The sequence below is a fragment of the Brienomyrus brachyistius genome, chromosome 25, assembly GCF_023856365.1.
Source record: "Brienomyrus brachyistius isolate T26 chromosome 25, BBRACH_0.4, whole genome shotgun sequence".
Taxonomy (NCBI): Eukaryota; Metazoa; Chordata; class Actinopteri; order Osteoglossiformes; family Mormyridae; genus Brienomyrus; species Brienomyrus brachyistius.
The window spans coordinates 5,412,307-5,535,728 of NC_064557.1; the positions used below are offsets into that span (position 1 = coordinate 5,412,307).

The window sequence follows — 123,422 nt, forward strand, 5'->3', positions numbered from 1 at the left end:
CCCATGAAATTCATGCAGGACAGTGTCCCTTCCCATGATCTTCATGCAGGACAGTGTCCCTTCCCATGAAATTCATGCAGGACAGTGTCCCTTCCCATGATCTTCATGCAGGACAGTGTCCCTTCCCATGAAATTCATGCAGGACAGTGTCCCTTCCCATGAAATTCATGCAGGACAGTGTCCCTTCCCATGATCTTCATGCAGGACAGTGTCCCTTCCCATGAAATTCATGCAGGACAGTGTCCCTTCCCATGATCTTCATGCAGGACAGTGTCCCTTCCCATGATCTTCATGCAGGACAGTGTCCCTTCCCATGATCTTCATGCAGGACAGTGTCCCTTCCCATGAAATTCATGCAGGACAGTGTCCCTTCCCATGAAATTCATGCAGGACAGTGTCCCTTCCCATGAAATTCATGCAGGACAGTGTCCCTTCCCATGAAATTCATGCAGGACAGTGTCCCTTCCCATGATCTTCATGCAGGACAGTGTCCCTTCCCATGATCTTCATGCAGGACAGTGTACCTTCCCATGATCTTCATGCAGGACAGTGTCCCTTCCCATGATCTTCATGCAGGACAGTGTCCCTTCCCATGACCTTCATGCAGGACAGTGTCCCTTCCCATGACCTTCATGCAGGACAGTGTCCCTTCCCATGATCTTCATGCAGGACAGTGTCCCTTCCCATGATCTTCATGCAGGACAGTGTCCCTTCCCATGATCTTCATGCAGGACAGTGTCCCTTCCCATGATCTTCATGCAGGACAGTGTACCTTCCCATGATCTTCATGCAGGACAGTGTCCCTTCCCATGATCTTCATGCAGGACAGTGTCCCTTCCCATGACCTTCATGCAGGACAGTGTCCCTTCCCATGATCTTCATGCAGGACAGTGTCCCTTCCCATGATCTTCATGCAGGACAGTGTCCCTTCCCATGAAATTCATGCAGGACAGTGTACCTTCCCATGATCTTCATGCAGGACAGTGTCCCTTCCCATGATCTTCATGCAGGACAGTGTCCCTTCCCATGATCTTCATGCAGGACAGTGTCCCTTCCCATGATCTTCATGCAGGACAGTGTCCCTTCCCATGAAATTCATGCAGGACAGTGTCCCTTCCCATGATCTTCATGCAGAACAGTGTACCTTCCCATGATCTTCATGCAGGACAGTGTCCCTTCCCATGATCTTCATGCAGGACAGTGTCCCTTCCCATGATCTTCATGCAGGACAGTGTACCTTCCCATGATCTTCATGCAGGACAGTGTACCTTCCCATGATCTTCATGCAGGACAGTGTCCCTTCCCATGAAATTCATGCAGGACAGTGTCCCTTCCCATGATCTTCATGCAGAACAGTGTATCTTCCCATGATCTTCATGCAGGACAGTGTCCCTTCCCATGATCTTCATGCAGGACAGTGTCCCTTCCCATGATCTTCATGCAGGACAGTGTCCCTTCCCATGATCTTCATGCAGGACAGTGTCCCTTCCCATGATCTTCATGCAGGACAGTGTACCGAAGTACCAAGCAGTGCCCTTCTCAGAGCAGCGTCCGGGAGCCGGTCCTAGCTGGTGCTTCTAATATAAGACATAATCAAAAAAAAAAAAAAACTGGCCTGATTCAATGGACGACAAGATCATGACAGTCATTGATAGAACAGACTGTATAGGCCGCCTGATAGTTTGTATTCCTCATATAGACTGAATGGATAAAACTGTTTTCATTATTTCAGTGGTGCCCGTGGTTCACAAACCCAATCCGTTCCAGGAAAGTGGTCACAAACCAATTTGTACACGAACCAAGGTAATTTTCCCCATAAGAAAGCATTGGAATTCGATAAATTTGTTCACAAGCCTACCAACAGAAGTTAAAATGTATGGTGATTTCTTGTCATATCGGCACAAATGCACATAAAATGCATACATACATATTTGCGCTGTTACATTAATCGACTGCTGCAAATATTGCTTTTGAAGGTGATTGCGTGCCACTTATGTCAACCCTAATGCACGGGGCACATGTTATAACATGTTATAATACATATATACAGATTATAACTTACTGAGATGCAGACCGTTACGGTGCCCCTCCCTGAATCTCTGATCCTAACACGCCGAAACCGGGCACCTTACCTTACTATTAAATCAGGTGAGAGAGAGATGGAATACCGCTTTTGTCAAATTGACAGGTCGGGTCAAAGGTCACGTTCAAAAGTTCAGTGGGCGGAGCTTATGTTGTAGTGGGTTGAGCTTGGTTGTGTAACTGACGCAATAGCATATGGATTTAATTATTTATTTAAATATTTTTTTTTGTCTTCTTCCCCGGGGGGTTGGTTGTGTAACTGCTGCAATGGTATTTGTATTTAATTATTTATTTATTATTTTAAATGATTGTGGCTTAGGGGGCATGGGTTGGTTGTGTTAGTGCTGCAATGGTATTTGGATTTAATTATTTATTATTTTAAATGCTTATTTTAAATGTTTATTATTTTAAAATGATATTGAGGAGAGTGCTTATGAGTGTGTATTATTTTAAAAATGATATTGATGAGAGTGCTTATGAGCGTGTGTTATTTGAATAAGTTATTATTATTATTATTTTGTGGTGCGCGGGGGGGGAGTGAGCGTGGCTGGGTTACCTGATGGAGCGCGAGCGTACGGTGTGCGGTAGCGTGGTAAGGTCCCCGGGCTTCGGAGAATCAGCAAAGGACTTATTCACATACTGGTGCGGTAGCGCGGAAAGGTCCGCACGGCTTTGGATAATCCTCGGAGAGAGCGATGCGGGAGAGCTGAGAGGCGTGCTGCTGCGCGAGTCTGAGAGAAACTGTGAGAGACTGTGGGATAAAATGGTAAAGTTGGAGCAAAGAATGAGAGGAGGAGGTGCAGGGTCTATCGTCCAATAAAAACGCTCGGCGCTAGTTTTGACCGTGTGTTTTTTCCTCACGCGAGCGTTTGTATCACATCGGCGTATGGCGCCAATTTGTAAAGGTCATAAGTCGAGACATACATCGAGTCTGTCAATTTGTCCGCCAGTAAATTCTGCAGGGCCGTGCCACCTGGCCATCGAGGCGCCCCCCTACCCGGCCACGCGGGCCATACATCGAGTCTGACACTTTTGCCCTCCAGTAAATTCTGTTTAAAGTTTTGTTTTCACATACGTCCCAAATTACAGATAATTTTCTTACACAGGCACGAGTAGCATCATCAAGGCCGTACCACCTGGTCATACATCAAGTCTGACAATTTCCCCGCCAGTAAATTCTGTTTATAGTTTTGTTTGTCATACATGACCGTGCAGATATGGGGTGACAGAGACAATTAAATTGTATTGCGGCGAGCGGGGTGGGGGGGGGGGGGGGGGGGGGGGGCCTATTCCTCCTAGGGCAGAGGCACAAGTATCTTCGAGGTCTTACCCTTCCTGCCAGCCAATGAGGTTCATCCAGGCCTTACCCGGTGAGTATATTATTTCTTTTATTCGCGTGATAAAAATGCTAATTAATTAAATTAAATTAAATTAAATTAAAAATAACATTCTAATAATAGGTATTCTCTGTTTTTTCTATGTACAAGAGAGAGAGACTGCGCTGACCGGTCAAGAGAAAATCTACAAGAGACCTGAATCAGCAGTGTTATAAAGCACATAGCCAACGCTAATTAATAAAGAATTTAAGCATAATAGCCCAGACGTACCATGGCCTATAGCTGGTAGAAACGGAGCTATCCTACGGCCTACAAGATAAAAGCATATGGCACCAAATTGGAATCAGTAGTCTTTAAAAGAATAAATGGACTAGCAACTGTCTCTGGGGGAGCAGCCCCGGTTAGGTACTATTAAGCAGCATAGCAACTGTCTCTGGGGGAGCAGCCCCGGTTAGGTACTATTAAGCAGCATTTAGTGACATGCATCAAAACACATTTTTTAAAACTTTGACAGAATAAAGTCTTAGTTATTTTAATAAATATGTTTTTCAGTAAATGTTTATTCACGCGCATGCGGACAAACACACACCCCGGAGGTCAAACTAAAAAAAAGTTGATACAAACTACAGTTGTATCGGACACGCACACAAAAACACGAGAGTTTGCTCAATCAAAAAACACCAAACATATATAGTTCACGTTTTTTATTAAAATGTATAAGGATTGTTTTCTTATAGCGAAATTTTAAATTAATATGAGTGGGATATAAGTCATTTAGGCAACAGGATTTGAGGAAGAACCTAAATAGCAGCTAGAAATGACCGACCAGGCAGGCAGAAGTCTGCTTTTCTTATCTCACAAGTCATGGAAGGGTGGGAGGGGGGCCACATAAGTGTGGGGTAGGAACTGTGGAATCAGGCAGGGGTGCAAGAATTTAGGATATAGTCTTGTTATTTTAAAGAAGGTGTACATGATTATTTAATTACATTTAATAGGAACCAGTAAGCTGCATTTAGCACCATGCTGCAAATACACATAAAAAAAAACTTTAAAGAATAAGGTCTTAGTTATTTTAATAAAGACATCCTACAAGGTACCCACGGCCCCAGCTTATATAATCTACAAGCTTGATCTGAGATGCTTGCTGGAGTACAATGCTAAGTTGACAACGGTAACGGAGCTGCATATTGTTTGATAGTTATGAAACATAGTTCAAATTCAACAGTGTCAGCAGTCATCCACTATGCAGGGAGACTACAGATTGACTATAACGACCCCATTTATCTGCTGGAATTATTTAAAAAAAAAAATTGACATAATAAAGCCTTAGTTATTTTAATAAATATGTTTTTTCAGTAAATGTATATTCATGCTCATGTGCACAAACACACACACACACACACACACACACACACACTGGTGGTCAGGGGCTTTAGAGTTTAACTTTAGGTCTGTGAAAGTATAGGACCGCTAACTTAGTCGTTCATGAGTCTTATTGTGAAAAACCACACAAAATAGACTTGTAAATTTTAAAGAAAAGACATTAACAGCTTTTGTTAATGTTTACATGTATAAAAACTTTAGATGTGTTTGTTAAACAGTCAAACAAAAATGTGTTATTTTAAAGTAGTATAAAATATAACCTTAACTTTGGACGCAAGATGAACAACCTACACACACACATAGACACACACACACACACACACACACACACACACACACACACACACACACACACACACACACACACACACACACACACAGCAAAACCCCAAGCATGCGCACAAGCGCACAACCAAAGGTTGGGAAGTGTTCTTTCCTTATCTCACAAGTCATTAACAGCTTTTGTTAATGTTTAAATGTATAAACACTTTAGATGTGTTTGTTAAACAGTCAAACAAAAATGTGTTATTTTAAAGTAGTATAAAATATAACCTTAACTTTGGACGCAAGATGAACAACCTACACACACACATAGACACACACACACACACACACACACACACACACACAGCAAAACCCCAAGCATGCGCACAAGCGTACAACCAAAGGTTGGGAAGTGTTCTTTCCTGATCTCACAAGTCATTAACAGCTTTTGTTAATGTTTAAATGTATAAACACTTTAGATGTGTTTGTTAAACAGTCAAACAAAAATGTGTTATTTTAAAGTAGTATAAAATATAACCTTAACTTTGGACGCAAGATGAACAACCTACACACACACACATAGACACATAGACACACACACACACACACACACACACACACACACACACACACACACACACACACACACACACAGCAAAACCCCAAGCATGCGCACAAGCGCACAACCAAAGGTTGGGAAATGTGCTTTTCCTTTATCTCACAAGTCATGGAAGGGGGGGATGGGGGACACATAAGTGGGGGGTAGGAACTGTGGAATCAGGCAGGGGTGTAAGAATTTAGGATATAGTCTTGTTATTTTAAAGAAGGTGTACATGATTATTTAATTATATTTAATAGCAACTAGTAAGCTGCATTTACACATTAAATGCAAAAACACTTAAAAACTTTAAAGAATGGTAATATAACTTGACCATAGTTTTTAGTTACACAAATGTTTTAAAATGTAACATGAAAGTTTTTCAAAGTAAGATGTACAAATGTTTTAAAATGTGACATGAAAGTTTTTCAAAGTAAGATGTACAAGTATTTTAAAATGTAACATGAAAGTTTTTCAAAGTAAGATGTAGAAATGTTTTAAAATGTAACATTAAAGTTTTTCAAAGTAAGATGTACAACTGTTTTAAGACATTACATAAAAGTTTTTCAAAGTAAGATGTACAGATGTTTTAAGATGTAAGATGTTTGGGTGTTTTACAAAAACATTTTGTTATGTGTTTGCAGCCCAAACGTATTTTTAAAATGTACAAAGTTTTATGCATTCATTTTGTGAATTAGTTTTGAAATCTAATATGAACATGGCTTTTATTTTACAAAAGCAAAGTTGTAAAAATTTTGTAGGGTTTTTATCAAAGGAGATTTTGTTAATGTAACATAAAGTTTTTTTATTTTCAAAGTTGCACAAGTGTTTCAAAATGTATCATGTATACGTGTGTTGTATTTTTCAAGCTTGTACAAAAATGTTTATGCACATTTATCAAATGAGTTTTTAAAATGTACCATGACCGGGTGTTTTATTATTCAAAATAAAAGTTGTACATATGTTTTGTTATATGTATGCACCACGGTTGTGTTTTTAAAATGTACTAATTTTGTGAGGTGGTGGGAATAAAGCATATTTAAAGGGGTACCTCTCATGGAATCTACCAATCTTTACCAGCTGATGAACCCTGAGCCACACGGGGACTGGGGGTTTTAACCGTGAGACTCGACACCTAGGCATTAGATCCTTATGTCAACAATGGTCCCCATGCATGTACCCAGTGTAGGGTCAGGTCCAGAGAAAGCTGTAACTACGAGTGCACCTGGTTAACAGCATTTAATTTATAACAGTACGAGCTAGAAAAATGCATTTAGCAGTCGCATTAAAACACGTTAAAGACTTTAAAGAATAAAGCCTTAGTTATTTTTAATAAAGATGGCTTTTCAGTAAATGTTGACTTTCCTACAAGGTGACCCCCGAGGCCTATGCTTATAGCATCCGGGTGCCTGATTTGAGATGCTTACTGAGGATGCCATGTTAACACCGGTAACTGAGCTGCACCATGTGTCACACTTAATGAAACTTAGTCCTAATTCAACAGAACCAGTCGTCATCCACTTTGCAGTGAGATTTCTGAGCGAAAAGTGAGCAAAGTTTCATTTTCTTACTTTACCACCTATCGGTTAGTAAGGGAAATGGAGACGGTAATATGTCGGACACGTCAATGGCACTGAGCACGAGGGAGTGTGCGGTGTGGCGCGAGCTGCTAGCTGATGTAACGCTGCGAACAGTGGGGCTCTTACGTTTTTAAGATGCGGCTAACTATCCCCGAGACACTTTAGCCAGGTTCGTGTATATTTGCTCTTAATGCTGCTGTCAATGCCAGGAGGGAGCTGGCTAGCAATAACATCTTTAGCTGGTCTTAAAGCTTGCTGTATTTTTCATTCAGTACATACACGGTTTAGAAGAAAACCTAATCGACATTTAAATAAATAAAAAATAAACGTACAAAACTATTGAAATCCACCAGAAGCATGTGCATATTTTTCTGGTTTGCATGTTATGTGTGGTTGTCTAAGCACCGTCGGGCCTAGTGTTTGATAGGTGATGGAGAAGCATACGGTCGTAAACTGCATGCGCTTATGCCAACAGGTGTTTAACATACAAACATAGACGCTTTCTTTAACGTGAAACATTTAAAGGCTCATTCTGTTTTGTCGACATTCTTAATTTTATTCAAGTAGCCTCTAATCACCTTACACTTGTTCTATTTTACTGTAGAGTATTTTAAAACAATGTCACTGTAATGTCACCACATGTCAAAGCTAACAAGGTAACATGATTGTATCAGCGGAACAAAAAGCCGTCGCCTGGATATGTATAGACAGATCATATATTGCTCAGCAAATCGACCGCATTATGAAATCTATTTGTATTTAGACAAATATATTGGGAATGAAGTGTCGCGTTTTAAGAGGCAGACATTGAGGCCGAATTTAAGTTGGTCACAAATGTATTTTTCTTCTGCAGCTAGAAGCGTCGTCTGAGCCTGATTTTAACTGGCATGTCGGTGTGGGATTCTTATAGTAGAAGTTATGTGAATTGCGGTACTCTGAAATTAAGTGATATGTGTATTAGAATCGTGAAGTGTCATCTTCCTTTTGTTTTAGCTTCCCCCTAGGCATTTTTATGAACTGTATTGCAATATCAGACAGTGTGTCATGAATTTCTGAAGGCATGTTATATATGACCGTTCCTTGGATACGTCTCTTGTACAGTAGTTACAGTTTGTCAGGACAAGACTGTTTGCCTAATGTGACATGGTGAACAAGTCCTGTGATTAAAGCATGTCTGCTGCTTAAAACATTGTGTTGTATGATGAAGGTTTCTTGCCGGTACATGTTGAATTACATTAGAATATTCAAGTATTATTTTTTAAATCATTTAATGAAATAGGTATTTATCTCATTATTGATGATGCCTGTGGTCCACCTGTATGACAAGTAACCTGTCCCGGACAGAGGTTTCTTCAAGGCCTGTTGTAGGAACCCCATGGTGTAGCATTATGAGAAAGTATACAGGGAGTAGTACAAATGAGCAGTCGCCCTGCCCCTCTTTTACTCATTTTGGATGCTTAAATTACTAAATTGTGTCTTTAATGCTATTCTGTATGATTCTATGGTCTGAGTGAGTCTCCAGTACTACATGAATGGTAAACTTAAAAACTCTACTTCTCTTAGCTTAATAATATTTTCTTTCTTGAGTTGAATTAGTTTGTGTCTAATTTTCATTTTATTGATTTTCTGCACACTTGGATTATTTATTTGCCCCCCTTGTCTTAAAGGCTAGAGGGGGTCTGTGCTTGTGACCTGGCAATTATTTTCGGTGTTTGTCACTAAACTTGCAATATAAAATTTGAAGACAGGTCTGTGACCTGTGCTTGCAACAAAAAACGTCTAAGTGGTAGTAGGCAAAGCACAGCACTGCCTATACTTTCTGAAAAGGCTAATCTTTTATGGCACAGACAGGAAAAGGTGATGATCCACTAGCAGCTCCAAGACGAAAATGGGGTTTATTAAAGAAAAACAGAGCACCCTGGGGTAAAATACTAAACAAAAAGGCCGTGAGGGGTCCGAAACTAGCTGGGAGAAATAAGATTGAACTAAAGAAATCATTAAGTAACACAACTAAGGAACTAGGCTAAACAGAGAGCAGGACTAAAAAACCAAGAAAAGGTGATGATCCACTAGCAGCTCCAAGACGAAAATGGGGTTTATTAAAGAAAAACAGAGCACCCTGGGGTAAAATACTAAACAAAAAGGCCGTGAGGGGTCCGAAACTAGCTGGGAGAAATAAGATTGAACTAAAGAAATCATTAAGTAACACAACTAAGGAACTAGGCTAAACAGAGAGCAGGACTAAAAAACCAAGCACACAGTTCACAACTAACACTGACCACAGACAGACGGACGGACAAACGAATGCATGTGCCACACACACACACACACACACACACACACACACACACACACACACACACACACACACTGTGAAATGACTGGTTGGTTTTTTAGTCCTGCTCTCTGTTTAGCCTAGTTCCTTAGTTGTGTTACTTAATGATTTCTTTAGTTCAATCTTATTTCTCCCAGCTAGTTTCGGACCCCTCACGGCCTTTTTGTTTAGTATTTTACCCCAGGGTGCTCTGTTTTTCTTTAATAAACCCCATTTTCGTCTTGGAGCTGCTAGTGGATCATCACCTTTTCCTGTCTGTGCCATAAAAGATTAGCCTTTTCAGAAAGTATAGGCAGTGCTGTGCTTTGCCTACTACCACTTAGACGTTTTTTGTTGCAAGCACAGGTCACAGACCTGTCTTCAAATTTTATATTGCAAGTTTAGTGACAAACACCGAAAATAATTGCCAGGTCACAAGCACAGACCCCCTCTAGCCTTTAAGACAAGGGGGGCAAATAAATAATCCAAGTGTGCAGAAAATCAATAAAATGAAAATTAGACACAAACTAATTCAACTCAAGAAAGAAAATATTATTAAGCTAAGAGAAGTAGAGTTTTTAAGTTTACCATTCATGTAGTACTGGAGACTCACTCAGACCATAGAATCATACAGAATAGCATTAAAGACACAATTTAGTAATTTAAGCATCCAAAATGAGTAAAAGAGGGGCAGGGCGACTGCTCATTTGTACTACTCCCTGTATACTTTCTCATAATGCTACACCATGGGGTTCCTACAACAGGCCTTGAAGAAACCTCTGTCCGGGACAGGTTACTTGTCATACAGGTGGACCACAGGCATCATCAATAATGAGATAAATACCTATTTCATTAAATGATTTAAAAAATAATACTTGAATATTCTAATGTAATTCAACATGTACCGGCAAGAAACCTTCATCATACAACACAATGTTTTAAGCAGCAGACATGCTTTAATCACAGGACTTGTTCACCATGTCACATTAGGCAAACAGTCTTGTCCTGACAAACTGTAACTACTGTACAAGAGACGTATCCAAGGAACGGTCATATATAACATGCCTTCAGAAATTCATGACACACTGTCTGATATTGCAATACAGTTCATAAAAATGCCTAGGGGGAAGCTAAAACAAAAGGAAGATGACACTTCACGATTCTAATACACATATCACTTAATTTCAGAGTACCGCAATTCACATAACTTCTACTATAAGAATCCCACACCGACATGCCAGTTAAAATCAGGCTCAGACGACGCTTCTAGCTGCAGAAGAAAAATACATTTGTGACCAACTTAAATTCGGCCTCAATGTCTGCCTCTTAAAACGCGACACTTCATTCCCAATATATTTGTCTAAATACAAATAGATTTCATAATGCGGTCGATTTGCTGAGCAATATATGATCTGTCTATACATATCCAGGCGACGGCTTTTTGTTCCGCTGATACAATCATGTTACCTTGTTAGCTTTGACATGTGGTGACATTACAGTGACATTGTTTTAAAATACTCTACAGTAAAATAGAACAAGTGTAAGGTGATTAGAGGCTACTTGAATAAAATTAAGAATGTCGACAAAACAGAATGAGCCTTTAAATGTTTCACGTTAAAGAAAGCGTCTATGTTTGTATGTTAAACACCTGTTGGCATAAGCGCATGCAGTTTACGACCGTATGCTTCTCCATCACCTATCAAACACTAGGCCCGACGGTGCTTAGACAACCACACATAACATGCAAACCAGAAAAATATGCACATGCTTCTGGTGGATTTCAATAGTTTTGTACGTTTATTTTTTATTTATTTAAATGTCGATTAGGTTTTCTTCTAAACCGTGTATGTACTGAATGAAAAATACAGCAAGCTTTAAGACCAGCTAAAGATGTTATTGCTAGCCAGCTCCCTCCTGGCATTGACAGCAGCATTAAGAGCAAATATACACGAACCTGGCTAAAGTGTCTCGGGGATAGTTAGCCGCATCTTAAAAACGTAAGAGCCCCACTGTTCGCAGCGTTACATCAGCTAGCAGCTCGCGCCACACCGCACACTCCCTCGTGCTCAGTGCCATTGACGTGTCCGACATATTACCGTCTCCATTTCCCTTACTAACCGATAGGTGGTAAAGTAAGAAAATGAAACTTTGCTCACTTTTCGCTCAGAAATCTCACTGCAAAGTGGATGACGACTGGTTCTGTTGAATTAGGACTAAGTTTCATTAAGTGTGACACATGGTGCAGCTCAGTTACCGGTGTTAACATGGCATCCTCAGTAAGCATCTCAAATCAGGCACCCGGATGCTATAAGCATAGGCCTCGGGGGTCACCTTGTAGGAAAGTCAACATTTACTGAAAAGCCATCTTTATTAAAAATAACTAAGGCTTTATTCTTTAAAGTCTTTAACGTGTTTTAATGCGACTGCTAAATGCATTTTTCTAGCTCGTACTGTTATAAATTAAATGCTGTTAACCAGGTGCACTCGTAGTTACAGCTTTCTCTGGACCTGACCCTACACTGGGTACATGCATGGGGACCATTGTTGACATAAGGATCTAATGCCTAGGTGTCGAGTCTCACGGTTAAAACCCCCAGTCCCCGTGTGGCTCAGGGTTCATCAGCTGGTAAAGATTGGTAGATTCCATGAGAGGTACCCCTTTAAATATGCTTTATTCCCACCACCTCACAAAATTAGTACATTTTAAAAACACAACCGTGGTGCATACATATAACAAAACATATGTACAACTTTTATTTTGAATAATAAAACACCCGGTCATGGTACATTTTAAAAACTCATTTGATAAATGTGCATAAACATTTTTGTACAAGCTTGAAAAATACAACACACGTATACATGATACATTTTGAAACACTTGTGCAACTTTGAAAATAAAAAAACTTTATGTTACATTAACAAAATCTCCTTTGATAAAAACCCTACAAAATTTTTACAACTTTGCTTTTGTAAAATAAAAGCCATGTTCATATTAGATTTCAAAACTAATTCACAAAATGAATGCATAAAACTTTGTACATTTTAAAAATACGTTTGGGCTGCAAACACATAACAAAATGTTTTTGTAAAACACCCAAACATCTTACATCTTAAAACATCTGTACATCTTACTTTGAAAAACTTTTATGTAATGTCTTAAAACAGTTGTACATCTTACTTTGAAAAACTTTAATGTTACATTTTAAAACATTTCTACATCTTACTTTGAAAAACTTTCATGTTACATTTTAAAATACTTGTACATCTTACTTTGAAAAACTTTCATGTCACATTTTAAAACATTTGTACATCTTACTTTGAAAAACTTTCATGTTACATTTTAAAACATTTGTGTAACTAAAAACTATGGTCAAGTTATATTACCATTCTTTAAAGTTTTTAAGTGTTTTTGCATTTAATGTGTAAATGCAGCTTACTAGTTGCTATTAAATATAATTAAATAATCATGTACACCTTCTTTAAAATAACAAGACTATATCCTAAATTCTTACACCCCTGCCTGATTCCACAGTTCCTACCCCCCACTTATGTGGCCCCCCTCCCACCCTTCCATGACTTGTGAGATAAGGAAAAGCACATTTCCCAACCTTTGGTTGTGCGCTTGTGCGCATGCTTGGGGTTTTGCTGTGTGTGTGTGTGTGTGTGTGTGTGTGTGTGTGTGTGTGTGTGTGTGTGTGTGTGTGTGTGTGTGTGTGTGTGTGTCTATGTGTGTCTATGTGTGTGTGTGTAGGATGTTCATCTTGCGTCCAAAGTTAAGGTTATATTTTATACTACTTTAAAATAACACATTTTTGTTTGACTGTTTTACAAACACATCTAAAGTTTTTATACATGTAAACATTAACAAAAGCTGTTAATGTCTTTTCTTTAAAATTTACAAGTCTATTTTGTGTGGTTTTTCACAATAAGACTCATGAACGACTAAGTTAGCGGTCCTATACTTTCACAGACCTAAAGTTAAACTCTAAAGCCCCTGACCACCAGTGTGTGTGTGTGTGTGTGTGTGTGTGTGTGTGTGTGTGTGTTTGTGCACATGAGCATGAATATACATTTACTGAAAAAACATATTTATTAAAATAACTAAGGCTTTATTATGTCAATTTTTTTTTAAAAATAATTCCAGCAGATAAATGGGGTCGTTATAGTCAATCTGTAGTCTCCCTGCATAGTGGATGACTGCTGACACTGTTGAATTTGAACTATGTTTCATAACTATCAAAAAATATGCAGCTCCGTTACCGTTGTCAACTTAGCATTGTACTCCAGCAAGCATCTCAGATCAAGCTTGTAGATTATATAAGCTGGGGCCGTGGGTACCTTGTAGGATGTCTTTATTAAAATAACTAAGACCTTATTCTTTAAAGTTTTTTTTTATGTGTATTTGCAGCATGGTGCTAAATGCAGCTTACTGGTTCCTATTAAATGTAATTAAATAATCATGTACACCTTCTTTAAAATAACAAGACTATATCCTAAATTCTTGCACCCCTGCCTGATTCCACAGTTCCTACCCCACACTTATGTGGCCCCCCTCCCACCCTTCCATGACTTGTGAGATAAGAAAAGCAGACTTCTGCCTGCCTGGTCGGTCATTTCTAGCTGCTATTTAGGTTCTTCCTCAAATCCTGTTGCCTAAATGACTTATATCCCACTCATATTAATTTAAAATTTCGCTATAAGAAAACAATCCTTATACATTTTAATAAAAAACGTGAACTATATATGTTTGGTGTTTTTTGATTGAGCAAACTCTCGTGTTTTTGTGTGCGTGTCCGATACAACTGTAGTTTGTATCAACTTTTTTTTAGTTTGACCTCCGGGGTGTGTGTTTGTCCGCATGCGCGTGAATAAACATTTACTGAAAAACATATTTATTAAAATAACTAAGACTTTATTCTGTCAAAGTTTTAAAAAATGTGTTTTGATGCATGTCACTAAATGCTGCTTAATAGTACCTAACCGGGGCTGCTCCCCCAGAGACAGTTGCTATGCTGCTTAATAGTACCTAACCGGGGCTGCTCCCCCAGAGACAGTTGCTAGTCCATTTATTCTTTTAAAGACTACTGATTCCAATTTGGTGCCATATGCTTTTATCTTGTAGGCCGTAGGATAGCTCCGTTTCTACCAGCTATAGGCCATGGGCGTCTGGGCTATTATGCTTAAATTCTTTATTAATTAGCGTTGGCTATGTGCTTTATAACACTGCTGATTCAGGTCTCTTGTAGATTTTCTCTTGACCGGTCAGCGCAGTCTCTCTCTCTTGTACATAGAAAAAACAGAGAATACCTATTATTAGAATGTTATTTTTAATTGAATAGCATTTTTATAACAGGAATAAAAGAAATAATATACTTACCGGGTAAGGTCTCGATGAAACTTGTGGTTCTTTGGCTGGTACAAACTTTGGTAAGGCGTTGTGCCTCTAGGAGGAGGAAAAGGCCCCCCGCTCGACGTAATACAATTTAATTGTCTCTGTCACCCCATATCTGCACGGTCATGTATGACAAACAAAACTATAAACAGAATTTACTGGCGGGGAAATTGTCAGACTTGATGTATGACCAGGTGGTACGGCCTTGATGATGCTACTCGTGCCTGTGTAAGAAAATTATCTGTAATTTGGGACGTATGTGAAAACAAAACTTTAAACAGAATTTACTGGAGGGCAAAAGTGTCAGACTCGATGTATGGCCCGCGTGGCCGGGTAGGGGGGCGCCTCGATGGCCAGGTGGCACGGCCCTGCAGAATTTACTGGCGGACAAATTGACAGACTCGATGTATGTCTCGACTTATGACCTTTACAAATTGGCGCCATACGCCGATGTGATACAAACGCTTGCGTGAGGAAAAAACACACGGTCAAAACTAGCGCCGAGCGTTTTTATTGGACGATAGACCCTGCACCTCCTCCTCTCATTCTTTGCTCCAACTTTACCATTTTATCCCACAGTCTCTCACAGTTTCTCTCAGACTCGCGCAGCAGCACGCCTCTCAGCTCTCCCGCATCGCTCTCTCCGAGGATTATCCAAAGCCGTGCGGACCTTTCCGCGCTACCGCACCAGTATGTGAATAAGTCCTTTGCTGATTCTCCGAAGCCCGGGGACCTTACCACGCTACCGCACACCGTACGCTCGCGCTCCATCAGGTAACCCAGCCACGCTCACTCCCCCCCCGCGCACCACAAAATAATAATAATAATAACTTATTCAAATAACACACGCTCATAAGCACTCTCATCAATATCATTTTTAAAATAATACACACTCATAAGCACTCTCCTCAATATCATTTTAAAATAATAAACATTTAAAATAAGCATTTAAAATAATAAATAATTAAATCCAAATACCATTGCAGCACTAACACAACCAACCCATGCCCCCTAAGCCACAATCATTTAAAATAATAAATAAATAATTAAATACAAATACCATTGCAGCAGTTACACAACCAACCCCCCGGGGAAGAAGACAAAAAAAAATATTTAAATAAATAATTAAATCCATATGCTATTGCGTCAGTTACACAACCAAGCTCAACCCACTACAACATAAGCTCCGCCCACTGAACTTTTGAACGTGACCTTTGACCCGACCTGTCAATTTGACAAAAGCGGTATTCCATCTCTCTCTCAGGTGATTATCGAGACCAATCTTCCATGGAACTGGCCTGAGTCCATCGTCATGGATGCCAGCAAGCCAGTTCATGCCCCCTTCGCCCTGCCGGTAAGCACCATCGGTGCATCACCGCCTGCATCATTGATTTCAGAGACAGCTTAATTCCACAAGCCATCAGGTCACTAAGCAATCGGTGACTGGTACCTGTCCACCCCACGACAGGTATTGCATTTCGCAGTTCTATTCTGTCATTGTACGTCCTGCACTTCCCTGTACTTTATACTATATTACTCTCAGTTTGCACAGTCTGTCTCATCCTCATGTTACACTATCTATGTATTGTCATGCCTCATTTTTATCTTGTACGGTCTTGTCTTGCCCTGTTTTGCCTTCTATTACACGCTTGTTTGTTGCATTGCTTACCATGTGACTCCCCAAATAGGGGCGAGTTTATGAGTTCCGGAGCCCCATTAAAAATCCCCCCCCCCCCCCCGAACATACACATACACACCCAAAATAGTGTAGCGCCTGTTTGTGACCAAACAGGGATAACACTATATTCTCTGAAAAACGCATGACAATAAAACTTGATATTTGGGTGTGAAAATTTGGTTTCTGTTGTGAAACAACAGTATCTAAAATCTTGCTACTTAATTGTACTGAACCAATCATTTCTAAGAATAAACTTCTAATTTAATAGTGTATGTAGAAATTGACGGGGTTGCATACAAAATATTGTGTTTTTTTTTTTCTTTTTGCAGACTAGGAATAACGGAGCCTTCGAGTGTTGTGGTTTCAGTATGTAAATGTTTTCCCCCCAGTTATCGCTGAAGAAAAACACAGCAGCTGATATCTGACAGAGAAATGTGAAGCCAAGTATGATAAGAGCCGACGTCTCCGTGAAGATTCGCTCCAGCTACAGGCTCAGTTAGGATGCGACTGTTTCCACCAGCAGACCGAGGTAAGACAAAAAAAATGTGTCTGTTATTGCTTACCAGTTCATTTCCTCTGCTGCCTCCTGGACATGCACACCCTGTGTAAACCTGTGCACAGGAGCGTGGGTGAACGAGCCTTGATCTGCTCATTTGGTTACTCGAGGACCTGCTTAGCCGTCAGGATACTATGCATTAGCCTATGAAAAGACTGGCCGACGTTTATAAGGCCGATGGGCATCCGAAGGGATTCAAAGAGCCCAAACCAGGGTAACCAGGGTAACCACCGTTCCAGCTGTTACCCTCAGGAAGGCGGTACTGGTGAATAAAAGCAAAAAGAAACGGACTGAAAAACAGCCCATATCCTAGGGCTCTGAATACTGGAAGGGCATGCTCTCTTTAACCTGGGCAATACCTTAGCAAGCTAAATCTCTGCAATATTTCTACCTGATTCCACACTAAAAATGAGCGCAGCACAGGGGAGTGAACCGTTAATGCGCCACAAAACGCCACTGGAACTCCATCTACACGATGAAGGGAGGGTTAGGGTGCAGACAGCAGCATCTGAGCCCTGCAGGGCCTCCTTGGTGCACTGCTCTCTTCTTCATGATGTTCCACGTTGCTGTTTCGATATATGGTGAGGTTGATATAAGGATTTAAATGGAACATTTTTGGGAGTTTTGTGAAAGCCGCAGGTGGCACTCAAAGGCTATCAGATGACACAAAAAGTTAAATTACTCATAAATGCATAAGCATATGTGCAGTGCTGGTCTGAAAGGCCACCAAGCGTGTGTATGGCTGCCTCTCATCTGATAAGCAGATCATGCAGTGATCTCACAGCAGCACGTCTGCAGAAAAGTAACCTAATCGCCAAAATGTACTCATCCATCAAATCACTCATCCAGCACATCCAACTTCGGGGGGGGGGGGGGTTGGAACCTATCCCAGGTATGTTACAGGACAAGCTTTAACAAGCAGCCTAGTGACTTGCCTTAGGTCTCCCAGAAATGAAACAAATAGTAAAATTATAATAAGGGACAAGAAATAACTTTTATCCCTTGATTTAGTTTGATGTGTGTCTGTGAATTTTGGGCAGTTTTTGCCTTTGCTGGACGTCTCAGTATTTTATATTCTCTAGTGCTTCATCTCCTTCACTAAAGTGTCTCTGCAACATAGCTCTGCTTTGGTCCTCAGTCAGTCAGGAATTTGTGTTTAAAAGCAACAAAAGAGACGTCACCCTGACAAGGGAATCCGATTAGGGTTAGGGTTAAGGTTAGGGTTAGGGTTAGGGTTAGGGTTAGGGTTAAGGTTAGGGTTAGGGTTAGGGTTAGGGTCAGTGTTATCTATAAAGCAATATCACCCCTCAGCTCAAATCAGTCTGTATGCGGGAATAAAACAAGACACAGAAGTCAGTTAATTTGATTTTATTTTATATTCAACAGGCTTTATATAAGTCAAATTTCATGGAAGAACAGAAATTGAACCATTCCCTACAGTTCCAGTCCAGAGAAATAAAACTTATCAAAAGCAAAACCTTTCAACGAAAAGCAACACTACTAGGATTATTCGTGTATCTTCCAAATGTTTATCGAGAACCTGGTTATAGAGAGTAATAGTACTATAATCGTTATTTTTATATTTATTGCTACTGTCATGCATAAGTTAAAGGTAAAAAAAGACGAAGATACTGAAAATAAAACATGGAATACTGACAGTTATTTAGTTAGCAGATGCCCTTTTAGTAAATATATAAACAAAGAAAAGAAAGCTGGTAACTAGACAGCTGCTTGTTCAACAAATGACAGGTAGATACATAGAAAACTATTACCTACGAATTATTCAAAATGTTTACAAAACATTTAAGTTGAATAGCAGTTTTCAAATTCAAATAAATTTAGGAGTATGTTCTTTATAAAATCAGAAAAATATTAATTAGGAATATTGATCGGGATTCTGTGCTTTCGATGATGTCAGTGTGGGGACAAGCACATCCTGCAATAATATATGTTGTGATTTTCTTGTTTAGAGTATTAGGAGAACATGATAATTGTCTTGTTTACTATTCCCGTTATATGAATACACATATATGCTAAATATGTATTAAATATGACCGTTACTGATCTTATGCTGGGCTGCTAATGATTTTTTTCTTTTTTTCATCCAGGTCTGCCAAAATTTTATCCAGAGTTTTTTGCTTTTCTTTCTTCACCTCCTCTTTGTCTTGCAGAACCTCATTGTTCTTCTTCTTGCTGCCCTTCTTGGCCTTCATGAACATCTCGTTGGTGTAATGGCCTCCTCCATTCTTTTCGATCATCTCCTCTATCTTGTCCAGTAGATCTGTGACCTGTGACGCATTCCATACATCTTTATTGTTGAAGACATGATATCCACCCTGGCATTTCTCAATGAATTCATTTATCTTTTTATCACCACTAAGAAATCGTTCGGCAGCTTCTCCCAGGACGTCTCCATGTGTGAACAGCACCATGGTGTATCGAGCTGATTCAGGGCCAAAAACCTCCTGGATGATGTTCAGCGCTTCCTGCTCTTCTTGTGTGAATCTGCCCACCTGCAGCAGCACCAGGAATGCATGGGGCCCAGGAGCACAGAGGGAAACGCACTCTGTGATCTTCTTTATGAGATCTTCCTTGCTCAGCTTTGTGTTAAACAGGCCTGGAGTGTCCACCACTGACATCTTTCTTCCACAGGCTTTGCCTCTGCCTTTAGAGCAGCTCATTGTTACAGAGTAGTTGCTGACTTCTGACTTAAACTCTTTCCTGCCCAGGATGGTGTTCCCAGTCGCACTCTTCCCCACTCCAGTTCTTCCTAACAGCACAATTCTCAGCTCATGCCCTGTGGGATAACAACCTTCATTACCTCCATTGTAATTCAAACTCCAGAAGATATTTAAGAGTATTACTTGTGACATCCTACAGCAGTTATCAATTATCTAAGAGTTTATGATTTTAGGATAACTCAACTCAAGGAAAGACTTCCAGACATACAGGTGTGGTCTTACTTGTACAGGTTTTGATGGTGACAGGTTCACTCTTGAGATTGGTGTCTTTCAGCATGGTGCACACAGAGAGGCTGTACTCCGTTCCTGGTCTCAGGCTGGACAGGACAACTTCATTCTCATCTGTGATGATCGAATGGCTCTGGCTCGAGCTGCTGTCCGTCCACGTCACACTGTAACTGTGTGAAATGTCCTCCATCCCCTTCGGCTTGTCCCAGGTGAGGGTGACAGACGTTGTACCCAGAGAGCTGATGCTAAGACTATTGGGTGGAGAGCGTGCTTTGGGGAAAAAATAAAATATGTCCGTATTCATAGTACTATTATAAATAAAACAAATATCTAATATCTATTAGGTTTCCTTAAAATGATTCCTACAAAATGTCATTTATTATGTCTGTCAAATTGTATGCTAAATGATAATTACTACATGCCATGTGATTATTCTCCCAATGACCTCCTGCTAATAATTAGCTTTAGAAATAAATAACTAGAAATGGCACAATATAATTTTTCCTGGTATTTTTTGAGTTTTGAATATTCTGATTATCAGCCGATTCTGATACCAGTCTGATATCTTCCCCCTTATCAAATACCAAGCAGTAAATGAGATATTTGTATCTATGCATTTCAATTAACATGGAAGACCAACGTAATATCTACGTTTTGTGTTGTAATTGCATGGTTTGAGTTTGCTAGCATTAGGAAAATATAACGGTCATGTTGCTCAAACAAATGCTGTGTCACTACGTTTCAGGGAGAAATCCTCGGCCAACATGATTTACACACATCTGCCTCTTTGTTTCATTCAGCAATAACTTTCCCAAAAATAAACAGAAATATTTCTGCAAATTGTACAATCTGTTGCCAAATTAAATATAATAAAGAAATCAGTCATGAAGATGCCACAGCATTCAGTGCATAAAGTCCACATAGGTGCCCAGTACAAAATATACCATGGAGCACAAATACAACTTTTACGTGGTAATTAACCAAACTTTAGAGAAAAAGTCTGGAGACCTGTAGTTTGTATAAATGTTACTAAGTGTTCAGACTTTTACTGTGTTCAGCTCTGTCCTTACATACACTCACTATGCAGTTTTGCTTATTTCCTTCAGCCTGAAGTACGTTAAGCCCTTCATGTTCACGAGGGTTGTGGACAGAAGGCCACTGCAAATATGAAAATCTGCGAACAACAGGCACCCTGAACCTCAACCCATAACAGGCTGCTAGTCTGACCGATAACATAAAGTCTGTTTTTAACCAACTTCTGAACACACAGTCGTGGGCATGGGAGAGGGACAGCTGACACATGAGTAAGGCTGACTGGCCGCCGAGACAAAGATATGTGGCGAATCCAAGCCAAGACTTTTAATATAATAGATAGTATGCACTTACACAACAAATATAATGCATTACTTATATTTATATATATAATATATAATTTAATGTGATCCAGATCATTTCCAGTATTGTTTCCTTTGCCCAGCTCCAAAAATATACTAGTTTCATTTTGCAAGGGCAACTTGAGGTAAAACTAATTAAACTGATTAAACTAAGTTTTAGAGAGGATCATAAATTTTCAGATAATCAGGTTTTTGATTACAATTCTCATTGTGAAATGCACAGACCGTGCTAGGAATCTTACCCATATTCATTATACTCTGTAGTTTTTTAGCCAGATCATTCATCTCCATCTTTTTCAAAATGGCGTGAGTGATCTGAAGGGCACCCTCGGTACTGTAATGGTTTTTCATTTTCTTAACCGTGTCTATCCGGTCGGCACGTTCCAGCTGACTGACCGGAATGGGTTCAAATCTGTCCAGTACTTGTGTGTTCAGGTGGAACTTGAATCGCTTCAGCTCATCATCCACCAAATCGTCCATGATTTGCAGGAGAAAAGGGCAAACATGCTTCTGTGAAGCCTGAAAATGCAAGAGAGCTTAACAGGGTTAATGGGTCAGAACAGAAGGAATCGGCGATTACAGTACTATAGAGGCAGCACTCACCTTAAAGCCTGCTCCCTTCGTATAGGTCGGGAAGCAGCCCACGCAGGATTTTTGTGGCATGATGCTGTGAGCTCAGTGCAGATCCTGCTTGGTCAAACACAAAGCGCGATACTTCACAGCTAGAGCAAGCAAGAATGGCAAGACTGCACCTGCCAGTCATTCTGTACATTAAGCACAGAATCCACAAACACCTGCTATGACATCATACCTCAGACCATGTTTGCCTCCCTTTCATTATAATATAATATAAATGATTTTGTGTATGTGTGCATAATAGCACATGATTGAAAGTTAAAAAGTGGTGAATGTTACTATATTGTTTCAGACTGGGTTTAATATCAGCAACTGGTTATGAATGCGATGCTTTTTACATTAACGTTTAAATGCTAGCATGTTGTAGCATTGAAACTGCACTAACAGGGGCATGAAAGATACATTAATCTTTGGAAATTAGATGCTGCAGATGGCTTTTTCTAGTAATACCCGTTCACCTCGGCTCTAAACCAATTCGAAAACAACGGAAACATGTTAAATACTGCACAAATACACAGGATACACTCAAATTCGAGCAGCATTATCGATAGTACAACAAAGAAAACACAATATGTGCAGTGTTTTTCATTCTAAACTGTAGCTCTGGTAACTTAATCCTACCGTTTGTTGGACTTTATGATATTAATAACAAAAGTTTATCAGCTAAGTTGGAGCATGTTGTGTGTTTCCAGAGAAATGTTACTGTCGACTATGCATTTGACTGGAGCTGTCATACAAATTAAGGTATCATTGGATTTTGACTTACCTTGATGCAGACCTCTGTGGGGCCCCTGCCAGAAGCTCTGAGTTACTCTGCGCTCTTCTTGATGCCTCTGATCCTCACACGCCAAAACCTGCACCGTACCTTACTAATAAACCAGGTGATTATCGAGACCAATCTTCCAAGGAACTGGCTTGAGTCCATCGTCATGGATGCCAGCCAGCCAGTTCATGCCCTCGTCGCCCTCCTGGGAAGCGCTATCAGTGCATCAGCACCCGTATCACCAGAAACATCTTAATTCCAGAAGCCGTCAGGTCAATAAACAATTAGTGACTGGTACCTGCCCACCCCGCAGTGAACACTGCATGGTACCCTGCTGTTTTGTCATGGTTCCTGCCTCACTTATATATAACTTACAAGTTACATTCACTCCGTAGCATGATAGCTCAGGACCTTTACTAAAATGTTTAAGTTTGCATCTCTGTAAAGGTTATTTTGGTCTTTAGAAAGTTGTTCTTCAGCCTTTTAGTGCTGGCGAACGTCTTATTTATGCTCAGTGTTAAATATGTATATGGATACAATCTTATGGCTGTACTATGCATTCATTTTGCCCATATTTTCACAAATTTTCTGAGAGCTTACAGATATGGACGAAATGGGGCAATTCCCCTGGAAACTGTGGGAGGGGGGGCAGTATAGGCAACAGTTCTAGCACAACACTAGGCGAAACACAACAAAAAAAAATGGATCTTTTGATCTTTTTGAGGACCAACTGTGCAATTCGGTGTGAAATCTTAAACAGCTATATGATCACCATCAGGGTCACATGACCATAGTGGCATCGGGGAAACACCCCACATGGCCGGATCACCATCAGGGTCACATGACCATAGTGCCATCGGGGAAACACCCCTCGTGGCTGTAGTGCTGTAACTGACGCTCCCTCACAATGCAGGTAATATGTCTCATTTGAGACTTCCTGAGCGGCCACTCATTCTACATAAAGTCAAACCAGTGGTTCTCAAGGATTCTCTAAAGAGAGACAGAACCGACAGAGTCCAGTCTTTGTCCCAAGTCACTGGATACCGTCCATGTTTCACAGCCAAACAGAGAGCACTAGGACTTTAAGGACTTTGACCTTAGCTCTCTTACAAAGATATTGGGATCGCCAAACACCCCTTTTCAGTGACCTTATGACTTACTGTAATAGGAAGAGTTACCTGAGACATGAATGTCACTGTTGAGGTAAGTGAAGCTCTTAACAAGCTCGACACTCTCTCCTTAGACAGACACACTGTTAATGCCCATGAGGTCATTAAAGGCCTGGATCTTGTTTTTTATCCAGGACACTCACAAACCTAGACACTCAGACTCCTCGGTCAGTCTCTTGAGATACCCAATCATAGGCTTCATTGACTACAGCATCATTGTCAACGTCAAGATCAGCTGCTCGACCCCACAGCCCTGCCCAACATCCAGTCTGTGCAAGCATTGAACAGAGTAGGAGCAAGAACACACCCCTGGAAAACCCCAGAATGAACTGGGAAGAATGCAGAGTTCTGCCCCATGACATCCAGCAACTTTGGGGGGATCCCGCTAAATCTCAGGACGTTCGACAGGGCAGCTCAATCAACTGAGTGGAATACTTTACAAAAATCGACAAAGGCTGCAAAGAAACTCTACCAATATTTGCATTAGTGCTCGATGAGACCCCTCACTGCCAGGATGCGATCAATGGCAGTGTCTGGACCGCTGAAGCACATGAAGGGAAGCAAGTATACAGGGTAAACTCGGGGTTTATTAGAGGGGGAACACAATCAGGGGCACGGACGAATGTCAGTGACTACAGGACTTTAATGATAAGACTGGGGAATGACTAACTGGGAAGCACTTAAATACACAGACTCGATTGGACAAGACTAGGAACAGTTGGTAATGAAGAGGATTCCACACGAAGTTAACAAGGGGGCGTGGCACACAGGAGGAGCTGCACGAACGGGACACGGCAGGTAGACTTCTTAGGCATAAAACCAGACTGCTCCAGTCACTGGTAGGCGAGCAAGTGATCATGGATCTGTTGAGGATGACCCTAGCATCTCTGTGAAGGTATCTCTTTTGCTTTTATATATACTCGTATGCAAACATAAATTGGCAACTGTCTTAACTCCATTGGTGCAGCCCTTGTTAATTTATGCAACTTGGTACTGGAATTACATGGAACACTTACTATCCTTCAGCCATTAAAAATCAGATATTGATATTAATAGCAAACAGACCCTAGTTTTAACCACAGACACCGTCCCAGTAAAGTTTTACTCAATAGGCGATCACCCTTATTTATTTGTGTTACATAATGGTGACATCACAAAATGTCCCTGCAGTCCTCCTGAAGACTCCAGTGCTCCATTGGCTTCACCTGTGACTTCTTATGATCCCTATTTAAGTTCCACCTGTTTCTCATTCTGTGCTCAATCTTGATCTACAGTATCTTTGCTTGATGCAAGTAGTTCTTGAGGGTTGTGCAGCCCGGTGGATTTTGATTGGTTTTTGCCCTTGTTTTACATCTCAGCGTTTTATATTCTCTAGTGCTTCATCTCCTTCACTTAAGTGTCTCTGCAACGAAGCTCTGCTTCAATCCTCAGTCAGTCTGGAATATGTGTTTTGTTTGCACACATTAAAAAAAAAAGAATGAAATAGACGTCACCCTGACAAGGGAATCCGATTAGGGTTAGGGTTAGGGTTAGGGTTAGGGTTAGGGTTAGGGTTAAGGTTAGGGTTAAGGTTAGGGTTAGGGTTATCTACAAAGCAATATCACCCCTCAGCTCAAATCAATCTGTATGCGGGAATAAAACAAGACACAGAAGTCAGTTAATTTGGTTTTATTTTATATTCAAAAGGATTTATATAAGTAGGATTTAATGAAACAAAGGAAACTGAAGGATTCCCTGCAGTTCCAGTCCACAGAAATAAAACTTATCTAAAACAAAATCTGTCACTAAAAGGCTACATTACTAGGACTATTCCAAAGGCTTATTATTATAATTATGTTTATTATAATCATACACTAGCTAAAGGTAAAAATAATGACAAATACATGAAAAGATCAAATCATTACATTTATTTACTGCGATGTGTTGGCCCCCCATCCTGGGTTGTTCCCTGCCTCGTGCCCATTGCTTCCGGAATAGACTCCGGACCCCCCGCGACCCAGTATGATAAGTGGTTTGGAAAATGGATGGATGGATGGATGGATGGGATGGATTCAATTTATTTATTTAACAGATTATTTTGTCTAGAGCAATTTTTAAGTGAAGAAATCTTGGGGTCATACAACAGGGTCATGCAGCAACATTGTACAGCCGGGTCATACAGCAAGGTCAGCCAGCGGGGTCATACAGTGGGATTAACCAGCGGGGTCATACATCGGGATCAGCCAGTGGGGTCATACAGTGGGATCAGCCAGCAGGGTCATACAGTGGGATCAGCCAGCGGGGTCGTACAGTGGGATCAGCCAGCGGGGTCATACAGTGGGATCAGCCAGCGGGGTCATACATCGGGATCATCCAGTGGGGTCATACAGCGGGATCAGCCAGCGGAGTCATACAGTGGGATCAGCCAGCAGGGACGTACAGTAGTATCAGCCAGCGGAGTCATACAGTGGGATCAGCCAGCAGGGACGTACAGTAGTATCAGCCAGCGGGGTCATACAGTGGGATCAGCCAGCAGGGACGTACAGTAGTATCAGCCAGCGGGGTCATACAGTGGGATCAGCCAGCAGGGACGTACAGTAGTATCAGCCAGTGGGGTGATACAGTGGGATCAGCCAGCAGGGTCGTACAGTGGGATCAGCCAGCGGGGTCAGACAGTGTCCCTGGAATGAATGGGGTTAAAGGTCTTCTTTAAGGACCCAACTGTGGGGACAGCTAGGACAGAAATCCCACCACCCCTAAAGACTCGTACATAAAAAACTGTATCAATCTGTTCACAGACAGTTCCTGTTATAAAAACTAGCAGTATGTCAAGCCAGATCCAGAACTACTAAAAAAATGAGACGATATTCTCACCGGTTCCCGTCTCGGTGCTCGGTCACTATTTCGTGCTGCTTTTCTTATTTTTTTCATCCAGGTCTGTTGAAGTTTTTTCCAGAGTTTTTTGCTTCCCTTTCTTTCCCTCCCCTTTGTCTCCCAGAACTTTGTCTCCCTTGTTCTTCTTCTTGCTGCCCCTCTTGGCCTTCATGAACATCTCACTGGTGTAATGGCCTCCGCCATTATTCTCAATCATCTCCTCTATCTTGTCCAGCAGATTGACGACCTGATTGGCATTCCATACATCTTTATTGTTGAAGACATGATGTCCACCCTGGCATTTCTCAATGAATTCCTTAAGCTTCGTATCACCACTAAGAAATCGTTCGGCAGCGTCACCCAGGACGTCTCCGTGTGTGAACAGCACCATGGTGTATTGAGCTGATTCAGGACCAAAAACCTCCTGGATGATGTTCAGTGTTTCCTGCTCTTCTTGTGTGAATCTGCCCACCTGCAGCAGCACCAGGAATGCATGGGGCCCAGGAGCACAGAGGGAAACGCACTCTGTGATCTTCTTTATGAGATCTTCCTTGCTCAGCTTTGTGTTAAACAGGCCTGGAGTGTCCACCACTGACATCTTTCTTCCACAGGCTTTGCCTCTGGCTTTAGCGCAGCTCATTGTTACGGAGTAGTTGCTGACTTCTGACTTAAACTCTTTCCTGCCCAGGATGGTGTTCCCAGTCGCACTCTTCCCCACTCCAGTTCTTCCCAACAGCACAATTCTCAGCTCATGCTCTGTGGGATAACAATCGTTATTGTAATAAAACTCAAAATGACATATAGACATATTACTTTTTTAGTTTCTGCTTACATATGAATACATTCTCTAGCAGTTATCAATCATCAGTTTATGATGTTTAGGGTAGCTTAGCTTCTACCTCAAAGCCATCAGTCATCATAAGAAAGTAAAGAACACGAAAGTACAGAGCTCGAGACTTACTTTTCCAGTGGTAACATTTATGCTACGAGCTTTCCCTGATGGTCACACCAGCACATGACTTGGTCGCGTCCCTTTTTTTAGTGCAGCATAGTATAACTCAGTGACTTTGCATGCTGATGAATATCTGTCCTAATTGATATGACCTAGTTCTTTGCATTGATGAAAGACTAACAGTGACTCAGGATGTGATTTTTGAAAAATATAAATAACTTCTCATTCAGCCCCTGCAGTTGAACTCAAAGGGGCAGTGAACCATTGTGGTTGAAAGTCACACTTTGTGTTGTATGTCACTGGCTCAGTTGTTTCTCTTCATTGCTCTTGTCTGTCTCAGGACCTATTTTTGGCTCTTCCACTCCAGCAGGCTCCACCTCCTTCTTCTGACTTTGTTTTTTTGTTTTTTTTTTAAATACTCAGCTATAAACTACTTCATTTTTGGAACATATTAGCACCACAGCTAAAGGCAGTGTTTGGTGCGTTTTGTCATCAGTGTGTGTATATGTACATACTCCTGCATGCAGGCAGGGAGAGACAAACTCAGCAAAGAGAAACAGAAACTGGAAAATGTCACACTGAGCCACTGTATAACAAAACAAAATCCCTTTCAATCACAATTCATCACCCATGACAGAGCAATTATCATATGCAATCATACAACGATTATCATATGATAACTCGGTGACTCTCCATAAATCATCGCATGTCTGAGCTACTATGTATTTCATTTTTGTAATTGTATTTATTTTATTTATCTTTTATGACCAATAATATTAGTGGAAAGATGTACAATGACAATAAAGGCACACAGGTGTGGTCTTACTTGTACAGGTTTTGATGGTGACAGGTTCACTCTTGAGATCGGTGTCTTTCAGCATGGTGCACACAGAGAGGCTGTACTCCGTTCCTGGTCTCAGGCTGGACAGGACAACTTCATTCTCATCTGTGATGATCGAATGGCTCTGGCTCGAGCTGCTGTCCGTCCACGTCACACTGTAACTGTGTGAAATGTCCTCCATCCCCTTCGGCTTGTCCCAGGTGAGGGTGACAGACGTTGTACCCAGAGAGCTGATGCTGAGACTATTGGGAGGAGAGTGTCCTTTGGGAAAGAAATAGAATATGTTGATATTTATTGTACTTTTAGCATCGTATAAATTATGGCCTGAAATAAATGTAGCCTTTCCTTGAAAGATGCCTGCAGACTGCCAGCTGTTATGCTTCTCAATGTGCGATAAATGATAACTATTTATCTATTTAGACAATTATCCTCTTAGTTAACTGCTGTCAATGAGTAATTTTAGAAATGCAAATAACACTTCACTTTAAGCCAACATAACAGCTGACTATATTTCTGCAAAATATATAGGTATTTGATCACAAATTCATTGGAGATGATATAGAATATATGCACTGATATAATTGTTGAGGGTGTATTGCATATACACACTATACTGCCAGAAGTATAGGGACTCCCCTCCAAATCATTGAATTCAGTTCCAATCACTTCCATAGCCACAGCTGTATAGAATCAAGCACCTAGGCATGCAGACTGCTTCTACAAACATTTGTAAAAGAATGGGTCGCTCTCAGGAGCGCAGTGCATTCAAGCGTGGTACCGTTATATGTATAGAGAACTTCATGGAATGGGTTTGCATGGCCGAGCAGCTGCATCCAAGCCTTACATCACCAAGTGCAATGCAAAGTCTCAGATGCAGTGGTGTAAAGCACACTGCCACTGGACTCCAGAGCAGCAGAGACCTTTTCTCTGGAGTCTGGAATCATGCTTCTATGTCTGGCATTCCGATGGGGGGGGTCTGGGTTTGGCGGTTGCCAGGAGAACAGTACTTGCCTGACTGCATTGGCTTGGCCCCTTAGTTCCAGTGACAGGAACTCTTAATGCTGCAGCATTGAAGCCATTTTGGACAATTTCATGCTCCCAACTTTGTGGGAACAGTTTGGGGGAACAGCCCCTTCCTGTTCCAATGTGACTGCAGATCAGTGCATAAAGCAAGGTCCACAAGGATATGAATGAGTGCGTCTGGTGTGGGGGAACTTGACTGGCCTGCACAGTGCCCTGACCTCAACCCGATAGAACACCTTTGGGATGAATGGAGTGGAGACTATGGGCCAGGCCTTCTCGTCCAACATCAGTGCCTGACCTCACAAATGCTCTCCTAAAAGAATGGTCAAAAATTCCCATAAACACACTCCTACACCTTGTGGGTAACCTTCTCAGAAGAGCTGAAGCTGTTATAGCTGCAAAGTGTCAGCCAACTATTAAAGCCTATGTATTAAGAATGGGATTAAAGAATGTGATTAAAGTTCATGCACGTGTAAAGGCAGGTGTCCCAGTACCTTTGACAATATAGTGTATATTAGAATACGTCTGATAATTATACTGATTAAAACATTTTTCAGAGAGTAATGTCAGCATTCAAGCAGTCTGGTTTTTGAGTACAATTATCAATGTGAACTGTAGAGAAAGAAATCTTACCCATATTCATTACATTCCGTACTTTTTTAGCCAGATCATTCATTTCCATTTTCTTCAATACAGCATAAGTTACCCGAAGTGCTCCTTCAGTATTATAATAGTCTTTCATTTTTTTAACTGTATCCATCCGGTCTGCACGTTCTAACTGACTGACTGGAATGGGCTCGAATTCCTGCAGTACTTGTGTGTTCAGATGGAACTTGAATCGCTTCAGCTCATCATCCACTAAATCGTCCATGATTTGCAGGAGAAAAGGGCGGACGTGCTTCCGTGAAGCCCGGAACTGCAGGACAACTTAAAGAGGTTAACAAGCCAGAACAGAAGGTAGCAGGAATCACAGCACTGTGGAAGTACCACTCACCTTAAACGTCCGTGTCCTTACTTTGGTAGGGATGCAACAGAAACCGCTCATTTTGAGATGGTGAGGCCACTGCAGATTCTCTGTGGTCAAATACAAAGTTACAGTATGTCAAGCCTAGGACTGGGCAATATGAGCGATATATCAACATATGGTAAGAAAATGAGAAACGTGCCACATGCTGTTGTTTTGGTAATACACGTGAGTCGAAATGCTTTTGCAATATCATGGAAGTGATAAGCACTCCATGAGAAGAAACTTCAGATGTTGGTAAAGAAAGCAACAGGAGATATTGTGGATAAGCGAGGCAAAAAGACGTTGGTGGTGTGGTGGGACTCAGGTCTGGTGTTGTGTACAGTACACAGCGTGAAAAGTGGTGTATCCTGGATAATCTGGACACAGTAAAACACCCAGAAAACCTGTTTTTTGTTGAAGGGGACACGATACCAGCAGAATTTTGCTATCTGGACCTGAAACACCCGCAATTATCTGAATACGGCTGTTAAACTGAGATTTTTCGGAATCACCATGGCAATTAAAAGCTCTGAGCTGGCAGCTTATCACTGGAGTATCAGGGAGCATACAGAGGAATTCCAATCCATACACACCTCTTTTCACACAGTGGTAAACACTCCCAGAAATTAGCGCCAATTAAAACTGGAAATACTGCAAGCTTATTTCATCACTTGAAGCATTGCCTGGAAGGAGCAGTGAGCATCCAGAGAGAAAGATGCAGTAATAAACAGCACTGTCTGCATTTTCAAGTCTTACTCCATACATTAAGAAAGCTTATTTTTGCATGGTTTTATTATTGAAATTAGACTTTCAAGTCCATTCAGTTTGTCACCTGTCATGGCAGCTGGGCATGGTGCAGGCATAAAGTAGGCAACCATCCACTTTGCAGCTCCAAGACTGCGAAGGAGTTTATTAGAGAAACTGAGCAAAACCAGGAGGGCACAAGAAATGGGACGATGAGGAGTCAAAAAAGCAAAACAAATAACTACCGGAAACAAAGGGATAACACAAATGGAGATAGCACACATGAGGATTACACAAATGAGGATAACACAAATGGGGGTAACACAAATGGAGGTAACATAAATGGAGATAACAGAACAGCATGACAACACACATTCCGCCCCAAAGACCTACTGAAGAAGGTAATACACGTAGGAACTTAAGTACACAGACTAAACCAGGTAACGAAGATGCAGGAACGAAACAATTGACCAATCGGAGAGGGCACAGGATAACGAACAATCAGGTCGAATAATCAAAAATCATGAGGCAGAGGGAAACTAAGTTGCACCAGAGAGTTTCATGTGTTAGTGAAAAATCAGGATGATTTCTAGCCTCATGACAAAAAAGTAAGAATATTCTTTTATATTGCGTACTTGTGCTGGTCCCCATAAGGTCAAGAATGGGAATTCATTACATTGTAAGGACAATTGTTCCCCACATGGTAAGGTACACCTGGATCTCTCTCTCTCTCTCTCTCTCTCTGTGATTTGAGACTGAACACAACGAACTGATATATCTGTCTAATACTGGACAAATAAACAGATTATATTCAGATTCCAGCAGGAAAATATCATATAATAGCATATAAAAGATGAAACAGAAAGAAATACGATGTGTGAAAGTATGTTTAACATTTTACAGATTTTGTAAGATAATATTAATCATTGAATTTGACCACCCAACACTGAGGATGTTTCCCATGCACTTGCACAGATATGCTAGTATCTGCTATGCATTTCAGTGAAACTGTTATACTCTTTTCGGTATCATTGAATTAAAACCTACCTTTATGCAGACCTATGCAGCGCCCCAGCCTGAATCACTCTCTTAGCACTCCTGTTCTTGTTGCCTCTTGAACCAGACACGCCAAAAACTGTCACCTTCACTCACTATTAAACCATTTCATTATCAAGGAAGATCAGCTCTTCCGTGGAACTGGGCTGGGTCTGTGGTCACGGATGCTTGGCAGCTAGATCACACCCGTCTCACGCCCCACCCTCTAGCACGTTGTGTTACTATAGTTTTGTTTTTCTAAAATATAGTTATTATTGTTGTATTATTTTCAATTATTATTTTTTATTTGGTTTTATTATTATTATTTATGAAATTATTTTTATCAGGAAAAGCATTATATGTGTCTACGAATTATTGCTTCACATACATTGTATTCTTTTTTTTCAATGAGGATAGCATAGCAAAAAGGAAAACTACCTAAGGGAATATGAATTTTTTATTTTTTTTTTAGTTTCTGGTGCTCACCTGAGAGTATCTCTCACTCTCCTGAAAGTATCTGGTGCTCACCTGAGAGTATCTGGTGCTCACCTGAGAGTATCTGACACTCATGTGAAAGTATCTGGTACTCACCTGAAAGTATCTGGTACTCACCTGAAAGTATCTGGGACTCACCTGAAAGTATCTGGTACTCACCTGAAAGTATCTGGTGTGCATCTGAAAGTATCTGACACTCATGTGAAAGTATCTGGTACTCACCTGAAAGTATCTGGGACTCACCTGAAAGTATCTGGGACTCACCTGAAAGTATTTGGTACTCACCTGAGAGTATCTCTCACTCTCCTGAAAGTATCTGGTGCTCACCTGAAAGTATCTGGTGCTCACCTGAAAGTATCTGGTGCTCACCTGAAAGAATCTCTCACTCTCCTGAAAGTATCTGGTGTGCATCTGAAAGTATCTGACACTCATGTGAAAGTATCTAGTACTCACCTGAAAGTATCTGGGACTCACCTGAAAGTATTTGGGACTCACCTGAAAGTATCTGGTACTCACCTAAAAGTATCTGGTACTCACATGAGAGTATCTCTCACTCTCCTGGAAGTATCTGGTGCACACCTGAAAATATCTGGTGCTCACCTGAAAGTATCTGGTGCTCACCTGAAAGAATCTCTCACTCTCCTGAAAGTATCTGGTGTGCATCTGAAAGTATCTGACACTCATGTGAAAGTATCTGGTACTCACCTGAAAGTATCTGGGACTCACCTGAAAGTATCTGGCACTCACCTGAAAGTATCTGGTACTCACCTAAAAGTATCTGGTACTCACCTGAAAGTATCTGACACTCACCTGAAAGTATCTGGGACTCACCTGAAAGTATCTGGGACTCACCTGAAAGTATCTGGTACTCACATAAAAGTATCTGGTACTCACCTGAAAGTATCTGGCACTCACCTGAAAATATCTGGGACTCACCTGAAAGTATCTGGTACTCACCTAAAAGTATCTGGTACTCACCTGAAAGTATCTGGGACTCACCTGAAAGTATCTGGTACTCACCTAAAAGTATCTGGTACTCACCTGAAAGTATCTAGGACTCACCTGAAAGTATTGGGTGCTCACCTGAAATGAACCGGTGCTCACCTGAAATTACAGGGAATTCTTTCTGGTGTACACGCTTGCATTGACAGAGTAATAACTTTCATAGAAGAAAATTTACGAACCACATGGTTCCAGGTAAGCCAGGAAATGGCCGTGCACATGCCTACAATTCATACCATCAATCTCTGCCTTCATGTGAAAAACAGTCGATTGAAAAATGTGTATTGGGACATATTTTAATTGTTATGAATATTTTATGAATTCCATTAATTTTATTCAAACATTATACTGTATGGCACAGGACCATATACTGCAGAACCAAATACCTTATAGCATGTGGAATGCGGTATTTTCAAAAGCAATATTAATCTGGTATTTTGTCATAAATGTTTCAGAAACATTTTACATGAGGGGTCACAAACATAATAGCAATACATTTACTTAATGTATTAATTAATTCATTATTAATTCATTGTTAGTTAAAAATTGATCCCATGGTCATTCATCATTAATCATGATGGTTCATGTATCTCAGGCAGGTTCAGGATTTGTTTCTGCACTTGGATCACGTCTCCTTTTAACTTGTAGAAGAGTAATATCTAAACCATAGTTATGTACACTTTGCCGTTCTGAAATTCTGGATATTTGTTTAAGACATAAATTTATTACAACAACAACAAAAAACATACATTTTCCCTAGAATAAAATCTCTGCAGAGTGCTGTTAAATTTGACCTTTAAAAGGGTACGGCCGGCTACTTCTCCAATCTTTTACTAATAGTCACCAGTTTGTATATATATCAGATATGCACGGGTGATTGATTAAAGCAAAACAATGTATTATATAAACTATAACAAATTAAAATCAAATTAAGCTTTTGCTGGAAAATCTTTATTTGCATGCAACAAGTTTAAATATCCATCAAACAAGTAAACTGACAAAATTATGTCTATTACTGTTTACAAATTATTTTAGACACAGGTTGTAACACATGAGGCAATGCCTTACTGCAAAGCCTTTCTCCCCCCAGGGCTGTTACTGTGTAACAGTGTAACCATTTACACCCCCGTTTCATCACATAACAAAGACAATGTAATTATATTTTATTATAGTCTACTATTCTGGTTCAGGCATTAGTAGGTGAACTACTTGAAACTTGAATAGCTTTTGGTAAGGGTGTGGTTGTGGATTTTCCTTATTGTCTTTCAAGAAACTGGTGCATTAAATAAGCCACTGACACTACGCAAAGAACCCATTTGATTTAACTAGAAAGTACTAAATATGGGCGGAGTAGTGGCTCTGACGCTAGGGATCTGTGTCAGTAACTGGAAGGTTGGAAGCTGGTTCGAAACCCATAAATACCTGGAATAATGCTGGGGTACCTCCTGCCAGAGGGGTGGGATGCTGGCCTTCTTTGGGGAGGGTGGGGGGGCGGGATGCTGGCTTTCTTTGGAAAGGATGGGGGGGCGGGAGGCTGACCTTCTTTGGGGAGGGTGGGGGGGCGGGAGGCTGGCCTTCTTTGGGAAGGATGGGGGGGCGGGAGGCTGACCTTCTTTGGGGAGGGTGGGGGGGCGGGAGGCTGGCCTTCTTTGGGAAGGATGGGGGGGTGGGAGGCTGGCCTTCTTCGGGGAGGATGGGGGGGCGGGAGGCTGGCCTTCTTTGGGGAGGGTGGGGGGGCGGGAGGCTGGCCTTCTTTGGGAAGGATGGGGGGGTGGGAGGCTGGCCTTCTTCGGGGAGGATGGGGGGGCGGGAGGCTGGCCTTCTTCGGGGAGGGTGGGGGGGCGGGAGGCTGGCCTTCTTTGGGAAGGATGGGGGGGCGGGAGGCTGGCCTTCTTTGGGAAGGATGGGGGGGCGGGAGGCTGGCCTTCTTTGGGGAGGGTGGGGGGGGCGGGAGGCTGGCCTTCTTTGGGAAGGATGGGGGGGCGGGAGGCTGGCCTTCTTCGGGGAGGATGGGGGGGCGGGAGGCTGGCCTTCTTTGGGGAGGGTGGGGGGGCGGGAGGCTGGCCTTCTTTGGGAAGGATGGGGGGGCGGGAGGCTGGCCTTCTTTGGGGAGGGTGGGGGGGCGGGAGGCTGACCTTCTTCGGGAAGGATGGGGGGGCGGGAGGCTGGCCTTCTTCGGGGAGGGTGGGGGGGCGGGAGGCTGGCCTTCTTTGGGAAGGATGGGGGGGCGGGAGGCTGACCTTCTTTGGGGAGGGTGGGGGGGCGGGAGGCTGACCTTCTTTGGGGAGGGTGGGGGGGCGGGAGGCTGGCCTTCTTTGGGAAGGATGGGGGGGCGGGAGGCTGACCTTCTTTGGGGAGGGTGGGGGGGCGGGAGGCTGGCCTTCTTTGGGAAGGATGGGGGGGGCGGGAGGCTGACCTTCTTTGGGAAGGATGGGGGGGGCGGGAGGCTGGCCTTCTCCTTTCCTCCTTTCAATTACAAATTCGTAAGTAACTGGTTACAACAGCACTTTACCGATTAATTGTAGTATCACATCTAAATTAGAAAGAAATGCTTTACTTTTGGACTGACAGATAAATTCAAACTGGCCCAGCTAAAATCAACTAATGCAGACAACAGTTTATGGATGTAATATAAATTACACAGTTATATCAACACCATGTGTAATTGTCATACATAATTATATTGGACAGACAACTTAAGTGAGCAAATGATAAACTTCTTATTCAGCCAGTTAGGTTTATTTTGGATAAACTCAAGCTACCATATTGTATATGGTTAGAGGAAAAACAAAAGTGCTATATAAAATACAGGCTCCCTTTGTACAACTCATAACAGTTTAGATAATAACATACAACTGTGAAACTCATTATAAGTAATACTTTTGGGCTGCATCAATTAGCTAACAGATTTGTAAGAGGTTAGTTCTCACTTTATGCTCTTACTGCAAAAATGTAAATTTCTCTCTTTGAATGAACTCAGCTGAATTATGGACACACAACTTGAATGGCTATTCTGAAAATGAAACATTTTTGAGTTGATGCCTTCACATTGTATTCTGAAAATATAACAAAGCTGAGTTAATCTCACAAAATTTTTCAATGTGTAATTCAAAGTGAATCACTTCCATGCAACACGAATTAAGCATGTATTCTGACAGCAACTCCAGTGTGAAATTAACACTGCATGGTGTTTATATTGGTCCACACCTATCAGACTTAAATTTACTGTATATAGTGCAGAGAGTGTTCTTTTTTACAGTGTCAAACTTTATTGACTCTTATAGTGTTGAATTGACACCACAGAGTGTTAAGTCATGGTCATTCCACTCATCTGCAGACTGCAAACTCTTATGGATGGCCGGTGTTGGGGAAGTTACTCACAAAACAACCCATTACAAACGGAGGTGGAAAGTTCAGGTCCAGAAAGTACAAATCCGGGCTTTGGCTCCCCCTAGGGGTATCCTGTGTGGCGCTGCCTGGCGCTCCTCTGGCAGGCTACTAAGTTTCACCCTGGGGGAGCTTCCATGTTATAGAGAAACAGGGTTCATTAACCTTCCCTAATAAGACATATTTTGCTTCATCTCCAAGCTAAACCCTGCCACAAAAAAATGCAGCAAGACCTGCTCATCCAACCGTGATGGAGCAAACCCACTGAGGAGAGTTCTTCAGAATTCCTATTGGGTTGCACACCTATAAGTACCACTGTAGTACAAATGGCAAGGAGCCAATTGGCACAAACCAATCAACTCAGACAACCTGAAGACTTTTAAGACTCTTATAAGACTTCTGAGGACCTGAGCGGCTGGACCAGGCCAGGGGGACGCCCACGTAACACCTGGCTGTGGCAGTTGGATGGCCATGTCTGGAGGGTGGGACTGGGCTGTGTATCTACCTGGGGGGTCGCTGGCTGCGATCCAGAGCAGTTTCGCCGGGTGGTGGGTGTGGCAACACGCTGTATCAGCGCATGCTCCCCAACCTGACCTGACCTGATGTGTTGGGGAAATGACAAACGTCCTTATGTTCACTGACTTACTCACCTTATAGTGTTTGCTACAGAGGACACTCACTGTGGGAAACGGCAAACAGCCCTATTTGGACATGGATGTCACCATTGGCATTTTTGAATACTTACATACGTCTATGTACATTTGTCTTCACAACATCGTTCACCTGCAACTTTATTTACAACATACTTGACTGTACTGTGCCCACCTACACAAGCATGATGGGGACTGCAGCTGTGTAAATACAGAACCCTGATGTGCTATTGTAACACATGAGAAGGTAGGTAACATCTAGTAGCCTAGACCTTAAGACACTTGGCTGTGAACCAGAAGGGTCCACGTCTGAATCCCAGTGCTGCTACCACTGTAGCTGAGCGAAGCATTTATGCAACCTAAGGTTTCCAAGGGCACTGTAGCTGTTAGTAATACTGTACATAAATTAAGGTAAATGAAGAAACAGTCAACAGTACAGCAGTGATATGCTAGACCAGCGTTTCTCAAACTTATTTGTCCTGGGGAGCAGTCATGTCAGGCTTTGGGGCTGCAGCACCCTGCATAAACGACATATTGGAATATTCCTTAACTCTGGTTGAATTTCTCCCAAAAGGCACGTGGTACAGCTGCTTGAAAGAAGTGGCCGCCTACCTCCAGCAAATGGCTTTCTCTCAGTTCTGAAAATTCAACTTGGCAAATGCTTATCAATAGTCATCCATTACTGTGATAAAATTACACTGAAAACAAGGTGGAAATTCAGTCTATATAAACTACAACATTTCAAGCACATTACCTGTTTTCCCTTCCGAAAATACAGACAATAGATGCAACTGCATAACGACTTGTGTTTGGATGCATCACTTGCCCAGCTTGTCTCATAGTCCTCATGCACCAGCACATGCAGAACTAGGGTGGCATGCTTTTCTTCTGAGGCCTTTTGTCTTCCTCTTCCTCTCTATTGTTTTCCAACTTGTGCCGTGTTAGGATCCATTGTTCCAAAGAAAATAACACACGCCTCCAGGCCCTGATTGGTGTGTTAATAATAATAACTTTGATCTTTATTGTTTTCACCTGAAGAATGGTGTGGTCTTGAGGTCAGGTTTTGATGACTGGAATTCAATACAGGGAGCGTGTGCTTTCTGAATGAATTTGCAGTGCAATAAATGATTTATTGAGCCATTTTTTTTCAATACGGAAAGTTTTGCATATTGAAAGGTGTGGAAAGAGGTGAGCTGTGCTTATGACTCGCGGAAATGTGTGTTTTTGAGAACAAGTGTTTTGGTTTTCTGCTACATTAACTAATTTTTGTGTTTCAGCAATTGAGAAAAACTGCAATAGGAAAAAGTGAAAACTGTCACATTGATCATCGGCAATATGGATGACCAGAGGCCTTCACTCCCCACTCTTCCATGATGGAAGCCCCCTCGAGGCAGTCAGCAACTTCAGATGCCTGGGCATCCAGACCACCGACTCCCTCTCATGGTCACTAAATACCAGTTGCATCTTCAAGAAGCTTCAGCAGAGGCCGTTCTTCCTGGGGAGTCTGAAATGCGAAAAACTATGAATAACATGTGGTCCCCCATAACCTTAACCCATAACAGTTTGCTAGCCTGAACGATAACATAAAAAGGGTACTTATTATCAATTTCTATCGTGGTATTGTAATGCATACTTCGAATGTCAAATTACATTTGTAATTTCCTATGAAGACCTTTTTGTATAATATACACACCATCTAAATGTACAAAGTTACTGCTGTACACAGTGGGAGCATTTTGGACAAATTGTTAAAAATGCAAATCTTATTCTTATGGTTACTGTATTTCCACGCAGCCTGCACGACAGCTCAGACGCACATGCCTTGCTGAGCAGCTAGCCCTCCTGTGATCCTCACTTTGCTGAGCAGCTAGCCCTCCTGTGATCCTCACTTTGCTCAGCAGCTAGCCCCCCTGTGATCCTCACTTTGCTGAGCAGCTAGCCCTCCTGTGATCTTCACTTTGCCATACGATTTGTCACACCAAGGCTACAATCATTGTCATGATTTTTCAGGCTGGATCTGCCTTTGATGGGTAATTAGATCGGATTCTTTCCCCACCCACCGTATCCGATGGGTCTAATCTCCACCTAATTGTTTACGCATTCTCATATTTCATTGTTGTCTCATTACCGTCTTGTTCTGTGCTGCAATACTGTATTTCACACACAGCCTCGTCTTGGATTGCATTGTTTGTCCTACCCATGATGCCCTACCCTGTAGCATGTGAATTTCCATGGCAGATATTTGACAATAAACCTTAAAACTTGAAAAACTTGAATTAGTTAAACAGGACTAGTCTGGGTTTTGGGTTTTAAGCTTCGAGTCATGAGTATATCAGCATTAAATACCTGGTAAATAAACACTACCTGTTTAACCTGATCACACTTTAGCAGGAAATACACCTATGTGCGAATCCATTCTTCCTACGAAAGACGGTGACTGTGTTCCGAATCTCCACCACTTCACTGACTCACTCACTCTATAGCGTTCGCTACAGAGAACATTTACTACACTCACTCAACACTCAATACAACAGCAGCTGATATATTTTGGATGCTATGTTGATGTTATGTTGCTACATAATTATGCGCCGGATATATGTAATTGTTGTTCCCTGCCTCGTGCCCATTGCTTCCAGGATAGGCTCCGGACCCCCCGCGACCCAGTAGGATAAGCAGTTTAGAAAATGGATGGATGGATATATGTAATTGTTAACATGCTGTTTTTGGATAAAGACATGTTGTAATTGACATATGTCTTCACAACATTGAAATAAAAATAAAACTTTACGACATGAATCTGTGCACATGTAACATTACTTACAACATACATGACTGTATTGTGTCCATCTACACAAGCATGATGGGGAATGCAGCTGTGACTATGGAATTATATACTAATCTTCAATATTCTGTATTAAGAGTGTTGGGGAAGTTACTCACAAAGTATTCCATTGCAGACAGAGGTGGAAAGTTCAGGCCCAGGATGTACAAATCGAGACCAAGGTTCTGTTTCAACCATCCAGTTATATAAGTCACAGAGTACTCAACTGGTTGTTGGTTGCAACAAAACCTTCCCCAACACTGTGTAGTAATTGTGAATTTACGTTACCCATACAAAGCAGTCAAATACATTAAAATAACCTTTTTAATTCAACAAAAAAGGCAGCAATAGCCTTACCACTCTTATTATAACTTGTGTGCAAGTATTTCATACACAAGCTACTTTAATTAATGAAAAAAAAAATAAAAGCAAATAATTACATTAGCTAGCAAGTAACATCTGCATGTTTGCCACTTTCTGTGTCAGGAAGATACAGTAACGTCATTCAGTAGCTGTAGTGAGACACCCACATCAAATGCAATCATATGGAAAACAAATTAAATCCTCTTTCAGGTCTATGGTTATACGTACTGTAACATAAAAAAATCACCTGGTCCTTATCAGCTTCTAAAATGATTTAAATCTAGCTTCAGATGTTAAAATAATACACAACAAATTCCACCAAGTCATTATTTAACAAAAATAAAGCCAAAACGGAGAAGCCATGTGTTCGTTCATGCACTGCACTCTTACTGCACTGCACTCTTACTGCACTGCACTCATGTAATTTCAATCAGGTTGAGGCCTGGACTTTGACTGGGTCAATGCAGCATCTTGTGACTAAGGGATTTGAACTGGCAACCTTCTGAGTCCCAACCAACAGAGCTGACCCCCCCACCCAACAAATTATTATATTTTTTTTAGTACGTAGGGGTGGCATGGTGGTGCAGTGTTTAGCACTGTGCCTCACACACAAAAAGTGGCAATATTTCTGTCCTACCAGCTCAGTAGTCTTCTTATTGCCAGGATGTCCTGACCTGGGGGGGGACGTGTGTCTATTGTATCAGATGAGGACAAACTGAGGGGGGGCACATGCGCTTTTTCTGGGGGAGTGGAAGCGGAAGCAGGAGCTGTCAGGAGCACCTGGTTCATGTCTTTGGACAATTCCCATCATACAGGGGCCACCAAGCAAGGCTGGGGCAGAATGTGTCTGAAGATGGACCAGTGTAGTTGCAGGGAAATCTCTGGGAAAGGGCGTTAGCCATGGAATTCTCTGGCTTCGTTATGATGGCCCCTGCATCGGGGGGATTAAAACATCCATGATCAGAGGGCTCATTCCAGATCACATAATCCTGGGTATGTTTATCCAATTCTTTCAGTTCTTCAAAGCCATGGGGGAATTGGAATAGCCAGGATGGATTAAATCATCTGAGATATATAGCTATGTAGACCAAGATAAAAAATGGCTTAATGCTTAACTAAGACAACCCAGCCAGCTACCGTTGGTACTAAGCCTTTGGCATTTAGCTACCATGACAGTGATGCAACTATTAGTGAGACTATCTTCAGTATTTCTTTCCCTGAGCCAGCGGTTAGCTCACTGTTCACCGTAGTCACTTTTCCACTAGTTGCTGATGATCTCTGCACAGAGAAATCACACCAAAATGGTGCATATGCATAGAGGATGCTTTTTTGTCGATTTTCCCCCCGGGGGGGCATCGAAGTGCACCATTACAACTCAAGCCTTGTCTGTACATGATTCTGGTATGAAGAAACTGTGCTTTATATCTGCAATGTGATTCTTCAGCAGTTAAGAGGAATTCAGTAAATCTGTCATAAGCTTCTGCCAAACAAGACTAACTCATTGCTTTTTCCAACGACCTTGTCTAGCCTGAATTTCTGTTGTATTCAACCCATGGTGTTGTGACATGACATAGTATGATTGTGTGTTGGCTCATTATTTCTTACATATCCTTTAATAAATACATAGTATGTTTAACATTATTGCATGATTCAGCTTTCATGAGAACATATTTCCAATTTTGTATCTCAAAGTCTCAAAGGTTGTGCGACCATCCAAACGCTTGAGCAGAAAGTAAGAAAGTGAGAAAGCAAGAAAACTATCAAAAATTCGTATTTAATAATTTGAAGATTAAATTATTACTTGTGTATAATTCAGTATTTGAAACCTTTACACTCGTAAAAATAAGCAAAATGCTGTGGTTTTAGAACCAGTAAGATAACTTAAAAACACTTGTCATGTAAATTTCCAACTTCAAACTTCAAATGTCAGCCAGCACAAAAGCGGAAGAGGAGATTTTTAATTTCAATGTAATTTTAGAAAATAGTTGAGGTGTTTCAGAATGAAGATGAGGTGTAATGAGGAACATGAGTTTAAATGACATTACTGATATAATGTACTGATATACAGGTTAAAAACTCAACTGCCCTAGTCTGATGCATCTGGCTGTTGAGCAGGCTGTACAGGGAACCCGGACACATGCGGAAGGAGAACATCAATGCTGTAATACCATACTTGCAGTCCAGCGTACAAATCCCGCTGAAATCTGATTGCTGGTTTGGGCTCAAGGTGGACAACAGAATCTCTATTTACACTTCAGATGAACTAAAGCCTCCTGATCTGTAACTGGCGGTTTGCCGTCATTCCCTAAGAAGTCACGCGACTCGTCCTGCCAAAGAAGTTAGTCCTGATTTACTTTTGCAAAACACCAAAGCTTTAGCATGACATTCTTATTGCATAATCAGCAAACACGACTCCATGCCGCTTTTGATATATAATTAGTCCGACTACAATGTGTTCTAATGTGATTAGAATGTGATTAGATTAATGTATTAGTGCGCCAGTCCAATACAACGTTGAATTTGAAAATCAAACTACGACATGTTGTCGTCTTAGCCAGAAACAATAGCTGCACGCAGAAGCAGCTGTCTGAGTGAATGATGATGAGTCCATGTCCAACTCATGACTGAATCGTTCTTTTGAACCAATTCTTTTCACCGAATACGTCAAGAAGGTTTTCACATCAAAAAGAATCAAATTTTTGTATCCAGACATTGTAGGTTTAGGAAAAGTTAAGTTCAAATGATTTTTGAGCCACACACCACCCCAAACCTGTTTTTTTGTTTTATTTATCCTTTATTTAAACAGCCTCCCTTCATCCAGGGAGTCCTGGTCAACATGGGCAGCAAAATAAGATAGAAGTGTACAAAGAGAAACACAACAGCCATGAATTTATCAGTGCGCTCACAGGCAATCCCTGTTAAAAGAATACAAATTTATCCAGCGAAATGCAAGGTTTTGCTGAAAAGATTATCCTTACTGAGAAACCCCAAAATCTGGCAAAGCCGGAGACAGTGATGTAGTGCGTGATGAATGTTATATAAACAAAGAGGCTTATATAGGTAAGTAGCTAATTCTATACAAAACAAACCATAGCTAAAAAATAAAAACTATACAAAAAGCTACTGTCACGCTCGATCGCGGGCAGAACGGCGATCGTGCGGGCGAGCAGGCAGAAACGGGCAAACAAGCCGTAATCAGGGCAAACAAGGGGTTTATTACGAATGGCGGGGCAGGGAACAGAAGACGCCAACTAACATCAATGACAGACACGGGTTAGTACAAATCAGGAACTTAAATATATGAAACAAGGCAGCAGGAAACAAGACACGACTGGGCACGATCAGGAAATCACACCTGGGTAATTAGGGGGCGTGGCACACACGAGGAGCGGACGGAGCGGGCGTCACAGCTACAATCTACAAAATATTTAATGCATTTGGAAAATATTTAAGTTGTAGACTATTTTAAGGTCTTTATACAACCAGACTGTTACTAATTTGACTATTCATCTGGATTCTGCATAATCAGTATACATTGAATGAAGACCAATACATTCAGCACTAATATATGCTGTGGAAAAAATTAGGAGACCACTTTAAACTTGTAAGCATATCTGCATTTTTAAATCCTGATTTAATCGTGGTTCTGCTGGCAGAAGCTACACTGAACAGCAGGCTGCTTCCAGGCTCAAAGTCTCTCAGACAACAGTAGGAATAAGGTGAAGCAGGAGACACTGGGAACGACCAGAAACCAGCCTGGTAAAAGGCGGAAGCGACATTCTAACGCCAGAGATGAGAGTTAACTTATCCGACAGTTTCTCATGAATCGAAGGACGACATCAAGTGACCTTCCAGAGGAATGGGAAACAAACTGCAGGTGTGAGGTGCACTGCTAGGAGAGTTTGTATCAGGCTCCTAGAAGCAGGACTGAGGTTCCATAGAGCAAGGAAGACGCCCTTCATTGATGAGGAACAGGGAAGAATCAGGCTGGGGTTTACAGAATATATTTATATATATAATTCAGAGACACACATCCATAAGTAGAGAAATAAGTGAAACAAAAAATCGTGCTGTTGTCCCTTCATTTTTTCCATGCATATGGTGCAATCATCTTGCTAAGATTATATTGTAAAAGTAATATGATCATTTACTAATTTACTACTACAGTCATATAAAGACACACTCAAGAGTATATTATCCAGACAGAGGAAACATTTAATTCTCACTGAAAATCGGAGGCTCTTCCCGCTGATTGTTGCTCTGGTATGATGGGTAACTCTTCCCTTTTCCTTTTTTTAATCCAGGCCTGTTGATTCTTTTTCCAAAGTTTTTTGATTTTCTTTCTTTCTCTCCTTTTTATCTCCCAGAACCCCCTTGTTCTTCTCCCCACTGCCCTTCTTGGCCTTCATGAACATCTCGTTGGGGTAATGGCCTCCTCCATTCTTCCGTACCATCTCCTCGATCTTGTTCAGCAGATCTGTGACCTGAGTGCGGTTCGATACATCGTTATTGTTGAAGACATGATGTCCACCCTGACATTTCTTAACAAATTCACTGAGGTTTTTATTGCCACTAAGATACTGATCAACAGATTTTTCTAGAACGTCTCCGTGTGTGAACAGCACCATGGTGTATTGAGCTGATTCAGGACCAAAAACCTCCTGGATGATGTTCAGTGTTTCCTGCTCTTCTTGTGTGAATCTTCCCACCTGCAGCAGCACCAGGAATGCATGGGGCCCAGGAGCACAGAGGGAAACACACTCTGTGATCTTCTTCATGAGATCTTCCTTGCTCAGCTTTGTGTTAAACAGGCCTGGTGTGTCCACCACTGACATCTTTCTTCCTGCAACTTCCTCTTTAGCTTTAGCGCAGCTCATTGTTACAGAGTTTTTGCTGGTTTTTGATGTAAATTTTTTCTTCCCCAGGATGGTGTTCCCAGTCGCACTCTTCCCCACTCCTGTCCTTCCTAACAGCAGCACTGTCATATTGTGACCTGACAAAGAAGGTTTTTAAAATATGAATAGAAAAAGCAGATCAATTTGAATGAGGACTTTTAGAATCACAGCTCAAAATAACACGACAAACGCAGACTAATTACAGTAAGAAATATGTTCATCTAATTAATGCATTATTTCAATTTAAGACATTGAATTCAATTGCAATTTTGCCTTCATTTATAGAATGGCAAACAAAATGACTGGGATGCAAAGGAATGGAAGTTATATAGCAAATGAAAGGAAACGGTATGTGGCGTCAGAGCAGAAATGTGTCAAAGATAAATTATATGGAGTAAAATGGCAACGAGGCTGAAATCAAGGTCTTGGTACATATATTTTTTAGAGAATAAACAAAACTCAGCTGTTATAGCTTATATGGCCATATAACTCAAATGGGTGTGGTCCTTGTCACCTGACTAACCCAGTTGGATTTTAATATATATAGTATTGCCTTGGAATTGACATTGACATAGACAGGTATGGTCTTACTTGTGCAAATGTTGATACTGACAGGTTGACTCGTGAAATCGGTGCCCTTCAGCGTAGTCCTCACAGAGAAGACGTACTCCGTTCCTGCTCTCAGATGGTGTACAGACACCTGGTTCTCATCTGAGGTGATGGACCGGCTGGTGCCGCTGTCCTTCCAGGTCACACTGTAACTGTGTGGGATGCTCCTCAGGTCTTTGTGTGTTTCCCAAGTTAAGGAAACGAAAGTCGCTCCCACAGAGATAATGCAGATCTTCCCTGGAGGGGACCTACCTGGAGGACACCACCACTCTCATACATAATCATACTTTTTGCTATAAAGGAGCCAGATATCCAAAAATACTTTCAGGTTTTAGACGGTTGGAATGATGAATAAACTAATTATCTGGAAGCAGTGTCATCCTTCACAGAAACCAATATTACTGGACAAACCGAAGCATTGTGTTTCTTACCGATGTTCATCACGTTCTTCAGTTTGTTTGACAGGTCTTTCATGTTCATCTTCTTCAGTATTGCGTAAGTTATCTTAAAAGAACCCTCGGTGTCATAGCTATCTTTCATTTTTTGAACTATACATGTTCGGTCTGCTTCTTCTAACTGACTGATTGGAATTGGTTCAAATCCCTCCGGTACTTGTGTGTTCAGGTGCAACTTGAATTGCTTCAACTGTTCATCCAATAATTCATTTATAATTTCAATAAGAAAAGGGTGGACATTGATCTTGGGAGCCTGAAACATGCAAAGAGACCAGGACTGAGCAACACACAAACAATGAAAAACAGAGGACCAGTGATCTTGCTGGGCTGAGACACAACTTTGATACCAAACACCGCAGGTTTGTCGGTGTCACTCACCCCAAGTCTTCTTCTGTTCCACCAGGTAGGGCGGTACCATGAAGAGCTCGTCCCTGACATGGTTAAATAATGTCTCTTTAATAAGCTAGGCTGTATGCAGGATTGTTTTAAGGGGAAAAAAACAGAAAGTTTAGTTTGGCAGAATGTTGAGACTGCAGGTATGGCTCTTGTAGGATCACACACACACATACGCCAGGGCTGAGACTGCAGGTATGGTTCTTGTAGGATCACACACACAGATAACAAGGGAGACCAGCATTCCAACTTTTATGGCCCACTGACTAGATGGCCAGTCATTTGTTAAGATGTCAGGTTCCTGGTCATCCATCCCCATGAACTTTAGACCATAAAACCTGACACCTCAGACTCAGACATGAGAAGTCCTCCAGAGAACCATCAAGAAATCACTAGACCTCCGCGAGGCCCAGTAAGGAAACCCTCCTGAGGCCTGCTGGTGAAGACCTGCTACCCAACAGAGAACTGCAACCAAGACAAAACCATTCACCTTAAAGCTTCACAAGGAGAGAGAATCCAAGGAGCTCCATGCCAACAACTACTCCAAATGTCCGCCTTCCTGAGTGCCATCATCCCATCAGCTCATCAGCCTCTGCAACCAACTGCCAAGAGCCCCCCCCCCCCCCCCCCACTCTGCAACCAAGTAAACCAACTTCCATTCTTTTTAAAAACCTGACCTGTTCTCTTCAATCCGCTTTATAACTTTAAGGTCGTGTTTCCACAAACTGTGCTTGCTCTGTAGAACAGTATTTCCCTTTTAAAGTTACTCATTCAGATCTGGTTACTGCATTTTCATGTCCTATTCTGTTATTTTGTGTTTGTTGTTTATGTTAGGTGTAATGTCTGTCTTATGTTAGTATGGTGTTAGTTACGAATAAATGCATGTCTTTTACACAACTTCTGCCTCTGTTTATAGAGTACTTACAATAGTCACTGCCTCTGTGCAAACTGGCTCCTAAACTCAGAAACCTCAAGCTGGTCTGAAATATCAGGAGACTCTCATCGGCCGTGAGGGTTAGGGTTAGGGCTTCGCTACCGATCGTTTACATAACCTGGTGATGCAGCTCACTGGATGACCATTCTAACCCAGGTTACTAAGTGATACTGGTAATTAGTGAATCCCATTTAAGTCTCAAATTAATGGACTCACAGGTTTGGAGGAACCAACCATTAGGCATATTAATTAGTTAATAATCATCATTGAATAATAAATAATTAAAATATAATTAATTTCTCTACACATAGGTGGAGACATTAAAATTACTTGAGCTAATTTTTCCTACACTCTCCAATCCTAATAATGCAAAATCAATACACTGTATAATACAGATATCTTCCTGACTATGTGGACCACAGCCTGGTTTGGCAGGTGCTCTGCCTTGGACGGCAAAACTCTGAAAGATGGCTGTTCTGCTCCCCCTACAGGACATTTATTTCAGATGGTCAGGAATAGGGCTGCAAAATTGGCAGGGACCCATGCGAAGAGCTACCTTTTCAGCAGCTGAGTTCTGGAAAGCGTTTCTGCTGTCTCTCAATGAACACTGGGAGAATTAAAAGGAGTTTCTATCATTAAACTTTACCGATTACGACTAACTAGCCGCAATAACGAAGTACCTCTGTGCTGATTTCCTTTGCCCTCTTCTTTCGCCGTTTTAATCTTCCCTACGCCCCAGATCCGTCTGGAAAGTCATTTTTCTCCGCAATCTTGCCAGTTCAGCTCCTGAATACTGACGCGCTATAGACGGTTTCTGGTTTACTTACATTATGCTGCTGCTCACGCCTCCAGGGGGCAAAACCGCTTCTTTAGGCTGCCGAGAAATTACCAGATATCACTTTGCTTTTCCTGACCGCGAATGGATTTCAGACCAGGAGTTCGTCCAAGTGGCCAGCGATCATATGCCCTGATATATGCAACTATGTTATAGGGAAGCTCTCAAAACATAAATCATTGGCTGATCGCAATCTAATCATTGCACATATTTCTTTCTAATCAAATGATGAAAACTCAATTTGTATTTATTGTGTTATTTGAAAAACTCATATACTGTTGATTAAACGTAATATATTTATTTAGATAAAACTAATTTGGTTATTATAGACTTAAATCGATTTCTTTTAGGTTATCTAATTAATTTCATTTATATTTAGTCAACATCAATGTAACAATTTAGTACAAATAAATTTAAGCCTACTGTATAAACTAATATAGCCTACTATATAAAATAATATGTACTGTATAAAGTAATATACTGTATAAATAAATACAGATTCAGTTTGTTGTACTAATGTCAGTTTTTGCTGGATCAATTTATTTGATTTAGTTTGTTCAACCCAAACCAAGTTAGTTCATCTAATGTTAATTTTACCACACAAAAAATACGTTACTTCCAATAAAGTCAGTTGAATTACGGGCAGTGGTTACACTGCATTGGAATGAGTATTCTGAAAATGAAACACTCCTTTTAAATCGATACATTCACTTTGTGTTCTAAAAATAGAACATAATTAAGTTAATCTCACTAAATTCTCTCACGCCTACAAAGCCAAAATTGTAATTTAATACTCTCTTCTTGCACATTTTCGCTGCTCAGTGAATCACATGTATCTCCAAAGAGTCCATTATGTCATAAATATGAAAAAAAACATGTTTTCTCAGAAACTACTTCATAAAATAAACTTAAAACAATGTGATGACAGATCTTATGTCGGCCTACTAGGATCTGGATAAGCATTTTATCAGGATGGATGAGTGGAACCCAATTTAAGACTAAACAAGGTTTTCGAAAGCAAAATAGAAAGGAACCATAGCCAAATTGTTTACAAAGATTGCAAACTCTATCAAGCTCCTGGAACTTTCAGGACATATCAGATTGTGGAGCACATACCTGACGGTCAAGGCATCTCAGACCTTGGATTCAAGCAGCTGCAGTTGCCAGTAATCATCCTCACCCAAATACGAAATGTACCATTTGGGGTCCTGATTGTGTGCACCTGTATATTCATTTGCCAGTTCATACTTAAAGACTTGGGACCCCCAGCTTATCGTCCCCTTTCTGTCTTTGCCTTTTGAGTTATAGTCTAAGGGTTTGTTTAGATTTTGGTTTCTGTAATGTTTGATCCTTAGAGATTTATTACTCCTGTTACGATGCTGCTGGATTTTCCATAACATTCTGCACCTGATTCACATTTGCATGTCTATAAACCACCTGTAGTAATGCCCAGAGGGCAGGGGGGGGTGAGCAGGGGCTGGTGTTTATGATGATGGACTCAAACTTCTGGCAGCAGATGAGGTAGATTGATTGCCGTTATGGATGGTCTGTGCCAATGGTCTTTGATGCTGCCTGGACTGTTCCTTGCAGGAGTTTGAGATCCTGGGCAGGTATGTTACCTAACCACACCATGGCATCCAGTCGGGATGCTTCAGTAGTGCAGCAGTGTCTTGGCAGGAGTTCCATGTCTGAATAGCTGGGAATGAAAACCTCTGACCTGTCTGAAGGAGATGATCTCCGTATTCTCATCTACATTCAGTGAGACGTTGTTTTGGGGCACCACACATTCAGGTCTTTTAACTTCCTCCTGTAGGCAACCTGGTACAGATGAACATGATAAAAGACGGAGAATCCAAGTTGTGGCTCACAAAGATGGTAGAAACTCAACAAAAAAAACACAAGAAACAAACGGACTAAGAGTCACAAGGAGTCAAAAACAGTTCTACGTCTTACCTTCTTTAAGACAAGGAGCAACGCAGGAAGAAGCATATAGTAGAACAGCAGCAAAGACAGGGGCAACAACAGCTACAAGCACACAGTGACAAACTGGAGGGTAAAGCAAGGGCAGGCATTTAAATACACAGATGATCAATTTTGGGAGAAGAGTTAACAATCACTAGAGACTAAGAACACTGAGGGATTGGAGGGGGGAGCAATCAGGGACCAAAGGGAGACTACGAGCAGGAGGTAACAAGGAGCAAAAATCAAGGAAATGGCAGAAAGGTAGTTGAGTTTGGCCCCTAGCCAGTCACATGTGGACCAGGGCAGGACAGGGAACCATCCTGATGCAGGGAACGTCCCTGATGAAGCCAACACGATGGTGTTATCCGCAAACTTGGTATTGCTGTTGCCCTCGTGCTGTGCAATGCAGTTGTTAGAGAACATGCTGCACAACAGCAAGCTGAAGCAGCAGCCTTGCGGAATGTCAGGGCTGATGATTAGTGTGGATGACCACTGACTGCCAGGTCTCATCGCCTGTGGTCTCGGTGTTATAAAATTTAGCGGCCAGTCACAAGGGGAGCTGTTCAGATCGAGGCATCTTGGTTTAAACACCAGGTTAAAAGCTGAGCTGAGATTCCCAGAGCGGTTTCGGGGGAGATTGAATCACCCATGAATCTGTTTCATCTGAACACGAATTGGACTGGGTTCAGGAAGGCAGGCCTGTGCAGATTTGTGTTGCATCGCTGGTTGCAAACTTAAACCCTCGGGACTCCAACCGAATAGCAAAGTCTTGCTTTTATTTTTAGTGTCTTAGCATTTGCTTTGATTCCAGATGCTGTAATTAACTTTAACTTGTTTTCTTCTTTTGCAGATCTGGATTTTCTCCAATGCTGTGTGTGCACCAGATCTACCTTTGCACAGATCTAGACTCTGATCTTCTGAAATTAAAATTTGCAGTGGCGTGTTAACGTGCAAGTAAAGTTGGAGCGATGAGGCCCTAATTATGTCATGCTAGGACTTAATGCATGTCCTGATTTTGCCGAATTGCATATTTACATTACAATTGCTCTTGCACAAATTTTGCAGGCTAGAAGAACCAATGAAATGAGGAAAAAAAGTAGTGAATTAACAGTAGCTGAGCTTTTGTGTTCTTCTATATTTTGATCATGAATGCAGCTTAAAAATTATGGCACTGACTGCAGCCTATGATCTGCCTGCATGCACAGACCTGCCCGAAGAATTGGCTCACTGATTGGCTCACACCAGCAGGCTAATTTTCCTTATGTTCTATAATGGCAATATGCTGAGGGGGCGTTAGGCAGCCAGTTATCCTTGGACCCCCACAAGGGGGGCTCTGCTGGTGATGCTCACCTAGGGCACTACATCTGATAGGAGCAGCCCTGCTCTCTCCTGTTGCTTGCTGACATTCTTTCCTTCCCTATTCAGTGTTTTAGGCCCCATTCCTTACAAATGATACAGTAAGGATGACCATACACTCTTGTCAATTGCCTTGGACTGACAGTGTAGTGAAAGGACCCATATAAAATCAGTTGAATTGAATTTCCTCAAAGTCCTCAAAGAACAGCTGGTGAGGTTATGCAGGGAAAGCTGGGGTAGCTGAAAACTTGATTTGCAGCCTGACAACAAAGGAAGTCCGGGATTACAGCAGCAGAAGTAGTCTGTATTTTGCCACAGTGTTCCTTTTCCCGTGCAGCAGATGGAGCTGTTGTATAGATACAGTGATTCCGGATGCTGTCTGCAGCCTTTAGCAGCCCGGTAGCGCTGCCAGTTAACAAGCTCTGCTGCCTAAATAAACAGGCCAGTTGCAGAGTCTGTTCCTCCGTCTTGATGCTTATTTGTTCATGTGCCTGGCAGCCGGTGGCTCCCTATTCATTTTCTTATTTTATTGACCCACTCAGGCATAGGTTTAGCCTAACATTTCCTGGTTCTTTATATGTGTTTTTTAACTCTTACTTTATTCATCTAGTAATTATTGGTAGTTGACTGCATAACTGGGTCCTAGTCTATGTCTGGGCGTCCAAGTGACCATTCAGAACACTGTGACCTAAACAACATGGCAGATCAACTGATTTATGCATAAGATCCCATTTTCAGATCACTCACAGCATGTCTTGCCCTAATCCTAACCCTAACCCTAACCCTAACCCTAATCCTAACCCTAATCCTAACCCTAATCCTAACCCTTTTACATACAGCAGTTTGGCACAGATATCCTGCACCAGTGGATTGTAGCATAACACACATCATCAAACTGCACTGCTGTTTTTCTAATGCTGTTGAGGAAAAACAGTTGAACAGGAAGCCAGAACAAGGACATTCTTAAGGTCACCTTCTGCTGAAAGAGAGACCATTGATTAAAATTAGCCTTTTGTGATAAAATAGGCTGTAGACATATTACATTTCAGTCACTGATACATTAAAATAAAAACTGAAGTACATCCCAGGAAGTACCTCTGAAATGACATCCTATAATACTATACAATATACGATTATTTATTACATTTAGCTTATTTATTGCTCATTTATTGATCGGATCGAAGGGGACGGAATGTGGGGCTCATCCTCCGTTCAAGGCAAATCTTATATGCATTAACCGTGACACTTCCATCTCGTCATGGACCAGCGATGCCTCCTTATTGTCACGACTGGGAGTCAGGATGGCGTGAAGATCCACAAGCGGCTTGGTGGCTTTGACATTCGGGGATGTTTTACACACAAAAATGCGCAGTAATGGGAAATCAAAGGCCTGCGAGGGATCAAACGAAATGAAAGAGGGAAACAAGTAGGAGGAAGCAGGATTTACCTGGTGGGGTAACAGGACAGGGTACGGACAGGGCTAACGCTAACAAGGGCAGGCACACATACGCACAGATAACGATAAATAAAGCAGAGAGTGGCGTGAGTGGCTGACACGTTCGGTCCGGAATGATTAGGTGATTATGGGATAGCCAGCACCCTCTGCTGGTCAAACAGGGACATGACGGGCTTATGTGGCCGGTACAGACAGTTGTGTTTATTTTTTCCACGTTTTAGTCTTAGTGTGTGAAATGGATGTAATAGTATTTGGTACATTTATATACAACTCAAAATGCAAATTCATTTCAAACCTTTGAAACAGTCTGTTTATTACTACAGAAATTGTGGGTTTTCCTGATGCTACCAGAGATAGTAAATCTGTAGAGGGAAAGGCCAGTGATACTCTTTAGGCAATTTTCTTATGTGATAAATTCTTGTCCCGTCATATCATATTTTAGCAATCCTCTCTTTTCCTTATACAGGATACACATTGGTCTGTGATTATCAGGACCTGGACTTAGCCTTCATGCACATGGTCTGAAATGAAATACCTCCAACCAGGGCCGTCCATCCATCACAACAGTGCTTTGCTCCCAGAAACCAGCAGATGATTTCAGCAAACAAACAAATAAAAAAAAAACTCACGGCTAGCTGGGAGGCCCAACTTCCTCAGGAGCAGGACCAGCTGGACCTTTAGAGGCTGCAGGAGTTCCCTGGAGCCGATGACCGCTGAGGGGAATCTGTAATGCCAGCACCCTCCAGCAGGCCAGCGCCCACCGGCAGCCCAGCGCCCTCCAGCAGGCCAGCGCCCTCCGGCAGGCCAGCGCCCTCCGGCAGGCCAGCGCCCACCGGCAGCCCAGCACCCTCCAGCAGGCCAGCGCCCTCCAGCAGGCCAGCGCCCTCCGGCAGGCCAGCGCCCTCCGGCAGGCCAGCGCCCACCGGCAGCCCAGCGCCCTCCAGCAGGCCAGCGCCCTCCAGCAGGCCAGCGCCCGCCAGCAGCCCAGCGCCCGCCAGCAGGCCAGCGCCCTCCAGCAGGCCAGCGCTCGCCAGCAGCCCAGCGCCCGCCAGCAGCCCAGCGCCCTCCAGCAGGCCAGCGCCCTCCAGCAGGCCAGCGCCCGCCAGCAGCCCAGCGCCCTCCAGCAGGCCAGCGCCCTCCAGCAGCCCAGCGCCCGCCAGCAGCCCAGCGCCCTCCAGCAGGCCAGCGCCCTCCAGCAGGCCAGCGCCCTCCAGCAGCCCAGCGCCCTCCAGCAGGCCAGCGCCCTTCAGCAGCCCAGCGCCCGCCAGCCTCACCAGCTCTTACGAGTGGGCGACTTCTAGCTCCCCTTCGGAGATGATGCACCACCAGCTACCATGGGACAGAGGAACCTTGTCTCAGAATAGAGGTGGGGACTGGGGGTGGTGGTGACCGGAACAGCTGACCTTTGAGGGGGGGCAATGTATCGCCGGCGGGTTTTGAATATCCCCGCTGGCATGTGACACATTGTAAATAGCCCCGGTCTATGTCACATATGTAGATGATGTGCTTTGTTACGTGTGTCGTGTGTTCTTACTGGTGTCCTGCTTAGATTAGAGCCCAATCCCCGTGTGATTAACTGTGCATAGAGTACCTGCTGTGTGCCTTTCTGTGCTTAGATTAACTTCCCTGTACTGCCCTGCCATTCATTGTCGCTTTACTGTTAAAATGAGTGCGGCCATTTTAAGGATTTCACTGAAAGAGCAGCTTTATCTCAGTCTTTGCCCATTTCTTTGCTGCTGCCATCACAGCACCTCGGTCTGCCTGGCACCACAAGATTTTTATTTTCACCATCACGGTTAGCTAACAGTGCCCTTGAAACCTTTCCCAACCCCCAATACCGTGTGGGTGTTCTGTGCTAGACCCAAAGAAGGGAGCCAGCTAAGTCAGACAGTTTCACTTTGACCGTGCACACCATGACTGTACAGTGCTTACAGTGACCGAGACAAAGTGGAATTCCTAGTAATGCTCCAATGTGCACATGAATAATAATCATCATCACCATCATAATCGTCGTAAAATTATTATGATTGTTCCTATTTCTATAAAGACTTATTTGTCCCAAAATCCTACAACAGAGACATTTTGGTTCCTTGAGGTCCACAGTGGATCCAAAGGTTTTTGTCAACTCATGAGAACAACAGGACAGAAACGCGGTAAATACTGTGTTAAACTGTGTTAAATTTTGCTAAAAGCCTGGCCAAACTGAAATGTTTGGGTTTGAAGTGTCTATGTTCACGTCTCTTCCAATGCTCTCAGTCAACTGGTTACATTCGTCTCAAATCAAAACACATTTTCTGTAACAACCTTCAGCCCAAACAATGATCAAATTTCAACTGTATTTGTAAACTGGATTACAAGTATGGTGGTACGGCATTGATGGACGTTCATTCTGTTTGTGTATATCTGTGTATATTTGTGTATATTTGTGTATATCTGTGTATATCTGTGTATGTTTGTGTATGTTTGTGTATATCTGTGTATATCTGTGTATGTTTGTGTATATCTGTGTATATTTGTGTATATCTGTGTATATCTGTGTATGTTTGTGTATGTCTGTGTATGTTTGTGTATATCTGTGTATATTTGTGTGTCTGTATATATCTGTGTATGTCTGTGTATATTTGTGTATGTCTGTGTATATTTGTGTATATCTGTGTATGTTTGTGTATATTTATGTATGTGTATGTTTGTGTATATCTGTATATCTGTGTATGTTTGTGTATATCTCTGTATATCTGTGTATGTTTGTGTATATCTGTGTATATTTGTGTATATCTCTGTATATCTCTGTATATTTGTGTATATCTCTGTATATCTCTGTATATTTGTGTATAACTCTGTATGTTTCTGTATATCTCTGTATATCTCTGTATATCTCTGTATATCTCTGTATATTTGTGTATATCTCTGTATGTTTCTGTATATCTCTGTATATCTCTGTATATTTGTGTATATCTCTGTATGTTTCTGTATATCTCTGTATATCTCTGTATATTTGTGTATATCTCTGTATATTTGTGTATATCTCTGTATGTTTCTGTATATCTCTGTATATCTCTGTATATCTCTGTATATCTCTGTATATTTGTGTATATCTCTGTATGTTTCTGTATATCTCTGTATATCTCTGTATGTTTCTGTATATCTCTGTATATCTTTGTATATTTGTGTATATCTCTGTATGTTTCTGTATATCTCTGTATATCTCTGTATATCTCTGTATATTTGTGTATATCTCTGTATATCTCTGTATATCTCTGTATATTTGTGTATATCTCTGTATATCTCTGTATATTTGTGTATATCTGTATATCTCTGTATATCTCTGTATATCTCTGTATATCTGTATATCTCTGTATATCTCTGTATATCTCTGTATATCCCTGAGTTCCCGAAACAGCCAGAAGCAAGAAGCTGGAACAGCTGGGTTTCTAATTTTGGATATTTGCTTAATTAATTCAGTAAAAAACGTCACAAATGTATTGATTTCATAAAATTTTTATTAAATGCAATGTTTAAGATATCTGCACATGTGTTTCGCAGAGCCATAATTCATTATTATTAAGTATCATAATTTTTTTCGACTGTTTCATTCAGTTATTTCCATTTTGCTGTTAATTGCGATTGTAGCCAGTGGCTCTGAAATTGATACTAAGCACAAATGTTTGGTGTTTTACGTCATTGTGAATATGTTGATTCACTGTAACAATCTTGAGATGCTTGTTCCTCAGTGTCATCATCTCCATAGTCATGCTCCTTGCCTTCATCATCATCATCATCATCATACTCATCTTCATAGATATGCTCCCACGGTCTCTTTTTTACTACACGTGCTGAAATGTCATGGAAAAGAAAAAAAATCAGCTGAAGGGGTCTTATGATAATTGCTTCAGTTCCCACAACCCCAACGTTCCAAAGCAAAATAATGAAAAGTGTATTTATGTTTCCTAAAAATACAACCCAGGAGCAGCATGTAAAGTGAAAAGAAGACAGGACCTAAGATGGAGTCGTGAAGAACCCCATAGGAAATCTGGGTTGAGCTAGTAAAGTTCACCCAGTTCGGCAGAAAAACTTCTATCAGATAAATATGACCGAAACCACTTAAGGGCAACACCTTTAATGTATATGCCCTTGTAAGGGAGCTCATTATCCACATGTCAAAGGCAGGAGTAAGGTCTAAGACAAGGCTGTACAATTCCATCCTAGGAGGCCAGTCTGCAGACTACCCTGCTGTGGGTGTGTTTGAGCAGGAAAATCTGCAGACTGTGCTGGATCCTGCTCCTACATGAATGGAATTGGAACACAAAAAAATGATACAGGCTTAAACTCGCCAAAGACACCTGAGCCCAGTGGAAGGAGGAAAGGATTATGGGCAGCGGGAACGAGTGTATGGCAAGGTGCTTCGAGTGTTTGGCGAGCCGCTTCGAGTGTTTGTTTGGTGAGCCGCTTCGAGTGTTTGTTTGGTGAGCCGCTTCGAGTGTTTGGCGAGCCGCTTCGAGTGTTTGGCGAGCCGCTTCGAGTGTTTGTTTGGCGAGCCGCTTCGAGTGTATGGCGAGCCGCTTCGAGTGTTTGTTTGGCGAGCCGCTTCGAGTGTTTGTTTGGCGAGCCGCTTCGAGTGTATGGCGAGCCGCTTCAAGTGTTTGTTTGGCGAGCTGTTCGAGTGTTTGTTTGGCGAGCCGCTTCGAGTGTTTGTATGGCGAGCCGCTTCGAGTGTTTGTATGGCGAGCCGCTTCGAGTGTTTGGCGAGCTGTTCGAGTGTTTGTTTGGCGAACCGCTTCGAGTGTTTGTTTGGCGAGCCTCTTCGAGTGTTTGTATGGCGAGCCGCTTCGAGTGTTTGTTTGGCGAGCCGCTTCGAGTGTTTGGCGAGCTGTTCAAGTGCTTGCTTGGCGAGCCGCTTCGAGTCTTTGTTTGGCGAGCTGCTTCGAGTGTTTGGCGAGCTGTTCGAGTGTTTGTTTGGCGAGCCACTTCGAGTGTTTGTTTGGCGAGCCGCTTCGAGTGTATGGCGGGCCGCTTCGAGTGTTTGTTTGGCGAGCTGCTTCGAGTGTATGGCGGGCCGCTTCGAGTGTTTGTTTGGCGAGCTGCTTCGAGTGTTTGGCGAGCTGTTCGAGTGTTTGTTTGGCGAGCCGCTTCGAGTGTTTGTTTGGCGAGCCGCTTCGAGTGTTTGGCGAGCTGTTCGAGTGTTTGTTTGGCGAGCCGCTTCGAGTGTTTGGCGAGCTGTTCGAGTGTTTGTTTGGCGAGCCACTTCGAGTGTTTGTTTGGCGAGCCGCTTCGAGTGTATGGCGGGCCGCTTCGAGTGTTTGTTTGGCGAGCTGCTTCGAGTGTTTGGCGAGCTGTTCGAGTGTTTGTTTGGCGAGCCGCTTCGAGTGTTTGTTTGGCGAGCCACTTCAAGTGTTTGGCGAGCTGTTCGAGTGTTTGTTTGGCGAGCCGCTTCGAGTGTTTGGCGAGCTGTTCGAGTGTTTGTTTGGCGAGCTGCTTCGAGTGTTTGTATGGCGAGCCGCTTCAAGTGTTTGTTTGGCGAGCCGCTTCGAGTGTTTGGCGAGCCGCTTCGAGTGTTTGGCGAGCCGCTTCGAGTGTTTGTTTGGCGAGCCGCTTCGAGTGTTTGTTTGGCGAGCCGCTTCGAGTGTTTGGGGAGCCGCTTCGAGTGTTTGTATGGCAAGCCGCTTCGAGTGTTTGTTTGGCGAGCCGCTTCGAGTGTTTGGCGAGCCGCTTCGAGTGTTTGTTTGGCGAGCCGCTTCGAGTGTTTGTTTGGCGAGCCGCTTCGAGTGTTTGTTTGGCGAGCCGCTTCGAGTGTTTGGGGAGCCGCTTCGAGTGTTTGTTTGGCGAGCCGCTTCGAGTGTATGGCGAGCCGCTTCGAGTGTTTGTTTGGCGAGCCGCTTCGAGTGTTTGGCGAGCTGTTCGAGTGTTTGTTTGGCGAGCCGCTTCGAGTGTATGGCGAGCCGCTTCGAGTGTTTGGCGGGCTGCTTCAGCTGCAATCCATTTTTCGAGGATATCAATTCAGTTCTGACTAGACTAGAATACAAACTGATATTTAAAATGAAGTTGTAACTAGTTGTAATTTGTATACGCTTATTTTAATCAGAACATTAGACCCTACGAGAAATAACGGAATATAATGTCAGTGAGAATTATGGAAATAAAAATGTTTGCTGATTATTAATGAGATATACTTTAGTATATGAATGTCACTTACAAAGTATATTTCTTATGACTTTCCACAACTGAAAATTTGTATTTGTTGTAGTACAATACAATCCACTTTCACTTACCAGTGCGGAAATCTTTGATCGTAGGGTCACTTTGCGCTCCATTTTCCAGGATAGTGGAAACTTCGACAGTGTAAAGAGTATCTGGGTCCAAGTTTGAGAAGGTCGTCTCCTGGCTTTTTGTAGAGAAGCACCCTTTCCCAGGGCAGGTGCTGGATATGAGGTAGTGATGTGGTATTTTCTCCAATTCATCTGGTTTAGTCCAGGAAATAGTGAGGGATCTTGCATCTCGGTCTGTTGATGTCAAACGATCTGGTGCTGGGACTTCTGTGAATTCACATTCCGACAAACATAACAAACAGGAAATGAGGGGATGAACTGAGTTCACATCTAAATGTAATTTTATAACAGGGATTTCTCAAATTCTTGATAGTCTTTCAAAACATCAGTTTTTGAGCTTCATTTTAAGGCTGTTATCAATAGAAAATACAAAATCCATACAGTATTATTAGGTGTATTATTAATTATCAAACTTTAACTAAAAATATTAAAATTGATTTTCAAAATGTAGAATAATGTGGAACCCCAGAAAGGACATCCATCCATCCATCCATTTTCCAAACCGCTTATCCTACTGGGTCGCGGGGGGTCCGGAGCCTATCCCGGAAGCAACGGGCACGAGGCAGGGAACAACCCAGGATGGGGGGCCAGCCCATCACAGGGCACATTCACACACCATTCACTCACACATGCACTCCTATGGGCAATTTAGCAACTCCAATTAGCCATGTTTTTGGACTGTGGGGGGAAACCTGAGTACCCGGAGGAAACCCCACGACGACATGGGGAGAACATGCAAACTCCACACACATGTGACCCAGGTGGAGACTTGAACCCGGGTCCCAGAGGTGTGAGGCCCAGAAAGGACATGAGGGGGAGAAAATAAATGGTTAAAAAAGAGATGGAAAAAAACTGACCACAGTTCTGTATACAGGTCTGTATACACAATGGAGACCCAGTGCGCATTCGCCTGACCATATACGTATGATCAGTCACTTACCTGATCCGGCACACATTCACCTGACCATATACGTATGATCAGTCACTTACCAGATCCGGCACACAATCACCTGACCATATGCGTATGATCAGTCACTTACCTGATCCGGCACACATTCACCTGACCATATACGTATGATCAGTCACTTACCAGATCCGGAACACATTCACCTGACCATATACGTATGATCAGTCACTTACCAGATTCGGCACACATTCACCTGACCATATACGTATGATCAGTCACTTACCTGATCCGGCACACATTCACCTGACCATATACGTATGATCAGTCACTTACCTGATCCGGCACACATTCACCTGACCATATACGTATGACTAGTCACTTACCAGATCCGGCACACATTCACCTGACCATATACGTATGATCAGTCACTTACCTGATCCGGCACACATTCACCTGACCATATACGTATGACTAGTCACTTACCAGATTCGGCACACATTCACCTGACCATATACATATGATCAATCATTTACCAGATCCGGCACATAATCACCTGACCATATACGTATGACCAGTCACTTACCAGATGTGCAGCTTTTGCGCTAAGAATCTGAGGGGTGATTGTTTCACATAGCAAGATGAGCCTGAACCAGATCTGGGCTAAATGTTGTTCAGAAATTGCTGCAGATCTGTAAAGCAGATCTGGCCCAGTGTCTTTTTGTACAGCGGACCAGTACTGGTCCGAATCTGTTTTTTGGATTTGAAACTGATAAGGGCCATATATGGGCTTGCATCTGCATTGGAGTGAAAAGTTAAATTCAGAGGTGGTTCAAAGGGGAGCAGTTAGTGGCTCAGAGAGCTAAGTCTCTTTTACTCCCAAAAAAGTTTGGGGGGTGGGGTCACAGGACAGGGTGAGCTAATGTGCAGTACCCATCGCAGAGGGCAGGGTGTGAACCAGCAACCTTCTGACCACAGGCACAGACATTTAACACCCCGAGCCACTCACTGCCCCCATTTAAATCTGATCTGAATTTAACTTTCGACTTTGGTGCAAATAGAGGCCAGATTAGGTAACATTCAATGCGAATCTGGCCCATATGTGGACTTTATCTGTTTTAAATTAAAAAGGCGGATTTGGACCAGTATTGGTCCGCTGTGTAAAAAGACATCGGGCCAGATCCGTTTGTGGATCTGCGGCAATTTCTGAACAGCATTTGGTCCGGATCCGATTCAAACTCGTCTTGCTATGTGGGGACCTAAATAGTACAGATATTTCCTGTAAAGTATGCTTTAGGCATTAAGCTATGGGGGACAATGCACACTATGTAACTTTAATATTGTGTGTTTTTACAGGTATTCATTAATAATTGCACTGAGTCCATTCACTGGCAGTAACTGTAAACTAGACAGCTGTGCTACTGAAAGTGAAGCACACATGGATATTATTTCCCCTCCATCCGGGGCTCCGTAATATATCCATAACAATGAAATGCCATAGTGATGGAGTGTAAATTACCTGTTTGTTCAGACGCTGACACACATGCACTCTGACGGCCACCTTCCCCCACTGTGGCCACCTTGAACCGATACTCGCGTCCAGGACTGAGGCCTCGTATCATCGTTTCATTGGTGCCTATAACCTTACGGCTCTCCTGGCTCCTCCCATCAGACCAGGTCACTATGAAATGCTCTATCTGCTCAGCCAGACCCTCTGGCGCGTCCCAGCTCAGAATCACAAAGTCTGTTCCCACTGAACAGAACTCTATGTTCCTGGGGGGAGGAAGGGCTGGAGAAGAGAGGAGGGGAGACACTATTAATATGTACATGAATTTCACAGCGGCGACATAAACCCACATAAAAAATATAAGAGCGAGGCTGATGAATCACAGGCAAATGAAAGAGGGCGGGACTGACAGTTCAGCGTCCTCTTGCCCTCCCCCGCAAAATTTACTGTGGAGGATCCCAAATCCTGGGCTGACTCTTAATCCCAATCCATAAATAACAGTAATACTCCCGGAAAATACCAGCTGGAGACATACCTTTTGTAATGCAGTCTTTCATGTCCTTGAATTATGTAGAAGATTGAGGGGAAAAAAAGAGAGTTAAATCGGTTAAAGACAACATGACATAACAGCAGTAGAGACATACGATAAATGCTTCTGAACATTTAATTGAACCATTCAGGCATAAATAATCATAATTTCTGTTTTAGTCTCCATGCCAAACAGCCCTCCCAGGTTGTACCTGGTCTCTCCTTATTTGGTAACTAAACAAAATATAATAGAGAGACTTTATTGATCTCTATGGTTACATGATCATATCCCATCATGTTCTCTGTGAGAGACACAGACACTGGTGAGAGCAAGTTTGGATCACAGCTCAGGGTCGGCTACAACTTTGCTCAAGAACCCAAGAGCATCATCAGTATAAGAACCTGCAACCTTCCGGTGAGGGACACAGCCCTAACCCACTAAACCCCACAGCACCCCTGTCCATACCTGTTGATGGTTCCTTTCCTGGAGACCTACAGATGTGTCTGCAGCTTTCTCCTCCTTATCCAAGGACAAATCACAGGCCGCTTCAGCTGACCTGGCAGAGCAATGATTAGAGAGAATAGGACTAGATTTACTATGTTAGAATTAGGTAGTCATGTGACCACAGATTTGGATTCCATCTCAGCTCTGTGGACCGGCAGATATGCTAAGGCCAGGCTTAGACCTGCAGCCTTCAAACGAAAGGCACAGATGCTTAGCCCACTGAGATACACACTGTCCCCAAAGGGTGCATGTATGGGTGTAGGTGTGGTGGTGTGTGTGTGTGTGTGTGTGTGTGTGTGTGTGTGTCTGTGTGTGTGTGTGTGTATGTGGCCAGCAAAGGACTGGGTTACCAATCAGCGTGTCCCTGCTTTCTGTCCAACGTTGCTAGAACTTACCAAAATCCTTGAGGTATAAATTCAAGAAAGTAGTAAAAACTATATAAGCTCCTGCATTATTTCTGGCCACACTTCATCCCAAGCGTGTTGAGATCTTCGGTCTATGTTTGATTTGATATGACACTAACAGACAAATAAACTGGTGTCAGTGTCTGACAGAGACTATAGCCTTTTACAGGGAAATAGGCTTAGTCTGCAAACAAGGCAGGATAACAGAATGACCTGTGATGTGGCTTTTAATAGCTTTATAGTTTATGTCTTGCTTGATTTTGTTTGTTTTTATTTTTTTCCCAAAAAATATGGCTATTATTTGTTAACACCTCATAGACTTCTGAAAAAAAATGTATCAGATTTATTGGCAACACTTTACTTGACAGGGCACAAATACTTAGTAATTACTCAGTTACTGCTGAAGTTAGTTTTGTCTTGGGTAGCCCTAGAACTACTCATGCCCTACATTGCAATCATACAATTCTTGTTTTTTATTTTGATCAATATATACATGTACAAACATGTTTCAGTACCATCAAAAAAGATTTTTTTGGTCTGTATATTCAGTATCAAAATTTAATTCTATTAACAATCTTTATTCATACTATTTATAATGCAGTTAAAGTTGAGGCAAAGAAAAAGGCTATGACCTTAAAGCACCTGTTTTAATAGATATATTATTAGTAATAATTATTTAATCAATTAATTATATGCAGTGTAATATATCGTACAGTATTACATTTTTTTGTGCTATTACAATAAAATTGACCTATTTAAAACAAAGAACAATCTTTATTTCTTCACCCTAATCGTTTGCACGTTTATTTTGGCACCAGTGCTGATGTCCGCTTCACCCACACTTAGCCCTCTTCCTCTCAAAGGCCTGCAGCACCTCTCTTGCTCGGGTTACCATAAACTCCTGAAGGCTAGTTTTAGCTTCTTCTTCCCCCCGTATAAGGCGATGTCACTGAGGCTATGTGGCAGGTCTAGCTAACCACCTCCACAGGGCATGGCACTCCACGGTAGTAATCAGATGAAATACTTCTGTTTTACCCAACACTTTTCAGTGCCTCCTCTATGACTCATTTATTTAAGTTTCATTTAAATCGTATCATTCATTCACAATGAAATATTTTACAAGCAAGTCACATTTTAACGGCTAATGGTTATTGTAACCTATGATACCACTGACATGACTAACAAAATATAAGTTATCAGACATAATTGAACTGTGACAAAAAATGTTTTTAATACATAATGTTTTCTATCATCTCAGGAATAAAAGAGATATATTGTGCGATTCTGCCTTAGAAATAAACAGGTTATGACAGGCTTCATTGAAAAACAATAATAATTAACCCATACTTTGTCTTTTTGATTGCAGTCGTGCTCGTTTTCCCCAATAATTTCAAGGTGATAGAAAGAGAAGAAATACCTTCGAAAACGTATGACGAGACGTCGAAGTCACCGATGTAGTAAGAGGAGGAAGGACCAGGAGACGGTTTCTTTGTCCAAGAACAGCAGGACATTAATTGAGACAGATAAGGAAACAAATTCCGTTTGCAGCCAAGACAGAATTTGCCCGCGCAAATTAGGGAGGAAGAATAAAGCTTCAAAATAAAAGCTCGTCTGCCCTGAGAATTCTTACGAGCCAAGCAACCACGACAGAGTATTTATTTATTCTTAAGTTTCAGTTTCCATAGAGGTTTCATTATTACACACAATATTACACAATCACCCTGGAAATATGCCAGTGTGATTTAGCAACAAGGGCCTGGTTTTTTTCCAGCACAACAAAATAAATAAGTAAACCCATATGTACTGCAGTTATACAACACAAGATTCTTCACAATCTATTTATTTATTTATTTATTCAAAATACCACCAAAACATAAATATGAAGTTCTTAAACACAATAACTAAGACCAAAAATGGGCGAAATCTGTTGAATGGCAGCTGTTGATGTTGGCATTTCTATAAAATTATTTAAATTATACATTTATTAGTGATGGGAGTGGACCACCTACATGGAGTCCAAGTCAAGATAAGGGGAGGGTCATCAAGACTGAGTAAAGAATGGGACTGTAAGCAGTCAAGATGAAGACTTTGGGAGGAGGGTCAAGACTGAGTAAAGAATGGGACTGTAAGCAGTCAAGATGAAGACTTTGGGAGGAGGGTCAAGACTGAGTAAAGAATGGGACTGTAAGCAGTCAAGATGAAGACTTTGAGAGGAGGGTCAAGACTGAATAAAGAATGGGACTGTAAGCAGTCAAGATGAAGACTTTGGGAGGAGGGTCAAGACTGAGTAAAGAATGGGACTGTAAGCAGTCAAGATGAAGACTTTGGGAGGAGGGTCAAGACTGAGTAAAGAATGGGACTGTAAGCAGTCAAGATGAAGACTTTGGGAGGAGGGTCAAGACTGAGTAAAGAATGGGACTGTAAGCAGTCAAGATGAAGACTTTGGGAGGAGGGTCAAGACTGAGTAAAGAATGGGACTGTAAGCAGTCAAGATGAAGACTTTGGGAGGAGGGTCAAGACTGAGTAAAGAATGGGACTGTAAGCAGTCAAGATGAAGACTTTGGGAGGAGGGTCAAGACTGAGTAAAGAATGGGACTGTAAGCAGTCAAGATGAAGACTTTGGGAGGAGGGTCAAGACTGAGTAAAGAATGGGACTGTAAGCAGTCAAGATGAAGACTTTGGGAGGAGGGTCAAGACTGAGTAAAGAATGGGACTGTAAGCAGTCAAGATGAAGACTTTGGGAGGAGGGTCAAGACTGAGTAAAGAATGGGACTGTAAGCAGTCAAGATGAAGACTTTGGGAGGAGGGTCAAGACTGAGTAAAGAATGGGACTGTAAGCAGTCAAGATGAAGACTTTGGGAGGAGGGTCAAGACTGAGTAAAGAATGGGACTGTAAGCAGTCAAGATGAAGACTTTGGGAGGAGGGTCAAGACTGAGTAAAGAATGGGACTGTAAGCAGTCAAGATGAAGACTTTGGGAGGAGGGTCAAGACTGAGTAAAGAATGGGACTTTGAGCGGTCAAGATGAAGACTTTGGGAGGAGGGTCAAGACTGAGTAAAGAATGGGACTGTAAGCAGTCAAGATGAAGACTTTGGGAGGAGGGTCAAGACTGAGTAAAGAATGGGACTGTAAGCAGTCAAGATGAAGACTTTGGGAGGAGGGTCAAGACTGAGTAAAGAATGGGACTGTAAGCAGTCAAGATGAAGACTTTGGGAGGAGGGTCAAGACTGAGTAAAGAATGGGACTGTAAGCAGTCAAGATGAAGACTTTGGGAGGAGGGTCAAGACTGAGTAAAGAATGGGACTGTAAGCAGTCAAGATGAAGACTTTGGGAGGAGGGTCAAGACTGAGTAAAGAATGGGACTGTAAGCAGTCAAGATGAAGACTTTGGGAGGAGGGTCAAGACTGAGTAAAGAATGGGACTTTGAGCGGTCAAGATGAAGACTTTGGGAGGAGGGTCAAGACTGAGTAAAGAATGGGACTGTAAGCAGTCAAGATCAAGATTTTTTTTTGGGGGGGGTTAAGACTGAGGCTTTGGGAGGGTCGAACCGAGTCAAGACAAAGAATTTATGGAGGGTTGAAACCAAGTCAAGCCTGAGATCAAAAAGAATCGAGTCCATTTTCAAGAGCAGGTTTTTGATTATATTTATTTGCTACCATCACCAGTCCTGCTAATAATTAAAGGTAAAATGTTATTATTTATGTATGACAAAGCGTTTATTGATTTCATCAGAAACACCAACACTTTAGCACTGCTAACTGGATCATCAGGGTGTGACTTGTTTCATTTATTATTATTTACACTCGCCCTTTCACTCAAGGGTCCATTTTCCTGTCAAGCACTGAACTGAAATAAGTCAAATAAGTGACAAATAAGTCAAATTAGGGGCCTCTCTGCTCACTCATAGAGGGAGAAATCTTTAGCATTAAGTAAAGTGATGTTGCACAATCACACTATTTCCCAGAAACATAAATCACTTTGGTCAGAAAAATGAAACTCTCAAGACATCTAGCTCAGAAGATTATCCATGGTAGTTAGTTCATTCTTTCATACCCTTTCATACCTATTTAAGTTGGAAGGTAGCTGTTATAGGGGGCGGCATGGTGGTGGTTAGCACTGTCGCCTTACGCCTCTGGGACCCGGATTCGAGTCTCATGTGTGCGGAGTTTGCATGTTCTCCCCATGTCGTCGTGGGGTTTCCTCCGGGTACTCCAGTTTCCCCCCACAGTCCAAAAAACATGCTGAGGCTAATTGGAGTTACTAAATTGCCCGTAGGAGTGCATGGTGTGTGAGTGTACCCTGCGATGGGCTGGCCCCCCCATCCTGGATTGCTCCCTGCCTCATGCCCATTGGATGGATGGATGGATTATTATCTCTCAGTCATGGCATGATTTAGCATGTATAGTGATATCATCCATCCATTTTCCAAACCGCTTATCCTACTGGGTCACGGGGGGTCCGGAGCCTATCCCAGAAACAATGGGCACGAGGCAGGGAACAACCCAGGATGGGGGGCCAGCCCATCGCAGGGCACATTCACACACCATTCACTCACACATGCACACCTTCGGGCAATTTAGCAACTCCAATTAGCCTCAGCAAGTTTTTGGACTGTGGTGGGAAACCTGAGTACCCGGAGGAAACCCCACGACGACATGGGGAGAACATGCAAACTCCACACACATGTGACCCAGGTGGAGACTCAAACCTGGGTCCCAGAGGTGTGAGGCAACAGTGCTAACCACTGCACCACCATACCGTCCCAGAGATAATAATAATAATAATAATAATAATAATAATTCATAGTTTATTGATCCTTGTGGGGAAATTGTCTTTATGCCTCCCCCAACTTGCTCTTTGTAGATGCAGGCCTTACCTGCAGGTTCAAATCTCAGCATTTTGTTCAGTATTTAATTACGTCTTTGTGTGACCATAGCAAGCCAAATTAGTGATGGGAATTCTGGGTCTGTTTACTGAGCCAGATCATTTGGTTCAGCTCAGCAATAACAGTGGACTCTTTCAGTTCTCAAATGGCTTCATTTAGTTGGCCTAGTGTTTCTGGCTTTTAAAATTCAACCAAATTTAGCAATGTTTTTACCTGCGATTGGTATATGTGTGTGTATATCACTTAAAGGCAAGATTGAGAGGCATCACACTTATTTTGTAAAAAGTAATTTCATCATGCCAAAAATCAAAGAAATAAAGATGGACCTCAGAGAAGCAAGCGGATGTGTGTGGTTCAGGGAGCTAAGCCTCTGTGGCTGTGATCAGAAGGTCAGCGGTTTAAGCCTGACCTCGTCACGTCTGCAGGTCTTTCAGCCCCCTGCTTCATGGGCACCATAACAGTTAGCTGCCCACCACAACCAAGCCTCCTTTCATAGAGGGGGAGGAGAAAAGAGGATTTCCCCACAGGGATCAATAGGGTGTCAATTATCGTAAGGGTGGGGGGGGGGGGGGGGTATGCAGTCATTTCCAAGTATTTCGCTCTGTTGAGAAATAACCTCTATGTTGCATGATTGCAAAATACAAAGTGACTCTGGATGGTGTCACAGATGCAAGATTTCAAAGACTTTGGAGAGGAAAATAATCAGAAATACCATGAAGAACCCCCAGACCACCGCAAAAGCCATCGTCACCGATCTGGCCTCGTCTGGACAGGAAGCCTAAAAAATAACTGCATCATGGGAAGCTTGGTGGTCGCCGACCAAGGAAAACTCCATTGTTCACACAGTGGCACATCAAAGCTAGACTGAAGGTTGCCCAGCACCATTTGAACCATGGGCATGGATTTTGTAAGCTGCACTTCGGTCTGATAAGGGCAGATGGATACGGTGAAGGACGGGAGAGGCCTTCAACCCGAAAAGACAATTCCCAGAGTCTAGCAGGGTGGTGGGAGTATGTTGTTAGGGTCTGTTTTGCTGCTTCGAGTACATGGCATAATGAAGAAAGAAGATTATGTTGACATTTTAAAGAATAATTTGAAGAAATAAGAAGAAAGAAATGGTGCGTGTATGCAGATTTATACGGCTGTCTGATGAGGTAAAAATGTTGCCTCTCTAGCCATGAAATATTAAGTCGTATTGTTTTCAGATGCCATCGTCTATCACGCGCTGGTGAATTTCCATTTGCCCAGAATTTTTCACTCCGACTGGCTTCTACCCAGAAATGTTCATATAAGAAAATTATCCATCATTCCAAGGATTTGGGGCCATGGATCAAAAGAAGTCATATAAATTTCATATGTAATTAGAAATTGACTTAAAATAACAATCAAAACATTTCAATTACAATGCTCTATGGTGTTTGTATGGAATTTCTAGATAAAAAATATTCATCTACAGCATAGTAAGCTATACAGAGAGAGAGAGAAAAGAGAGAGAGAGAGAGAGAGAGAGAGCATTCAAAAGTGGGAGTGGATAAACGTTTGTGTTTGTTTCATTTTCTGATACAGCACACACATACTGAAACTTACCAAATATGTTCTTTCGTGAGAGTGATAACAAAACAGTCAGACAAAGCTTGTTAATAAGTTCGTTTGAATCGAAAGCAAGTTCGGAAGGTAACCCTTGGCAATGAGTCCCTCTACAGGCGTACTTGTGTCATTGCATTTGGTTTCGCGGCATTTAAGGTGGACCGGAAAATCATCGGCCGTTTCGTTGGGTAAGCAGACGATCTGCAGCTACACCCCTGGGAAAGACAAAGCTTTTTTGTTGTAGTGTTTAATAAAAAATAAATTAAAATAAAATTTAACTAAAGGTGCCCTTGGTGGGTGGCGTCGTGTTTGGGATGCAGGGCAGTATCAGTATGGCCCAGTAATGACCTACCCCCCCATGACGCCGAACCTGGAGTAGGGCCCACGGCACGGAGGGCGTGGCTGAGTCGTCGTTGGATCCCGCAATGACATCACCAGGATACCTCTGGAATGGGCTGTGATACGTACAATCACTAAATTGGTAAGATTGATAAGCAAATTAAACGGTCAGTGCATTCCCTCGTGCAGGGCTCGCAGCCCACGTGCGGCTCTTTTCATGACGACAGACGAATTCACATTTTTCTCAAGTAGGGCTGGGAATTGAAAATCAAATCTGAAATTGGATGCTTAAGGTCAAGAAACAGATACTTGTCATAAAACAAAAAATTTTGATTCTGCTTATTGATTCCTGTGTGGACATTTTGAAATAGAGCAGATCTTTTATTACACATCGGGGCCTGAAACTCAGTTCAGGATTGTGGTTCAGTTCACAATTTCATTTATTCCCACAGTCTGTTATCATAATGCGGGAAATTCCTGTTTTGTCTTTGTACTCAAAAACAGTAAATCAATTTCTGCAGTGGTTCTCAAAGTCGGTCCTCGGGACCCAGTGCCCTGCTTGTTGTCCAGCTATCCCTGCCCCACACACTGCTGATTACCTGGATCAGGTGAGTTCAGTCAATCAGAAGCTGAAAGACAGCTGGGAGTTGAGGATAGCAGGACAACAAGCAGGGCAGTGGGGACCGAGGACCGAGTTTGAGAACCACTGGATTACTGGAAGCTGCATTCAAAACATTCGAACTGCATTTACAGCGTTCACCTGCTCCAGATGACAACCCTTAACCCCAACCCAGCCCTAGCTGTAAGCATAAGTAACCAAAGTACAAGACATCTCGCATGAAAATGTCCCAACGAAGTCAAAATAGCCCCCCTGTTTACCTTCTGGAAATTATGAACCCTTGCTGAGATCCATATTGCTTACCAATCGAGAAATCCCTTCTCCCTGCTGGAGTGCTCCGTAGGGAGTTACTACCAGCGCTCAGGCCCACAGTTCGCAACCTTGAGTTGAAAGATCTGATGGACGCTGCAGATGACACATGGACTGATCGTTTTGTGTCAGCTCTATTATCTGCTGAAGTTCTCCTCGCATCCTGAGCTCCATTTTCTCATGTACCCCGAAAGTAATGATTGAAGAAATCCTGAAGAGGTTTGAGACATCAGCATCCATCCAGGATGTCCTCGTGATGCGGCGTGGTCCCACCGAATTTGCAAACACCTGTTTGGATGGAGACTTGTTTCGCCGAGAGATCGAATTGAATGGCGTGCTCTGCAGCCCCTATATGACTTGAATTGAAGGATTTGACACCATTCTGACGATACAAGCATCATTATGGCTATAATCGCTTGGAGAAAAACCATGGCGTATCCACCGTAGCCAGGTTATGTGGAGACAGGGTGATTTCTAGCTGCTTGTCATAATTGCACCTGTCGGCATGTGGACAGCAGCAATTGGGGTGGTTCATTCGTGGACAAGAGGCACCATTGTGGTGTACTTTCGATGGCTCTTTCCGGGGGTGTGGATGGAAGGGTCTTCGTTATGGCCTGGGAACGGGCACAGTTCTAGCAGTGACCAATCGGGACATTTAATGCAGGTTCCTTCTGTTCAGTGGAGGGGTGTGTGTTCGGGGATGGTGCTTATGTCATTGTTCCTTGTGTTAATCTGAGTAGTAAGAGACTGTTGTTCAATAACTGTTTAAAAAAAACAGTTATGCATGCACATGTACACACACACACACACTCTCTGGTCCGTGTCTATTCAGTGATACACACACTCTTTGAACCGTGTCTACTCGGTGACACACACACACACACACACACACACACACACACACACACACACACACACACACACACACACACACACACACACACACACACACACACACACACACACACACACACACTCTGGTCTGTCTATATTCCGGGGACTGCAATGCCCAAAGCCAGCTTGCGCGGACTCACCTTCCCAAGCGTCTAGGAGCAAATCAAATCTGCAGCCACATCTCTCTTGATGCTATGAGAATACTGAACACTTGACAATAGACATTGAATAAGTAATGAGACATTTTCCCACATTGTGGGGGCAATTTCCTCTTTAGGTCTCTTCTGGGGACCTGCCTGAAACAAGCAAACATACACTTAAAACTAATCATCGAGGTGATCTTAGGAATCTTGTGGGGGCCCAAATATTTAAGAACAACTGAAAAAGTTAACAGCAACTGCCATTTTATTTCTTTGACAAGCAGTAATTATTTCAGTATGTAAAGCTTTCTTGTACTCCGATAATCCGATAAGCTTAATATAACTAAAACGAACAAACAGAAAGACTATTTACAACAGAATTCTGAGCGCAGAAGCTCAAAAATGGTGTAAGCAATATAATAATGTATGAACTAAAATAAAATATTTGTATATGAATCAGCTGTTATGCTTAATAGAGAAAATAAATGAACTAGTGTTAAACAGCTTTTTAAACAGAACTGAAAATATACACAGAACTGCTGAACAGGAACTCCTTGCTTCTTCCAGCACCTTAACATCTTACACAGTTGGATTTTCATTTTAAGGGCTGTGATCCTGTTCTTCACAAAAAACAATTAACAAATGACCAGTCTCAGTCTTTCAGAGCGCCAGTCTCAGTCTTTCAGAGCGCCAGTCTCAGTCTTTCAGAGCGACAGTCTCAGTCTTTCAGAGCGACAGTCTCAGTCTTTCAGAGCGACAGTCTCAGTCTTTCAGAGCGACAGGCTCAGCTATCACACAGGCCTCACTCTCTCCCTCTTTCCGGGGACTTTGCATGTTTTGAAGAGCATTTCCACCCCCTCATCTTCACTGGTGTTCCATTTTCTCTTTTTAACCACCTTTGAACCAGAATAAACTTATGAAAATGACAATTACAGTATACAATTTACTCCATATTAAACAATGCAGTAGCCATGTCTGCTGTGACAGAGTACCTCTTAAAAGTGGGACTAGTTGGCTAGTCGGGATTATGTCTGGAAGAGTTTTCATCCCGATCTAGTGAGTGTTCTATGGACACCTCAGCTTCCAGTTCTATTACAACAAAACAGGAAATATAAATGCATTAAAAACAGTAAAACCCTATTTAGATTCAATCAGCCAATGATAATGTAAGCTATCATGTACACTATCTTTGTAGACTCTGTTTTGACTTGACTTCAGAGCATGAACTTGATTTTCTATGACTTATGTTCAGCAAATACAAATATTGCAGGTCAGGAGTAAGCAACCCTGATCCTGAAGTGGCGGAATCCAGCAGGTTTTCCATCCTACTTGGTCTCTGATGAAACACACCTGATCTCAGGCAGGTAGGAACTCGTCAGGTAGGATAGAAAACCTGAAGAGTGCCAGCACTCCAGGATCAGGCTTAGCTACCCCCGTTGTAGGTCAAAAATTGCTGTAAACATTTTCATAATTTCCAAATACAGTTTTGGGTTACTGATACTTGTTTACTGAAACCCCATCTGAAATCGTCCACAAATTGTGACAAAGTAAAACTTCCCTTCCTGAATTTTCACTTTAGAAGGTCCCTCAGCCTCCTTTGAGCAGCAGGTTTACAGAATAAGAACCTTTACCGCAGACAGACCACTGTTTTACAGTGATATTTATACTAAGTGTGGTAAACACTCTACACCCAAGCATGCTAGGTGAATTGGGGCACTGTATCACTGCACCACGTACCAGACTTTTGGCACTGTAGATGTAATATTTTCCCTTTTACATTTATTTGCGGTCCAGTACCAAAGCAGCCTTTTTGGTACTTGGGTACTTTGGGATGAGACTTGCAAATGTGTTCATTGTTGATTGGTTATGCAAACAGCCTATCTCTGCGACATAAAATACTACTGCCATCTTGAAAAAAGCTAGCAAACTTAGAAAATGATGATAATTGAAGTAAAAAAAAAAAAAAAATTATATATATATATATATATATATATATATATATATATATATATATATATATATATATATATATAGTAATAACACGGATGCGCGGAAGTGAAGAGACCCAAGCTTTCATTACAATCTGGTCAGTATTTGAATTTGCTGTAATGTACTAGGGCTGCGTGTTATTGGGAAAATTTCAAATATTACGATGTGATTTAGTTGCAATAAATATCGTGACAATGTTAAATGTGAAAAACGGAGTTCAAAATAAATGTATTTATCATAAACCCGTCTAGAGTTTCTTAAACAGCGAAGTTGAAAGTGATTTTGATTGGCTTGGACGGTGCGTGCAGAGCTTGTTCAAAAGTAGCGCCACTAAACTTCATACTGATTTTTCAAACATGAGGGAACAGTCATTAAAATTGCAAAGCTTGGCAAGTTCTGTTCATTCGAAGCTTAAAGCCCTCGGCACTATAATGTACAGAAGGAATGAAGGTATGAAACAGCCTGATATTGACCCAGCTGACTGTCGTGGTCTTTATAACGTGAGATCAGGCTCAAAAAGCGACGTTGGTAATAATATCGCACATCATCCAGCCCTATAACACACTATAGCCATTTGTTAAATTCAGTACAAACCACCCTGCCTTGCGCTGTGATGATGTCATTCAGCATCAGTACCAGTGTTCATGCCCGTGGGGGAAAAAAACACTACTTTCGGTATTTTTGTGAAGTACCAAAAGTACGGTATCTGCTGCACTGAAAAAGCAGCGCAGGAATAACCTGCAGAATACGTGACTAGTGGGAGAGTTACTTTGCCTTTAATCCTCCAATTCTATAGTCTCATCGACCCTAATGCTGTTGTTGGTTTGACTCTGTAAAGCTTTAAACACCAGTGGATGTCCTACTAACACTCTAGAAAGTACTCAGAATACATTTTACTCTCTGTAGAGTGGAACCATACATACTCTGAAAGTGTTAAGGTTAAGTGTGTCAAGACACTGATGAGCTTACTTTGCTGATAATACAAAGGAACACTTTCAACAATGTTAAGGAATAAGCATAAGTACAATGACAAAATACCTCTAAACAAACACCCACAAGTGCATTTCACCAGGGTTTCAAACAGAACTAATTTGAGAGTAACTTGTTTCTTTGTTTTGTGCCTTTTGGAATTTTGAAGAACAAGTGTAAGTGTGCGTTTACCTTCCTCGTCAGATAAATCCTCCAGTTCTGACAGATCCCCTGAAATGTCTGATCTCTGAACATGAAGTGATTCTAAAATATAATTGAAAAAAAGTAAAATTTCAGTTCTAAAATAAATGATTCCCTACAAAGGCAAAATACAGTAACTACACTGAAAATGAGACAAAGAGGCTTCAACGTTTGACTGTACATCATGTAGTAGGAAGGTAACAGTGTGCTTATTAAATGTGTATTCATGACAATTTTATGCCTGAAAATCATGGCCAATCATTTTACTCAATTACAAATTACATCACATACTAGCATTCACCCAAAATACTCTCTATCTTTACAGTCAGGCTGTTGGACACCCAGATCAACACTGACTAGCTAGCATTAGCTAGCTACTACACATCAAAGCCTTTGTGTAAAACTATGATTTGCTCTTGTGCAGGGGTGGCCAATCTTATCCACAAAGGGCCGCTGTGTATGCATCTTTTTAGGGTAACTTTCGAGTCAGCTGTTCAAACCCAGGTGTGAGGACTCCTCAGCCAGTCAGTTCTCTAATTACTGAACTCATTAGGGCCATCCGTGCTCTAGTGGATATCCAGCAGATTTATTCAAGATAAGACAGAACCAAAGAAACTCAGTCTGACAAAATATGCAGTTGTGGTGGTTCTCTTTTGTACGGCGCCGGAGTTGCATACAAAGAATATATTCATCTATATAGTAGATGTCATGCCCGGCTCGTACGTTCCTCGTGTGTGTCACGCCCCCTGATTACCCATGTGTGCTTCCCTGATTGTCTCCCGCTTTGTCTGATTACTTTGCTTAATCGTGTTGTATTTAAGTCCTGGTCTGACCCGTTTCCCCTGTCCGTCATTGTGTGGATCTGTTGTGGATTTGATCCGTTTCCCAGTTGGATGTTCCCTGTTCCCGATCCCCTTATTAAACCCCGAGTTTACCACGATCTTGACCTGTCTGCCTGCTCCTTGCACGCCTGCCCGCATGATCGCCGTTCCGTCCGGCTTAGAACGTGACAGTAGAGTGTAGTGTAGTATAGTGTAGTGGTGACATTAAACCTTACCACTTGCATCAATGTTAATGTCCTCCAGGTTCTTTCCACTGAATTCTCCAAATCTTCCTGTCTCTAGTGCCATCAACACTTTGCTTATCTTGGCAAGCTGAAGAGTACTTCCGGGAAGACGACAGTCCTCTCGCTGAACTCTTATATTGTGGCCCAAAACGTCAGCCAGCCGATCGGTTTCTGTGTTGTTCAGGTGAAGGACATTGGACAGGGTTGCTACATATTTACGGTGCTTCGTTGATAAAAGTGCCTTTGGGTTTTTTGCTCCACATTCAACAGCAAAATCTCGAAGACAGTCAGATCCTCTTAAATGAGACAATGCAGACGGACGTGCGAACATGTAGATGTTTGCGGACGGCACACCACACACTTCTCGCTTTTCCTTAAGAAGCTCCAGACTCCGCTGCATTTCAGGTGTCAAAAGAACTGGAACTTTCCGTCCCCTTTTCCCCTTTATCTCAACCCATGTGAAATGATGGCAGAGTTTCCTTTCCAGCTCCGTAAGTGCCAGTGCAATATCTTCATGCAAATCGAAAGTGTTTCTGCAGACGAATGAGGTCAGCGGCATCTTAGAAACTTCACCTTCCCTCCTTCGATTAAACAGAATGACCTGAGATAAAGTGACCTTTGCAAGGCATGTCCAGCTCTTAGAAGTAGGGTTTGATGAAAGATCATTAAAGGTATTTTTCTGCTTGTTATCCAGAAACAAGTGCATCATTTTCACGTCTTCTGTGAAAGGAATAACAAGAGGAGCATTCCATTTGTCTTCTCTAAATGTTCTGAGTGTGTTAGCAGACAGGAGTTCACACCATCTTGTTGTATACATCTCATTGAAGTCACGAGCCTTATCTGCTTTGTCATTGTCCCTGTCCATCATTGCTTGAAAGCTCACCAGAAAGGCTATCTTCTGGAGGCTATGGCCTAGCTTAACAGCAAGGGTCGGACGCTTAAATGTACATTTTTCATCATCATACCCACAGACCATCTTTACAGCAGTCACAACGTGCAAAAAATTAGATGGGTCAACGAAGTCTTCCATTCTGCGCAACGGAGTAGCTTTCTTAGCTTGAATCAACAATCTTCCGACTTCTCTCATTTTCAGACGAACATACGCATGCTTCCCACTGTCGGCACCCAACTTGTTGTAAAAATACTCCCCCAACTTAATGATGTAGGGGTCGTCTTTAATGGTCAACAGCAGATCATCGTCATTCATGTTCCTTAAAATCTCATGCAGACCTGCACTTGCTCCGTGCGCCGTAGGGCCCGTGCAGGCACCGGGAGAAAACATTTTGTCTGTTCCAGGTGTGGACAGTTCATTTGTCCTGAGCTTGCACTGTTTCATGTGTCGCCATAAGAACTTCTTCGCAAAGAGCCCAAGACAATGGAGGCAGTGTATGAAGTCTCCGGAGTTGGAGTCCTTGCGCGGCTTCTTGCACGGTACAAGATCGCCTTGTCCTTTCTCCAGAATTTCAGCATTATATGCAAAATTACCCTTGTTCCTAAGATGCTCTAACAGGATCTTCCTTTCCTTTGAACCCTTCGGAAATGTCAAAGCCTTCGCGACATCAGGCTCGTTGCTATGCACTTGCTCCAAATGCCTCGCAATTTTCGACAGGGGCCTGCAGCAAAAGAAACAGTACTGCTTCTTGTCGTACACTCGCGATCCACGAGACGTTTTCGAAATGCCTTTGATTAAAATATGACTGGAAGACTGATGTGCAGCGTCTTCAGATTTACTGGCTTCGCCCGAATCGGCGGTTTCAGAGTACATCCGCTTTCCTTTCCTTTTCCCTCTGGAGACGCCACGGCCACAGGCACTGTCTCCCGACACACTGTCATCGGAGGAATTGGCCCCAGATTCTTCCTCACTATTTCCCACAATGCTGCAGTCATCGGAATCATTACCGAGAACTCCATCCTACGAAAGCAAGCAAGAGCACAATTACCCATCAAACTGCAGTTCTGCCATAAAAATGAATTTCTGCATATCTGATCAGAGTAGAAAATCGATAACGGCTTATAACAGCTATTAGTGTTGGCGTGTCATTCCAAGTTACTTCTGCACACTGCGATCTTTCACCTTTTATCCATATGAATTGAACCAATATGCGGAAACCAGATGGGGATGGAAAACCTTCATATTCACTTATGGAATCAGCAGGTTCAGCACAACCTACCAAAGAGCACTGGACAGACTTCCCACCCACTGTCAAGTAAGAGTCTTTCCTCACCTGATGGCCGTCTATAGACCCCTCCCAGGGGGTCGGGACACAGTGCTGAGCGCTGGCAGGCGTTTCGCCTGAGCTCTGAGGCAGACAGCTGACTCCTATCTGCCCTTTAGAGACCTATAGTGGATATGATAGCAAATAATACACTGCAGAAGTAACAGCTCAGCTCAGTTAAAGCTGGGACAAGAATTCAAGAGATTAATAAATATATCATTTTTCTCGATGTGACCATTCATACTGCCGTCGGACTGGATATCGAGGAGCAACGTGATAGTCCAGAGATACAACACTTCTTAAGAGAAGTAAGAAACTGCTGCAGCATTTTTAACCCTGATCCCTGAATATACAACTCAGTGCTCAGTATACATTGCCGGTCAAAGGTTCCAGTAAACAGCACAATGGTTTTCAGCTGCTTCAGGACAATGGGAACGGCGGGTGACGCTCGTGATTAATTATGCATTATGTAACAAAGGGCGCCGTTAACAGACTTGACCGTTTGCTGTGTGAAATTGGGCTTTGCAGTTGCGTCTGATAATGAGTTATTTGAACAAGTAATTGTAACTTAAAGCAATAAAAATGTCAATTCAGTGACTGACGATGGATATTCAATTAACTGCTGTATGCTACTGGGCCAGAAGTTCTAGTCAGGGTCAGGTATACCTGAACATTATAGTTATAACTTCCTTCATAAATGTTTTTTTTTTTATTTAGAAATACTTAAATACTATACTCCCCTCTAATCTAATCAGAACAATCTTACCCATCATACAGTGTCTGTTTTGTTTCAGAATATTAATTTCATAGCGTAATATACTGTATATCGTAATACATATAGTTATCATGAAAATCTCAGAAAAAAATGAAATATTATTTCTAGGCCACACCCATCACACCTTGGCCCCAGTTTCATTAACATTTCGATGAATCCCTAACATTTTAAGTTACGTGCAGGAACTGCACAACACATTCAGTTCACGCACATTTATCGTGATGATTTGAGGAGATGAGGAACCGTTTTACATGAAGAAAGATTCAGGGCCACCAGCAAAGTCCAATGTGGCAGCATGCTGACAAACTGTTCAAGTTAAATAACAGACAAGGTGACGTGAACAATCTTCTTACTTTTTCCCTCCAAGGACAGTCAGCGTCTCCGTAAGTGTAGGTCAGCTCCTCGCCAGGGATGATGTCTCTCATGGCAAAAATGCATAAATGGGGCTGTCTGCCTACGATGATCCTCTTGATTATGCAGTTGGGGTTAAGATGGTCGTCATTAAACAGCCTCCCCAAAGAACCGTCGTCAAGGGCTGCATCAATGCTGAATTCCAAAACAATGACAAAAAAAAATAGGCAAACACCGTAAATGTTAAGATACTGCATTTTAACATATTTTATTCTATGTCCAAAAATATCAAGAACTATTTATCGAGACTACACAAGCATTCATGTCCACAAAGCCTCATATAGACATCAACTAACTAGTGCGCAGGTCTGTTTAACAACATTTTTTAAATTCATTTTATTATAATTAAGGTTAAAAAATGTTATTCGGTATGGATATATGTGCTAAACAAGTACAATCACAGATAAAAAAAAAACGTTTAGGAAGAAGCAGGGCTGGACAAGTAATCAAATTTTTATTACGATTTTGGCTTCCAAAGAATATCAAAACAAAATAAACTGAGATAAAGCGATTATTGTGCCTAATTTCATTCCGTAGTGAAGCTCCCATTTTGTCGTGTTATTAATCCAGCGCACCTCCTTCCACTTCCTCTCTTTGTTTCTCAGCTGAATTATGCTCAGAGTTCAAGGAAATCCTATTTTTTTTTTCAATAAATGAATGATATTTCCAAATTGTATGAGGAATCGTGTTAAATTACAGTTATCTCAATGTTAACCCAAATAATCGTGATTATTATTTATGCTAAAATTAAGCATCCCTAGGAGGAAGGGACAATGTCGTGAATGTATATCAAGATGTGTGACAACAACGAAAATGTTTTAAATTACTCACGTCCAGCATTTTCCTTGCCAGATGAAGTCAATCATGAATCCTTTAAGGGCGTCGTGGTAAATCCGCCGTCTCCTTTGAGCTTCTTCAAAGTTGATCAGGTCTCCTCTATACTCGACTATAAACTCGCCTTCTTCGAAGGCGGACACCGCAAATACTCCCCTGCCTAAGATTAAAATGCCAAACTGGGCTTACGGAAGAAAAAATCGTAATCACATCAATACAACATAAAAATAAATAAAGCCAATTTCCTCACCTTTGAAAGCGTCTATGTAGCGCACCTCGAGGCCCACTTCATCTTCAAGCCGGCTGATGTGCCAGGCAGCATCGGTCTCTGGGCACCTCCTCATCCGCCTCATTCTAAAACGCAAAGTGTCGTCTGTTCATTTCTACAAACTTTAAGATTAAAGACATGACAACCGAAGCTGGATTTTGTCAATTTTTTCTAGATCGTTGAGAAACCTTTGGTGGTTTGTGTTTGCCTGTAAATAATTGCCATTACTGATAAATACAGAATTATTAGGCTGCCTGAACTATGCAGTTACTCAATTCAGACCATCATTTGATGATTACATCATCCTCTCCTATCTGAAATCCCATATAACCCCTCGGATGGATACTTACCAGTCTGCTTCTCGAGCCGACCGGACGTCTACACCTGCATCCTACTCTACTCCAAAGCTCAGCCTTCAATGCAGTAAAGCTAATCTATCCAATAAGCTCTTGGTTCTGAGCACCGATCCCCGCGTACGAAGGTTAAGAAGCCCAGTTCTAATGAAACACCAGCTCGGACCACATTACCAAAAAAAGCCCACAGTGACGTGTTCCTAGGACAGCTCAAGAACTTCAAATTAAACAAAAGTTTTCTGCTTCAGTTCTAAACTGGCATCACTGAGAGCATCCTCAGCTCGCCCAAAACTGCTTGGTATGGTAGTTTGGACAGTTACACACGCAAGAAACTCCAACACATAGTCAATAAATCATCCAGGATTACTGGCACCCCCCTGCCCATCAGAATCACTGTATCACAAATGCATAATCAAAAGCAAACAAAAATGTAAAAAAATCTGACCCCTCTCGTTCTGCTTCCCATCTCTTCCAGCTGATGGCCACTAGGAGGCGCTACAGGTCCCTGCCCACTAAAAAAAAGCCCCACCCCCCCTTACAATAAGGACTCTAAACACTTTAACCCCACCAGAGGTACTTGCACTTAAAACAACAATGCCAACCACAACACCACCCCTAATGGTGCTAATTTCATGTAGCTTGTACATTGGGGCCCTGCAAGGAATTCCGCTTTGTTTCGGACAGTGAGTGCTGCGCTGTCCTGACATGCGGTCCAGGGGGCGTGACGGAATATCTATTTCAAACACGCAGCTCCCCAGATCACTGTCCTTGTAGAAGTAGCTCTCACTGTAAATACGGATGAATTATTGTCTCATGGGGAAGCTGATGGAGGGGAAAGGTGAGCAAACACTGTTACTCGGTCCATTTCGTTTTATGAGTACTTCAGAGTGAAGTTGGGTTACTGAGTACTTAAACTGTGAAAGAAACAGAGAAATTACTGTGAGTCAGTGGGAGCCTCCTGTTTGAAACTGACTGGTGGACCCATGGAACTGTCAGTCCTCATAGACATGCAGCTGGCGACAGGAAATGGTCCCCTTTCCTCCTGAAAACTGCAAAATCAGAAGATTACCATGTGTCTGGGTCCCAGGTACCCACACAATACCAAACACCACAGACTAAGGGTCACATTCGAAGGCACAAGACCAATAAGCATTGCAGACGAAAGCGTAAGATGCTTCGCGGATATAAACTGACTGAGAAATGTTTTGATACATTGCCCATTTCTCCAGATAAACTAAAACCTATTTATTTCAACAGAAGATTCACATAAACCCCACAACTGTAAAGCATGAAAACTGATAGTGTGCTTGGATATTTTTAGATGTTTATTTTTAAAAACCTGACACATTCTAAAAATGTTTAATGAAAACTGACAGGCACAGATACACTCCCCCTACCTGTGCTGCAGGTCCAGCGTTTCGTCAGGATCCCCTGCCACAGGATCAGCGACGTCCTGCTCTGTGGCCCCCGGGAAACTCATATCTAGCCTTTTTGTCTGTTCAGTCTGCCTGCAAACATTGAAACACTTTGTAACGTCTAAACATGCGTTGCCAAAGTAAAAGAAACACAAGAAGCAAATACTGCTGTGATACGATATGACTCACGCCTATTGCGATTTAATTCAACACAATGCGATTTAACGCGATACGATGCGATGCGACGCGACGCCGGACGCGCCTCCAACTCACGCGAGACTTCGCCGCGACAGCGTGAAGGACTGGCGACAAGAGTGCGCGCTCTGGGAGCAGTTTAGATACGGGGGATCAATGCAGATATAAAATTACTGGTCAAAATATATCGGTCGCATTTCTGAATGGTAAAAGCATGAGGCCAGAACTAATAATTCTCTTTTAATAAATCGATTTTACCGATGCAAAAATGTTAGAAACAACGCATCCCGAGTTCATCCTAAACTGCATCCGGTGCACACATTTTTATTTTGGTCAATCGTATCGTGAACTTTTACGCCGGTGCACCGATGTGAAGCGATGGATCTTTACCATACCTACTTTACATGCGATTTGCTTCAGTCAGTCCACATCGGCTTTATTCCAGAAGAGAGAAAAACGTATATTTGAACTTTCAAATTAAAGACTTTTGTTTTATGCAAATCTGTTTGCTACATAACTCTTAATAGATTAATTTAAATATTTTGCTATATCTGCAGTATAATATTTACAGGCAAGATAGGATTGCAAAAGCTAATGGCAGGATATTATTGTCCCACGAGACCAGTGACTTGCCAACAAACCGACTCAGGAAATACTTCAACCATGACAACAAAACGTTTTCAATGCAGCATACTGTCCGTTTAACACGTATGTTTCCTATTATGTCGGGAACAAAAGATATACATCATACTTAGCTCAACGTATAACAAATGCGTTTACATGCAAAATAATGTTAATTAACTCGTACTTACTTTGCCTACGTGTTTTTTATTTCAGTGGTACTCGTTTTTCCCAACAATTTCAAGGTGATAGACGGTGTTGTAGTTAAGTCTTGGGTTTCGATTTTGACAAAAGATGTACTACAGAATTACGGAAATCCTGATTGTCATACTTTTCTTTGTGGCACAATCGTAAAAAACAAAACACTGGAAAATATGCTCCTTGCTGTTTTATTTTAATCTATTATGAGAATAGAAGAGCATATACATTAATGTGGAGGAAAACGTAGTGAGTGTGCCGTTCATTTTGATACCGCTGAGGTTCACGCCGAGGACTGTTGTCAGAATAACTTTACTTGGGAGGTGCCACGTCATACTACTTCCGCTTTGCGTCTCTGGCTTATTCCGTTACTCTGCCATCTAGCGGTGCGAACTGCGCACAACCGCGCATAACAACGCATCGCCCTCATTTAAGCTCTGAACTTAAAGGCGGTTGTCGCCATTATAACTTACATTTCTGTCCTTTCTTACAAAGTAGTAAAACGTGAACACAAACTTTCCAACTTTAACAAAATGCCTTTAACATTTTGAGTCTGCGTACCATATATACATTTCAACCCATATAGTTTTATGAAACTTTCTTAAATTTCTTTCACATACTCAACGCCTTTAAATTTCTCCAGTTAATTTCTTCGAACATAGTCTGTCTTCTATCACTGTCCTTGTTCTTGTATGTCTCTGGTAAGAAATGAATGTCTGTCATTTCTGAGTCAGGCAGCTCAAGCGGCTGAGATGCTGGATCCTCAGCATTCTGGAGTTTGAAAAGTACATTTCAGGTCATTTCAGGTCAGGTTAGGTCAAATTCATGATTCCACCAGGAGGAAGATTTATTAGCAGAAGGTGGTAAAAACATAAACCCATCCATGATAAATACCACATGCACAACATACCAGATCACAACCAGCTAGATCACAAGGACAACATTACAGTACAGCACAGTGCAGTATCACTCAATGTTAATATAAAAGATGAGCCAAGCTGCACGGTTGTAAGCTGGGTCCATCATTTGTGTGAATTTAACCTACTAACTGCAGCACTAAGAAAAGAATCTGTAAAACTTTTATTACGGTGATTAGGAGCTCTGTGCTGCCTGAAGGGACAAACACAAGTTCCCTCTGCAGGGGGGGGCAGTACGATTCGATATGGTTTAGACGTCCTTATGACCTGAGTTTTATTCACCCTCATGAATCCACTGGTCTCTCTCTCTCTCTCTCTCTCTCTCTCTCTCTCTCTCTCTCTCTCTCCGTTGTTCCATTTGACCTGTAGGTCTCAGCTACTTCTTGGTGTTGACCCGGCTTTAACTCGGATGTCAGATCATACTGCGGGTACTGGGGGTGCCCACCGCGCATTAATCATACGGCTCTTCGGAGGGCTTTCCTGTCTGGCAGTGGCAGTTCTGCGGTTGCCCACATTTCTCAGGATTTGGTTGTACGCCTGCAAACTATGTCGTATTTGACCCTCCCAGACCAGAACTGTGGAACCCTTCTCTACGATAACCAAGGACTTCACCCATTGTATGGGTTCTCGGTGTAGCTGCTAATTCTCTTGCTGGATGTTTGACTGGTTCTTCATTCCACTTCAGCCTGAATCTAAGTAGCCCCCTTTCTTCTCATCTTGTCCGCTATATGTCACTTTCTCCCAGTTCATGGCAGGGACTCTTTCCATTAGACCTGGCTGTTGCTTTCAACCTCAGCACATTCAGTAGATCCTCTTGTCCAAAGAGAAAAGCTTGGGCTACGATGTCTAATCATTTTTTATGGCAGCACAGTGCTTGGTGCTGTTGCCTGACACCTCTGGGCTGTGGGTGGGGGTTATATGTCCCCCCCCCCCCGTTCCCAGGCCTTTCTCTGAGTGATCTGATTTTGGATTGTCCAAGGACTTGTGCCTAGGTGAAGTGGTGTCATTAAATTGCCTGTAGTGTGTGACTGTTGATGAACGGGTCTCCTGAGATGGACCATCATCTCATCCAGAGTACGCTGTTTTTCCAGTGCTTCCTGGAAAAGAAGAGTAAAGTACTTTTACAACGGGGGGGGGGGGGGGTATTTACTCACAGATCAGTCATGCAGTTTTACAAATTAACCGGCCGCAAATGAACTTCCGCGTTTTGGGCACTGAATCAGTGCGAGGATTTGAAAAGGCAATATTAAGATATTACAGAAAAAAACATGCATCAGTTGTAAGTACTTTTCAAACTCCAGAATGCTGCCTGACTCTTAACCTCACCTGGAGTTTACGTCACATCACAGGTATGCTGCTCCACGGCTTATTGGACGTTACATTACGTGTATCATAGTAACAGTAATCCGGCTGGGGGTGGGGGGGGGGGTGAACCGAGGTCTCTGTGCTTCTCTTAACAGTAATGCAATGAACACAGAGAGGTTGCCTTAGTTTGTTTCCCCCTGTGCCATTTCAGCAGCAGTGATTTTGTACTGTGTTGTATTATCTTATTAGTTATCTTAGTATAAATATATAACCTGCCACACCTGATGTGATCAATTCAAGAGGTGAGAAAACCCTGTTAAGTCCTTTGTGTTGCACAGCAGTAGGGTTGAGGAGCCCAACTGAACACGGTAGCAGTCCATTGAGCTCTGTAATGGATGTTAAAAGGAGCATCTTAAACTGTCCAACATTTTCAGCAGAGTGTGGTGACAATATATGGCCAGAAGGTGGCAGCAAATGAAGAAGAATTGCAGCTGTCCCAAGTCCTTTATCTATCTATCTATCTATCTATCTATCTATCTATCTATCTATCTATCTATCTATCTATCTATCTATCTATATATCTATCTATCTATCTATCTATCTATCTATCTGTCTGTCTGTCTGTCTGTAAGCTGCCTTTTCCTGGGTTGCTATGTGTCATTATGTCCCTGAGCTTCATGTACTTTGTTAATAATCAGATACTTCGTAAGGACAGGGACAAGCGAGGATTACCTCTTTAGGAGCTTTGGGATAAAGTTGAGCTCACATGCCTGTTGAGCTCATGTGAATTTTTACAGCAATTTTCGAGGGATAATTTCAAGCAAAATGCTTCGCGTAGCGTTCATGATTGTGTACGATTTGACCTTCTTTCATGAACCTGCTATGTACTATTTAGTTGTATGTAATTTAATTTAATGGTTATTACTGTTTATTTGTACTCCGACTTTAGCTCCATTTGTTAAATTAAATAGTGTTTAATTTGCCGACAGCCAGTAGGATTTTCATTTATAGTGTAAATGACTGTTTACTATGCATGAGAATAATCTTGAATTGAATTGAATGACAAACCCCAAAAAACTGAGGAAATGCGCTTTTGATGTCTATATTGGAAACATAAGCAACAATACCATATAACATTATTCAATTCAACTCAATTCAATTTTATATAGCGCCTTTCATAACAGATTGTTTAGCTGGTTACTGTTAAAATAGGGCTGCAATTCCAAAACTAACCTCCGTTTATGATTGCATGTCTCAGGCTTTTTGGGGAGTGTGCTTCTACCATTTTGTATTACATTTTTATTTCATAGGAATGTATTGCGCCGATCTCGGTTGAGTTATTGTCAGAAAGTCTGGGTATTTGAAACAGAACCCCGGACCAATCAGGGCGGCCCACAGCAAAGCTGTTCTACTCAGTCCGCTATCTGTGGTGTTATGAGGCCTTATTGCTTTGGACGCTGCCGTTCACCTTTTTAAGTGGCCAACCTTGTATTCAGGCCATTTCCTACGACTGGTTTTGATGGTCTGTGTTATGTAGCAATTTATCCACTTATCCACTCAGATAATAGTGCAGGTGTAACATTAGAGGTTTAACTTCTTACCAGTACAAAATAATTGACTTAAAATCTGGCTTAAAGCTTGATTAAATAGCTTCATAGATTGAATTCTGTTTATATTAACCTTGAGAACCTTGAGGACTTTTCTTGAGGAGTAATTCTGCATATTACTCACACACTTTGTGGAGAAAACGGACTCCTGGTCCACGTTAATGTATGCGACTTTGAAGTGCGACCCAAACTGCGACCCAAACTGCTGCAGCATCTGACGCCCCCCTGCCCTGTATGACTTGGGTCACTGCCTGGGGGCCAAGGTCTCCAAGCTGCCCGCCATTGTTCCTTTACCTATGTGGCTTTTTAATGGCTTCTGCATTACGGGAACCCAATTCCCTTTCCTACTTCCCAAACCAGGTGTAAGCTATAAAACTAAGGAGTGCTTTGTAAAATATCTCATCCACACTGTCTTTCTTCCCTCTGAACTCGCAGAAATGTAGGCAGGCTGACCTCATACATGCTTTTGAAGAAGTTGCAAAATTTTCCACCCTGTGGTGTAAAACACCTTCCTAAACAAGCCATTGCACCAGGTACCCTGACAGCGATCATTCGCCATCCTCGTTCCCTCACCAGTGCCCAGGAACAGGGACGGATTACGGACCGGGCCAGCGGGGCCGCTGCCCAGGGGCCCTTGGGGTGCAGGGGGCCCATGGGGCCCCTAGCCCAAAACAATTTGCAACGCTTATCAACAATGTATTTTCGTTTGTCTATTTTAGAGGGCCTACATTCTTTGATCCTCTGCCTACAAGGGCCCCTGACCCTATAGGGAGGGCGTTTGGCTGCCAAGGGCCCTTGAATTGTGGTGGTTGTGGTGGTGGTGCTGGTGGTGGGGGGGGGGGCCCTCGCGAACGTTTTGCCCAGGGGCCCACACAACCCATAATCCGTCCCTGCCCAAGAAGTGGCCTTTTGACCTTTATAACCCGCTGAATGTGTTTGCTTTGTGCAAGCTGGAGTTGATGGTGCATGGCTTTACAGCAGCACTAATTCCCTCTCGATGAATAAGCAAAATCTTACATCTGTTTGTCTGCTGAACCATTGTAACGTCTGAGTCTCATTTATCTAAAACCTACAGAACTGGATACCATGATAATTCTTACAGGGTTTGATTTTCAACCCCTGCAAGGAGCAACCAGAACTGAAATCATCTGATACAGCCGGAGTTAACACTCACCTATTCATAATACATAGAATCTGTTTATACACAAGTCTGCTATAAATACCGCTTCAGAAAACTCTGTTCAAATGGTCACGGGAAACGTGAACCAGCTTTGAAGTGCAGCAGCCTGAAACCATATTATAAATAAAACAAAATTAAATAGTAATAAGTGAGGAAGATCGTAGCATTTTTCTCTTTTTGTCACCAGTTCTCATGACCTTAAGCTGAACCCTGACCTCTGGTTTTATGAACACCGTGACACTAATCGACACTAGTGGAACAGGTCTATACCTGGCAGGGAGAAGGGGGGGGAGAAGGGGGGGTAGTTTAACGAGTCAACATACGTCAAAGTAAACCCAAGGTCACCCTGCTGGTCTGAGGCCACATAAATTCCAGGAGTCACCTTTGTTTTAATTATTATTTTTTTAAATTTAAGTTTACATTCACATATTTGTACTAAGTAAATAGCGGACATTACCCCACCATGTTTGATCGATATTTTATATCGATAAATGATGCAGTTTTTATTGTACTAAACACATATTTTAGCAAGGAGGAGTAAAAATTGGCTATTCACAGCCAGGATGTCTTTGACGCTGCATACACATCATGCTGCTTATATAACGAGATTTCCCATTGGTTGGTCATTTTGAGTGAATGATGTACTTCGTCAACATTTTTTGATGTGTGTCAGCGTCCTAAAGTCTCAGGGGTCTTCGGCGTGTTTCATTATTATCCTTTGGTGTGTTTAGGCACAAGTACAAGATTCTGATATTTGGAAGTGCCTGTTAAATTTACTGTACTGTTCATAAATAAAGAAGTATATGCTGTCAGTTTCGGGTAGTGCACGACGTTTTTGAGCACAGCGAAAGCCAAAAGGTTCTCAGGAAGAAGGTATAATAAAAGATGGTGGGTAGAAAGGTGATGATGGTCTACTCTCCAAATATCATGCCTAAAAATGATGAACCATGATCCCGCTTTCAAGGAAGTCTCTGACGGATGATAAGGTGATATTTGCTGACCCCTCAGCAGCCTGCTCGCGGCAGAAGGAGTCACGGCAAAAGTCCCAGGGCGGAGCAGGACATGTAGACATGCCAGAATGTGAGAGTGACGGCATCGGCGTTTCCGGCCAGTCTGGCTTCCTCGAGAGCGCGGCACAGGGTGTTGTCGTCTGGACGGCACAGCAGCCATGCCGTAATGGAAAAGGAGAGTGAGAATACAAACACGAAGCTGAAGGGAGACCTTAATGGAATCCTTAGGTTACGATGTGTGGATATTCATTATTAACCTCCATAGTTGGGTTAAAAGTTTAAAAGCAAAGCCAACACCCTTAAACCCACATTTATTTAGATGCCACATTAAAATACAATATAAGGACAAATATAATATAAATATAATACAATATACAGACAAAAGTATCAAGGAAGCATTATGCCATTGAATTCAGGTGTTTCATTCGGACCCATTGTCACAGGTGTATAAAATCAAGCACCAAGCAATGCAGTCAGGGTTACAAACATTTGAGAGAGAATGGGTTGTTCTAAAGAGCTCAGTGAATTCAATCGTGGTATTGTGATAGGACACCACCTTTGCAATAAGTCATTTTGTGAAATATCTTCCCTGCTAGATATTTCACGGTCAACTGTTAGTGGTATTATTGCAAAGCGTTTAGGAACAGAAACAGCCATAAAGTGGCAGATCACATAAAGTAACAGAGCAGGGTCACCCAGTGCTGAGGGGCACAGTGTGTAAAACTCACCAACGCTCTGTTGACTCAGTAGCTGCAGAATTCCTCTGGTTTCAATTCCATCAAACACCTTTGGGATGAACTACAGTATTAGAGATACTAAGCCAGACCTTCGTGTTCAACATCAGTGCCTGACCTCATAAATGCTGCTCAGGATGAATCGGCAAAAAAATCCCACAGACACACTCCGAAATCTTGCAGAAAACCTCCCCAGAAGAGTGGCAGCTGTTATAGCTCCACAAGGGGGACCATCTCCATGTTGATGCCTATGGATTTGTAATGGGACGTCATAAAAGTTCCTGTGGGCGTAATGGCCAGGTGTCCCAGTCTATATAGTGTATAAAGTTGTCATAAATGCAACTTAGAGAAAGTTCAGAGGTAAAGGTCATATCAGTTTAGACTTGTCAACGATTCTCTGATTTTTTTAAAAAGTGGAGAGCCCACGGATATATGCAGTAAATATTTTGCCATTCAGCGAGACGCCTCGCTTGCAGACAGCCATGGCCGTCGTAACACAATTTGCACAGGAACGGTGATGTCATGCGTGAGCCGCCGGTGCCCAAAAGACACTTTGCACCAGGGTGGATGCAGAGTTAAAAAGCGGAACGAAATGCCAGGTAAACGAAGTGCTTCCTTTAAAAATGTCTTAATGTGTCTATATCCCGTCTGCGATGAAGGACACGGCTTCTTGTAACGGCTGGGCTGCTTGACAGAAGGGCAGTTCAGTGCGAGAGCTGCGTGCGTAGAGGGTGAACATGAACACTGCGCCAGTGTGATTACACATGGGTTCTGTTTTTCTTGTTCTGGCGGAATTTAATATGCAGACGCCACACTGCTTTGGCCTGATATGAACTGCAGCACTGTGGTGTATCTGAACAGGAGCGCCTTCGCACAAAAGAAAAAAGACATTAGTCTCTCCCCCCTCATTTAACACCCACTGAAACGCTGGGCTTCATTAATATTTCACAATAACGTGAGAAGGACTCGTACTCGCAACAAATTTTTCTTTCTTTTCGGATTGTGGATGGGAGATGTTGTGGTTCCTTTGCTGCACACATTTGATGTTCAAATAAAAAATGGGCTTTTAAATTTAAATCACCCTACAATCTCCTATCCCGCGAGTCCCAGAATGTTTTTGTCGTGCAAGAAATTAGACTGATTACGCAGTGCACTTTTATGATTGTATATGTACTCACGATGCTTTATGAATGACGACAGCAAGCGCTGCTCCAATCTCAGGCAGAGCACAAATCAGTGGGCATGAGTGAGAAAGGCAATCATTTCTCAATAACGTCGGTGTATGTCAGCTATTTATCTGTGAGAAGCCCTGGCACTCAGATAGCTTTATATTCGCCTTGGAGCACTGTATGGCAGCCATGAGAGCTGAATCCTAAGCAGGCTCTTTTAATGCTAATTTATTCACTCCAGTGTTCAGATGCTCTGTCTTTTCTCTGTCTGTGAATTGCTGAAATCAATAAAAGGCTTTTTTTTTTTTTTTTTTTTTGGGGGGGGGGGGGGGGGGGGGACTCTAGAGCCCTCATATCTCTTCTGTGACGTCGCCCGTTCTGTTAAATTACTCCGACCTTTAAGCCTTTCAGAACCATCTGATTTTTGTTTCCATGTCACAATAATATGTGGCATAAAACACAGAGTTTCTGACAAGGCAAGAGCAAAATGTGAGGAATATTGCCCAGAACCTTCCAGAACCCTCTGCCCTGACAAACGGACAGCGGTTGCTTGTCACCGGATGCCTGACTCTGTGCTACACGTCACTTCACTCCCAAACACCTTCCTGTTTTTGATGCTCCACACCAAGAGTCCTTGGCAGCTACTAACTTTATCTTGCTGCAGTTCATTTTCTCTTGTGCTTTTTTTCTTCTTCTGTCCTCAATATCATCTAACGTCTCCGTTCTGTTTGCGGTGTTTCGTTTTTACAATTTATTGTCAATCTTATGTTCTGCCGTAAAGCATTTACAGACGTCGTGCTGCAGAAGGTGCAATGTGAAAGTAAATGACCATTGGGCTGCATTGTCATCAAGAATGCACAGAGAGTATTGCAGTATGTACTCTGTGGATTAACCTGGATTATCTGTGGATTAACATGTGACCCAAACAGATGAGCATCCTTCCAGTTAAATGCAACCATGCAGATAAATATGGTTTGTAGCTGCATCTTCATGCTGCAGTAGTTTCAGCTGAAACGTGTTTCGGGTTCTTCATGTCTTGCAGAAGAAGACGAGGATTGCATGTGCACAGTTTGCGATTTGCTGAATAACCGCTCTCTTCATTTTCTTGCATGAACAAAAGCATCCATTCCTTCGTACTGAAACTGTCTTTGCACGTAAGCTGGTACCTGGTCCCTCGAGGTCTTAATTTCCCTGACAGCCTGCGGTGCTTTTAGCTTTGCACTCTCGACCTCGTCTGCAAACGTGCTGTCTCTATTCCTGATAAGAAACCGCGAGTCATTGCCACCAACAATGCACCTTGTCTGAATTTTGCCCAGTGGGGTGGAGGAAAGTTCAGCCGGTTTCATCCTCCTGCACCACAACGTGCCAGGCGGCTTGAGATAACCCAGAGCCCTGCTGCTCTGCGGCAAGCAGACTTGTTTAGTTGATGTTCAGCTTGATTAGACTTCCAGTAGCCTGGGCTGAGCAGCCTTGGTGTCTGGCAGCCTGTTTGTATTTACAGACACGTACAGCTTTGTGCCTCCAAGGATCCTATTGTATGTTCAGATGCTTTTCCGCTGCATCAGAGGTTCATGCTATTCAGTTCACTGCTGCTCAGCTTTTGAACTTGTGATTTTCCTGTCTCTGTTTTGCTTTGCTGGTAAATAAACAGGACAGAAATGAATGGTTCTGTTAGTCTGCAAGCACAACGATAAAGGACACATACAGTCAGTTATGGAAGCTGATGCTGAGCGACTCCTCCCAGGGTGTCACCCCTCTCCTGTACGCTGCCATTTTCATTTCCTGAGCCATTCCAGAATTTCTGCTAAGACACATTTGTTTCTTGGATGAAAACTACAGCCTTCAATTTCTGTCTGATTCAGAGGCAATAATGAGATAATTAGGAAGCAAAAGACGAAATGGCAGCCATACCCTGGGAGAGAATGATTACGCTTCATGGATCAGTGGATGGCAGCTGCAGGGTCTAACTCCTCCAGCCTTCATTCTCCATCGTTTCTATAACTGCAAGCTTGAAGGCGCCCTGAGCTTTTTGCTTTTGAAGGTTGAATGCTTTTTGGATTCTGCCAATGCAAGCGAGCCGAGGTTCTGACACATTTATAAATGTGCATTACTTGCGGCAGTATTCGCAGTTCGGGGTTGCAGACAGCTCTCTCTGCAGACTTTATGCAGATGACTGGAGACACTTTTAATGAATACACCAGTTAGCAATGGAGCATTATGGACACCTTCCTATTTTTCAGACTTCAGGTCCCTTTTATTGCATCCAACTTTCTGCATTCAATTTTTCTCACCTTACTAGTCACCACATTTGTAGCTGCCCACCCCCGCTGGTGCACCAGTCAGAGAAGGCGTGGCCTGCAGTGGGGGTTGCTGTTTTGGTTCCTGTTGGGTCACTGTACCTCTCTGCTGCCCAGCCCCCGGGATGAGCCGGCCTGTGTTCTGGTGGGTGGGTGAGTCACCCAGGTCACTGTTGCACCGAACCATGAACGTCTGCTGTCAGCTGGCCGTCCGGAGAAGCCTGTCAGATTGCTCTGAGCCTGCAGTGCATATTGCAGAAGGCGCTGGGCAGTTTAACCATCACAATCAGGGCCAAAATTAGTAAGGGGAGACTTACATGAATGTGCTGAATTTTAAAAATATTATTTTTTCATCTAACAAACAGTTGCTGATGGATAAATGTCAGTAGCACCACAGATGGTGTAGCTGGCTGTAGCATATATTGCTTTCATACATTGTTTGGTCAATAATTCTGTCCTGTTATGACAACCTTAAATGTACAGTCTTCATACAATGTACCATACTGATCTATTCGCCTACTGTACAATATCTGTGTGGATACAGTGCTTTGTACCTTGTATGCTGTGTGTGTGTGTGTATAATACACACATCATATCACAGTGTATTTCCTGGTTATTGTCTGCACCCTGTACATATCATGACTTATCTTAGGTACCACCCACATTCTGTATATACCGCAATTTATTTTAGATATTATCTATATCCGGAACTCCAGTCTGGTTCATTGTATTTCTGTTTTTATCGTTACTGTTAGTGTTATCATTTAAAAAAAAAACACTGAAAGAATAGCAAAATGCTTTTCGCTGTGCTATCAAGTAATTCAAATTAACTGACGTTTCAAAACTTCGTGTATCATGTATGAGAAATAGGCAATTTCAGGCAATAAGACTCTTATTGTTTCCTAAAAGTATAAAGAGAAGCGAAAACACCACAGCAGGTCAGACATGTAGGTTTATAGACCAACATCCTTTAACAAATATTTGAGTGGAAACAGCTTGATTTGGATTTTCATCTCAAGTGAAACTCAGCATTAAGTGGAACCTTGGGACTGCAGTGTCAACGCTGTCTGGGGTTTTACAGCCAAACCGCATGAGGCTGAGAAGGATGCAGTAAAACTGGTAACCTTTGTGTTACTGAGGCAGACATGTCTTGTCTGTATGTATTAATTGTGAGTTGGAAATGCCAGTAGACACTGGCAAATTTTGGCAGACAGGATGAAGGATGGATGCCAGGTGGCATTATTCTATTGGAGGGTTACTTTGGCCAATGGTAATAGATAATCTTCTGTGATGTCACACACACTGAGTACAGCATGGCTTGTCTGCCAGCCTTTCATTAGTCCAGATGCATCCATTGTTTGTCATGTCAGTGTTCTGCTTCTGCTCTTGGCTGGAATGAGACCATCTGGCCATGACATGGGAACACAGAGCAGAAACATCTTAATGTAAATCTGGCCCCAGACCTGTGTTCTCATGGAATATTCCTGCTATCAGTTATTTATGTGTATATACCAGTTATATATGAATTTTTATGTGCTTGGAAATATTTAACTAAACTTTAATCCAACCTTTATCTCCATCAGCTGTTATCTATTTATTATTAGTCAATGTGTGGTTTAACATTAAAATTTTTTATTGAAATCATATGAGCAGGACAGGGGGAATGAGGGGAGAGTGAGACAGTGTGAAATGAAGTAGAATGTTGTTGTACTGAGAATGACCATTGAATTATATGGAGTCTCTTCGCTGTTTCACTTCTGTAAGCCGCTATATATGGCTGAGCCAGTCCGGCTTTACATTACAGTCTGTTATTCCACTCAGAAGCATCTGTAATGAATTAGCTACCCTCTTGTTACAGGAATGTTGCTAATGAGACTGACCAAGGCCAACAAAGGACAGACAAAATGACAACAAACAAACAGCCTTCATTACTCTATCTAAAAGGAATATTAACCGATTAGTTCATAATGAGTGATTCCGGAAAGTGGATTCCGGTTTTGTGATTGGCTAGCTGGAGGCCTGCAGAGTGGCTCAGATGACGGCGATGGGTGACGCTTCTCCTTTCCAAAGCTACTGGAGAGTCTCCCCTCTGCTCTGTGGAGAACACCTTCTCTCATCTTTCTCCAGGTACACTGGTTACTTTTCACAGACTAAAACCATGCTGTTAGACTGATTGGCATCTTTAAATTTCCCCGAGTGCCTTGTGACGGCATCGCCCCCCGCCCAGGGTGGACCCCAGCTCTGCACCCTATGCTGCCTGGAATAAGCTCCTCCCCCATGGATCGTTTGCTTGTTTAGCTTTGACTTTAAACCTTCAGAAGACATCTATGAAGACGTATATCCAAGCAGCTCCATCCACATGTTATCTCCCCATTTGCATTTTCACTCCATCCCGAGGAACATCTGGAATTACCATTTCCAAGCATGGCCGGGAGCCCATCATCCTGCATTTTACATTTTACAAGCCGCGATGATCAAACCCAGCCCACATATAAGGTGTCTTAACCATCTCTCAGCATTTTCATTGCTAGGCTCCTTCTACGTTAAAGTAATTAAAATAGCCTGAGAAAAAGAAGCACATGTAAATATATACCATAGCAGAAAAGCTCTCCAGCTACGCAAACGCCAGGCTTCAAAGACGTCACACTTAAGGTCAGACGCAGGGTATCCCATGATGACAGTAACCCTAAGCGGGTCTGTGTTACTGCTACACTAGTGCCCCGATTACTCTGCCGTTCCTTAACTCTGACATCCTGCTGACACACGCTCACCAAGAGCACCTTTCCAGACCTCGTTTTGGGCTCAGCTTTGTTTGCCTTTCCGCAGTTATCGAATGTCTGTAATAAACTGCAGTGTGAAATCATGCCCACACACTCATAATCCAAAAATGACAAACGAGTATAGCTGAGCTACCCAGACATTTTATTGGATCCAAGCGGTAAAACTACTGTTCAGTCTTTTAGACATTGATACTTTTTTGTTTTGTAATTAATGTGACGATTCTTTTCCGACTGTGAGCGAGACTCACCTGGTTGAACCATCTGCATCTGGTCTTCAGGGCAGTAGAAGGTACAGCTCTGGTACAATGTTGTTCCTCAAACAGCATCAGTGTCCCCCCAGAGGTACAAAAAATTTTCCTCATAGTCCATTTCTGTATCTTGGAATGTACAAGTATCTACAGCCAGAGTGCAACTAGCAGACCAACGGCAGGATGAGTGGTGCTGTGATACCGGCGAGGGAAATATCACTGGCAGCAGAGTGGATTGCAGTAACGGCATGAAAAAGCACAGTGCATAATTCTGTAGGTATGGTTGATCAAACTGGCATGAGCTGTAGCTCTGAAAGTGATGTCACGGATTTGGTTTTCTTTCCAGAAGCTTTGGTACTGGGCGTCTTTGTTTGTCCTGTTCGCTACGCCTCTCGCAGTATGAACCTGCAGGGTCTAAACTGGCCACACACCACTCTCCCTCTCCGAACACGGCCATAAAACCCGCAGCAAGCTCATGCTGGAGCTGTGTAACCTCTGTCCCCGACGCGGGCCTTCCTGCAGAGACAGCAGATGTGAGACTCGTGTAAAACCTGCACCGCTGTGAAGTTTCAATGCTGAGTGTCAGAGAAAGTGCGTAATCCAGGCAAAGTGCGTAATCCCGGCAAAGTGCGTGATCCCGGCAAAGTGCGTAATCCCGGCAAAGTGCGTAATCCCGTAAAGCCTCCCACAACTTCATTATTTCTGATGGTGCCACGGAAAACAGGTGTTGAGCAGTCGGAGTGTTTGATAACGGCATCAGAATGAGCAGAAAAACACTGTAGGCCTACTCTTTGATAATATACTTCAATTTTATGACAGAAAATTAATCCATATCTACTGTCTCAATTGTAAGAAAAATGCTGATTAATCACTGTCATAACAGGTAAATATTGAATTACTACTTTTACTATGTAAGCTTTTTTCAGCTCTCTATTCCAGATCACCTGGAGGGAAATGACAAACATATTCTGTAAATCTATTCTCTGCAAATCTGCACCTCAATTCCAATTCTAGGTCAGGTAGTTAGTTAAATAATGACTGATTCCGATTGGCTGGAGGCTTCACACCTGACTCCCAGGTAAAGGAAGGCTGGCAAATTGGTAGGGCTCGGCCCGTGGGCTGAGTACCTCTGCTCTGTGCAGATGAAGGTAATTCTACTGTTTAAAGGCGATATATGTATTTCTACATAATTACTCTAATTACACCTGATTCTCTACATCCAGCCATTCAGCAAACTAACATTAAAATGACGTGATGGGCATAATTTTGACACTGATGCTGTGCCACATTACATCCATTCATTGTTCCTCTGAACGACAAATTACAACAAACCGCACCATTATTCAATGGCTTTTATGGCAAACTTTTATCAATTATTGTCAATCATTATATATTTCCCTTTTATTGCGGCCATTTAATGTATCCTCTGGAACAAACATACCCTCTAAAAGCATTTAATTGCCACAGACTTAATTGCCAAGCCTCCTGCATTAAAACATGCTGGGACGCAGATTTAAAAGTGTGGAAGCTGCACTGGAATATTCCTCAGAGTCCTTTTTGTGTTCGATTTTAAGAGTCACCTCGAGGAAATGCAGAGCACCAGGTACTTCCCTGCTGGGTGCCATGCGCCGGCCGGGCTCCGCACGCAGAGCTTACATTCTCCCGTTAATCAGTACAAACAGACCATTTTCCCATGGTGTTGCTCCCAGGCCGATTCCCTTCTGTTTTCCCAACGACTCAGTAGTTAGCGCTGAGCAAATAAAATATAAGCTTTTTAATCATTCAAAGGCTGCGTCCATTTTACTCCATATAACGGTCTGCTGGATTGTGGACATGAAGTTAGGTGCTGTTGAGCTAAATGCTTAAATGCAAGCATAAGCTACATGTTGGATATCTTTACTGGGACTAGCAATGATTACGAAACAGAATGGGCTGTTTTTCATAACTGTGCTATCGGGAATAAACAATGGTAATCTGAGTATTTTAATTAGCTAAAAATGCTGAAAATGGTTTCGATGATTCAGTTATTGTGATGATTCACTATATTGAGGTAAAAACAATGCTTAACTCTGTAAACTGTATCTCGATCCCAGGATTTTCACATTGCAAACAAGTTGTTATCTGTCACAGACTGTGCACAGACCTATTTTTCAGAGTCAGTACAGATTTTTGGGAGATTTTGAATATATTACCTTCAATGATCGAAATCTGAATAAGTCAGTCAAAGCTGTGGCAGCTTTTTGCAGAATGTCTTTCATGATAAAGAGAACTGAGATAGTGATAATATATTTCCCTGTACTTACACAGACTGAAAGAATGTATATTGAATTATTGGACGCAATATTTGTATTAGGGAGAAAATGAAAAACAGATTCACATCTGTAATGAAATGCAGACATTCTGTACACACCACCTGCGTTTGCTTTCCTTCATCCCTAAGGGATGGTCCCATGTCTCAGTCTCCCAGCCTTGGGAGCTGGAGATAATGGGAACTATGGGAATGATCGGAACTGGAAGCCAGGTGGAGCTTGTGTGCAGGGGGGTAGGAGTCTCCGCTGGCCTGCTGAATCCCATAACCTTCATACCTAAACGTGCCTTTTAGCTGGCTTTCCTTGACCAGAGGAAGATAATCATGACTGATAAAGCAGCTTCCATCCACATATTCTCCGACTTTTTGCTTTCCTGAGGCCCATTCATGACTCCTGATGCATGAGAAGCGACATTCTATGTCTCCTGAGCTTTGACTGGACACAGTCCGAGTACCAAAATAAAGAATTGAATTGTCCTGCTCCAAAGATTTAGCTTTTTGCAGTAAATCTCTTTTATTTGTCTGAGGCAACTTTTATCGAATGCAAGGTGCCTGTTATACCATGTGGCTCATTATCACTAGGCTTATTTTACCGGAACAGTTCAACTGAAGTATCTTAACAACTGGTCATCTGCTTGAACTTAAACTGGAATTCTGTTGGATCACAAGCCCACATTTTCGGTCACCACACCCAGGGTTCCCGCAAAGACCTAAATGTCTTCAGGTGCCTGGAGTGAACAGACAGTGATAGATCACCACTTGGAAACTACGGTCATCTACTAATCAGTTACTCAACATCCAGTGCATGACGATGGCTATCGTTCTGAAGTTCTCCCCGTCTTTGCAGTTACACAGTGACCATTCCAATTTTTGCAGATGTATCCAGTGAGGTCATATCTGCATATAACATGGAAAATGTGGTGATCCCAGGACACACTTCCTGGTTTGGACCATGCTTGGTGCAATAGCTGTCAGGGTGATAAAACACTGAGAATGAGGTCATGTGAATTAGATACTGGCAAACATAACTGTCTTCATACAGACTGCTTCTTTACGCTGAGTTAGAGTTGGTTGTGTGTTTCATTCCATGTTGCTGTTAATTATAGTCCAGCTACGATGCCCTAACGAAAGTTAGCAAGGATTATGGGAATCACTAATATGCTTGACACCCTCAACTACTAATAAAGCCCACTGCCTCCGTGCCGGAGTACGATTCCATTATGAATTTAAGATTCCTGTCTTATACTTGACCTTTATGGTTTTCTCTCTCATGAGAAAATTCTATTGCATAAACCAGACAGAGTGCTTTTGTAAAATTATCGCTCTATTCCATAAATAAACAGCACAAAAAAATGGAAAGTGGTATATTTCCGATTGAGATTATGGATGAAGATATGTTTTAAAAAGAAGCTTAATTTCAAGATCCATCAAATATAACTGCTCAATTTCAATATTCACATTTTCAAAGACTCGGGTAGCAGGATCCCTCGGTGTAAGTGGGGTAGATGAGACCGGAGCTGATTTACAGCAGCCAGACGCGGGCAGGCAGTCAGGAACTCAGGAACAGAAGATCCAGAGAGTGATAAAATTCTTTCGCTTGACAGGGACAGGGGGAGGGCAAGCTGATTTCATCAGAAATAAGTTACAGTTCTTACTATATCCTCCCACTCCAGCAGCGGCTGTTACCATATACGTTCCAAATTAAATTTATTATTTATTCATTTTATTTATAATCCCACCCAATGTGCCTTTTTTGACAACTGTTAATGTGGGATTTTCAATTTTTCATCATGAAAGTTCTACATGAATTTCATCGTATTTTTGGTTTTTTTGCAATGACGATATAAATGTTGTGTCTTTTTTCTAACGGTAGTTTATCAAACCTTTGATAAAATCCTCCTCGGATTTCCTTGTCTCGCTGGCGGCTGAAGGACATAACCTATGTAATTACTAGATACAGTCTGTGTCATATTGCAGAAAAGATAAAGATTATTTGCTGGAGTCTCATTTATTGAATAAAATTCTTAAGTCACTGTATTACATCAGAATATTCATTTTGTCAAATAAAAAAATACCAAAAAATATGCGTACCGTGTTTGTAATTAAGTTAAATGACAATAGTCTTGAATTGTACCAATGATATGCCAGGTAATGTCAACCCTAACCCTAATCCTAACCCTAACCCTAATCCTAACCCTAACCCTAACCCTAATCCTAACTCTAACCCTAATTCTCACCCTAACCTGCCGGGCTGTTGTCTAATCTTTTACTGAAAAGGTGCAAGTCCATAAAGTAAAAGTCCAGGCCGAGATTTTGGTTCAACCAACCAATTGATAATTCTGTGTATGTTACTGTTTATACTTAACTGGTTGGTTGAAACAAAGTCTTGGTCTGGATTTATACTTTCTGAACTGGAACTGTCCACCTCTGCTTATGCATGCTGCTCTGCCATTTGCAGTGATGGAGGCTTGTTTTGCTACATGTGTCTTTGTGACGATACTTGAATTAGCCGAGCAGCTGAATGAAAAGGGACCCTCTTCTTGCATTTCATGCTTACGTGCAGAATTTGCCAGGGAAGCTTTCATCCTGCTACAGTTCATTGTTGGCTTTCCCTGTGTACAAAGCCGCTTTCCTGCCGTTTGTTCCACGTGAGGACAGGCGATTGATTTCCTGCTTTATTTCATGTCACGTTGCTGTTTCCTTCGTGGGCTGAAGTGTATAATCAATGGAAATAAAGGGCTGCTCCCAAATGGACAAGGCTGTGTGCCTCATACGCACTTTTCGAAATGACCCAGTTGACATCCACCTTCAGTAGATTTTGCTGCAATGTCATTATTACGAAACGAAACCCCAACATTTGATTATGTGTGATTCCCAAACAAAAGCTAGAGGAACCTGTTTCATTTAACTTTTCAGGCTCTAAAAGCAAGCAGCTAAATTTCTGACAGGTTGAAAATTGGTTCTCTGTTATCAATTATTATTTCTATAAAAATGTTTCTTTGATTCCCTGGAAAACACTGTGAGAGAACATTGAGTGAGAAATTATCTTAGTTGTGATTCCTGCAGTTTGTGAGGAGGGTCACATCAAAGTCCAGTGTTGCTTTTGACCTGGACTTAATTGCTTCTTTATCCTGTGCTCTCTTCTGTTTAATGTATTTCTTCCATATCTCTTCCTCTAAAGGAGATCTTTTACTCTGTTTCTTTATCAGTTGGACATATATGCTTATATTAACAGGTCGAATGTGGTTTTCCAACAGCCACGCTGAACATCATTATGCCTCATTTTCTATCTAGCTGTAATTCTTCGACTTCTCCAAGTCGTGCACCACGCACCATGACGTCATCTCCCACGCACCACGACATCACCTCCCACACACCATGACGTCACCTCCCACACACCGTGACGTCACCTCCCACACACCATGATGTCACCTCCCACGCACCATGACGTCATCTCCCACGCACCACGACATCACCTCCCACACACCATGACGTCACCTCCCACACACCATGACGTCACCTCCCACGCACCTTGACGTCATCTCCCACGCACCACGACATCACCTCCCACACACCATGACGTCACCTCCCACACACCATGTCGTCACCTCCCACACACCATGACGTCACCTCCCACGCACCACGACATCACCTCCCACACACCATGACGTCACCTCCCACGCACCATGACGTCATCTCCCACGCACCACGACATCACCTCCCACGCACCATGACGTCACCTCCCACGCACCATGACATCACCTCCCACACACCATGACGTCACCTCCAACGCACCATGACGTCACCTCCCACACACCATGACGTCACCTCCCACACACCATGACGTCACCTCCCACGCACCATGACGTCATCTCCCACGCACCACGACATCACCTCCCACACACCACGACATCACCTCCCACACACCATGACGTCACCTCCCACGCACCATGACGTCATCTCCCACGCACCACGACATCACCTCCCACACACCATGACGTCACCTCCCACACACCATGATGTCACCTCCCACGCACCATGACGTCATCTCCCACGCACCACGACATCACCTCCCACACACCACGACATCACCTCCCACACACCATGACGTCACCTCCCACGCACCATGACGTCATCTCCCACGCACCATGACGTCATCTCCCACGCACCATGACGTCATCTCCCACGCACCATGACGTCACCTCCCACGCACCATGACGTCATCTCCCACGCACCACGACATCACCTCCCACACACCACGACATCACCTCCCACACACCATGACGTCACCTCCCACACACCATGACGTCACCTCCCACGCACCATGACGTCATCTCCCACGCACCACGACATCACCTCCCACACACCATGACATCACCTCCCACGCACCATGACGTCACCTCTCGCGCACCATGACATCACCTCCCACGCACCATGACATCGCCTCCCACACACCATGACATCACCTCCCACGCACCATGACATCACCTCTCACGCACCATGACATCACCTCCCACGCACCATGATGTCACCTCTCGCACTACACTCCTGAGTCATCCTAGCTGCATATCAGGCTCATCCTATGATTTAGCTTTTCTGAAGCTTCACTATGCTAGACCTACAAGCAGTCTTTTCTAGCATAGACACTATGCTAGAAAAGTCAATGCTGCCAATCCCTTATAAATGAGGATCTTTAAAAACCTTCTCTTGATGTATATTTTATATCTTTTCTTCATAAACCTGTAATACTGTATATCAGCATGCTGGAGAGTTGCACAAACCCGCCACAGACACTGTCAATCGGAAGAAGAGGAAATTCTAATGATTGTTTTCACCCAACTGTTGGTCTCTCATTAGAGAGTTTGAGGTTCCATTTCTCTACTAATGAGCCGCACAATGTCTCCATCAGACTGATTGTCACTGAAAGACAGAACCCTTGGTGCTTGTTTGACTGTGAGAGTCATGTGTGAAGACAAGTGTGAAGCCCTCCCTTGCCAGGGCTACCAGACCAATCAGCGCAGGGTGTTACGGTCACTTACATAAAGGCCACGATAGGAAGGCATGGAGCAAACCCTTGGACAAAAACCTGGCTGAATTTTGACGTAGATGGAGTCACAGGAACAGAAGGAAGTAGCCGTTTGGTGACAGCATTGGCTGTTCTGCTTATATTCCCTATATTATCTCGTATTTTCTTATACGTTGCATCGCCGTCAGAGTATTTATGAACTAGACAACATATAACTGGAATTCAGTTCTATATCCATTGGAAGATCAGTGAACGACACACAAACAAACACAGGCAGTGTCACACTCACAGATGACGGGAGATGCTCTAAGGGCAGAACGTCACACTGCAGAAGGGGACCTGATTTCCTACTGCGACGCTGCCTCTTCAGGGCAGGATTTTTATATTCCGCCGGCACTAGAAAAGCCCTAACTTGCCTGCCAGGCAGCCCCAGCAATAGGGGGACAGAGAAGATTTTGGGGGCGGGATTCAGATGGGCAGCCCCCGCCTCCAGGCCTCAAATGCAGACAAACAATTTGTTTTTCACGGTCCCCCATGGAGCAGAGCCGGTAACAGCCAGTTTCTCTGGACTTCGCTACAAACCACAAGCTGTAGCAATGTGCTATAACTGAATAATAAAACAATGTGCTATAACTGAATAATAAAACAATGTGCTATAACCGAAACTGCTCTGTGCCGCTGTCAACAAAATATCCATCAACTCAGCCATGCAAATTTAATTGATTATTCTAATCCAGTTACTAAAAATCCAATTTGCTACACCTATCAGTGTACACATTCCTCTGCAATAAAGAGGTGTTATGGAGTTTGAGCCAGTGGGCATTTTAACATTTAAGCACATTTCATCCGTAACTAATTTCTAAGATGCATCAACACTTTTCTGAAAACTACACACCCTCTGTAAGACCTTGCTTTCAAAAAAACAAGACACTTTCTTCAAAACCACTTACTCCAAATAATGAAATATTCACATGGCAATGGCAGATGTGGACAACATGTCAGTTGTTCAGACTGACTTTTTCACACGATGCTGACACATGAGGAAAGAGCTGTCAGGATGGGTTTACAGTATCGTCTTCTTGTGGGTAACACAGCGCAGTAGAAAACCTCTTTTTTCCTGTTGTGACAAAAAAATATAGTAAACAGACCTACAGAGCTACAGACTGTTTACACTTTGCCATACACAGAAGCTATTGGAAAGAACAAATGTTCAAAGACTGTTGCATGTACTGAAGAAACTCAAATGTAGCACAGAGAAGCAGAAAGAAATCATCATGCTACAGGACAGAATAAAGTGATTCCTCTGGATCCTGGTCCCGCCCTCCCTGTCTCTCTCCCTCCCTGTCTCTCTCCCTCCCTGTCTCTCTCCCTCCCTGTCTCTCTGCCTCCCTGTCTCTCTCCCTCCCTGTCTCTCTCCCTCCCTGTCTCTCTGCCTCCCTGTCTCTCTCCCTCCCTGTCTCTATCCCTCCCTGTCTCTCTCCCTCCCTGTCTCTCTGCCTCCCTGTCTCTATCCCTCCATGTCTCTCTGCCTCCCTGTCTCTCTCCCTCCGTCTCTCTCCCTCCCTGTCTCTCTCCCTCCCTGTCTCTCTCCCTCCCTGTCTCTCTGCCTCCCTGTCTCTCTCCCTCCGTCTCTCTCCCCTCCCTGTCTCTCTGCCTCCCTGTCTCTCTCCCTCCGTCTCTATCCATCCCTGTCTCTATCCCTCCCTGTCTCTCTGCCTCCCTGTCTCTATCCCTCCCTGTCTCTCTGCCTCCCTGTCTCTATCTCCTCCATGTCTCTCTGCCCTCCCTGTCTCTCTCCCTCCGTCTCTCTCCCCTCCCTGTCTCTCTGCCTCCCTGTCTCTCTCCCTCCGTCTCTATCCATCCCTGTCTCTATCCCTCCCTGTCTCTCTGCCTCCCTGTCCTCTATCCCTCCCTGTCTCTCTCCCTCCGTCTCTCTCCCTCCCTGTCTCTCTCCCTCCGTCTCTCTCCCTCCGTCTCTCTCCCTCCCTGTCTCTCTCCCTCCCTGTCTCTCTGCCTCCCTGTCTCTATTCCTCCCTGTCTCTATCCCTCCCTGTCTCTATCCCTCCATGTCTCTCTGCCTCCCTGTCTCTCTCCCTCCGTCTCTCTCCCTCCCTGTCTCTCTGCCTCCCTGTCTCTCTCCCTCCGTCTCTCTCCCTCCCTGTCTCTCTGCCTCCCTGTCTCTCTCCCTCCGTCTCTATCCATCCCTGTCTCTATCCCTCCCTGTCTCTCTGCCTCCCTGTCTCTATCCCTCCCTGTCTCTCTCCCTCCGTCTCTCTCCCTCCCTGTCTCTCTCCCTCCGTCTCTCTCCCTCCCTCTCTCCCTCCCTGTCTCTCTCCCCTCCCTGTCTCTCTGCCTCCCTGTCTCTATTCCTCCCTGTCTCTATCCCTCCCTGTCTCTCTCCCTCCCTGTCTCTATCCCTCCCTGTCTCTATCCCTCCCTGTCTCTCTCCCCTCTGTCTCTCTCCCCTCCCTGTCTCTATCCCTCCCTGTCTCTATCCTCCCTGTCTCTATCCCTCCCTGTCTCTCTCCCTCCCTGTCTCTCTCCCTCCCTGTCTCTCTCCCTCCGTCTCTCTCCCTCCCTGTCTCTCTCCCTCCCTGTCTCCCTCCCTGTCTCTATCCCTCCCTGTCTCTATCCCTCCCTGTCTCTCTCCCTCTGTCTCTATCCCTCTCTGTCTCTATCCCTCCCTGTCTCTATCCCTCCCTGTCTCTCTCCCTCCGTCTCTCTCCCTCCCTGTCTCTCTCCCTCTGTATCTCTCCCTCCCTGTCTTTCTCCCTCCCTGTCTCTCTCCCTCCCTGTCTCTATCCCTCTGTATCTCTCCCTCCCTGTCTCTCTCCCTCCCTGTCTCCCTCCCTGTCTCTCTCCCTCCCTGTCTCTATCCCTCCCTGTCTCTCTCCCTGTCTCTCTCCCCTCCGTCTCTCTCCCTCCGTCTCTCTCCCTCCCTGTCTCTCTCCCTCCCTGTCTCTCTCCCTCCCTGTCTCTCTCCCTCCGTCTCTCTCCCTCCCTGTCTCTATCCCTCCCTGTCTCTATCCCTCTGTATCTCTCCCTCCCTGTCTCTATCCCTCCCTGTCTCTATCCCTCTGTATCTCTCCCTCCCTGTCTCTATCCCCTCCCCTGTCTCCCTCCCTGTCTCTCTCCCTCCCTGTCTCTATCCCTCCGTCTCTCTCCCTGTCTCTCTCCCTCCGTCTCTCTCCCTCCGTCTCTCTCCCTCCCTGTCTCTCTCTCTCCCTTCCTGTCTCTGTTTAGTTATGGGATGTCATCAGCAAAGGCAGACAGTAATGAAGTAGATTTACTTGGAGTACTGTACTTAAGTAGAGTTTTTGAGTATCTGTATTTCACTTGAGTAGTATTTTTTTGGAAACTTATGACTTTCACTTCACTTCATTTGGCAGACAAATATTGTTTTTACTTCACTACATTTCTATCAAGGGTCCTCGTTACTTTTAATTCTGAAAGTGGATGGTTTATTCCTCCTTTTCTAAAATGTGATTGTTTTTTTTCTGGGTGGCAGCCTATCAGTAATCAGTGTTACAGAGTTACATCACGTCTGACATAGTCTGTAATCATTAAATTACAGGATTAAAGATTAATTTAGTTTTGCCTAAAACGAACTATATAACGGCCCTACAAAAACTGTACTTTTAATACTTAAGTATTTTTAAAAGCAAGTACTTCAGTACTTTAACTTAAGTAAAAATTTGACTGCACGACTTTCAATTGTATTGGAGTAACATTTTACCAGTGGTATCTGTACTTTCACTTAAGTAATGAATGAGTACTTTGCCTACCTGTTGGTCATCAGGCCCCTCAGCTCACCGTCTCCCCGACTAAATAAAGTTGGAAAAAACGCCTGTTGTGAGAAATTCATCCCTGGCAATTTCTCTGCCCCAATATCTTCACTTGTCTGTGTCACGATGCAGAGCAGGGGCAAAGCACCCCGGCGCAGGCAGAAGTCATTAAATGAGAGAATCTATCCTGGGAAATGTGCAGACATTCATGAGGATACGATGAGATCGTCACACAAATGCTCACTCAGAAGGGGGCGATGGTCAGCGCTCGTCCTGGGCGAGGGATCGGGATCCTCAGGCACATGCAACCATACAAGACGGCCGTTAGGGGAGTCGGACATTCGGAGACCATCCCTCGCACCGACTAAACCAGTCCTACTTGATTTATACTCTACACATTGCTAGCTAATAGATAATGGCCGAGAAAACCCCAATGAGCTTGACTGGGCGAGGGAGGTGAGGCTGTGGCATGCAACTGAGAAGCATCCTCAAACGTCTGATCCTTAACTACAGGGTCACCTACTGAGAAGTGTGTTGCCAAGAGAAGTTAAACAACTGTGGGATGATAAAATCTGAAAAAAATCTCAGATTATACATTAATTGCTCTGTGAGAGATCGTCTGCTACTGTGAGACTTATTTAGATGTCTTGTTTGAAGTGTAATGAGAACACAGAACATATAGTATCTTGGAAAACAAGAGCTAAGGCACTTTTATTTGGTAAAATGGAAACTCAGTGATGGAGGGACCTATGAATGGTGAGGGTGGCACCCATGGTGATATTGTCCCTGGTCAAGCTCATGCAGAATCTTAAAATCAAAGCACCACTGTTCAGAAGCCAGTGAATGCTAAAGTACGGCACAGGAGCAGTTCCAGTGTTATTGACAGATTACTCTAAAGGATCATTTCACTGCCTCAATGCTGGTTTGTTTACCTTTTTAAGATCTCTCTCGTATTGGCGTTCTTTAGAGTTTCATCTGAGGTCTTTGAAAACTGACAAACACGTTGATTTCTAACCCCATCTCTATTGCCAGTGTTTGCCAGTGAAATATCTACTAAGGCTGTCACCTAAAACTCGACGGAGAGAGATTGCCTCCAGCTCTTCTCTGCAAGGCTCCACAAATCCACAGAATTTTTTTAGAACCATGCGATGAAAGATACCATAAGGATTATTTATTGAAAATGCTACCAATATTGTATTACATATTGCACAGCAGTAGTGAGTCAAGTTACTGTACACATTCGCATTTCAAGACACTGTGGAAGCTACAGTGAAGCAGCGAAGACTGGGCTTTATAGGGTTGACAGCCCTCCATCAGCTTCAGCCTGTAAACTTCGCACCACTCCCATAAACCTACATCTACCGTGACCTTGTCCCTCTCCCTTTTCCATCACTTTTCTCAAGCATTGAGGTCTCTTTGGAGGCAGTTGTATGTAAAAAAAAAAAGCATGCATGGCTGTAATTACACCATCCCTTAGCGATTTGAAACCAGTCCTTCCTTATTTGTATTGCTTTGTATCTGGGGAGTCACATTTCAATTTAGTTTCATCTCATTCCATTCATAGCATTGCGCCGAGAGATATCGAGAGTACAGCACTCTGAGAGTGTTTTTCTGATCAGAAGTGAATTCAGCCATCAATTTCTGCAAGATTCTGACTATCGGTTATTGAAGACAAGATGTGAGTTTGTGCTTCTGCATGAAACATTGTGTCAAGGGGTTTGGAGTCACCGCTATTAAAATGTATTGCTGGAAGAATCGGCCAAGATTCATCCACTGAGAACATTGCCTATATGGGCTTTAACAATGTATGAGTAATCAGGAAAAAATGCAATAATTATGTACGCCCTCGACAGCTGAAGAAACCATTATGATTCAGAATTATGTCGCATCGTATTATTTGTGGCTTGTAATTTGATATTCTTCCCTTTTTGCTTACCTGTCTTTTATTTTCCATGTCAAAATAGTAACAAGTACATCAAACAAGCGAGTATTGATTTTCTGGCTAGAATGCTAACAGAACGCTAACAGAATGCTAACAGAACGCTAACTGAATGCTAACAGAATGCTAACAGAATGCTAACAGAACGCTAACAGAATGCTAACATAGTGAGTATGTTAAAGGCAGAGGTCAGCCCAGAGACAAGGTCCTCAGCTGGACAAACAAAATGAGAACTTTATTTTTTTTCCTTTTGGCAAATTGTTCATTCCAGTTGTTATGCTTAGGGGTGAAACACACATGTAATTTACTTTTATAGATATGGTGCATGTCACGTTTATAGCTATTTTTAGGTTTTATAGGTATTTTGCATGTTTATTCACCCATAAGTTATTTCATAAGTAATGAGAAGTAAAAGAATAGCAATGTAGACACTTAATTAGTGAATATGCCTATTTAAGATAATTGATATTACTCATGTATATTAGTAGACGCAGTTTGGTTATACCCGTAATAGCCTTCGTCTTTGTTCTATGAAAAATGTTTATGCAGTAGCCTCTTAATCAATTTGCTTTCTAAGACGTATCTGCCAAGAACGCAGCACTTACTTATGGCAGTAGGCTTATTAAATCTTCAGAGTTCACAGACTCCATGACATGTGTGCTTGAAGTCATCTTGGACAATAGCAACGGCAGTCGGCTGAGATTACAGTGTCATTTAAAGACCTTGTGTCAGAAAGGACAGACTGCAACAGATTAGTAAACTTCATCATTTTGTCCCGTAATCTTATTCCGAAAGAGAAACGTTAAACATAGGACCAGAGATTATTAATCCCTTAGAGGGAAATTATCTTGTTACAGAAGCAATTAACAAAAATATTCAACACAAAATAACATACATCACAAAATATACATGACAACAGGCATGTTTAAGACAAACAAGCAAGCAAATAAGGTAGTGAGCAAGTAATGGCAGGATACATACGTTTATAGCTTCCCTGATAATGACGGGAACTGCAGTGCAGTGCAGTGGAGGTGGTACAGTAGGAGTGATTTCTGGAAGTGGTCCTTGTTGTAGAGGAGCAGGATGAATCTGCTACTGAAGGTGCTCCGCCATCTCAGCAGCATATTCTGCAGCCGACCTTTGATATAAAGAATAACGCACAGTCATGAGCTTAAAGGAGACCCAGGAAATACACTGAGGAACAAACAGAGCATCACAGAGGAGAGGTGACTCTACTGTACATGCCGAAGAGGCTTATCGGCAGCTAACGTGTCAGACGGATGTTTGTGATCCCCAGAGACCCCGGGTGGCGTAGAACAGCTGTTTGCAGGTGTGTACAGGAACCAAGCCAGAGAGCGGAGAAGCACTGCAGCTGACGGATAATTCCGAGTGACGTGGATAAGGGTCACCGTCCAGGCCGGCTGCTGACATCTCAGCCTGTTCCTCTCCCACACATTCCATAGCAGTCTGGTACTCTTCTGCTGTCCCGGTTCAACTGGCACTTTGAATTTGATGCGATACCAATGAAATGGTTCCTTTAGTTCCAAAACTCTCCCCACCAAAGTCGAGGGCACTTTATGTAAACAGCTGGGAAAACAGTGCACCCTATTATATACAATTACTGGCCAAAAATTCCAATGTTATCACTAGGGGCGAGTGAATACATCCCTGAGCGTTTCTTTGCGGCGGATTTAAATGACCGCAGGGAATTTCTCACGCTCTCACAACAGCTGTGCTTTGGAATTAATGAATCTTAAAATTATTAGTATGGATCATTTAGAGTGGAAAATGAAGGTCTAATTTTAGAACGATGTTGATTAATGCGTGAGCAGAGAGAGCTAATATTGATCAGCCCTTTGTTATGTAACGCAGAGACAGATACAGTAACGTGAATTCGCAGTGTTTTCTGTATTTACAGCTTGGCTGCCTATTGATTAATGCCTTAAAATATCCGGCTTATACTGGTAGTAGATAGTAATCTTACACCCCCCCCCCCCTCCACAGTGCTTTTTTTTTTGATAGCACTTATTTCCCTGCAGGCCTAAATAGCCTCTAACTCTTACAATTGTTTCTGCACCTTGGGGGGAGCCACCTATCGCTTATTAGATAATAGGGGTGATTGGGTTTAGCTAGGAGAGCTGCAGGTATGACAGGTTTTGCAAGCCGTCGACTGCAGGCCCAGGAAGCAAATGAAGGGGAATATGAGATGAGGCCCAGATCATTACTGGGCTCTTTTCGCCGTTCGCATGGACTAATACACACCCGTCCTGCAATGGGCATCGTCTTCAAGCAGCACATTAATGAATCAGTTTGTGTCCGAGAAGCTGATGTCTCCCGTCACAAATCATGCCGCTATACCCTAGAGGTTCAATAGCTGTAAACACGACCAAAATTATAAATAATATCTGACTCTCGCCAAGAGTCTGTGCTAAGAATATATATATATATGAGACAAGCAGAATCATTATTCTGAGTTTAATTCCATCTGGAAAGTGCACTGTACTGAGGTTTATGGTAATTGGCTTATCAAAATATGTATTGCGAAATAAAATGTAGCTAATGTATTTGGGGGGGGGGGGGGGGGGGCACAGTAGATAGCACTGGAAGGGTTTGGAATTTGAATCCCACCTCCGTGTGTGTGTGTGTGTGTGTGTGGGGGGGGGGGGGGGCTATTGCATGTTCTTCTTGTGTTATTCTGGTTAAATTAAAACACAGTTTGTATTATCGTATTAAGACACAGTCTGCATTATCATATTGAAACACAGTCTGTAGCATTGTATCAAAGTACAGTCTGCATTATCATATTGAAACACAGTCTGTAGCATTGTATCAAAGTACAGTCTGCATTATCATATTGAAACACAGTCTGTAGCATTGTATCAAAGTACAGTCTGCATTATCATATTGAAACACAGTCTGTAGCATTGTATCAAAGTACAGTCTGCATTATCATATTGAAACACAGTCTGTAGCATTGTATCAAAGTAGTCTGCATTATCATATTGAAACACAGTCTGTAGCATTGTATCAAAGTACAGTCTGCATTATCATATTGAAACACAGTCTGTAGCATTGTATCAAAGTAGTCTGCATTATCATATTGAAAAACAGTCTGTAGCATTGTATCAAAGTACAGCCTGCATTATCATATTGAAACACAGTCTGTAGCATTGTATCAAAGTACAGTCTGCATTATCATATTGAAACACAGTCTGTAGCATTGTATCAAAGTACAGTCTGCATTATCATATTGAAACACAGTCTGTAGCATTGTATCAAAGTAGTCTGCATTATCATATTGAAACACAGTCTGTAGCATTGTATCAAAGTACAGTCTGCATTATCATATTGAAACACAGTCTGTAGCATTGTATCAAAGTACAGTCTGCATTATCATATTGAAACACAGTCTGTAGCATTGTATCAAAGTACAGTCTGCATTATCATATTGAAACACAGTCTGTAGCATTGTATCAAAGTACAGTCTGCATTATCATATTGAAACACAGTCTGTAGCATTGTATCAAAGTACAGTCTGCATTATCATATTGAAACACAGTCTGTAGCATTGTATCAAAGTAGTCTGCATTATCATATTGAAACACAGTCTGTAGCATTGTATCAAAGTACAGCCTGCATTATCATATTGAAACACAGTCTGTAGCATTGTATCAAAGTACAGCCTGCATTATCATATTGAAACACAGTCTGTAGCATTGTATCAAAGTACAGTCTGCATTATCATATTGAAACACAGTCTGTAGCATTGTATCAAAGTACAGTCTGCATTATCATATTGAAACACAGTCTGTAGCATTGTATCAAAGTACAGCCTGCATTATCATATTGAAACACAGTCTGTAGCATTGTATCAAAGTAGTCTGCATTATCATATTGAAACACAGTCTGTAGCATTGTATCAAAGTACAGCCTGCATTATCATATTGAAACACAGTCTGTAGCATTGTATCAAAGTACAGCCTGCATTATCATATTGAAACACAGTCTGTAGCATTGTATCAAAGTACAGTCTGCATTATCATATTGAAACACAGTCTGTAGCATTGTATCAAAGTACAGCCGGCTTTCGCTCCATGCTGCTGAAGCAGACACTCCCAAAGTCACAGTGAGAAGACGAGGCTGAGCCAGGAAGGAGGCCGCTTCCGGAGTCTTCTTGGGACGCCAACGTGCCACTTGACCTTGCTCTCATTAAGCCTCTCCTCCCACCTCTCTGCTCCCTGAAGTACTGAGACACAAACAGTCTCCTTTCACACTCGGACCTTTTCAGTTCTCGGTTCTGAAACCCTACGGGGTAGTGAGGTGACTGATAGTCCACTGAAGACATAAAGGTGCTGGACAAAGGCTGGTACTGTAGATACAAATGTCCGACCCAAATCACCTGCATTGGTCTGATTTCATTAGTCTTTCTAGCTGACTGGAATCCAGTACACTGGAAGAAGTTTGAAGCAGTGTGTGTGTCTGTGTGTCTGTGTGTGTGTGCGTGTGTGTGTCTGTGTGTGTGTGTGTGTGTGTGTGTATGCACTCAGTGTGCACGCAGGCCAGTAGTATTCCTCTATCCAGATCACCCTCTACCTCTCTCCTAGCCGCAGAGAGCTGTCTGAAGATGTGCCTGATGCCGCTGGTGCCAAGCAGAAGATGGATCCTTTTATCCGGCGCTGACGGACTCGGCTCCACTCTGCTTTGGATGAGCCATTTTTGAAAAATAAATGGATGGATGCACCAGTATTATATGTAACATAGTTACATTACTTACTTTACTATTTCCTTTCTTTTCACTGTTGCTGTACAGAATCAGAATCAGGAAAAACTTTATTGGTGCCGGAGGGAAATCGCTTCTGCTACGACTGGGCAGATGGACAGAGACTCAAGCAGACAAGATGAATGAGAAAAGGTAATACATCACAAACAAAAATCTAATAAAAACTAATAAAATATAAAGAACAAATGTCAAATAAACTACATTAGAAAGAAAGAAGATATTTACTCTGTTTGTTGTGTATGTACCACTATGTAAACAGTTTGCTATGTGACTAGTTCACTGCGAACTTAAATGAGATACATGACGTCTAAATGTGCCCTGAAGTTTGCATCAGTTCAATGGGTTTCGACCTGATGCTGTCTGGATGGTCAATGTTGATTAGTGGAAAACAGCTTTGCAGTGTCAGCTGTTGTGTTCAGTACTAATTAGCGACAAGCAGAACTTTGTATCCTGGACAGCTCACGGCTTTCAGATGGGTCTTGATAACTTGGGCCGACACGTTTGATGCTGGAATGACATTCCCTGGCGGAATTATAAATCCCGCGTGGGGTAACGTGCTATAGATCGTCAATTAAATGCAATAAGAAAAAAAAATCGATGTTGCCGTCTTAAAACTGAGCTCGGCCTAAACAGTGTGTTTAACCAGAATCTCGATGGCATCGTAAATCACCAAGAAGATTCAGAAAAGCACCACGACAGATGTATATATTCTTTGCAAGCGATGTAGCAATTGGAGCGAAAATTACCAAAGGATTGACTTACATGATCCAGTTTAGGTCACATGGTATATATTCATATTCATTATATGGTCCCCTGTACATGTTCAAATATATTGAAGTTACACACAAAAGCAATTCATTAGTTTCTGGATCTTTCTGGTACTTTCCGGACCTTAACTGTTTGTATTGGATTATTTTTGTGAATAGCTTCCCCAGCACTGTATATTGAATATAATCATAATCAATATCAATGTACTGTCTGTATACACTTCTGATTCAGAACTGGCATTTATGTCCCAGGGCGTAAATCTTCCTCAAGCAAGACTCCTAGAGATCTGAATAAGGAGAAAGTCAATGAGAGACTTCCTTATGTGTCAATTAAATAGGAGCTCTATAAAATGGCAGACCAACCTACTCACTGTTATGTAGAAGCAGTAATGCAGTAGACAAGACATTCCTCTTGCTCAAAGCATGCTTCTGTGCCTTTTGATGTTGCAGATGGGGATCACTAGCCTGCAAAGGGCAGCACTGAGAGTAGAAGCTGATGGGCAGGTGATCAAACACATAGGTGATCACCCTGTGGATTGCGGTGTTACACAAGTGACTGAGTCTCCTCTGTAAGGAGGCGGAAATGTGCTGCTGGGCTGGTTTTACCCGTTATACACAACTGAAGAGACCAAAACGTCTCCGGTTTGAAAGTGGAACCTGCCCCAAATCGACACTTTGCCTATTACCTCCCGAGAGTCATTGAAACCCTGTCACTAGACACGCGAACAGGGGATGGCGGAGAAAGATTAAACTCTTGTTCCACAGTTCCATTTATATGGTAATCTGTCCAGGTCCTGGCCTCGGTTGGAGGTCCTAACCGCAGAGAGCTGTCTGAAGATGTGCCTGATGCTACCGGTGCCCAAGCAGAAGATGGAGCTGATTCATTTTATCGTACACTGACAGCTTAAAAGAGACACACTGTGGAAACACATTTTTGAATATTTTTTTTCATTGTACATCCTGGCGGTCTAAGAGCTTAGTGTGAAATTGGCCCCAGAGGAGTCAATCTACGTCCTACATACGCTCACTCATCGTACAAAGGCATTTTACTCTCTTTACCGTCTCTGTGGAGACTTGCCTTTTGTGCAACGCTGCCTAATTATCAGTCCTGCCAAAGTGATGAATTATTCAATTAATTCCACTTAACGACATTGCCTTAAACTGCACCACCTACTCTGTGACCACCTTCCTCGTCTTCCTTCCATTCAAAGGTAACGTGTGAAATTTAAAGGTGTCATTTTGCCGGTGACTGGAGGCTGGAAGATGCCAGTGGTTCTTACATGCTTTCTGAAAGTAAGTCAAGACAGCCCTGCCTTTGAAGTGTGCTTTCCACCCTTGTCGTTAGTTATCTGGTAGCATGTGAGGCAGCATCCCCTGACTTCCAAAAGTTCCCATCCTACTTTTACGCACGTCTGTCGATAGCTGATCTTTTTAGATTGCACACATCTCATGGATTTTTTTTTTTATTCCTGACTGAGTGACGCAACTGATCCCCATCTGTATCGAGGGGGAAAAAAATGAATAGCTGTCGGTTCAAATCTTCGGTCTTTTAAGATATTTTAAAATATTTTCAGAAAGGAAAACAACATATTTGCAGAAAGGAAATTTGCGTAGGAACCATCACATCTGATATTGTCAAGGACTGAATGCTGAAATTATTTCGTTATATATACTCTGTGTTTTATTACACACTATATAGCAGCCAAATCCCACTTCTTGGCACTGAGACTTAAAGAAGCATTAAAACTGGAGTTCTAATATCCGGTCAGAGTTAAGTAACCTGTCCCCAGCTTCTCTCCCACCTGCTGGAACCTCAGAGCCTGCCCACCTTGCCCACGCAACACCTACAAGCTTTTGAAGATATGTGTCATTGCTGAAGCGATTTCTGCCTCCGGTAGGTTCTTTCAGTTTGGCAGAATTTCTGCTCGCAGTTCTTATACGTCCATGAGAGAAGCGTGATCGTCTACCTGAGGACCTGGCGTGAAGCTGCCAGGGCAGAATCTTGGCATGAATGAAGGTCGCATGTTTTGTGAGACGGAAGCGCATGTCATATTTCGGTAATTATGTCAGATTATTATTGCCCATATTTTACTGCCACAAACCATCTGCGTCGGGTACAGGAAGCTGCAAGAAGCCCAGATTGCAACCTTCTCTATGATCCCTACAGGTAGAGCGTTAACCCTGTAGCTGCTGTGTAAGGAGGGTGGCCTTCAAAATCGCTGATGAATGTCACTGTTTAAAAATGTGGATGCTAGAGGCTGACGAACAGGAGCAGGTTGGAGAGAGCAGGCATAATGCCGGGGGGGGGGGGGGGGGGGGGCGGATGTTGCTCTGTATATGCCAGGTTGATGCCTCAGACTCAGGCACAAACACTGTGGATTAGCAGAGTTTATATGAGATGGATGAAAGGTCACATGCCCAGATGCATGAATTGCACTGTGATAAATACATCGATTCCCTGGATGTTCTGGCCTGATTCGTACCTGTACTGACTGCGGTGTCAATATTTTCACAACATACAGCAGGGGAATAGCTATAATGTACAAATGTATGGATGAGTCAGCTGGTAGCATAAGGGTTATGAAGAAGGGACGAAATCTCCTCCCTATTAAATGTGTGAATTTAATGAAGAACAATGTGTTGGGTAAAATATAATAGTAATCATAATAATATCCACCCTTCCTCCAGCATCCAGGACCTGAAGGGGGACACCCTGGAGCATCACAGGGCGCTTACACACCTGTGCACGCAAGCTCACAGTCCTGGCCGTTTACAGGTCGAAAGTCACCTGACAGCTTATCTTAGGACTCAGAGGAAACTGGGATATTGGCAGGAAACCCAGAGAAGAAGAACAGGAAGTGTGAACTGGAGAGAAGGGGGAGAACAACACTGCTACTGACTGCGGCCAATATTATTATTATTATTATTATTATTATTATTATTATTATTATTATTTTAAATCAATGTTAGTCTGCCTAAAAACAAAACATATAGTCTCTTCACTGGATCTACCTGACATTGAGTGATGTCATAAAGGTGGCCTGTCTTCCTAATCATTATCTATGGTCATCAAGTCAAATGTAAGAATCTCATCTCACTCATTGCTCCATAAATCAAGATGCTTACGGGGGATCAGCCTAGTCAACGCGTCTCATCAGTCGTGTTTCGCTTTGGGAATATTAAGCCCAAGTTCAAGTAAAGTCATCAATTGCTGATGACATGCAGGAAATCCACCCGCGGTTTGAAGTTACTTTGATAATCCATCAATGGATTAGCGTCGTCTGAAACCAGTTTGAGACGAGTACAAGTGAACAAGCAGGTGCGCCGGGGAATAATTTATCTGTGCTGTTTCCTTTAATAAATGTATAAGGTTAACAAAAGCAAATTCCAATCCAAGATTCAGGCGGTTCTCACCTCCATCTGCGCTGTGCTGTTTTTCTCCATCTTTGTTCTGTCAGAGTGTGAAGAATACATCTGCTTTATATTCTATAACTGGGATTTAGCTTTGCCTCTTCCTGAGTGTCATTCTTTATTGCAGATGCTCAGAGTACACAGAGAGCGCTGGTTATAGATGGAGCATGTTTGTCATGTTAATTGCTAAACGTAAAAAAGCTTCCACCACAGTTTGTATGAGGCAAACAAATTCATTGATGTCCGAGTTTGAATTTTAGTTAGTGGCGTTCAGTCTAGGTTCAGTGTGGCAGGTGATCTGTGATCAGGACACTCATGAATACTGCAGCTCAGAGAGGCCAAGATGCTGAATTTGGTTTCCAGCATTTTCTAGCTGTACTTACTGCGTTTGCAGTGATTATTTACAAGTCTTAGATATTATGATTGCTAATATATGCAAAGAAAAAAGTACAAAAAAGTACAAAGTATAAAAAATACTGCTATTTGATTCTTTTTCTGAGGAAGGTATGAACCGAAAATGTGTGATCTTGCAACATTTAGTCACAGAAAATGCATTTCTATGCTTGCCTTAGCCATTGATAACTGCTTCCAGCAGTCACAGTTATATGGAATAAGTGTGAATTCCTTTGTTTTTCAGAAGGAAAAATGATAGCAAAAGACAATGTGATGTGTGCACCAAAAAGCAATGAGCCTGATTTGGTCCTACTGAGTGTGAAATCCAGTGTGAGGCCAGACTCATTAAGGCCCGTGTTCTTTTGGAGGGAAAACTAATTTTGTATCCGACGGACTGATGAAGTCCTACGTGAGGGAGACAAAACGGCAGCATGAAGACATTTGCCTTTTCGACTATATAACGCTATACTGGACAGACATTTTAATCGTCTGCTTTGGTAACATGTGTGCCCAGTTCACCTTCTGGGCATTGAATTGTTGTATTGAGTAAAAAGGCTACATTTTAGCTGGCTTAACTGAGCAGCATTGCCATGATTTTATATTCAGAATAACTATATAAAACTATTTCAGATTTTGCATGCAACACTAAGTATATAAATGCATATCCAATAAGTCAGCATGTGGATCGTGCTGATAAAGAGTTCTGCGTCCTTTTGCTGAAAGCATTATTTGGAGAAAAAAGCTGAATCTGAATAACATTTAAAGATAATGCGAGAGCATAATGAGGAACCTATATGTAATATATATAATTCCCCTGTAATTTTAAAATAGGCGATCAGGCTGCGTTCGGACGTCCATGGAAAGTGGTTCTTGCTATCGCCCATGGTACCATCCAATCAGGTCTGTGCAGCATGTCAGATAGAATTCCTAGAGATCAGCTTGGACAAATCTATCTCCATGCAAATCCTCGGTCCTGCCAGAATTTCCAGTGCTGGGGTGCCAAGGAAATGGATCATCCATCCATCCATCCATCCATTTCCCAAACCGCTTATCCTACTGGGTCGCGGGGGGTCCGGAGCCTATCCCGGAAGCAATGAGCATGAGGCAGGGAACAACCCAGGATGGGGGGCCAGCCCATCGCAGGGCACACACACACCATTCACTCACACATGCACTCCTACGGGCAATTTAGTAACTCCAATTAGCCTCAGCATGTTTTTTGGACTGTGGGGGGAAACCGGAGTACCCCGAGGAAACCCCACAACGACATGGGGAGAACATGCAAACTCCACACACATGTGACCCAGGCGGAGACTCAAACCTGGGTCCCAGAGGTGTGAGGCAACAGTGCTAACCACTGCACCACCATGCCGCCCCGGAAATGGATCAAAGTGGGTCAATCGTTGCTAGGAGCAATTGGACACTTCGATTGACGCGTCCACACTACACAGCAGACGCTTGCAGTTAAATAAGGAAATTCTTTATCACTTTCTAGAGGCCAGTGGGAAACGAAACCTATTACACATTGAGAGATTGGATGTGGCAATCTATTCAATAGTACTTCAACTAGGATCTTGCCTAGTTGCTAGCTAAACAAGAAAAACCCACCTCCCGCATTTTGGCAAGCATAAGCGAAACGTTAAATAGTGAGTGGCATCTGTGGTAGCGTGCGTGGATCTCGTTTCTGCATTGTGTTCTTCACAAGGTGGCAGCCATTATTGACAAATCGGTCAGATGGTTTTGCACAGGTTGGAACCCAGCAAAGAAACTGACCCTCATGAGAAATCGAAGGGAAACAGGTGTATAGAAACCAAAATGTGTCATCTCCCCGACTTAGATCAATGACGTTCGCCTTAAGGAATATATAAACATGTTCCATCTGTTTCCTCTCATGAAGGAGCACCATCTATGGTTCAACTTCAGCTGGCCAACACCTCGGGGTGAAGCCGAAGATGCGGACATGGTCAAAGGTTAAGATCCCAAAGAGAATCCGGGTCAAAAAGGCTGAGTACCAACCTGGCCTGAAAGGATGACAGGAAGCGCTCGGTCGATTGCAGATAGGACTGCGTCAGGAGAAAGTTTGAAGGCCATAAAATGCTCTGCTTTGGACGTCAGTGCATCTGCTTGTAGTCTGCGCCCGATGGACCTTTCAAAGGCCTCCGGTGATGCACACAGATTTAGCCATGCCGAGGTAAATCAGCGCGAACGGAGGGCGCCTGCGTGTTGTGGACGTAGATGCAGCTAACAAGGCCGAAGAATAAACCCTCAGGCTGGCAAGGAGAACGACAAGAGATCTTCTAATAACCGAATAACCACACGTAGCTTGATTTAATTAACCCGAAACGCCTCATACACTATGGACGAGCTAGTTTTAAGTTCCGGTACTTTCTGAACGTCATACATGTTATAATATTAATTATACTCGTAGAATTAGAGGAAATGGGTAATATAGAGGAAAGAGAAAATGGCTTTTGCCATTATTTACTGCAGAGATTGTCAGAATCCCAGATGTGAGTATGAACACATCAGGTCCCTGACACTTAAAATAAACCCTGAGCTGCGAACAAAAATAATAAAACCCTTGACAATGAAACAATATCGGCCAAATCAAACCGTTAATGGATTGTGACAGAAAGCGTCCAATTCCTTCTGCCTCATCCCCATTCAGACGTGAGCAAAACCTTGATTAAGTCAAGAATGAGCAAAATCAAACAGTACAGTAAGTAGGCATTGCACCTGCAGTAAAGCAATTATATTTATTAAGTACTTTATTATACATCGGGACTTCAATATAATACAGGACATTTTTTTCTTTAATGTTGAGTTCAATATACACAAGCTTTGTACAACCAGATGGTTTAAATTTAGTCAAAAAACGACAGGAAAAAACAGACATTCGCTGAACAAAAATCAGACAGTTATGGGTCTTCCTCAGCACCTTTTGGCTTCCCGTACCATGTCACCTTTACTCTTTCCCTGTGTATCCAGTTGCTTTTCAATAAGGGCTGCGCTAAATAGCATTACAGCAAGCCGCCTGCTTTCCGGCTTCCTTTTATTGTAATCGTGCACGCATTAAAGCCGATTCCATGTGGCTTTTTCTCTGTCCTGTCCTTCCAGAGAGACACCATG

At 42.6% G+C, this 123,422-nt stretch overlaps 4 protein-coding genes and 3 long non-coding RNA genes across 19 annotated transcripts in view; 1 reads left to right on the forward strand and 6 right to left on the reverse strand.

Annotated features, from left to right (window-relative positions):
• Window positions 1–3,563: 3,563 nt before the first annotated feature.
• Window positions 3,564–3,959, forward strand: LOC125720473 (uncharacterized). The gene is made up of 2 exons (XR_007385473.1): window positions 3,564–3,824; window positions 3,875–3,959. It is a non-coding gene; the product is annotated as an uncharacterized LOC125720473 (long non-coding RNA).
• Window positions 3,960–14,449: 10,490 nt separating this feature from the next.
• Window positions 14,450–15,953, reverse strand: LOC125720471 (uncharacterized). Its single transcript, XR_007385471.1, has 2 exons — window positions 14,585–15,953; window positions 14,450–14,534 (listed from the first exon to the last, which is right to left on the reverse strand). It is a non-coding gene; the product is annotated as an uncharacterized LOC125720471 (long non-coding RNA).
• Window positions 15,954–18,537: 2,584 nt separating this feature from the next.
• Window positions 18,538–49,522, reverse strand: LOC125720459 (GTPase IMAP family member 9-like). Of its 9 annotated transcripts, none has more exons than XM_048995924.1 (6): window positions 32,582–32,738; window positions 30,779–30,858; window positions 30,418–30,700; window positions 28,747–29,022; window positions 27,390–27,724; window positions 18,538–19,646 (listed from the first exon to the last, which is right to left on the reverse strand). In XM_048995924.1, the coding sequence occupies exons 2-6, from the start codon at window positions 30,827–30,829 to the stop codon at window positions 19,251–19,253; spliced, it is 1,341 nt and encodes a 446-aa protein (XP_048851881.1). In that variant the 5' UTR covers window positions 30,830–30,858; window positions 32,582–32,738; the 3' UTR covers window positions 18,538–19,250. The 9 variants fall into 9 exon arrangements, with proteins under 9 accessions (XP_048851881.1, XP_048851878.1, XP_048851879.1 ...); XM_048995926.1 differs by lacking the exons at window positions 18,538–19,646; window positions 28,747–29,022; window positions 30,418–30,700; window positions 30,779–30,858; window positions 32,582–32,738 and adding exons at window positions 45,997–46,280; window positions 46,774–47,043; window positions 47,223–47,499; window positions 47,625–47,714; window positions 49,401–49,522 and having other exon boundaries at window positions 25,769–27,440; XM_048995925.1 differs by lacking the exons at window positions 18,538–19,646; window positions 28,747–29,022; window positions 30,418–30,700; window positions 30,779–30,858; window positions 32,582–32,738 and adding exons at window positions 45,997–46,280; window positions 46,774–47,043; window positions 47,223–47,499; window positions 47,625–47,714; window positions 49,254–49,390 and having other exon boundaries at window positions 25,769–27,440.
• Window positions 49,523–57,664: 8,142 nt separating this feature from the next.
• On the reverse strand, window positions 57,665–66,010 carry LOC125720463 (fibronectin-like). The gene is made up of 6 exons (XM_048995934.1): window positions 65,701–66,010; window positions 63,911–64,001; window positions 63,452–63,476; window positions 62,929–63,198; window positions 60,449–60,712; window positions 57,665–58,015 (listed from the first exon to the last, which is right to left on the reverse strand). The coding sequence occupies exons 1-6, from the start codon at window positions 65,862–65,864 to the stop codon at window positions 57,861–57,863; spliced, it is 969 nt and encodes a 322-aa protein (XP_048851891.1). The 5' UTR covers window positions 65,865–66,010; the 3' UTR covers window positions 57,665–57,860.
• On the reverse strand, window positions 60,720–62,922 carry LOC125720470 (uncharacterized). Of its 2 annotated transcripts, none has more exons than XR_007385470.1 (3): window positions 61,966–62,922; window positions 61,666–61,915; window positions 60,720–61,515 (listed from the first exon to the last, which is right to left on the reverse strand). It is a non-coding gene; the product is annotated as an uncharacterized LOC125720470 (long non-coding RNA). The 2 variants fall into 2 exon arrangements; XR_007385469.1 differs by having other exon boundaries at window positions 60,720–61,415; window positions 61,466–61,565; window positions 61,666–62,922.
• Window positions 66,011–73,373: 7,363 nt separating the features above from the next.
• LOC125720457 (uncharacterized) lies at window positions 73,374–84,966 on the reverse strand. Of its 2 annotated transcripts, XM_048995914.1 has the most exons (11): window positions 84,631–84,965; window positions 83,606–83,716; window positions 83,147–83,257; window positions 81,838–81,941; window positions 81,585–81,747; window positions 80,696–80,888; window positions 79,577–79,690; window positions 77,343–79,263; window positions 76,277–76,348; window positions 74,119–74,215; window positions 73,374–74,022 (listed from the first exon to the last, which is right to left on the reverse strand). In XM_048995914.1, the coding sequence occupies exons 2-10, from the start codon at window positions 83,686–83,688 to the stop codon at window positions 74,142–74,144; spliced, it is 2,835 nt and encodes a 944-aa protein (XP_048851871.1). In that variant the 5' UTR covers window positions 83,689–83,716; window positions 84,631–84,965; the 3' UTR covers window positions 73,374–74,022; window positions 74,119–74,141. The 2 variants fall into 2 exon arrangements, with proteins under 2 accessions (XP_048851871.1, XP_048851872.1); XM_048995915.1 differs by lacking the exon at window positions 76,277–76,348 and having other exon boundaries at window positions 84,631–84,966.
• Window positions 84,967–123,017: 38,051 nt separating this feature from the next.
• Window positions 123,018–123,422, reverse strand: part of LOC125720456 (ankyrin repeat domain-containing protein 50-like) — a 34,920-nt gene continuing 34,515 nt past the window's right edge. For all 3 annotated transcript variants that reach the window (XM_048995913.1, XM_048995911.1, XM_048995912.1), the window contains one exon: window positions 123,018–123,422. This exon is cut by the window's right edge and continues 1,419 nt beyond it. The gene's annotated coding sequence lies outside the window, so the exon portion shown is untranslated.

Coding starts and splice junctions, on each gene's coding strand:
- LOC125720459 (XM_048995921.1), bottom strand. CDS start 47,813: ATGTGTGTGTGTGATCCTACAAGAGCCATACCTGCAGTCTCAACATTC. Junction 47,500..47,624: donor GGAACAGAAGAAGACTTGGG/GTGAGTGACACC, acceptor TGCATGTTTCAG/GCTCCCAAGATCAATGTCCA. Junction 19,698..45,996: donor CATTCCTGGTGCTGCTGCAG/GTGGGAAGATTC, acceptor GTGCTGCTGCAG/GTGGGCAGATTCACACAAGA.
- LOC125720463 (XM_048995934.1), bottom strand. CDS start 65,864: ATGTCCTGCTGTTCTTGGACAAAGAAACCGTCTCCTGGTCCTTCCTCC. Junction 60,713..62,928: donor GTCAGCGTCTGAACAAACAG/GTAATTTACACT, acceptor GTGAATTCACAG/AAGTCCCAGCACCAGATCGT. Junction 58,016..60,448: donor GATCAAAGATTTCCGCACTG/GTAAGTGAAAGT, acceptor ATGACATTTCAG/CACGTGTAGTAAAAAAGAGA.
- LOC125720457 (XM_048995914.1), bottom strand. CDS start 83,688: ATGAGTTTCCCGGGGGCCACAGAGCAGGACGTCGCTGATCCTGTGGCA. Junction 80,889..81,584: donor TGGCAAGGAAAATGCTGGAC/GTGAGTAATTTA, acceptor TTTGGAATTCAG/CATTGATGCAGCCCTTGACG. Junction 79,691..80,695: donor ACTGTCCTTGGAGGGAAAAA/GTAAGAAGATTG, acceptor TATCCACTATAG/GTCTCTAAAGGGCAGATAGG.